The sequence below is a fragment of the Micromys minutus genome (genome assembly GCF_963924665.1).
Source record: "Micromys minutus genome assembly, chromosome: 17".
NCBI classification, from domain to species: domain Eukaryota; kingdom Metazoa; phylum Chordata; class Mammalia; order Rodentia; family Muridae; genus Micromys; species Micromys minutus.
The window spans coordinates 25,000,317-25,144,495 of record NC_137952.1 but is presented as its reverse complement, the minus strand read 5'-3'; the positions used below and the strand labels follow the sequence as shown (position 1 = coordinate 25,144,495).

The 144,179-nt window shown below is 41.0% G+C and overlaps 2 protein-coding genes across 2 annotated transcripts in view; both read right to left on the bottom strand.

Moving 5' to 3' along the window:
* The window catches only part of FAM98B (family with sequence similarity 98 member B), a 24,204-nt gene extending 22,345 nt beyond the window's left edge, over positions 1 to 1,859 (bottom strand). The window contains exon 1 of the mRNA XM_080931005.1: positions 1,772 to 1,859. Coding sequence (XP_080787131.1) covers positions 1,772 to 1,842 — 71 coding nt within the window. The 5' untranslated portion in view covers positions 1,843 to 1,859. The remainder of the gene's footprint in view (positions 1 to 1,771) is intronic.
* Positions 1,860 to 66,256: 64,397 nt separating this feature from the next.
* SPRED1 (sprouty related EVH1 domain containing 1) lies at positions 66,257 to 129,100 on the bottom strand. The gene is made up of 7 exons (XM_080931699.1): positions 128,460 to 129,100; positions 95,164 to 95,338; positions 82,029 to 82,197; positions 80,540 to 80,589; positions 75,940 to 76,098; positions 72,585 to 72,686; positions 66,257 to 70,669 (listed from the first exon to the last, which is right to left on the bottom strand). The coding sequence occupies exons 1-7, from the start codon at positions 128,489 to 128,491 to the stop codon at positions 70,022 to 70,024; spliced, it is 1,335 nt and encodes a 444-aa protein (XP_080787825.1). The 5' UTR covers positions 128,492 to 129,100; the 3' UTR covers positions 66,257 to 70,021.
* Between the last annotated feature and the right edge of the window lie 15,079 nt (positions 129,101 to 144,179).

The window sequence follows — 144,179 nt, the reverse complement described above, 5'->3', positions numbered from 1 at the left end:
ATGCAGCCACCAAACCCAAGCACTATTGCCGATGCCAAGAAATGCTTACTGGCAGGAACCTGATATTTATGCCTCCTCAGAGGCTCTGCCAGAGCCATACTGATACAGAGGAGGATGCTTGCAGCTAAACCATCAGACAGAACACAAGGACCCCAATAAAAGAGCTAGAGAAAGGACTGAAGGAGCTGAAAGAGTCTGCAACCCCATGGGAAGAAAAAAAATTATCAACTAACCAAACCCACCATAGCTCCCAGGGACTAAAACACCAACCAATGAGTTCACAGGGGGAGACCCATGGCCCCAGGTACATATGCAGCAGAGGATAGCATTCTCTGGCATCAGTGGGAGAAGAAGCCTTTAGTCCAGTGAAGGCTTGTTTTCCCAATGTAGGGGAATTCCAGCGTGCTGAGGTGAGAGAGGGTGGTTGGGAGAGGGAGCACCTTCATGGTGGCAATGGGAGGAGGAGGAGGGGGATGGGATTCGGGGAAGGGGATAACATCTCAAATGTAAATGCAGAGAATATCCAATACAAAAAGAAATAAAAAAGAATAAAACCACTGTCTTCCCATTTCATAAATGGCTACAAGATCCCCAAAATTTTAAATGTCTGACTTGGGAGCCAGGCTGGAGCTTAAACCCACCAAGTATTTTAACTTCGTATTAGTTATATTCCCCAGGCAAGGTTAAGAGAATTTCATAGCAATACAAATAGCCCTGAAATAATCGTGCTGGTTCTGTTCTTTCATTTAGCATTTTATTCAAGATCAAGTAAATGCAAGGTTCTGCTATGCTGGGTAACAGCAAAGTATGCATTATCAAGGTGCAACAAAAGTTACACTTGCTATTATATAAGAACAATGTAGTTTGAGGGAACAGAAATAAGGGGGCCGGGCATGATGGTTTTAAGATTCTTTAGGAGCAGTTACCCTAAAAAGAAACTGCCTGTAGGAAGGAACCGACTGTGCAGATGGCGCCAATGTTAAGAAAGAGATCTGTTAATTAATCCTCAACCGTTTGGCCCTTTGCGCACAAGTACGCACCCTCCTTTGAACATTATCTTCAATTGGCCACTATTCGCTGTGACAGACCCCACTCTAGTGTGTTGCCAGGAATCTGTAAGTAAAGAAAGCTGACAAGGTATCTATTTTCCCGAGAGCTGGGTGAAGTGCATGAGACAAACAGGTAAAAAGAGCAAGCGCCGTGAAGAAAGCCAGGATGGAAGGGAGTAACACTGCGTGTCCAGATCGCCTCATCACCGCCACCCCCGGGCTCCTCATAATACCTAAACTGCTAATATTATTCTGAAAACTGTCATTTCTCCTGCCTATCACACAAACGTTCTTTAAGGAATGGAGAAGGTTAAATGCAGGGGCATGCACTCAACTAAGAGTCCAGTCTAAGAAGTGGGAGTCCTCCCGAGCCACCGATTTGAACAGCGTAAGACACAACTGTCCAGAGACGACTGCGGTGCGGCGGGCACGGGATCTACATTCACACAAAGGGCACTTCCCCCCCCTCCACCCCCGGTCCAAGGAGAGAAGGCTGCAGGCTGAAGGTAATGACAGAGGGACCAAGGCCCCAGGCAGTCCGGCCTCTCGCTGCAGCTGCTCGTTCCCGCCGACTCCCAGGGTCCCGGCTGCCCGGAGCGCTGAGGCCTGTGCACCGCCCCGTACACGCAGCCTGGTCCCGGAGAAGCACATGACCGTGCCGCAGCGACCACGCGCAGGGCCAATGTCCGTTTCCCTGGGAAATGGTCCACGAGAACACTCACCCCAGCGCCTCCAGCGTGTCCAGAACATCCCCCTCCATACTAGTTTCGGGCCCGAGCTCTGGCCCTCTCATGGTTGCTTGGCCCAAAGCTGTTCGTCACTCTAAAAATCCCGCCGGAAACCAGCGTCATCACGCCAAGGTTCCGGGACTCGTAGCCGGTGGAGCCCATGGGACTCAGGCCTGGAAATAATCCCTGCTTGGTGCACCTTAAAAGCGGTGTTTGCAACAATAGGCTTTTTTTTTTTTTTTTTTTTTTTTTTTTGGATAATGAAAAATAAGCATCTTTGTGTTAGATCTTAACCACATGTTGAAGTCACCCTCTTTTAATACCATGATTCTACTCTAGGTGTTGAACCTTAAGATTTTTAATTTTTTTTAATGGTACATGGTGTCAGGTGTGTGTGGGTGCTCTGGAAGTCAGCAGAGGGCAACAGATCAAGTCCTCTGGAAGAGCAGCCACATTCTTAACCAATGAGCCAACTTTTCAGTCTCCCACACACATATATTTTGCTTTTTATAACAAAAAGTCCAAAAGGAAACTATAATTATCTCCAGCAGTAACAGGATATGTACAAACATAAGCCCACTGAGCCAATACCTGAGTTCTAATAAGAGATCTAGGGAACCATTGCATTATGAATATAGAACCAAAGAAGGGAGTTGTGTTAATCTATCTGCAATATCACCTCAAATGCATACTCAAGATTTTGTGTTGTGCAGCTGGTCATATATGGATGTGTTAGCAAAAAAGGTATAGATCCAGATGCAGTAGGAACATTAGTAAGAAATAAAAACAAAGTCACCACATGCCTTTAATCTCAGCACTCAGGAGGCAGATGTGAGTTCAAGGCCAGGTTAGTCTATATAGTGAGCTCCAGGCCAGCCAGAGCTACAAAGTAAGACACTGTCTCAAAGAAACAGCTAAACTGGATAAGGGGCGGGGGAGGAAAGAAAGGAAGGAGAGAAAAAAAAGAAAGAAATAAAAACAAAATGAAGACATCTTCTGAGTCGCATAAATTATTTCCAGCCAACTCATGTTAAAAGAAACTTCAGGGTTGTTTGAATGTAAAGAAAATAATGACAGATGAGGACACAGAGTATGAGACACGATGAAAAGTTTTCCTAGCAAGAGCAAAGTAAGATAAATGTTGGCTGTTCCAAATAGCAAATTTGCAAATTTTTGTAAAGTTCGAAATGTAGCATTGGGAGGAAGGGTTAGCAAAATGAAGTTAATGAATTACAGAATTTACCCTTTTCAGAAGTGATAAAATAATTTATGGTAGTAAATCAAGATTACACACTATCATTATTAATGTATTTCATTTTTAAAAAGTCATCAAACACAACGAACTGCTAAGGGAAGAGGAGAGCAATGCAGAATATGATAAAGAGGAGGCAAAGTGGGAAATAAAATGTTAAAACATGATTTAAGATAGCTGGAGTCACATTAATGCTGGAAAAATTGTTAGCGAGATTAAGTACTGTGAAGAGAGATAAGCTGGAAGATCTCATTATTATTTTTTAAGTGAAGGGAACAGAAACCTACAATAATCATAAATGATTGCTTCACACATGACATCAAAAATTTTTAATTCACAGCACAAATAAAATCTAAGGAAGTTTTTGTTTGTTTGTTTGTTTTGATGAGAAGATTTGAAATTCTGTATCTCCGAAGAGGATCATGACAGATTTTGGGGCCACAGGGAGAAACCAAATATCAATATATTATTTGGTGGATCCAGATAAGATCGTAGGACATAACCGTCCTCTTGGTCATTTCCAGCAGAGACATCAGATGATCAGTTATAATCCCAGGCAAGAAATGCCAGTATTTGTACAAGCAAATCTTAAGCAAAAACCATCAGCTGAGTCCAGTCAACTCACAAAGAGATAATGAAACCTTGTTATTTGAACCACTCAGGCTTAGAGTTGTTTATTCTGCATCGATATTGTAATGGCTGCTCCTGGTTGTCAGCTTGACTATACCTGGAAAGAACTACAATCCAGAATTGAAGGGCTCACCTGTGATCCAGATCTTGAGGCTGGAAGACACAAGTTTCTGACCTGGATCTTAGCATGGAGATCTTGAGGCACAGTGGCTATAAAAAGCTTAGGCCCAGACAAGGTAGTACACACCTTTAATCCGAGGAGACTGAGGCAGGAGATAACTGAGTTCAAGGTCATCATGGGACAAAACAAGTCCCAGGTCCAGGCGTGGTGGTACACACCTTTAACCTGGGCCACACCTTCTGCTGAAGACCTACCTGAGGATTTTGGAAGAAGGAAGATTCACTCTTCTTCGCCTGCTTGCATTTACTTGCCAGCACATCTGTTGGAATCTACTTCTACAGAAGATCAGCTGAAACAAGTAGCCTTGTGGGGCTGAGAGCAACTACTAGAATCTTGGACTTTTCCATTCACAGCTGACCATTGTTGGGGAGTTGGACTATAGATTGTTAAGTCACCACAATAAATCCCCTCAATATAGAAAGACATTCTATCTGTCCTGTGACTCCAGAGAACCCCGACTAATACAAGTAAATAATTAAAACAATGCTCTTCTGTGTGATAATTCATTATCTGAAATCCTTTTCATGGCTCTGCTATTTTGGACACCTAGCAGCAGAGTTCAATCTAAAAAGACATGGAGAGTACGCATGCTTATGCAGATAGCTGTGGGGTGAAATTTAGAAGGTAGTACATCATCCTGTCAATATTGTGTAGATTAAGGCTCATCTATATTTACCTATGTGTAAGTGTCTCTGTTAGGGTTTCTATCGCTATGATGAAGCACCAGGATTAAAAAGCAAGTTAGGGAAGAAAGGGTTTAGTTGGCTTACACTTCAATATTGCTGTTCATCGTTGAAGGAAGTCAGGACAGGAACTCAGACAAAGCAAGAACCTGGAGGCGGCATTTGGTGCAGAGACCATGAACAGGTGCTGCTAACTGACTTAATCCCCATGGTTTGTTCAGTCTGCTTTGTTATAGAACCCAGGACCACCAACCCAGGGACAGAACTACCCACAAAGGCAGGGCCCTCTCCCATCAATCATTAATTTTAAAAAAAATGCCTCACAGTTGGATATTCTGAAGGTCAAATCTCCACTGAGGGTATCTCTGTTCAGTTTAGTTTGTGTGTCAAGTTAACATACAATGAGCCAGCCCAGCTGACCCCTTGTCAACTTGACACACAAACACATCGTTATTAATCTATACCTTTCTTTGTTTTTACTTTATCCCCAAGATCGTGCACTCTAAAGATAAATGATTTTAAAAGCCCCACAGTCTTTACAAATTCAAACACATTAAAATTCCAGTCTCTTAGAAATACCCAACCTCTCTAAAAATCTCTTTTAATAGCTCAAAGTCTTTCAGCTGTCAGCTCCTGTGAAAATCAAAATTAAATTAAATATTTTCTTCAAGAGATTAAAAACCAGGGCCCTAGTCAGAATCTGAACCAAGCAAAAACAAACTCCGACGGCATAAATAACTAGATGTCCAATTACCTGGGATTCACTCTCGATCTTCTGGACTCCCGTCAGGCCGCTCCCAGCTCGACCCTCTGCAGCACACACAGTTTGTTTTCTAGGCCCCTGTGACTCCACTGTTACTCTTACTCTTGGTGGTCATCCCATGGTGCTAGGATCTTCTGCTGCAACCAGACTGCTGTTTCCCAGATATCCTCTCATAGTCTCTTTTCATGGTGCCAAGCCTCAACTTCTCTGCATAAGCCCTTCAGTTCTGGGACTTCAACTGTCACTGAGGCTGTACCTTTTCTAATGGCAGTACCAAGCCTCAGCTGTTTTCCGTGACCCCTCCATGCCTTTAAAACCAGTACTCCCTGGGTGACTCTTACACTACCAAGTTCAGCTGCCAGCTCGAGCTACAGCCTCTGCTGCTTCTGGAACACAGCGTGTGTGTAAGATGACCCTGAGCAAACACTTCCCAGAAGCTTTCGCCCCAGTGATGCTGGTCTCTTCTTGATCTCCTCTGATTTCTCACCTCCAGCTAACCAGCATCAGTTGTCTCAGTCTGGAGAAGGTTTCGCATCAGTGTTGTTTGTCTCTTGTTAATTACAGCTGACTTTTCAGTCCCAGCTGACCAGAAGGACAAAAATCTCAACTCAGAACAGCAAACAGCCCGTCAGAGTCTTTAATCTTCCCTTTATCATTTTACAAACCAGACTCCCATCACCTGATTCCCTGCTCTCAACGTTCTTGTCTTCCATGATGCCACACAACATCCCACTGAGTTCTCCGTACATCCTAAAATCCTTGAGCAATCCTCCCCAAAATATGGTCAGGTCTGTTACAGCAATACCACCCTCCTGGTACCAACTTGTCTTAGTCAGGGTTTCTATTATGATGAAACACCAGGACCAAAAAGCAAGTTGGGGAGGAAAGGATTTATTTGGCTTACACTTCCATATTGCTGTTCATCATTAAAGGGAATCAGGACAAAACTCAAACAGGGAAGGAACCTGGAGGCAGGTGTTGAGATTTCAGTCTGTAGTTATTTATTGCAATGCTAAATTCTCTGCTGAAAGGTCTAGTTATCGCTGAGTGAATTCTCACGATTACCAGTTTCTGTTGTACAAACCGCCTCTTAATCCAAAACTATTAGTTAAATAAAAATGGCTACGGCCAGTTCCTGGAGGGATCAAAGGTAGGCAGGTTTTGAATTTCCTGATTGAAGGTTGCAGAAGAGTCGAGAGAAAGGAAGGACGAGAGGGAGAGGAGGAAGCCCCCATGAGAGGAGATAGACCCTGAGCACATTGGCTAGGAGAAACAGCAAGAATTTAGGGTACAGCACTGGAGAAGTGGCCAGGCCAGTAGTTAGAAACCCCACAGAAACTGTCAACACCAAATAAAATAATCATAGTCTGAGTATCATTCATTCGTAACTAGATGGCGATACGTTTGAGTGATAACTACAGGCAGGAGCTGGTGCAGAGACAGACCATGGAGGAGGGTTGGCTTGCTTCCCAGCACAGTCGGGAAAGTGGGCAATGCTCTCTTCACACGTGCTTAGGAAGAACAGTAAGTGATTGGAGACAACACAGAACTTTCTCTGCCACACTATTCTCCTAAAGCTTCTCTCTCTCTAGTTAAATTATCCAGAAATCTATCGTTCGACAACCTATAGAATCTAAACTTAAAATGACTCAGGAACCTAACTCTAACCAAAAGTCAGAGAAAATGTGAAAAACAGTCTTAGATTTAAGCGAGGATTTCAGACACACTTCACAGGCACAACTCAGGAAAGCAAATGTGGGTAAACTGTGCCTTCTTCTTATTACTATTTTTTTGCTCTTTAAAACTTTTTTAGAAAATTAAAATCAAGTCACAGACTTAAAGAAAATATTTGCAACTCACATCTGATGAAAAGACCTGTATCCAGAATATATATATATATATATATATATATATATATATATATATATATATATGTATGTATATAAAGTCACAAAGATTTTTTTAAAAAGCACCCAATCTCCAAAATAGCAAAAGATTTGAATAACTATGCCTTACTAAAGCAGATACACACAATAGATCACACAAAACTATATTCAATTATTTTTAGAAATGTAAATTAAACGGATGAAAGGCTGTTACCTATCGTTAGAATTGCTAATATTTTCAAAAACAAAACAACAACAAACAAACAAACAAGACCATTGGCCACATGAAATTTAGACCAAAAATGGAGCAGCACACAGCACACCACCAGGGGGAATGTGAGCCAGTGTATAGTAACCACTTCAGAAGATTACTCATGGCTTCCTGGAATACTGAGAATTCATCTGCCATATGAGCCACCACTTTGCAGCTGAACACTGTCACAGAAGACCAGCAAGCCTATGCCCAAAGACTTGTGTTTCTAGCATTATTTGTTATTTATACAAACTGGACGTGACTTCATAACAATAGTGCCCATCAATACGTAAAGGGAATGGACAAACAAAGGTGCTAGAATACAACTCATTAGTTAAAGAAATCGACAGATACCAAAATTAGTGTGGGTGCGTTTCAAACTTATCAAAAGTGAACCAAGTTGGCTTTTAAAAGACTGCATCACAGATATTCATTTACATAGAATGTGAAAGAAAACACAGTAACTCACAGTGACAGGGAGGGATCAGCAGTTGCCTGGAGACTGAGAATCAGAGCCTTCAGGTGAACTGAGGACAACAGAGCTTCCCAGGAAGTTTTTGAAGATATGTGCAACGATGCCAGCATCTAGGAAGTTACATGTTTGACCTGCCTTTCATTTATGGCGTGTCAGTGTAGTTAAAACAATTTTGAAAGCAACTTAGTTTCTTTAAGATTATATGTTTATATATATGAGTGTGTTGTCTTCCTGTATATCAGCATGACAGAAGAGGACATCTTTCTCATTATAGATCTAACCACTATAGATAATTGTGAGCCAGGAATTGAACTCAGCAGTGCTCTTAACTATTGAGCCATCTCCTCAGCCCTGCAATTTTATATATATATATATATGTGTGTGTGTGTGTGTGTGTGTATGTGTGTGTGTGTGTGTGTGTGTGTAAGCTGCTCTTGGGTGAATTCACTGGCTCCAAGGATTGAGGCCAGGGAAGTGGTCGTGAGGAGGTGGGAAAAGGAAGAAAAGGAGAGAAAAGGGCAGGCAGAGAGAGAAGAGAGAGAGAAGAGCAATTTAGTTTCTTAATGTACAGGTTTTCATTCATAATTTGCAGTGTTTGGGGGAGTGTGGAAGGATCTCTACTGATGGCTACACGTCAGAAAAGCCTCTAAACTCATCCTAAAACAGCCAGTAATCCACCTTATTCAATAGCAATCACCCATGTTAAGGGAAAAAGAAAACCAAACACATACACAATTGCAATTTTTACAAAGGTCTTTCATTATTAGGTAGCATGTTTAATAATGAATACATTTAAATGATGCATTATTGACTACAGCATCAGCAACTGTCCAAATGATACAATACATCTCTTGTGCAGCTCTTCTTTTGGACAAGGCTAAGACTTAAGCTATTCCCACAAGTCTTTCAGCAAGATAATACCTCCAATCCCAGGCAAGCCCAAGTCTGTGATCTCCAGCCTTGACAGTCTTCAAGTGTAAGAGAATGTTGTAAGCCTTGCATGGAGCTTCAAAGTCTGAGTATAAACTTTTCAATGAAGGTAGCATTGTTGAATTTTGCAGAAATGGGAGTGGTGGGATCCAAATGGCACTTAGCTAAGATGCCACAAAGAATCCAGGTGGCACCTAGTAGATTAACCAGAGGCTTAACAAAGTACCAAGATGTCCAAGTGATTTCTCATGAACTGATCCTCCAAATAACGTTTCATTGTGACCTTTACCTATAGCTGGAACTCTCCAGTCCTATAGCATACACCTTGTCATCTTTGAACAGTCGCTGTCACAGGTCGTGTGGTATCTAGCAAGCCAGCCTTCAAAATTAGACCTTTGACCTACGCACTGTCTTGTATTTCTTTGCAATATTATAAAAACACGGCATAGAATTAGGACAAGACACTGCTTTATTTTAGTGAATTTAGGTTGTCGATTCAATGTTGTTGTATTCGGTGCATAATGATCCATTGTTCAATTATTCAGTGTTGTATTTGATGTAAGATCATTCAGTTTAATGTCTAAAAAGAAACCTTCTATCTAGATTCAAAATGAGGATCCCAGACTTATTTTATTAGGTGTGGTGTTCTTGCTTTGAGTACATGCATGCCTGTGTGTGTGTGTGTGTGTGTGTGTGTGTGTGTGTACAGGATATGTAGGGTCACGTGGAAGGTCTGTGGGTAGATGTACATTATATGTGTGTGAATGTGAAGATCTGAGGTTGATATCATGTGATGTCATGTATCTTTCTCAGCCACTCTCTCCCTTATTTTTTGAGACCTTCTTTTTCATTGGTGGGACGGGCTGGTGAGCCCCAGCGATATGCATGGGTCTCCCTACCTGCCAGTGCTGAGATGACTGGAGCGTGCTGCCAATCCTCTGGCTTTTCGTGTGGATCCTAGAGATGCAAACTCAGGTCCTCAGGCTTACAAAGCAAGCATCTTACTAACTGAGCTATCTCCCCAGCCCTCAGGTTTATCCTAAATGGGATAAATGATGATCTACAGCCAGAGAATACAAACTTGCACATCACCGTTGATGTCCTATTTTGTTAGTTTCAAGCATTTATAATGAAGAAGATCTTGACTGTTGAAGTTTGGTCTGTTGCTATGTATTATAATGATAAATTCTCTACCCAAAAGTCTAGTTGCTTATGGATGAATGGTTACACTTGCTTTTGTTCTGCAAACCTTGCTTCTTAATTTAAAATTATTGGTTAAATAAAAATGGCTACAGCCAATTACTGCAGGGATTAGAGGTAGGTGGGTTTTGAGTTCTATGGTTGGGGGCTGCAGTGTAGGAAAGGGGGAAGGAGGAGAAATGGGTAAAAGCTGCTATGACCTTGAGCATATGGCCAGGAGAAACAGTGAGTATTTTGGTTATAGCACTGGGAAGTAGCCAGGCCAGAAATTAGTAGATTGGGGATTACCCCAATAATTGTCAAAGCCAAATAAAATAACCATAGTCTGAGTCTCGTTCATTTGTAAGCTAGACAGGGATGAGTTTAAATTGGATCAACTACACGTGACCATAGACATGAACCAGTGAATCATGGCTGACTTTGCACCCTCTTGAATACCAACCGTGTTGTGTTCTCCCCTACCGAACTACAGAAGGTCTTCACAGATGACGTGACTAAAACCCACTAGAGACTTGGAAAACTATGGTATCTAGTTGAGAGGACCTGACTCACTCCATTTTAGAACAGGCAGCATGTTAGGCCTTAAACTTTAATTTTTCAGAAGAATAGCCTAGGTTTCTTTAAAAAAAAAAAAAAAAAAAAAAAAAAAAAAAAAAAACTGCAGAAAAGAGGCAGTCAATCATCAACTGCCCCAGTGTCTGCCAGGGGCTTTACAACACATTTGAGAAAGGTACCCTTTCTCCCTCTAGGTATGACTCAATCAGAAGTATACAAATGTCCCATACCATAAGCACATCCAATCCTGATGACAGTGACTGAACCACAACTGGAAAACCCCTAACTGGCTTTAAAAGGGGCCTGTGAGCTTTCCCCTGTGGTAACCATTTTGCTTGGATGGTTAACACCTTCATGGTGGATGTTTCTGCACAGTACACACCCTTTGTGTTTGCATAACATTTGAGTCTGGGGTCTCCCTTCAGTGATCTTAGACCCTTATATATCCCGCAAGGAATGAACATTAACAAGAAATCAAAAAAGAAAAAGAAACTCAGACCTTACAGGTATGCTCAGTTTCCTATGCCCAGAAGTAAGTGACTTGTTTATCTTTGCGAAAACAAAAGTCTTTTCTGTTTTTTTTACCCTCCACTAAACTTAGATGATTGTCCATATGCTTACAGTTCAAAAGCCCTGTCTGCTTTCAGATGTTTTGGATAAAGGCCAGTACAGTTTCTTTGAGAAAAACTAGTTCTTCCCATAGACATCTCTTTACACCACAGAGGCTCGGCTCGCTGTGTGAGCTCTTGTGACCCCTCTCCAGGAAACTCCATTCTATTTTTCAGTCATCGGTGATATGATTGTGATATGAACTGAACTCACTTTCTATACGTTGCTTGCAGTGATGCATGTGCATCATGTGTGTGCAGTGTCCACAGAGGCCAGAAGAAGTCACTGGATCACCCAAACTGGACTTAGATTCTTGTGACCAATGGGGTGACTGCTAAGAACTAAACCCAGATTGTCTGCAAGAACCAGTGCACTTAAACCCTGAGCCATCTCTCCAGGCCTAACCTGGATTCTTAAGGATGGGAACCTCCTGATTTCTTTGGAGGATTTTGAAACTAGCCAACTGTGGGGGTTGTGAACGATATATAACCCCATAGTCTTGGACATTTGTATACTTGGCCCTCAGTTGATGTCCCTGTTTAGCAGGTTTAGGAGGTATGGCCTCCTTGAAGTAGGCACATCACTCAAGGCAGGCTTTGAGGTTTCAAATGCCTTATGCCACCCCCAGTTTGCTCTTTGTCTGCTTTGCGTAACTTCAATTTTTTTTTTAAACCAATTTTAATGATGGCTCCTAAACATTTTAACCTCTCTCTAGCCTACCACCCACCAGAGGTAGTGGAAAATAAAGGATATGGGGGAAGTGGACCTGTATAGAAATGGTTCTTTGAATAAATCCCATCTACATTGTCAGGAAATCAGCAGTTCATTCCATAGGTCAAGAGCAGCAGCTCAGTCTACTCTCAAACACTTCGCAGATATATCTATCAGTAGTCTGGCTCAGGAGTGTTGGGATAGCAGCAGCAGCCAGTGAAGAGACACGGGAAACACACCCCCCAACTCTGCCCATCAAATTCTGTATTCTCCTGTTCCTTCTGAGCCAGAGCAGTTAGCAACTCCCCACCCACCAGCCTCCCTGGGCAGATGCTGGCCTTGGGAACAGACAAAACACAGCCTACTCCTCCCCTTAGCAGAAACTTGTACTCCCTTCCCTGATTAACAACCGGCATTTCTCTGGTGCAGATGGCTCCTTTAAAGGAAGCAAGAGCCAATATACTTGAAGTGATAAAAGTCCACTCTTGGACTATGGGAAAGAAGCAATTAAGTGTTCCCAGACAGCTGTGACCAGTTTGCAAAATACACTAGCTTCTGATAACATAGAGAGTTACTGCTTTCCGGGTCAGGAAGGTCTCTCTCCAGCTGTGTGGTTCTGCCCTGCTGTCTGAACAAACTTCATCAGGTTTGAAGGATGGTACTCTCTGTCTCACACACACACATGTACTGCCAAAGCTCAAAAATGCCAGCGTATGCATGCTCATATATCATATATCTATCTCAAGCCCTGCAAGACCTGGGAGCCCCAAGAATTGCTTTCCAGCTCATCTCACCCAGCATGCTAAGTCTACTTGTCTTCATTTTTGTTCTACAGGTTATTTTAACTCTGTTTCAAGATGAAGTTAATGATTATCAATTATTGAGAAGGGGCCATAAGTAAGGTTGCAAAAAGTAAGCTGATTGTACCCAGAGTCTGGTATCTTTCAAAACAGACTTCTTTCTTTCTTAAAGGAAATAGTAGCTAATTATTCCTTGTCGAAAAAAATTAAAACCAACAACAACAACAATAACGTCAAAACATCACTTAAGGCCATTTAAAAAAAAAAAATCAGGTAACTGTGGCACCATTCTAAAGTGACAGTTAAGAAAAGGTATGAATTGATTTCACACTGTCAGAAAGCAATCTCTCCAAAGAAAGAATATTTCCAAGTGAATCCAGGTAAAAAGCACATGCACTCTGCAGCAATTTGGGTTTGTCTGTCTGTCTTTCCGTCTGTCAGCTGTGACAGGGTCTTGCTGTGTATCCCTGACTGTCCTGGCATTCACAGCTACCACCCTGCCCCTGCCTATTAAGGTATGAGACTGTAGACATGGATCACCACGCCCAGCTAACTAATGCTTCTACAGTTTGTGATAAATACCTAGTGAGTCCCTCTTCTTGAGACGCTGAGGTAGAGGCTGGCACTGGTGTTCAGAGGTTTTAGGTCATAGGATGTCATTTGCAGCAAACCTGAAGTTGAAAAGTAGCACAGGGGAACACAGGAAAGATACTGTGGGTCGCAGCAGAGTTTCTGAGTCTTATGAATGTCTGTTCAAGCTTGAGGGCTTTTTTTTTTTTTTTTAATTATTGTTTTGGGGGTTGTAAGACAAGGAGTCACTATGTGAGGTAGGTTGGCCATGAACTTGCAGTGATCTCTCTTCCTCAATCTTCCAAGAGATGAGATTATAAGCAAGTACCACCCCACCACACCTGTGTGTGTAAAACGCATGTAGAGGTTAGAGGTTAACCTCCAATGTCATTCCTCAAGTGTCATCTGCACTCCCCACCCCGACAGAGTCTCTGTTTGGAACTTGCCAATTAGGCTAGGCTGCTCACCAACATGGCCTCCCCAGTGCTGGCATCACCATTGCGAGTCACCGTCCCCAGCTTTTGTCCAAACTTGGGTTCAAATGCTTAGGGTCGAACTCAGCCCCTTCTGCTTGTACATCTTGCTCCTTACTATCTGCTAAGCCCCAGACTTCAATTTTTTTCCAAGGTAGAAACTATTGCTATTGACCGCCATCTATGCAGGAGAACAATGTGTCTCTCCCCATTCCTCTAGACCCAGAGGTCATCTCTAAACCTACTGGTCTCTCCCTTCAGACCTCATGCTTAGTGTCTGGGCTTGTGGCTGCCTCGATCTATAAAGTGCAAACACTATTCAGCTCTGAAATTCATGGCCATCTAGGACGTTGGCATAGTGGAAAGACATTCGGACCTCAGTGCTCCAGCCCACCCTCTCATCACTGTATACCAGCTGCTTGAAGGAGGGCAGTTCCCCAGACAGACCTTCAGACAGTTACGTACCAGTTTTTCCAGACCCTAGCATGGCCACGTCAGGAATACCAGGGTGGTCCTGAAGCCCAGCTGACCTCACCCTGAGCCAGGTTCATCTACTAAACTATATTTCTGCAAATTGTATTTAGATTTTTATTTGAAAAAAAAAAAAAACCTTTACCCAGAGTCCATCTCCATGGTCCTCAGCAGGACTTCTGGTTTTGGGTATTGGTTCTGGCTATACCCAAAGGATGACCGTCTTTTGTCAAGTAATCTCTCTGCTATCTGGGACTTTTGCTGTATACCCAGGGCAGTACCATGACTTTAAGTAATACCGACTAAAGGACAAGAGTCCTTCCTGATATCCCCCAAAGAAAGTTTTTGTAACAAGTGAAGACCACTCAGATAACAAGGAAGTCTACTTCAGAATGATTGCTGTCACATGCTCTTTAATTCCTGAAACTCTGGAGTTTCTAATAAAGTAAGCCACGGTTTGAGTGCTATTCTCCACTTGACTACCGTAGGTTTAAACCACACCAACCAAATGCACTTCGAGAGGCCCTGTGGTTTGTAGTTAATTTGCAACCAAGTATATGACCATAAATTTTCAATAGATATGCATTGGACTGTGCTATGCATTATACATTTAATTCTCCTAATGCCCCCCCCCCATGAGTATCAAGCACATCGCTGAATGGATTCCAGGCTCACAGGTGATGGGGAAGGGGTCGCTTGACTTCGTCCCATGGTTACTCTCGCCTTCCCTGACAGAGGCAAGCCTAGTACTTCACACGTCTGCAGTTCCTACCCCAACTCTGACTACTCATATGCAAGAATCCACACACAGAGACATATGCACACACAGACACACAGACATAAACACACAGACACACAGGCACCTGCAAAGATAGGAAGGAACTTGTACAGCTTCTTTATTTTATCCATATATCTCAGTTTAGCTACATATACACACATATCATCTATATCAGCTAAATATATCACATGTATACCTACATATAGATGAAGGTATACCACGGCGGGCCCTAAACTACATACATATGAATTCCAAATACAGACAGATGCTGGCTTTTGAACCTGTCCAGTGGGGTTTTGCTTGCACAGAGAGCTTAATGGGCACTACAGAAAAGGGAAGGTAGTAGTCAGCTCTGTTGGGGCTGATGTCTGACCCTTACCACCAATCCTGTTGCTTAGATGCCAGGCAAGTGAGAAGCAATGGCCACCCATCAAGCATCTTTCTGGGAAGAGAGTGAAGAAACTCACCATGAGGGGAAAACGAAGGATACCAAGAAACTTTCATGTCCTTTGGGGACCTCAGGATGCACACATTCCTATTCACCTTTCTAGCTAGATCAGATTGCTTCCCAGCATTCCAAGTCAGCAAGCAGCAAAGCAAGATGCCCAGAAGCAGAAAATAACTGTATCAGAAGCTGCAGAGAGCCCTTGAGACCCGGTGCCAGGGTTTACTAGAGAGAATGGCTTCACTCACTCACTCACTCATTCATTCACTCACTCACTCACTCACTCATTCATTTCTAAAAAGGTAGGGCCACAGCGACACAGGATCACAGCACACAGGTTAGCATGGAATGTGTTAGGCTAGCCTCAGACTTGCAGGTGCCACCTTGCCTCAGCTTCCCAGCTTGCTAGGATTATAGGCATGCACCATCCCACACGGCTAGAGAAGGACATCCTTTCTTCCTCACTCATCTCCGCCCCCACATAATCAGGGTGCAGATTAGAGTGGAGTAGCTCAAGCCAATGTCTGGGCAAGGCATGGTGGGTAAGGTAGGGTGCTGGGAACACCAGGGGGTGCACTTTGTTCAGAAAAAGCAAAGCCTGGCACTGACCTGACATCTGTTTGAGAGGACAGAGGAGGAAAGGGACGATGAGAAGCAGGAAGAGGATGCCACAGTGTGGGAGCATTCACAGGATGCTGAGAGGATGCCACAATCCAAGATCATTCACAGGATGCTAAGAGGATGCCATAGGGGATGCTGTAGCACAGGGAGGAGCTTTGTTCTCAGTGGGGAGTGAGCCTCGGGCTACAGCTTAGTTGCACTTATTCATAGCCTGTTACTTTAACTTTTATAGCTTTTTGAAAGCAGTGGTATGGGAAATAGCTCAAAAGACCTAAATACCCCAAACCTTGAGGATAATTTGGAAGTTTATGCCATTGCAGTTAGCACAGAGCTTCGTGTAGTGTGGTTTCCACTAAACCCCATTTACATTGCTCCCGTCAGATATACCCAAGGACTTTATTTAGACACCACGCCCCCCCCCCCAAGGGCCAGCAGAGTCAGGTGTGGGCAGCTCATAGTGCTAGGATCTCCAGAATAATGAGCTTGACCTTCCATAACACTGCTGCTCCTAGGAGCCTTTCAGACATTAAATCAGACAGGCTGGAGACATAGCCTAGTGGTTAAGAGCACTTGCTGCTTTTGCAAAGGACCTGTGTTCGGTTCCCAGCACCCACACAGCAACTCACAACTGTGTGTAAGTCCAGTCCTCGGATCTGACATAACTTTTTTGACTTCCCTGAGTTCCAGGCACACATACATGCAGAAATAAAAACCTATATAGACACATAGAATGAAAATAATAAAAGATAATAAAACGTATAATAAGGGCACATGCTCCACCATGTTCATAGCAGCCTTATTTAAAATAGCCAGAAGCTGGAAAAAGCCCATATGTCCTTCAACAGAGAAATGGATACAGAAATTGTGGTACATTTACACAATGGAGTACTACTCAGCTATTAGAAACAATGACTTTATGAAATTCCTAGGCAAATGGATGGAACTAGAAACTATCATTCTGAGTGAGGTAACCCAGTCACAAAAGAACACTTATAGTATGCACTTACTGATAAGTGGATTCTAGCCCAAAAACCTCTGAATAACCAAGAAACAATTCACAGACCTTATGAAGATCAAAAAAAAAAAAAAAAAAAAAAAAAAAAAGGAAGGCCAGAATGTGGATGCCTCAGTCCTTCTTAAAAGGGAGAACAAAACACTCATGGGAGGAAATACAAGGTCAAATAGAAGAGCAGGGATTGAAGAATAGATCATTCAGAGACTGCCTCACCCGGGAATCCACCCCATATGCAACCACCAAACCCAAGCACTATTGCTAATGCCAAGAAGTGCTTACTGGCAGGAACCAGATATGGATGCCTCATCAGAGGCTCTGCCAGAGCCATACTGATACAGAGGAGGATGCTTGCAACTAACCATTGAACTGAGCATGGGGAACCTAATGAAAGAGCTAGAGAAAGAACTGAAAGGGTTGCAACTTCATGGGAAGAACATTATCAACCAACCAAACTCTCCAGGACTCCCAGGGACTAAAACACCAACCATTGAGCACACATGGAGAAACTCGTGGCTCCAGTTGCATATGCAGCAGAGGATAGCATTGTCTGGCATCAATGGGAGAAGAGGCCTTTGGTCCAGGGAAGGAGCGTTTTTCCCAGTGCAGGGGAATGCCAATTCATTGAGGTGGAGAGGGTGATTGGGAGAGGGAGTACATTCATGGAAGCAAGTGGAGGGGGAGGGGAGATGGGAGTGGGGTGGGGGTAAGGGGACAACATTTGAAATGTAAATACAGAGAATATCCAATAAAATAATAAAAAAGAAAAGAAAATAATAAAATCTCATTAAAAAAAAGAAATTAAAACATGTTGCCGTCTAAGCAGTTATAATCCACCTGAAGAATTCTGTCTGTTCCCCCACGAAAGGGTAAAAAACAGTAATACTTTGTTATTTCAAGTGGTTTTTTTCTTAATTTCTCTAAGGATAAAAAGGATGTGTACTCTTCCTGCGGGTATACAAGGGTGCTAGAGGAAGGTTCAGCCAAAGGAAACAAGTTTTTCATCTTAGGCTGGAGCTGAGTGGGGGGTGGCCTAGTCATTAATCTGTCAGTTAGAATTTGTTAAGCACATACTATATGTAAGACTTTATGCTGACACCTAAGTTACAAAGACAAACGAGAGGTTAGCCCTCCGCATGCGTGTGTATAAATGCATGGAGTGAGCTTCCCAGCTTCCGTGTGCAAGTTGCTTCAAGAGGTTCAGAAGCTGCAGAGATCTTGTGCGGCTTGTGGCTGCGGAGCGTCAGTGCAGAGGCATCCTCACAAGAACCTGTGGAGACCTGTGCCCTGGCCACAGCTCCGTGCGCCTCACCTCACTGTGAGCGCTCCTCCAAAACATGGGAACGATTCGTCTTTCCACACGTGAAAACCAGCACGGGAAATAAAGGATGTGAGTGAGGGTTTCTTTGCCCCGCGATCTGTTTCCGTTTAAAGCCATGAAAGAGGGAATGAGAACTCTGAATCCCACTGATTTCAAAGATGTGCTGAGCTTGCTGTGACAAAGTGAAGCAACCAGCCAGCAGCAATCACCCATGGACTGATCTGCGTGCCAGAAACCAAGAGGAAGAAGTTTCACGCAACCACTAGGGGGTGCCACAGCCCCGAGGCGGAGGCATCTGTCCTGAACTATTCAAGGATGCTCAACAAATGCTTCCTGTTACCACTTTAATTTTGGCCCTCTCAACTCATTTGTCTGTCTGTCCATCTATTTGCTTGTTTGGGACAGCGTGTTGCTATGCAGCCCTGGTAAGCCTGGCACTTAGCTGATTTCAAAATTACAGCTATCCTCCTGTTTCAGCATCCCAAGTGCTGGGGCTATGGGGTACCACCACTTAACCATAGGATTCTGTTTCTTCTCAAAAACGTGTATTTATGGGAGAATACTGCTGCAGTCACACATTAAGAAAACAAACCACATGAACTGGAAGGAGTTCTGTGACTGGATAGGGCAAAGGTCTAACCTAAGTCATTAAGCTCTATCATAAATTCTGCGGCGGTCACAAAAGAGATAAATGAAGGAAGCGTTGCGTTCACTGGGGACAAACATGTCCAGGCAGAGCAATGAGACATGTGACAGAAGGCAGAGTCACAGCCTCACTCTGGCTCAGGGCAGTCAAGGGCTGAGGTAAGACAGATAAGGATCAGCTGCCCGTCTTTCAGTCAAAAGCGCAAGACTGGGTTTTCTGTACATAGAACAGGAGCTTAGCTGAGATCCTGGGACAGGGAATGGGCCCAACACACAGAAAGCTCAACGGAAGAAGGGAAATTGTAAACAGTAAGCTCTCCAGCTCTGTTTACATTGGAAAAGTACATGAATCCCCAAGGTGTAATCACACTATTGTGTGTGTGCACATATGCAGGCAGGGTTAGAGGTCAATGGTAAGTGTCTTCCTCTATCTTTCTGAACCTTATTTCCCATGATCCTGTCTTCCACTGAACTGGGAACTCACGTGGTTAGACTGGCTGTCCAGGAAGCACCAGGCATCTGCCTGTCTCTGCCACACAGCCCTGAGATTATAGGTGGGTCCCATTATGTCTGCCTTTTTGCTGTGGATGTTGGATAGTCACTCTTGGGTTCTCATGCTTGGGCAGAGAACACATCACCCACCGAGCTGTCTCTGCAAGCAGCGAGCTCATTTTTAAAGGATGTGCTCTGTGTTCTTAATTTGGGGGGGGGGGGAATCCTGCCAGCGATCTTAAAATAGGCAAAACTATAAAAATGTTAGAAACATAACACTTCAGCAATATTTATGACCTACGGGAATATAATCTTTTGAAGAATTCAGCTCCGTTGCCATCCCGTGTTATTCTAAGTTTAGTGTTGTGTGTTATTTGACTCCCTCACAATGGTGATGTGTGTGTGTGTGTGTGTGTGTGTGTGTGTTCATGTATGTGTTACACCAAGGTTAAACATCAAATTTCAAAGTAATGGGAGAAAATCCTACTCAATTTTCTCCTGTATTTTTGTTCTTAAATATTTAACACTTATTCCATTTCACTATTAAGTTTTAGTTCTCAGCCACACAGCTGAATGGGAAACTGCTAAGATACTCAAAAATATCACCTCTCAAGAAAAAATCATTTGCCTGAGTATTTCTTAACATTTATGTGAATGTATATCCTCGAAAATTTTTGAGACTAGAACCAGTATAGCTTTTTTTTTCAAAGATAAATAAATGGATAAAAACAGAGGACAGCAAAATAGCTCAGTGGATAAAGGAGCTTCCCAGCAAAACCAAAGGCCTGAGTTTGATCCCTGTACTCAACATTCAGAGAGAACCAATCCTGAGAGCTATCCTCTGACCTCCATGAGTGCCCTGGCATGTGTGTGTGTCACACACACACACACACACACACACACACACACGCACACGCACACGCACACGCACACACACACATATTCTGCACACCCACAAATGACAAGTGTTTAAAAATTAAAAAGGTTAGTGACAAGGCGTGCGTTACGGAGGCTGGACACACCTATGAGGAATTTTTCTTATCATCAGAAGTGGGAAGACCCACCTGTGAGCAGTGCCACACCTTGTCCCGGCAGTCCGCATAAAGGACACAGAAGAAGGAAGTTCTCTGCACTTCTGCTTGCCCTCCCTCTGCCTGGTGACTTGAATCCTTCACCGGCACAAGTCTGTACTTCTGGATTCCAGGGTATACTGAAGACATCTGAGACACCCAGCCTCACTGACTGAACACTGCTGGATTTTGGACTTTCTGTTTGTGTTGAGTCCAGCCTCGACTCAGGATCAGAATCTGGAAGCCAGCGAAGCCTTGCGGATTTCTGCCTCGCTGTACTGATCTACCTACCCCTCCAGTCAGATGAGAGTTGTCCTGTTGAAGCAAGCATCTGCCCACAAAAGACACCAGCACCAGACCAAGAAACAAAAGCACCAGTACATAGAAACTTCCAAGCCACAGTGGCTGGGCTATGGGGAGAATGGAGAATTTATGTTCTAATTTAGACCACACTGTTAATTCACAAGGCAACAGAAGGACTTTTCCAGTGACTGAGCTGGAGGAAAGAGGCAGGCATCCTGATGAAGAGGGACAATTCAGGGTTCCTAGTGAATGGAGGGGCCATGCAGGTTCCTCACAGCCATGCACCAAGTGCCTGCCACGTGCCAAGGCTGTTCTGTGCTGATTCGTCATGGGTACTCATGGGTGCCTGTTGTGTGCCAGGTCTAACCTGTGCTCATCTTTTGTTCCCGTTTGATAGGCGTTTGTTCTTCAGCAGACCAGAGGCAGTTTGAGCTATGAAACTGAAGTCTTTGAAACTCTGAAACTACTAGTATAGCATAAGCTTCACATTAGAGCATAAGAAAAACGTTCTGAATAATTTTGACAGTGCAGTCAGCTATCTGTTTGACAGGATTATTGTGTGGAACATACAAAGAACACCCCCCCCCCAAAAAAAAAAACCTAAACAAGATAATAAACTACCTAACTGAAAATGGGCTCTGGAGGTAAGCATAGTTCACAAGAGAACTTAATTGTTTATTCGTGTCTAATAAACACTAAACAAAAGCAAAACAAAACAAAAGCCCAAAGTGTTAACATTCTTAGCTACCTGAGAAATGCAGGTTAGAACTACTTTGAGATTCTACCTCTCCCCAGACATAGTGGCCTTCATCAAGAATTCATATGACAGCAGTGCTAGTGTGGATGTGGGAACTGGGAATGCTTAATCACTGTTTAAAGTGCAAATGCTATGGAAATCCAGTTTCTCAAAAAATTAAGACTACATATGACCCAACCATACTACTCCTGGTGTATATCATCTCTATCATCCACCTCTCTCTCTCTCTCTCTCTCTCTCTCTCTCTCTCTCTCTCTCTCTCTCTCTCTCTCTCTCTCCCTCTCCCTCTCCCTCTCCCTCCCCCTTGCATGTATGTATGAATTTATGTATGTATCAATCTATCAGTCATCTATATGTCATGTGTGCATATATATATCACCTGTATCTACTATCTATCCATTTATCATCCATCTGTCATGTCTCTATCTATCTACCTAACTACCTACCTACCTACCTATCAGACTCTATATCCTACTGCAGAGATACTGGAACACTATGTTCATTGCTGTTCTAATAATAGCTAGTAAATGGAGTCAGCCTAGATGACCTTTAATCAAAGAATGGTTCATAAAACAGTGTATGCACAATAAAATTTTATTAAACTGTAAAGAAAAGGGAAAAAAATTTAAAAGGTAGAATATGGAGAAATGAAAGGGCCATCAGTGCGGAAACACCAGGTGTTCCACCTTCCAGGTCCCAAAGCTACTGTGCCATTGGTGATGCTTCTGCAAGCCAATGCCTTGCAGGTCAACCACAGAAGACAATAAAAGGCCCACAGAGGAACCTGAGAGCGCTGGGTACAGATGACAGTCAAGGTGAACAGCCGGCCACCATGCCCCACCTACAACCCAACTCGGGAATGTTAGAATTCGGGTGTGAAGGCAAACTTTGCTGCTAAAATACATGAACTAGAGGATTTGGAAGTGATAGAAATATTATCTCCTGGCAATGCTTATTTGGGAGATTATCAGCAGTTATTTTCCGAAGAATTGCGTCAGAATAAGCAGATGAGAAGCCGTTCTGTGGAGATCTGGGCATTTTACATGTGAGCTGCAGTTTTCAAACAGTAGCACAGCTGTTTTGTGTCTTAGCCCGAAGCTGTGAAAAGGGGGAAAGAGTTTTGAAAGTGGGAACTGGGAAAGAGACTAAGAAAAGTAGCTGCTATTTCCAGGCTGCAGTCACCATGGCAACGCTGTTCTCAGAAGCAATCCCTTCCTCCCAGGACCTAATGGGATGGATGAGTGAAAGAGCCTTGAGAGCAATAGGGAGCAGGGCAGCTGAGAGACCAGGAGAGTAAAGGCAGCCAGAGAACCACAGACGGTCAGCTGCAGACAGGGCTTCCTCGTCATGGCCAGCATCACAACACGGTCCATAGAGCCCCAGCGGAGACTGGACCAGAGGGTGTCTGTGCATAGACTAAGTGTGGGGAGGAGACTTCTGAAATCTGAGCAGGTCCTGAGTCTCAGAGACTGAGGAAGTGCATCTCCAAAGACCAGATACCAAAGCAGGGAAAACTAACAGCAACCAATTGGCACAGATGCATGCATGTGCGTGTGTGTGTGCACAGACAGACAGACAGACAGACACACACACACACACACAAACACACACACACACACACACACACACACACACACACACACACATCCTGCAAACCTATTAAATGTGGGTCCAGGATCTAAATTAATTCTTAAAGTAATATATTGTTGTAATAAATACTCTCAATCAGAGGTTTCTACCTCACCTTAGATCATTTAGTTCTGAGATAGAAAACACACAGTCTCTATAATAACCCTTTATAGCACGAGAGGTAGGCAGATATCTACCCTCTAAGCTATTAGTAGCTATTTCCCTGGCAATAACCTTATGTTATAACTTTCCATGTTCCATCTGGGCCGCTCTTAACTCCGGTTGGTCAGCCCTCAGGACCATGTTTTCACGCCTCTCCTACTCCATGTCTTCTCTCTTCACCTTCTCTTCTCCCTTGTGATCCTGCCTCAGAGCCCCCGTCCAGGAACCAAAACCCTGCTTACCTCTTTTCTGTCTAGTTATAGGCTGTAGACATCTTTATTCAACCAATAGTCTTAAATTAAGGAGCAAGGTCACATAGCATCACTTGGTGTATGTGAGGACCTCCTCATCCCTAGGGTAACCAGACTTTGGGGGCCAGTATTTAGCACTACAATACACACCAAAAGGCCAAAACCTCAACAATATATTAAATGATATTAAGAGAGTAAAATCTCGGTCTGACTATGGTATTTAGAGATGTTTGGGGTATGATCAGGTTTATATAGGATCATAAGGGTAGGATTTCAAGGTTGAATCTTCATGGCTTTGTAAGAAGGTGTCCTGGGTACTTTATTATCAACTCAACACAAGCTAGTGTCATAGAAAGGGACTCCCACAAGAAATTGGGCTAAGCAAGCCATGGAGGTCAAAGCAGTAAGCAGCACTCCTTCATGGCCTCTGCCTCAGTTCCTGCCTCTGGGTTCCTGCCCTGAGTCCCTGCCTTGACTTCCTTCCATGGTGGTCTGTGATAAGGATGTGGATGTGAAAGGTGCTCTTTGCCCTCCCCCTTGCTTTTTGTCCTGCTATTTTATCAGACAAGAAAAACTCCCAACTAAGACAGAAGGACAGAGACCAGATACATACCTTTTCACAACAACATGGCATAGTCAACAAGACGTCGGCTGAGCCTGAACCACTCAGTTTGGACTTTCCTCCTCCACATCTGTGTACTAAATGAACCTTCTTCCTTTATAAAGAGTCCTTCCTCCTTAGAGTTAGAAGTAGCTAGCTAACAATGAGGGCTTAAGACTATTTCTAAATAAGAGGCCCTGAAGCCACCACCACCAAATAACATTAGAAAACTAATAATTTAAGAACAGTTGCAGCGAACGAAGAAAACGTCCATGTACCTTCCTACATAGGCCACTAAGAGTGTCCTCCAGCAGCCCATTACCCATCCAGTTCCTTGCCCACCTTTTGCTGGGGTCTGGCTGGGTAAATGCATGGAACTAGAAAAGAGCGTGCTGAAGACGAGAAACCAGAACGACAAACACCACATATTCTCTCCCGCCTGTGGTCCCGAGCTCCAAATCTTTAAATGTGAATACGTAAGCTAGAGCAACTGCAGAGAGTAGGAAAGTAATGAAGCATCGTGGAGCCTTGGCAGGACAACGGCAAGAGGGATAGTCGTGACTTGAAGGGGGTGTGGCCTGAGGGGTTTGAACTAACCGGGGAAGAGCCAGAGATGAATACAGAATGTTACGGTAACGGTGAGGATGACTGGAGAGTCACAAGGAGTCCTATCATTGTCCAACTACCCCAAACTACATTTCATGCATGTAAGTCTGTGTACACAAATACATATATAGTTTAAATGAAAATTTCCCAACGGGGCTGGCAATGTTCTCCGTAAGAGCCGCAGACTACCTCACGGTGCCCTAAAACCTGGCATTAGAAAGACCTCCTTTAGATGGTGTTGGTCAGGGCTGGTCACTAGACTGGCAAAACATCGAAGGCTATTCTTATTGCTCTTGGTTGCTCCCCAGAGGTTGAAGGTAAGTCCTTCTAGCTGAAGGCACCAAGCATTTTGGACATAAGACTTTGGAGGACCTCAGCTGGATGTAACCTGGAATCTTCCTTCCTGAGGACTAGACTCATGGTATCAGAAGGTTCCACGCAAGCTTCAAAGGGAAGGAAGTAACCAGTATTCCTACCCAGTTATAATACCCAGGAACCATATTAATGATCAGCATGGCATGATAACCCTGAGGGTTCATTCAGTAAAACACATACATTGGAAGTAATCGATAACTTTCTAATTGGACTTAAGACCCACTCAACTTGAAGGAAACTGTGCCTTCTACTGGAAACAGGCAACTAACCAAGGCTAGTGAATCATACATAAATCTTGGGGGAGAACCTACAGCAATCACTTTTTTATATCAGTATTGTGTTGGTTTGTATATGTTTGGCACAGGGAGGTGTAGCCTTGTTGGAGTAGGTGTGGCTTTGTTAGAGTAGAAGTGTCACTGTAGGCATGGGCTTTTAGACCCTCACCCTATCTGCTTGAGATCCAGTCATCTTCTGGCAGCCTTCAGATAAAGCTGTAGATCTCTCAGCTCCTCCTGCACCATGCCTGCCTGGATGCTGCCATACTCCCACCTCGATGGTAATGGACTGAACCTCTAAATCAGTAAGCCAGCCCCAATTAAATTTCCTTATAAGAGTTGTCTTGGTCATGGTGTCTGTTCCCAGCAGTAAAACCCTAACTAAGCCAAGTATAATTCCCAACCACATTCTAAATATCTGTCCTTATATGCACAGATCAGTTTAGGTCTCATTCCACATCGAATAAATGTCTCCTTGAAACAGACAGAGACCATTACAGAAAACCACAACTGATCAAAATCATGGGACATGCAACCCCAACTCAGACAGTATAACACAACTCTTGTATATAAGGCTCAAGGATTGAAGGGAAACAAGTGTGGAAAAACTGTAAGATCCAGAACAGGAAGCTTGCCATGGGCTTGGATCTCCTAGAAATGTCAGGGAAGCCACACGCATAGCATCATCATGGCTACCTAAATAAGACCTCAACAAAGGCAACAATACACAAGCTAACATGGAGAGGGGTGGATCTCAGTGCCTCAGCCCTAGACAAAAGAATCCAAGCAAAGAATCCCAGACAAAGCAACCAAGGAATGCTGGGAGCAAGAGAAGTCATCTTCTCCAAGAATGAGCCTCTAACTTGGTTATCCAGTGCCAAGTGGCCAGCCTTGAAGTTGTGTACATACAAGTAACATTATATAGATTGAGCAACAAGTTATTTTATATGTGCTGAGTAGGTTTTATTTGTCATGTAAATAACTTTATATGAACTGGGAAGGGCGTATATAAGAATTAATGGAAACAGAAGCCATGAACTTGAAAGAGAGAAAGAGGGAACATGGGAGGGTTTAGGGGAGGAAAAGAGAAGAGAGACATAGGACAATTAAAATCTCAAAAGAATGAAAGAGGCTGATTTACATCTGTGCTTTTAGATAAGTTTTGTCTGTATGTGAGTGTATTTATAAATAAAAACCCATAAAGGATTTTAAGAATATTTTTGGCCACTACTGCCTCTCAAAAAAAAAAAAAAAAAAAAAAAAAAAAAGGTGTCTATTTCTATAATTGTTTTGATTGACAGAGTCCACTCCCTTCTTCGACCATGTGGGCTTGTTGGGGAGAAAATTGAACTTGGGTTCTCAGGTGTGGCAGTGAGCAGGTTTCCCTTCTGAACCATCTCCCTGGTCCACTTTTTGTATTTTTGAAGATCCCAAGTTTGTGATCTTTATCTCTACTTCAATTTTTACCATGGTCACTCTGTGCTTGACACGAATAGGTACTAAATAACATTTTGTGAGTAAATAGCAGAAGGACTTTGAGGCTTAGGTTTTCTGTTGTCTTTTCTCCCGTGATCTTGTTCTGTTGGTTTGATTTGGTTTTTCACTATAAATGATTGGGCTGAGGCTCTGAGTATATTCCAACTCATTTGTTACTTTTTTAAAAGTTTGCTTTTAGGCAGGGGTTTCACTAAGTGTCCCAGGCTGGGTTTGAACTTGTTATCTCCCTGCCTGTACTCACAAGTCACGGGGCTGACAGGCCAGCCCCACCAGGCCCAGCTGGCCGCTCTTCATTCAGGGCTCTTGTCTCTTCATCAGATGCACTTGTGTTTGGCTACCTGGTTGTTTGCACTGTACTTTTAGAGTTCTTTCCTTCTTAAATTCTAGAATCAGACTATTCTTACTCTGTGTCTCCCTTGTTTGTTAACTCATTGAGAATTCCACACATTGCATTTTGATCATTTTCACATGCCTGCACCCCCACCCCACGGCCAAACTTCTCTCAGATCCACCCCCATTCCCTACCCACAAGGCTTGGTGTCCTTGGTTTCTGTTTGTTTTTCATTCATCAAACACAACTATTACTACCTATATGCTTTTGGCTATGTGGCTATCTCCTGGAGCCTCTTAGATCTACCAAGGCCACACCCTCAACGAAAACTAATTCCTGGCCCCGCCTGATTACCAATGGCTCCCCAGCTAGGGGTGAGACTTCACGACTGCCTCCCTAGTCTTCGCTGGGTTAGGGTTAGGGTTTGAACTTGCACAGGTCGTGTGCATGCTGATGCAGCTGTTATGGGTTTCTGTGTGCAAGTGTTGTGTCGTGGAAATTCTGTTTCCTTGGCATCCGCTGGTTCTGGTCCCTCAGCATTAAAAGAAGTGCTGGGATGCAAATGTCTCCTCCAGGGTTCAGCATTCCATAGCCAAGAGTTTCTGTGTCTCTATTCTGTCTTTTGTTCGGTGGTGGGGCAGAAGGAGTGGGCATTGGTTTTGGTTTTTGTGTGTTTTGTTCTGTGTCTTGTGAAAGAGGGCTTCACTACCTAGCCTCAGCTTGTATGAAATATCTATGTAGACCAGGCTAGCCTCGGTTTCACAAAAACACAATCAATCCATTTGCCTCTGCTTCCAGAGTGAGTATTGAGATTAAAGATGTGGACCACCACTGGGAACAGGTTTAGTCTAATTCTTAAACCCTGTTCTTTTTTTCTTTTTATTTAATGGATATTTTATATATTTACATTTCAAATGTTATCTCCTTTCCCGGTTTCCCCTCCAGAACCCACCATACCTTCCCTCCTCCACCTGCTTCTATGAGGGTGCCCCCACTCCCACCTCACCGCCCTCAGATTCCCTTACATTGGGGAATCAAGCCTTCACAGGACCAAGCGCTTCTCCTCCTATTGATGCCAGACAGTGCCATCCTCTGCTACATATTCAGCTAGAGCCATGGGTCCCTCCATGTGTGCTCTTTGGTTGGTGGTTTAGTTCCTGGGAGCTCTGGGGATCTGGTTGGTAGATATAGTTCTTCCTGTGGGGTTATAAACCCCTTCAGTCCTTTCTCTTACTCCTCCATTGGGGTCCCCAAGCTCTGTGAGCATCCACCTCTGTGTTTGTCAGGCTCTGGCTATATCAGGTTCCTGTCAGCATCCACAATAGTGTCTGGGTTTAGTGTCTGTGTATGGGATGGATCCCCAGGTGGGGCAGTCTCTGGATGACCTTTTCTTCAGTCTCTGCTTCACACTTTGTCCCTGTATTTCCTGTAGACGGGAACCATTCTGGGTTAAAAATTTGGAGAGTGGGTGGACCCATTCCCCAACTGGGGGCCTTGCCTAACTTCTGAATATGGTCTCTACAGGCTCTCCTTCCCCCTTTGTTGGGCATTTCAGCTAATGTCATCTCTGTTGAGTCCTGGGAGCCTCTTGCTTCCTGGCATCTGGGACTTGCTGGCGGCTACCCCCAGTTCCCTATCTCCCTTTGCTGCACACCTCTGTTCAATCTCCTGGCCCTCTGTACATCATCCCCATTGTCTCCTCCCATAACCGATCCTGCCCTCCTTTTCCCCCTCCCCTCCTCTCTTCCAAGTCCCTCCCATTCTCCACCTCCCATGACTATTTTGTTTCCCCTTCTAAGAAGGACCGAAGCATCCACATTTTGGTCTTTTTTTCTTCTCGAGCTTCATATGGTCTGTGAATTGTATCTTGGGTATTCTGAGAGTTGGAGCTAATATCCACTTATCAGTGAGTGCATACCATGGGTGTTCTTTTGTGACTGGGTTATCTCATTCAGGATGGTATTTTCTAGTCCCATCCATTTTCCTAAGAATTTCATGAAGTCATTGTTTTTAATAGCTCAGTAGTACTCCATTGTGTAAATGTACCACGTTTTCTGTATCCATTCCTCTACTGAAGGACATATGGGTTCTTTCCAGGTTCTGACTATTATGAATAATGTTGCTATGAACATGGTGGAGCATGTATCCTTGTTATATGTTGGAGCATCTTTTGGGTATATGCCCAGGAGTGGTATAACTGGGTCCTCAGGCAGTAATATGTCCAATTTTTTTAGGAACTGCCAGACTGATTTCCAGAGTGGTTGTACCAGTTTACAATCCCACCAACAGTGGAGGAATGTTCCTCTTTTTCCACATCCTCACTAGCATCTGCTGTTACCTGAGTTTTTGATCTTAGCCATTCTGACTGGTGTGAGGTGGAATCTCAGGGTTGATTTGATTTGCATTTCCCTGATGACTAAGGATGTTGAACATTTCTTTAGGTGCCTTTCGGACATTCAGTATCCCTCAGTTGAGAATTCTCTGTTTAGCTCTGTCCTAATTTTTTTTAATAGTGTTATTTGATTATCTGGAGTCTAACTTGAGTTCTTTGTATATATTGGATACTAGCCTTCTTTCAGATGTGGGATCCTTTCCCAATCTGTTGGTTGCTGTTTTGTCCCAATGACAGTGTCCTTTGCCTTACAGAAGCTTTGTAATTTAATGAGGTCCCATTTGTTGATTCTTTATCTTAACACATAAACCATTGGTGTTCTGTCCAGAAAAATTTCCCCTGTGCCCACGTGTTCGAGGCTCTTCTCCATTTCTCTTCTGTTTGTTTGAGTGTATCTTGTTTTATGCGAAGGTCTCTGATCCACCTGTACTTGAGCTTTGCACAGGGCAATAAGAATGGATCGATTTGCATTCTTCTACATGCTGATCGACAGTTGAACCAGCACCATTTGTTGAAAATGCTGTCTTTTTTTCTGCTGGATGGTTTTGGCTTCATTGTCAAAGATCAAGTGACCATGGGTGTGTGGGTTCATTTCTGGCTCTTCATTTCTATTTCATTGATCTACCTACATTTTTCTGTTAAACCCTGGTCTTGAGATTGTGGGTTTTTGTGTTTTGTTTTGGTTTTTTTTGTTGTTTTTGCTTTGTTTTTGTTTTTTTGTTTTTTGTGTTGTTGTTGTTGTTGGGGTTGGGGGTTGGGTGGGGTCCTTTTCCCTTAGCATTAGCTTAGCCTCACATTTCACCTGATTCATGCTAGAGCGCCACAAACTCCCCATAGATTTTTGTGTTAGGGAAATCAAGCTTTGCCTTTGTCCCCACTCCACACCCAGTGCATTGAGCCACCTCCTCAGATCCACATGTGATATCCATAGCCGGCTCCCAGTTTGCAGCAGGACCTCAGCTAGCTGGGATCTGCTGAAATGAAATAGAATCTTTCCCTGCCCCACTCCATGGCTTTTGGATGCTCAAACAGATGGAGTTCATAACGCGCAACAACCCCAAAGTGCCGCCAAAGCGTCCGGATGGCTTCCACCACAGCTCTTTGCTTGTGGGAATCAAACCTCCCAGGATGAAATTCAGCCCTCCCTCACTTCCTGCCCAGTTGTTTCTTGAGAGTGTTCTATTTTGCTGAGCACGGGGAAAAGGTACAGATGAGAAATGGGGGTCAACGCTACAAAAAGCTCCAACGTTGTGAAGTTCCCTCCAAAGATGGCCCATGAGTCTTTGGGGCGCAAGTCTTCCATTTCTGAATCAGAGGCTTAGGGCCCATCTTTGCTCTCTTTGTTCCTGCACAGAAGAAATGACCAATTTTATTTTCCAAGTCAGTCAATGTCTTAAGCTTGGCAATTGTAAAATTCTTCCAGATGCTGGCGCTGGATGGGCCAGTGGTCAATCGATGTGTTTTTAATGATACTTTTCAAAACACAAGCTCCGTTTATCAGCCTGAAGAATACACATTTTTTTCCTAGCCACATTTACTATTGTTTTCTGATGCTCCCACCCCAGTCTTTGCTTTTTCTCCATTAGTTTGTTTGTTTGCTTTTAACGTTTATAAATCTTGCATTCTAAAAAATTTGTTGAAACCTGGCTCAGCCTTCCAGTGGCACTGTAACCTTGTGGCTAATAATATCTTATCTATTTATGACCTCTTTGCCTTCCTATAGGGACATACCGGGCAATGGCCTTTCCTTATTAGCTTTACCCAGCTCCAACATGGAGATCCTGCTAGCCTCCTAAGACATTTGAAAAGTGTTTTGCATCTGCTGTTTGCTAAGGCTCATGGTTATGACATTCTTGCATGATTGGGTTTCTCTTTCTCTTTATTAAATGCTAGCTATAATTAATTTGCCCAACAATGGTGGCCTGTTCTTTTCTCTTAAATTACAAATGCAGTGTCTTTGTATAGAGGATTTTTCTAGCTCTTCTTAAGCTTGTGTTTGATTTGGGCTGTGGTGGTTTAGGAACAGTTCATGCAGCTCACCTAGCCACGTTAACATATATGCGGAGCTATGCCCATTTTCCTACCTATGCTGTAACTGTCCAACTTTCCCCTTGTGCTCGTCCTGCCGAGGACCTGACTGGTGTTTTAAGTCACATCGTTCATAGTTTTACATGTATTTGTTTATACTGGCAGTATTTAAGAATAGCACTCTTATACAAATCTATCCTTTTCTTCTTTGAAATTATTTTCTTAGAATGTCCCCCCATCAGAAAAATATTTATCTCTGTTTTCTTTTAGTCTCCTCTCATTTGTTTCTTATTCTTAATAAATTAAAAATTCCAAGCAGACAGACATAATGCGTACACATTTGAGACAAAATGGAAAAGTGTTATGTGAAATGTAAAATTTTCTCACCACCAGTTCACCCTTTTCTTCTCAGTGATCCTAGAACCAGATCCTCTGCTGAAGTACCAAAATGTCTTTTTATGTGGACTAGTACATCTCTGTGTGTCTAGTATATAAAATATATTTTACCATCTCTTGCGACGAATGGCTCTAAACCTTATACACGTGTTCACGTGTTACTCAGTAGACAGTCAATTGCAAGCATGATTTGTTCTTCTAAGTTAGGTCTTACCAGAGTAGAACATGGCTCAGAGTCCCCTGTGAAGTTCATAAGCACACGGATGCTATGCCCTTACCTCATCGTCAGATTTCCTACCCCACTGGATCAGAGCATGGGCAGCTCTGAGAATTTGCCCTGATGACAAGCTCCTTGCTTGTTGCTGGCCCTCGATCACAGTTTAAGAATCACTGTTCCAAATGATTACTTCGCAGGCTCCAAGTTACCCCTCATTCTGGTGTGCTTAACCAAGAGAAGTAGAGCTGAGGCCATTGGCTAGTGCATGGTGAAGGCTGGAGAATTTTCTCCACTCTGACCTGAGCCAGCTCCCTCCCTACACAGACTCCACTTTCAAAGTTATTGTGGTAGCAGAATGCTCTTCATATATTCACTGATAACACAACCCTGATGTATAACCAAGTGGCGGTATGTTAGTGGAGAGTCGTGAATTTAGGGCACTATTGTCTGCAACCAAGCATCCACGTTTCACAGGACCACCGATTTCCTGTGTTTGCAGAGGGAGAGGTCTCTAGAGAACCATTCTATGTGAAGTTTGAGCCTCTGGGCTAGGGATGATTCTCAGTGACAGAGCAAGAACAGGCTCCAGGTTTGATCCCCAGTACCACAAGGGTAACAAAAAGAAAACAAGAACAAAGTACAAACTACAGCCAGCATCAGAACTAGCAGAAACACGATCTGACCTGTAGGTCCCCACACCATCACCCTAAAATTGGAAGTACAGGGCATGGTCCAGGGGATGGCCATTTTAAAATTATCCAGGGTAATCTTTTTGTATCCTTACATCCTGCCACTGTGGGTAGTGAAAAGAGGGTGAGTAGATTAGTATTATCATGGAAACTTCCAGGAGCAAGGAGTATCCCACAAAGAAAGAAAGAAAGAAAAAGAAGGAGGAGGCAGAGAAGAGGGAGAGAGGGAGGGAGGGAAGAAAGGAGAAAAGAAAATTGAAATGAGGGTATGTTTAGTATTATCAACTTCAGTTCCTAAGCAACTCCTGGGTACCCAGCTCTCTTTGGGGTACTGCACACATTTCACACTCGTTATTCTCATGACATAATGAGTTTTATTTTGTTTTTTTTTTTTTTTTTAATGAGGGCTGGGGAGATGGCTCAGCAGTTGCGACCCTTGATACATAAGCAAGAGACCCAGTGCTTGGATCCCCAGAAAGTATGCACTGCTGGAAGGTAGGCTGTAGAGAGAATCTGCAGTAAACATCTCCTGTCAATAAAACAGCCAATGGCCAACGATCTGAGGCAGGAAACGGGAGGTGGGGCATTGGCAGGGAGATGGAGGATTCTGGGAAATGGTAAGAGATAAAGGAGAAACTCCGGAGATGAGTGGGAAGACGGACCGAGGAGACAGAGGGAAGTAGACCAACCCGGTAGATGAACTCAGAGACACTCTGAGGGGATGAGAAGGAAGAAGTAGGCAGGGCCAAAGGAGAGGCAACTAAGTGGTAGACAGAATAGTTTAAACGTCACTATCCAGGGAGCGAGTCAAAGCTTACGGCCTAGGCATTTATTAATAAATATTTAATCTCAGAGTCATCATTCCGGAAGCCAAGTCTGGGAAAGAAAAACTTGAATTTTTAATTTTTTTTTTTTTTTTTTTTTTTTTTTTTTTTTTTTTTTTTTTTTACTGTGGACACTGCCTATAATGCGATCCTTAGAAGATGGAGACAGGAGAGTCTTTAGAGCTAGTTGGCTGGGGAGACTAGCTTAACCGATGAGCTCTGAGTTTGGTTGAGAGACTCAACCTCAAAGAATACAGTAGAAAAACTATGAAGGTAGATTCCAGATATCAACGTTGAGCCTCCCATACGTGAACCCCCACACACACATGCATCCACACACATGTAAGCACACATGCCCTCTCACCCACCCAGCAGCACCCTGGGAAAAGAGGAACAGGAAAACCTGTAGGAGAAAAATCAGCAAGAGAGGGTAGTGAGATTTGAACTGACATCTGACTAGTACCTCTGCTCTTTCTTAAATAATACTCCCTTCAGTGCCCCACCTAAGCCAAGCAAGAGATGGTGGGTTGCTCCCTCAATGTGTCTGGCAACTTGGATGTGGGCAGAACTGTTTGGTCTCCATGATATTCCACCTGACAGTGTGAGTCAAAACAGCTAAAATCCTGGAAACAGCCTGAGTAATTCAAGCTCAAATGAGGTTTCTAAGTGTGAGGTACCCAACTCGGCTCCTGAGAAAGCCCCATTTCCCAGAGAACTGTTCGCTCAGTCATCCCCTGAGTCACTTTTACAAAACCTCAGTCTGATTCTGGAGACCCACCATGCATGAGGAACAGAAGAGCACGCATGCCGTGTCTCCAAAGTCCAAAGTTAACATCACCGGGACCTTCCTTCTGATAGTTAAATCCATGTGTGTGCTTCTTGGAAAATGTAATCCACATGTCTTAAGATCATTTACATTTAACCCATCAAAGTACAGTTTTGAAAGAATCGTTTAATGAGTAAGAATCCTGATATGTTTGTCCTTTACCATCCGGCTGTCCGGCTTCTGTGGCTGGAAGTTTTCTTTGTCTCTAAGAATCAGACCTAGAACCTGAGAGCTGGCCACGTGGGACACCTAACCTACCAGCTTGTGAAAAGTGACGAGTTTGAAGTCTGGACAAATAAGTTCTCTCATTTCCCAGAAAAGTTTGCTGGCAGCTGTGGGAAGCAGGCTCACCATGCCACACAGATCCCGCCCCCTCCGCAGACAGCCTTCTGCCTTGCGCAGGGACATGAGATGTATTCCAGACCTTTCTGGTTTGCGTTTTGATTCAAAGAGAGCTCTGCCCACTTTTCTCAGGGTAACGTTCTCGAAGCCCAGCTTTAATGATTCACACCAGAGAAGTCCGTAGAACTTCCAACAATGTCTGCCTCACTCCTGGGGAAAGCACTCTAGAGAGCGCCAGAGGTCTGCCGAGGGTCAGTCACCCAGAGACTCCTCAGAGACACTGGAATACCAGGGACGATATGGGGGGGGGGTGATGTGTGGGTGGGGGGAATATGTGACCAAGTAGGGAAAGAAAATGTACATCCCAGTCTTTTGTGCGATGGTTATTTCTGTGGACCAGTTGTCCCTGATGTATCAGGGTTACTTTTAATTTCAACAGTTGTCTTCCCCCGCCCCCAACAAACATTAAATAACTGTGTTTTTAAAAGAATTTCCAAAAATTGCTGTTTTGTTTTGTTTTTTTTCCGACAGGGTTTCTTTGTACATAGCCCTGGCTGTCCTGGAACTCTCGCTTTGTAGACCAGCCTGGCCTCGAACTCAGAGAGCTGCCTGCCTGTCTCCACCTCTTAAGTGCTATGATGAAAGGTGGGTGTCACCACTCCCAGAATAGAATAATATATTTAAGCTGACAAAAAGAAAGTCGTGTGATGGCTTAGTAGGTAAAGGCACTTGCCTCCCCACTTGACAACTTAAGTTAGATTCATGCTTGTTTATAAAATAAATGCAGAAACCAACGCAACAGAAGGCCGCTCACCGTTAAAAAGCAGGGAATTTTGACCTGTGCCATAATATGAATGAGTCTTGAAAATATGAGGCTGGGAGAGAGAAGCTACTCACAAAAGGATAAATACTGGGTGGTTCCTTCTATTAACTATCTAGACACATCAACTTCATAAAGACAAAAAGTAGACCAAGAGCTACCAAGGTATGGGGCAGGGGAGTTGCAAGTTCCTGGGCAATGGATATGATTTCAGCTCGAATAATAAAAACTTCTCTGGAGGTGATAGATGGTAATGCTTGCCCAGAGATATGGATGTAGAGTTTTTAAAAACTTTTTATTGGATATTTTCTTTACTTACATTTCAAATGTTATCCCCTTTCCCGGTTTCCCCTCTGGAATCCCCCTATCCCATCCCCCTCCCCCTGCCCCATGAGAATGTTCCCCCATCCACCCACTCCCTCCCACATCCCCACCCTAGAATTCTCCTATACTGGGGTATTGAGCCTTCACTGGGCCAAAGGCCTCTCCTTTCCTTGATGCCGGATAAGGCCATCCTCTGTTACATATGCGGCTAAAGCCATGAGTACCTCTGTGTGTATTCTTTGGTAGGTGGTTTAGTCCCTGGGAGCTCTGGGGGTTGATGCTGTTCTTCCTGTGGGGTTGCAAACCCCTTTAGTTCCTTCAGTCCTTTTTCTAACTCCTCCATTGGAGACCCCATTCTCGTACAATGGTTGATTGAGAGTATCCGACTCTGTATTTCTCAGGCTCTGGCAGAGCCTCTCAGGAGACAGCTGTATCAGGGACCTGTCAGCATGCACTTCTTGGCATCCACAATGTTGTCTGGATTTGGTGACAGTATATAGGATGGATCCCCACAGTGAACAGATATACAGGTAGGTAAAACACACATATACATAAAATGAAATGGAAAAAAAATTAAAAAGGGAAAATTAGTGCCTTACTTGGGTATTTTAATTTTGTTTCACCTTGGATCCTGGAAAGGTGTTGGGTGGATAAAAACTTGAAGTTGCCCATAGACTTCACTGCACCCTTGTTGTTACTGCTGCCATCCCTTAGCTATGTTATTGCAGAATTGGTAAGTCTTCTTGAAAAACATGCAAGAGGCCTTTAATTAGCAGGCCCACCCCCCCCCCCAAAGCTTGAAGAAGTAACGCTGGAGGAAGGGGCCTGGCTCTCTGATCTTACAGTTCCACCAAGAGCCCCCAACACAGATAGTAGGGGGGAGAAATCTCTTGACTCAGAGAACTGAAGTACATTTTCACTTTATTTGTGTTGTGACAATGGATGGTAGTCAACCCTTGAACCCCTGAGCTTGAGTTTTAACCTTCATTGAATACCTTTGGAGTGAGGCAAAGGTATGAGTAGCTTTTGACAAAATGGGGAAGTCAGGCATGTGGCTGGTAGAGCATCCAGTCATTCCAGAACAGAGTATAGGGACAGAAGAGCCACCCTTCAAAGCAGCAGAAGGGATGGAGGACTCAAAGTCAAAGCTAGGAACAAAAGTGTTGGAGGCAGAAAGAAGCCAGAATGTGTGAAGGAACCTAAGACCCAGTGAAGATAAGGGGAGCATGCACAGAAAATAGAGAACTTTTTAAAGATTTATTTTTGTTTTTGTTAGTGCACCTGAGTGCATGTGTCCACAGAGGCCACAAGAGGAATCAGATCCCATGGAGCTGGTGTGACAGACAGTTGTGAGCTGTCCAGTAGGGTTTCTGGGATTGAGGTACTCTCAAAGGATACATCTAACCCAGCTTCTACTGGGTTGTTGTTCAAATTTCCAGACATTTGTTGTTGTTGTTGTTGTTTGTTGTGTTTTATTTATCAAAAACTAAATCTGAGAGTAAAAACATGAAAATTATTGTTCTCACCTTGTCTATGTGTTCGGACCACTGAGGCTCCCAGCAGATGGGACTGCAGGCCTGACCAGGGGAAAGTTGGAAAACAGAGAACCTGGCCCTTCTCTGTTTCGCAGGCCTAGGGAATGACTAAAGAGATTCCTGAGTCCTTGCCTGTCACCCACATGGGGAATGCCTAGTCTCTCACAGTGAGTTTCAGGCTGCATTCCATACCCAGAGAGAGGTAAACCACATTTTTTATTGGATTCTTAGCCAAAGGCTGACCAAACAGGAAGCTCGTCCTAAGGTCTCCAGAATTCACAATGTTTGTGGAAGGTGGAAGTCTTGCCAGGGCTCAGTGAGTCAGCCACTATTGCCTGGAGGGGAGAGCTGGGGTGACCACTTTGGACAATCTGTTGTTTTGGAAGTGGGGATTTCTTCTACTTTGAGCTTGGGAACATAGTGTGCTTTATATAAAGCAGAAAGCAAATAAATGATTTCAAAGCAGTCTTCTCCCACATGACCAATTCAAAACCCAAAGGCACCAAACTTCCAAGTACAAATGGATTCAATGAGTGCTCATTCACTCCAACCTTAAAAACACAATGCACACGAAACTATTTTAGAACTTTTTTTTTCCCTCCTGAAAATGGAACTCACTGAAATAGAGACACACTGGCCACAGAAAATTTAGTTTTCATCAACTGTGGGTTTTCAAATTTCATCCAAAGGGCCCCAGAAAGCAAATCTTTCCGGTAGAGGAGCAAGGTTTGGCAGTGTGACGTAATGCTGGGAAGGAGAGTCAACCCTTTCTGAAATAACTTTTCACAGTTTAGCCTAAGCTGAAGCTGCCTTTGTATTTTCTTTCTGTTTGCAATGCTAAGGACTGTGCCCAGGGCCTTGTGCATGCCAGGCAAGGGCTCTTACCCTGAGGGGCAGCCTCAACCAAAGTATCTTGTTTTCAACTTGTGACCTGAATTTCCATTGTTTCTTGCTTGCTGCGTCTTCAGTGTGCACTTTCCTCCCTCTGAGCATCCTGTGTCCTTGGTAATACACTTGCTTAAGTCTATGTTAAAATCTTTTCTTAATAAACTTTAACTTTGCTTCATAAAAAAAAAAAGCAAACAAACTTAAAGACAATGGGAGAAAACAACATGGTGGTCACCGTCCTACATCCTGCCTGTGTCTATCTCATCCTGAGGTTATTGCACAAAAGAGGCTTTTGTGAAAGAGCATCTGAGCACTGGGCCTCCCACCTGAGAATAGCCACACATGTGTGCAGTCTTGGATGTTTTCTAAAACCCTACTTTTAATAAGGGGTCTCAAACACTTTGACCCTTCTAGCCCACCATCCAAGGACAGGGGAGAAAAGATGGCATATAGGACAAAGGGATGTGGACCTGTTTAGAGGTAGTTCCTTGGGGCAATTCAAATCTCAGTTTGTCAGGACACCATCAGTCTAGTTCACCAGTGTCAGGATAGCAAACAGGAATCAGCAGCAGTGGCACAATCCAGTAGAAACCACCAGGCCTCCACTGAAACAGTGCAGTTCGGCAGCAGTGACCAGGACCAGTCAGGAAGCCAGGAGAAGTTCTCTGCCGTGCCCCTCTTCATGAAGTGAAGATCAGATAAACCAAAGACGTGTTGCAAAGCTAGCTATATGTGTGCCATCATTGTCTATTGAGCCCCGTTTACACTCTCTCCAAGTATCACGTGTCCTCCCATGGGTCTCAGCAAAACACCACATGAGTGTGTACCACCTGACATCTCCAGAAACTTCCACTTCACATGTGCAGACTAGACTCTGTTTTCAAGGTCAGATGGGACCTACAGTTAATTATCTTTTTCAAGGAAAATAGGCTTTACAAAGTCTACAAGAGTAAGGCTTGGCAAGAGACATCTTAAATCACAGCACTCAAGAGGCAGAGGCAGGCAGATCTCTGTGAACCTGGCCTAGATAATGAGTTCCAGGTCAGCCAGAGCCAGAGCTACACAGTGTGCTCACATCTTTTAAAAATGTCGCCACGGATTCATTTCTTGGGTTTAAAAAAGTCCTGTGGAGCACGTTTGCAAGAACACACATACATTCACATTAGTAAAACGTTTATTGTATTTTATTCTGATTCTAAAACAGTCTTCATAAAAGACCTGTTTATTGAGAGGGAGGAAAAGAAAGTATTGAAATTAAAGAATGCATGGAGTCTGAAAACAGAGATGGAAAAGCCCAGTCCTTCAATGTAAATAATGCCAGAATAGTACCTGTTCCTAGGGGGACTGACCTGTGTTGGAGTGAACAGAAAACCAATTCCATAGATTTGGACCAACTGATCTGAGCTTTGACTTAAATTTTTTTTTTTTTTAAAAAGCCTGTAAAGAGTGTAACTTTAATTTCTTCAGTGCCTACTTTTAATGATGGTTCTTAAATGCTTTAACCTCCCTTCTAGCTCGCCACCCACCAGAAGTAGTGGAAAGGGAAGGATATGGGGAGGTGGACCCGTTTAGAAATTGTTCTTTGGAGAAAATCCCATCTGCGTTGTTGGGAAATAAGCAGTTCAGCTCATAGGTCAGCAGTGGCAGCTCCATCCACTCATAAGCACGTCACAGATAGACCAGCAGTCTAGTTTGGTAGAGTCAGGACAGCAACCATGAATCAGCAGCAATGGCATGACCTAGCAGAAACAGCAAAGCCTCTGCCAAATCAAGCACAAGTCAGTAGCAGAGATCAGACCAGCAGAGATGCCAGGAGAAGGTCTCAGCTGTGTCTCACTCAGCGAGGCAAAGATCAGCGAAGACTTGAGATCAATAATCATTGCACGGCTAGCTCTACAAGCAAGCCAAGTGTACTGGCTGGTTTTGTGTCAACTTGACACAAGTTGGAATCATCATAGAAAAAGGAACATCCCTTGAGGAAATGCCTCCATGAGATCCAGCTGTAAGGCATTTTATCAATTAGTGATCAAGGAGGGAGGATCCAGCCCATTGTGGGTGGTGCCATCCCTGGGCTGGTAGACCTGGGTTCTATAAGAGAGCAAGCTGAGCAAGCCATGAGAAGCAAGCCAATAAGGAACATCCCTCCTTGGCCTCTACATCATCAGCTCTTGAATCCTGACCTGCTTGAGTTTCAGTCTTGACTTCCTTTGGTGATGAGCAGTATTGTTGAAGTGTAAGCTGAATAAACCCTTTCCTCCCCAAGTTCCTTCTTGGTTATGATGTTTGTGCGGGAATAGAAATCCTGACTAAGACACTAAGCTAAGCCCTTCTTTCAGTCCCTTGAGTCCTATTTATACTCCCTCCAAACATCATGTGTGTTCCATGTGTCTTGCCTTACTCAGCAAGTGAGTCTGTCTTAGCAAAACTCCACAAGAGTGTCAGCAGCACAGCAACAGAAGTTGTTTTTTTTTTTTAGGGGGGGGGATGCATTTTTCTCCATGGAGTCCCAGCTCAACCACAACTTAAGGCAGACCAATACATGCATGTCATTAGGGAAGAACCCTTCATCACGTGTTCTTTCACATGCTTGCTTTAGTGAAGCATTCTTTCACCTGTGTCTGCTTCAGCAAAACATTCCTTTGTGTGTCTGCTCTAGCAAAACATCCTTTCACTTGTGTCTGCCTCAGGAAATCCTGCCTTCACATGTTTGCCCCAGCAGAAAACCATCCAACACAACTGCCTTTCCAAAGAACCCTTAAGTCTTCACTTCAAAAGAGCCTAAAAATAAGAGCATGAAGGAGAGGTAAACACATCAAAGACTGAGTATCTCCTCCAGGATTTTGCCCAACAATCCCCTGGGAAGTCTGGATAATGGTGACTAGACTTGATCACCATTTTACAAGTCCATATGCCCATGTACACACACACACACACACACACACACACACACACACACACGGACATATAGAAGCATGCACACACACAGCCCTCATCTCTTGTAGAGATATATACTGTATCTGTGGTAACATGATGAGACCTGAGTCAGGTAGCAATAGGTGTTAGCACTTGGGACTTGGGACAGTAGAGATGAGACCATACTGTGGTTTCAACATACATGTTCAATGTATGTGTGAAGCCCCTGAGGGCTTTTTTTAGGGTCTTCTCTCAACTTCTATATGTGTTTGTAATTTTATATAGTGAAAGGTTACGGTCAACAAGTGGGTTGCTGTCAGAGCACAGGTGAGCTGCGGCGCACTGTGACGGCAGTTGTCATCAGAACACCTTAGACAGAGGCAGATCCTGACAGTCATCTAAAACCCTCTTACAAAATTTATATGCTGGGGGAAGGTAGGAAGGGGGGGGGAGGACACAAAAGGGGGAGGGGGGGAGAGAGAGGGAGAAAGTTCTAAAACAGGAATCCTGCAAATTTTAAAACTTTTTTTTATTATTATTATTTTAGAGCAGCAGAGGGGGGTAAAAAAATCATTTCCCTTTCCCTCTGTGCTCTTTAGCTGAGCTGTGACCTTAGCTGACAAGAGGAAGGGAACAGGAGAAACCCTACACTGAAATATATACGTATGCACAAGAGTCCCACAAAATCTCCAGCTAGAAGATTGAAGCCCATTTGGTTCCTTGAACTTTAGGAAGAATTGGGGGTTGTAGGCTCCCGGAGTGTGGGGAGAACACAAGTTGTGGGTGTGTGAAGAGAAAAAGACTGAGGTGCACAAGAGCGCTCTTGATGAAGTCTTGTGGGTGACTGTAGCTGCCTTGGAGCAGCTCTAGAAGAACAGGTGAAGACGTGGGTAGACCATCGACCTCCTCCATCAGTCGCTGTGGTTAACACTGCAGACAGTTGACAATTGGATTCCTCTTGGAGGATCCCTATTTAAGTCAATAAAAGGAGCTCAGAGAAAGCCCTATCCTGGATCTACTGCTCCCCAGGTGTGGCCATTGAAAACTACTTGTCACACGCAAGTGACATATTTTAGAATAGCAGTTCCTGAACTCCTTGGGTGGCTTTTGTAGAGATGTTTTCTGCAGATGATGACATAGGAAAATGCCCCGACTTCCTAATATTGATTTTTGAATGACTGGCTGTAACTGCCTCACTGCATGTGCACAGATTCAAACTGATTGGATGAGGGATGGCCATCTAGAGAACCGTCTGATCACATGGTGAGACCCGGGCAGGAGAGCCAGCAGAATGGCTACAAAGACATCGCAGAAGGGAGCTGGCCAGTTACTCAACCATTCTGCAAGCAGACACTGCATAATACATACAATCGGGTGGTAAAACTCATAACAAGGCATGCTCAGAAAGTACTTAATAATTTTCTGTTCAATCATTTTAAAACAAGACAAACAAAAACAGAACCACATTGACCCAGTATGTGTCTTAAAGTCTTTGGGTGTGAGCATCAGAAGTGACCCAGGCTCACTCGGGCGGAAAACCATTTTGTCTGAAGGACTATTAGGTTGATTGGTTCAGAATATTTCCAAGGAGAGCGAAGAGCTAGACCAGCAAAGTGATGACAAGCCCTGCAGAGGGCCTTGCACCGGCCTTGTCATTGAGGCCACTCCATTCCACTAGGGCTGAGCAGGGCTCCTCCTAGAGTGAGGAGTTGCTGGGTGTCCAGGTTTCTACAGGGATGTCCAGAAGGACTAGCAGACAAGTGCAAAGTAGAAGGATGCTCAGTTGTCGCTGTCAAGAACTAAGTAAAATAGGCCATTGCCCTCTCCTGCAGGTGAGAAAAGCAGTGTGTAAAACACCTATAGCTTGTACTCCTGCCTGACAGTGAATGCCAGAGGGGGCTCTGGCCTCCTGGAAGCTTTGTGTAACCATGGTGCCTGCCTGAAAGCAAAGACGAGAGGCCATTTGGAGCAGAGCCTCCCATTGGTGCCTGACTCTGCAGTTCAAATGAATGCTAGCCCAGTTGTTCGTTTGCTTGTTTTTTTTAACAGTTTAGGGTTTTATTTTGTCTTGGAAATATAATCACCGATTTTTTTTAAGTGTATACTGCTTCTGACCTATCCCTAGAAGCAGTACTTGAGGATTTTGATTACATACCATTCAGCAAGCACTTTTGAGGATTAGTATTTGTGTATCAGTATGTTCTTTGTTTTGTAAAGTATGTCTACTACAATATCCATTTGTTCTGTGTGTTCATGGTAACATGTTAGAAAGAAAATGTCCAAAACCATTCGCCAAGTACAAGATCATTGTTTATTTCCTTACTAAACTGTTACTACATTGCTGAATGTGCTTCAAATATCTGCTTCTACATTTAACTTATTTTTATACTTCATTTTAATAGCTGCTAGAGTTAGGAAAAATAAAAAGGCCATGTAAACCCAAATTCGAAAACTTCATCTTTGGCTGTGTTCATCCAACTACAACTGTAGGACTTAGCTTTGTAAATCCCAGTGATGCAAGTGCTGAGGGTTTCAGGGGGTGGGGGTGTGGTGGAAAACTGAGGAAGTCCCCATTTCTGCTGCTGTTAGGCAGAGAATGGGATGTTACATTGTTTTATCTTTAGCAATTGGCTAAGTCTCCTGTAATTGATTTTTTTTTTCAGCAAGGAAATGGAAACAGATCAGAAAGCTCCGAGTCCTACTGATTAATGCTCATGCACATAGGAGGCTTCACAGGATCTAGCCCAGCATGGGAGGGTTCATAGGAGCTAGCCCAGCAGGAGAGAAAGGTTCATAGGAACTAGCCAGGCACAGGACTGCTCATGGCAGCTGTCCCAGCATTCTCTGCAGCAGAGGAGCAATGGCAGAACGAAATGTTTTAGTGTCTTTGCAGCTTGGGAGATGCTTCAGCAGTGCTGGCTGGACAAGCATGAGCACCCAAGATGGAATCTCTAGGATCCACTTGAAAGCTAGGCAAGGTGATCCCCATATCTGAACCCCAGCACTGGAGAGACAGGAAGATTCTGGAGCTCGCCCACCAGGCAATCTACCCAATAGGTGAGCTTCAGGATCAGTGGGAAACCAACTTTATCTCAAAAATGGGGTGGAGAAGAAATCCAGGGGGGAAAAAAAACCATCTGCAATCCCTGACCTTCATGGACAGCTGATGTACATCTACAAGGACACACATGTACACACACACACACACACACACACACACACACACACAGCTCCTCTGAAGTTTTCTCTCTCCATAGCACATATAAAACATGGTTCCCGTGTCTGTTAGTCTTCATCTTTGCCTTAAAACAATAGATCAAGAATATTCTGTAATGAAATAGGCACGTGGACCAATGGAATAGAATAGAAGATCCAGAAATGAGCCTTCACATATATGGTCACCTGATTTTTGACAAAGGAGCTGTAAACATTCAATCGAAAAAGGACAGCCTATTCAACAAATGGTGTTGGTCCAACTGGCATTCAGCATGCAGAAGAATGAAAATAGACCCTTTCTTATCTCCTTGTACAAAGCTCAAGTGCAAGTGGATCAAAGATCTCCACATTAAACCAGGTACACTGAAACTATTAGATGAGAAAGTAGGGAAAACCTTAGAACACATAGGCACAGGAGAAAATTTCCTGAACAGAACACCAATGGCTCATGCTCTAAGGTCAAAGATTGACAAATGGGACTTAATGAGATTGCAAAGTTTCTGTAAGGCTAAGGACACTGTCAAGAAAACAAAACAGAAGCCAACAGAGTAGGAAAAAATCTTTACCAACCCCACATCAGACAGAGGCCTAATATCCAAAGAACTCAAGAAGTGCGACAGCAGAGAATCAAACAACCCTATTAAAAATGGGGTACAAAGCTAAACAAAAAGTTCTCAATTGAGGAATATTGAATGGCTGAGAAGCATCTAAGGAAGTGCTCAACATCCTTAGCCATCAGGGAAATGCAAATCAAAACAACCCTGAGATTCCACCTCACACCAGTCAGATTGGCCAAGATCAAAAATTCAGATGACAGCAGATGCTGGTGAGGATCTGGAGAAAGAGGAACACTTCTCTACTGTTGGTGGGGTTGTAAACTGGTACAACCACTCTGGAAATCAGTCTGGTGATTCCTCAGAAAATTGGACATAGTACTACCTGAAGACCCAGTTATTCCACTTCTGGGCATAGACCCCAGAGACGATCTAATATACAACAAAGACACATGCACCACAATGTTCATAGCAGCTCTATTTATAATAGCCAGAAACTGGAAAGAACCCAGATGTCCTTCAGTAGATGAATGGATACAAAAATTGTGGTACATCTACACAGTGGAGTACTACTCAGCTATCAGAAACAATGACTTTATGAAATTTTTAAGAAAATGGATGCATCTAGAGACTATCAACCTGAGTGAGATAACCCAGTCACAAAAGAACAGACATAATATGCAGTCACTGATAATTGGATACTAATTCCAGGAAGCTCTGAACACCCCAGAAACAACTCACAGACTGTGTGAAGTTCAAGAAAAGAAAAAAAAAAAAAAAAAAAGAAAGACAAGAAAAAACCATTATGCTTAATCCTTACACACCAAGAAAACTAATTCCAGGTTACATCCTGTTTTACATGTACTTTATGCTCATTGTAACTAGTAAGATCTTAATGCACACTATCAAACCTTAAAAAAAAAAAAAGCCAAGCACTGACAAAAATGTATTCATATACTTTTATGCAAAGATGCTTAAAATTTGTACATTTATCTTTGTTTTTTAAAATAAAGTTGTTCAATAATCAAAACAAAGAATATTCTGTAATAACCCGCAAGGGAGCATACTAGCCATAACTATATGGCAGAGAAAATGGCAAAGGTAATAAGTATATTTGATATTTAATTAAATAAAAATGTTCATACTTCATCCTCTCAGTGAAGTTTCCCAGCTTTGTTGGACTGGGGTGTGTCCTAAGTATTTTCCTATGTAACTGTTTAAAGAAAAACAAAAGTAAAATGAATTCCAATCTGAAGGTATTGGCAAGTTCATGGAGTGTGTGGAGGAGGATCAAGCACCACAGTTAGACAAGTTTCCAAAAGAATGGACTGAAAGAATCAACAAGCCCTCGGCCCTGACTGCCATCATATTTGAGGCATTAGAGCCTAGGGGTAAGCCAGTGATTAGTGACCTGATGCTTTTCTTAGTTATCAACTTAACTCTATCTGGGGTTAACTAAAACCCGAGTGGTTGGGTATACCTGTGATGGATTATTTCAAGTGGGAAGACCCACTCTTAATCTAGATCTTTTGAGGTGGAAAGATACACCTTTGATCTAGATTTTTCTGAGGTGGGAAGACCCACCTTTAATCTGGGCCACATCTTCTGCTGTCAGTATATAAGAAGACATAAAAGAAGGAAGCTCTTCGTCTTTGCCTGCTTACACCTGCTCTTGATCTCATTCTCAATAGCAAGCCCATTCCTCCACTCGAATTGGAGACTACTTCTTTGGGATTCCAATGTATGCTGGAGACTGGTGGAGACATCCAGGCTTCTGGAACAATTACTGGGTTCTTGGACCTTCTGTTGGTAGACAGCTGTAGTTGGACTAGGTGGACCACAGCCTGTATGCCATTCTAATCTAATGAATTGTGTGTGTGTGTGTGTGTGTGTGTGTGTGTGTGTGTGTGTGCATGTATCATATATAACAAAATACCCAATAGAAGCAACTTAAAGAAGGAGGGTTTATTCTGGGGCTCCAGGCTCATGCTGTCCATCATGGGGTAGGTAGTGTGGCAATGGGCACTCAAAGCAGCTGCCAGATCACATCTGCATTCAGGAATCAGGAATCAGGTATGGGTGAATGTGAGCTGCTGCTTACCTCCTCTTCTTCATTTCTACTGTCCAGGGCCACAGAAGATGGATCTTCCCACACCAATCTGCTTAACATTACCCCCCACGGGCATGTTCAGGGGTTCATCTACCTGGTGGTTCGCCATTCTGTGCCACAGACAATAGCTATCACAGCTGGATTAGCCATCTCAATTCCCAAAGTCCAGCTCCCAACCTTTTCAGTTCCCAGTTGAATCAACTACCACCCCACATTGCTTGCACCTCCACCTAATCGAAGGCTACCTTCTTGGCAAAGGAGAGCATAAGCCAGGGATTGGGACCATGTCTTCTATGTCAGAGTCTCAGGAAAGACTTATTAAGCCCTCAAAAGCAGAAGATTCGATCAAACACAGAAGAGAGAACACAGGGCAGGTATAAATGTGCAATGGATCAAGATAATGTGGTTATTAGCTATGAACTTAAAAACACTTATGATTAACATACTCAAGTAACTGAAAGAGAACTCTGAGAAGAATAGTGGAGAGTCAGGAAGTATAAAATAACCTGGGGGGGGGGGGGTCCAAGCAAGGCAACAGTGAACAAGCTGCACCTCAGATTAGGCACAGCTTCAAACCTGTAAGCTGGATGGAGACCAGAGGGAAATGTTTAAGCCAAAGCACAAAGCGATGGACAGAGACAGAGTGTGTTGTGGAAAAGAAAAAAAAGGGTCAAGGGAGACGCAGAGGGAAATGGTTAGAAGAAAAAACATCTACGGAGAGAATGACCATTCCCCGTGCTGGTAACAGACGTGGATCTTCAAGTTCAAGTGCTTTGGCAATAGCCACCTAGGACATCCGGTGAAATGTAATGTGCATTTTACCAGGTTTCACTTGTACAAAATTCACCTCCCCAGTGACAGCTGGTGGCCCTGTATAGATGTCTGCCTCTCCCAGAGCAGCCTGTGAGTAATGTGTGGAATGTGTCTCAAACACAGCATTGGGCTGCCGATTCCAGCAGCCTATCTCCCGTTGTCTGGGTCATAGCAGTGAGCTCCTTTCTGGGATTGCTTATATAGAGACTTTGTACTCACTTGCATCTAATTCAGAGAGAGTGCAGCAAACCACATATAAAACGACAGAGTAAATACCCGAGCCTTCTAGGATGCTTATAATTTCTGGCATACCAATAAAGCAACACCGTGATGGTGCAAAGAAACTCCAGATAGTCCATAAGTAAACAGGCAATCACAGCTGAGTCATAACTAAGCTTTGTCACAGAAACACATCAAGGGTCAGTTTTAAAACAGGGTCATAGCTTAGCTGTCCCTAATTTAACTGAATAACAACTTCCCGCCCCTAAATGTTCTTTTAAATCTTCACCGTAATGGTTAATTTTGATCGCAGATTGGATGCAGGAGAACCACCCAGGGAAGGGGCTTCAATGACAAGTTGTCTAGGTGGGTCCGTGAGCAGGTCTGTGAGGAAATGGTTCTAAATTGGGTTAGCTGAAGTAGGAAGAACCACCCAGAGCAGCACCAGTTGATAGGCTGGGCTCTGGAGTGCCGGAAGGGAAGAGATCCAGCTGAGATGCAGGTAGGCATGTTCTTTCCTCACTGTCCCGGACTGTGGATATGATGAAAACACGTGCTTCCAGTCCCTGCTTCCCAGGCTTCCCACAGTGACAGACTGTGACCTGAAATTAGGAGCCCTTCCTCCCTTAAGATGCTTTTGTTGGGGGCCATTTTATCACAGCGACAGAAAGGAAGCTAAGACATTCATCTGGCCAGCAAGTTTCTCGTTATGTTGGGATTGCTGGTTTTTATAGCTTAATCATGTTGGCAGTATTTGGGATAGCACTGCAGGGTGGAGTCATTCCTGAGATGGAGAAAGCACATTTATATATGAACTGAGCTTTGAGTCTCTAATTCTTTGGGTTGACTGTCGGGTTCTGCCTTAACATATATATATTATATATATTGACTATTTCAGGACATAAATTTAAACACAGCTAGAAGACATGTAAAGGTTTCTCGTTATATTTGAATTGCTAGGTTTTATAGTTTAATCATGTTGGCCATATTAGAACTAGCAATGCAGGGTCGAGTCATTCCTGAGGATGGAGAACACACATTCAGACATGAAATCAGCTTTGAGTCTTTAACCCCTTGGGTTGACGTTAAGGTCATAACGTTTCTTGGATGAAAACATTCACTGACTGCGGTCTTCCATTCTAAGTTTCTTCACACGAGTCTACAAACTCCTTTTGCACACTTCACCAAGGTTTTGTTTGTTTGGTTTTTTTTTTTAAAGCTGAATGATACGATCTGCTATCTTGGCTCATGCATGTGTAATGTGGCTGACTCTCCTGCAGATCTCACTGTTCAATATTTGGATCACATGACTTTTCCAATGTTGCACTAAAAACAGAGGCTCATAAACATTCCGCTATTTTCTTCTCCTCCCCTTGGCAGTCATTGTTTACAGTCTGGATGGTTGTTCCTCGTCAAGCACAGCCAGTTAGAGCAATTGTCCCCTCTTCTTTGCAAACTGTCCCAAACTTGCATAGTCGTGGAGCTTTAGCTATGAGCAAGTGGAGAGGAATGAAGGCTCCGGTGCTGATGCTCGGGTCGTGTTTTCTCTATTCTACACAACCCAGGATCCCTGACTGTAACTTAAATAGTTCTCTCATCAATGACTAAAATCAAGATGCCCCGCTCTCCAGGTATGGCCAGAGGTCCGTCTCCAAGGTGATTCTAGAGTCTGTCTAGCTAACAACAGTGACCATGGAAACAAACCATACTGGTTTTCATCTCAACACACATATCTCGTGAAGCATTCAACATTTTTACCCTAAAACAGGCTTTCTATTCTGTACAGTTTGCCAAGTCTAGGCTGGTGGAAGTGTTCCGAGTAAGCTGACATAGGCCAGGTGTATTTTCAACAGGACAGTTTCAGTTTATAATGGGGTCATGAGGGCACAAATCCCATCTCAAGTAAAGATTATTTGTAGTTCTTGCATCTGAAAATTCAAAACCGTTTGACTATATCTTTGCAAGCCTCAGAGGTGATAGGTTTAAGTCCTTTCCATACCTGAATCAGTGGAGAACAATTATTTCTGTGGAATTCTTTTTTAAAGGAGATTTAACCCCCCCCCCCCATACTGTCTTCTTCTCCTTTCTTTCCTCTTTATCCCCTCTCTGTCACCCTGTCTTCCAGCTTCTTTCCTGACCCTTCCCACTTCAGTCCGAAGAGTTTCAAAGGTTGGAGAATGGAAAAATAAGAGGGACCTGGTCCCCCAGGGGTGTCAGAGAACCAAGCCAGGAAGAGGGCTACAGGAGCTGAGTGGGATGGAGAAAGACTGAGCACAGGACAGAGGGATATGACTCTCTCCCTGCCAATGAACAGGCACAAACACAGGAGAAGGGAGGCTAGAGCCCTATGGCAGCAGGGCTACCAGAATGGGATTGCTTCAGGCTGAGACTGTTTCAGAAATAAATGGCTCGGCAAGCAAAGGCGCTTGCTATGTGAGCCTCATGACCTGAGTTCAATTACAATCTCATGATGGAGAGAGGACAGCGTGTGGAAAGCTGTCTTCTGCTCTCTGCTTGTTCTCTGTGGCACTCACATATCGGTGTATACACACACACACACACACACACACACACACACCACCACCACCACCACCCACAACAACAACAACAACAAACAAGCCTAAAATAAATAAAAAAGTGAGTTTGTGTTTGTGTGTATGTGTTTAAAGTTGGCAGACAAATAGAACTAAAGGCAGACTGACTGACAGATGAATGACCTGATATATAAGTGTATGAGTATGTGCAAATGCACGTGTGCATGCCCATGTACTGAGACGGCTGAGAGCTGCAATACTTCAGTAGCGGCCTACATCTAGCACTTTTTCCTAATAGCATCCTCACTGAAGCAATGTAGAGACTCAGATGGGAAATGCTGGAACCAATCCTGGTATATTTACGGTGCCAGATAGCAAGAAAGTGCTCAGAGAGGGAAGGGCACATGACCTCTGATGGGCCTGTGATGGAAGCTATGGGAATGGGCTCATGTGACCAACCCTAGGCTAAAAGAACAAGTTACAATGGTGGTAACAGCAAAGGGTGTGTTAAACGCGACCCCCCCCCCCCCCGTGGAACCATGAATCTGCACTTACATTATGAAACGAACAATAAGCAAATACTGAACGAGGAAGCTCACAGAAGGACAACAAACACACGTGGACAAGGCGTGAAAACAAGCTGGGGAAGGTTTGATGATTGAATAAAGAACTGTAGGTAAAGCAGCAGAAATACAACAGAGACGTCTGGGCAAGCCAAACTGTAACTACTGGCCAAACGGGAGGTGGTGCAACCGTAAGCAAAGCCAGTATTTGTAGTGGATTTAAACATATCAAGTATGGTGCAAGTCACGCATCCACTTACTTCAAGCTTTGCTGGTAGCTTTGGAGACAGCTTGTGAAAAACCACCTCACCCTGTTGGAAGCTGGCACCCGAAGAGGAATCAAGTGCTTTGTAGGGATTCGAACTTCCCCATAACAGAACACTTTTAAAGACTAGCAACTGGGGCTAGGAACTATCTCAGACTAGAGTGCTTGCCTAGCACATACAGAGCCCTGAATCTGACCTTCAGCACTGCATAAAAGCTGGCCTCCACGGTAGACGCCTGTAACTCAGAAAGCAGAGGAAGGATGAGCAGAAGTTCAAAGTCATCCTCAGCAATGTGGTAAAAGGAATGCAGGTCTTAACAAGGAAAACGCTAGCATCTGGCTTCAGCTAGGGCTGGGCTACAACATACAGTGTTGATGAGCCACCAGCCACCAGCTAGCAGAGCCACAAGCAGCCTTGGCCTTTCTTGCCAAGCAGGTTGACTTGGTGGGCAATACTATCCCCGGAGAAAAAGATGTCGTTACCTAAAAGCTCCAGAGAGCAGTCAGTCATTCAGTGTTTGTAGTGGAATCTCCTTCTCAGTTTTGCACAAGGTAGTTTGCACCATCTCTACACAAGAGTGATATTGGAGAACTAGTCTCCCTGAGGACAAATTTTGTCTGATATGGAAAGCTACGGAAAGGCTCTGGGGATGAGGAGACACCATCAGGGAAGCCTGTGACAACCCTGAAAGAATGCATGAGGTGGTCCCTCCTAGAGCAATGGCACAATAGCAAAAGGAAAGGACACCCCTTCGGTAGGAAGTCCCAGCCACTAGGAGGTACGTTAGTTAGACTCACCATGACTCCGTAGCAGTGAGTGGGTGAAAAGCCCTATTTCCATGAAGTGCTTCCAATGTGCTTTCTTGTCTGCCTTTGGATTGTATTCAGGTCTGTGTCCCATAAGTGGGAATGGGCTAAGACATAGTAGCCGCACCCCAGCCTGTCCTGATGCATTCACAAATTCTCCTCACTCTCAGGATGCTGACCAACATCCTGCACTGGCCAATCATCCGTTCTAGCTAGCTGCCAGATCCTGGGGCTTTACAAGCTGAGTGAATTCTTAGAGGCAAATATACCTTATGAGCTTAGCTTTCTGTGGATACATTTCAAAATGGCACATGACATTTTTCTCACGTAAAGGTAACATTTTTAAGTTGCTGCTGAGATGTGCCAGGCCAGGCAGTCCATTGATTGGAAGGCAACCTTGCCACGCAGTACTATTCTTGAAGCCCTGGCTTCTTCACATAAGTACAGATGCATGGGCTCCCACACGTTCCCACGCTGCGGGTATACAGACTTAGAAGAAGCTGTTCTCAGACTTGCTGCATGGGGAGTCTGACTTCTTGACTTCCTCCCTGGTGACTTCCCGACTTGGCTTCTGTAGGAAGAAGATCTGCTTTTCTCCCAGGGGAGGCCAAATGTCATGGCAGGGGGAAAAAAAGGCAGGGGGGTTGGAGGGGAGAGCTGCTAGCCACAAGGGGCCCCAGTGAAAGAGCAAAAGAGCGAGGACTAGGTTAGACCCAAGACCCTGAACAGATCCTTCTATGGGAATGGAGAGAGAAAAGCAAAGGGTTTGATGGGATTCACTCACCCAAGACACTTGTCACTCCAGTACCCCTGAATGCCTTCCTGGGTTCTGTACCCACCCCTGCACACCCCCTCGATGCTAGCTAGTTCTGGAGGTCAGTGATAGGTTAGCATAGTACTCATCCCAGGGTGTCACCTAGCAACGCGGTGTTCATAAATAGCCACAATCATCTCTTCTCCAAAAATGGCCAAAACTTTTAGGGGAATCAGGAAAAATGCTTAGCTCTTTGGAGCGGGTGTGAAATATTTCCCGGTCTCAGCCCTATTCCCAGCCCTTCCTCTTCCTGCTCAAACTGACCTCCCAGTGTGCTCATTGTTTATTCTTTGCCTTTTTTTTTTTTTTTTTTAAGAAATGCATATTTCCTTCTAGGGGTCACATAACAGCTGTCCATGTAAGACTCCTGCTATTCTGCAAACTTCACTGAAATCAAAAACAACTCAAAAGCCAAAAAAACAGTCCTCTCTAACATTCACCTTTTGCACTTTAGAAGAAAGTCGTAGAATTAGAATATTAACCCTGAGAAAGAGTTGCCTCTAGGAAAATTAAAAGTGTAATAGATGTTAAGCACGACAGGTGAGAGGTTTATCTTTCTATTAATCTTTAAATCCGTGAGAACACAAAAGGTCCACTGCCAAGCACGGTGCCATGTGCTTGTAGTCTTAGGACTCAGGAGGCTGAGGCAAACGTATTGCACCATTGGTCTAGCCTGAGCTATATAGTAAGACTGTCAAAAAATAGTGATGGTGGGGTTGCTTCCATGAACTAGATCAATATTTAACACATTCAAACTAACACATAAATCAATATATCTTTTGGGGTTGCCTTTTATGTTCCAAATATTGACCTATGTAAGAATACCAAAGCAGATGAATCTGCCGTGGGGAGGTTAAACTTTTACAGAAACGTGGGGGATTTCTTATTACAGATGTAATAAACAGTGTTTGAGACAAATTCCATTCTTACAACTACACATTACCATTATTTCAGCTGAAGAATTACAGATGAACTGTATAAAACCTGAGGACCCAGAAAAACATAGTATCACGAAGAAATTGGATCTTACATTTCTGGGTGCCATATATTGCAATATGGTGGACTAAGAGGAACAAAGGACTCTCATTTGGGCCACAATGAACTTGAGGGGCTTGTATATATAGATCAGGATCAGACAGGAAACAGATGCACACCAAACTAGGTAACTGAGCTAAGTGGGCAAGGAAACAACACAGGGTGGCCCCAGGACAAATCGGAGCACAGACAGTTCCATTTCCAGCCCTTAGGGACAATGAACAGGAGAAAGAGCAGGTTGGCCATCTTGTAGTCTGAATAAGTAACTGACACCACTGGGGAGCACTGGCCTCAGTAGAGGAAATGGTTTCCCCTAACAAAGAGATGCAGGCCCAGAGGGGTTATTCCTTACTTCCCATCTCCTGCCTTCCAGCAGGCAGGGTTGGTGGCAAGAAAAGGGGATCAGGATGGTAAGGTGATTATCAAAACAGACAGAACGGATATAGGCTGAGTATGATCTGGAGGAAGAATGGAAAAGATCAGAACACAGCCAGTGTAGACTGGCGAAGGGGGCTTTGCTTAGGTAAGCCTGAGAGTTAGGGGAGAGGTCTAAAGCTGGAGCTAGGTATCCCGGGACTCTTCCGTTAGTGACTGGTAAATACAGCCATGTTTCCAGGGGAACTCTGAGAAGATGAGAGGGCTAAAGCCTGCACCAGTGGCACCTCAGGGACCGTGTGCTAGTAAAGGGTCCTGAGAAGGATCAGTCAGTAAGTCTGAAAAACCACAAAGCTCCATCTTTTGCATCAGCCGACTTCCAGCAAACAAGGATTTGGACTGTTTTCCAGAGTGACAGTGTAGTAGTTTATTTCTTACCAACTTAATGTAAGATAGGTTTAATCTGGGGAGAAGGAACTTCACTTGAGAAAATGCCTCCCTCACATTGGCCAGTAGGCAAATCTGTGGGAGCATTTTCTTGATTAACTATATAAAGACTGGAGTTTGGGTTATCAGAACCCAAGTAGAAAAATCCTCACAGTCATGGGGCTTATCTGTAATCTCAACACTTGGGAGGACAAAAGAGTTGATTTAGAGTAAGCTAGAATTGGTGAGCTCCATGCACAGCCAGAGGCTCTGCCTAAGTAAAATAGACAACCATTGAGGGAAATGACCACCATTAACTTTGGGCCTTTGCCTGCAAGTGCACACATAATGTATACACATAGGTGCAAACACACACACACACACACACACACACACACACACACACACACACACCACACAAAGATGGAGATGGGGGAAGAATCACATACTTTTAATCACAACTCAAGAGTGTAATAAAAATATATACATCAACTTCTCTCTAGAGGGGCAGGTGAGTCCTATTATGTCCAGCCCTGTTCATTTCTTTCTCTCTCTCACCACAGTACTTGGTTTTTCAGCAATGAAACTGCCCTCTGAGTGGGTTTCATTGATGAAAACCTATCTTTTCAGGGACCAAAGAAATAGAAAGTACTACATTTTTTTTTTTTTAAAGTTTACTGAAACTATTACAAAGCAGGAGAAAAGATTGAAATTCTACCCAACTGTAGGCAGGTTGGAGAGACTGCCAGAGTTCAAAAGCTTCAGCATTTCTTGCATGTCAGGATCTACCTCAGTGGTCTCCTGATCCAGGCCTGAGACCCCAGGAACATAATTCTCTCTCCTCCTTCTGCAACTTGAAATACCACCCACAGGACACCCCTAAATTCATGTTATCAGATGTGTGGCATAGCCTGCTATTTACTTAGGAGTTTCTTGCCAACCATAATGGCAGAACCCTCTCATAGAGCTTGTTTGTGTAGATGTTACCCAGGTACAGATGATGACCCAAAGCACCCTGAGAGTTTTTGGTGCAAATTTAACCCATGTTGGTAGGTCCTGGTACTATTCTTTCTTCTAAAATATTTATTGAGCTCTTGTATGCTAGGAACCAGGGAAATACACTTGACCTTGGGTCTCAGAGGACTTAATCTGTGAGTATTATATAGTCACACCCTTTAATAAGAGTCAAAGGCACACAGAATAGTGAGCAGGCATGACCAATAGCTGGAGCATCTTGGGAAGGCTTTCCTGGGGAGGTGATGCGGCAACTGAGTGAAGTGCTGACGGAAGATGGTTGGATACAAGCAGCCAGCAGTGACAGCTGTCAGGCATGGCGATCTCCTGAGCAAAGGCCCTGTGGCCTGAGAAAGCATGGTCTGAAAGAAAAGACCAGAGGGACAAGGTGTGGGGCCGGAGGCTGAGAAGGCCATGTCCTGGCAGCCTTAATAGGGAGTTGTGTTTTTGCACTACAATGAGAAGCCACTGCAGCAGTTCTGAAGTTCCAGGGAGCAGACTAAGGGAACAGACCAGGTACCCAGCCTGCAGGAGGAACAGATGAATGTAGAAGTCTGTTCTGAGCCGAAGTCTCAGACTAAAGGGGTGGGAGTCAGCCGTCTATCCCTATGCACCCTCTGGAGAGAATGTTTGCTTAGCTCCTTTTTTGAGCTAGCATGGGTATAAAAATGCTCAATTTCGCTTAGGAAACGGAGCTGTTGAAAATGGCATTTCACTCTTCTGTATAGATAGGCGGCAGGGCTTCATATTCAAAGTATATTCACATCTAGCTTCTCATTCTGTCCTCAGCAAAATTCCCATCACTCCTAGGCACCCCTTACTTAAAGATTCTTGCATTCACAATCTTGATCCAATTGCTGTGTGTATTTCTGGGCACATCCTCAAAAACCTGCAGCTGCTAAGCCCATTATGAAATCCTAGACTCTCTGTGGTTTGAGGGAACATTGGCTCTCAGTTACTACCAAGCCGCGCTCATTTTGCTGAGGCCCAAAGAGCTAGTTGGAGGAAGAGTGAGAGTTTCAGTCAAGTAAAACAAGCACAAATCCAACGGATACTCAGGCTCCGTGGTAATTACTATACTACTTTCATATTTGTTTTTATTTCAGTGCTAAGAATTAAGCACAGGCCCCTGTAAGTTCTGGAAAGTCCTCTTCCATTAACTTTATCTCAAGCCTCTTGAAGGACTACTTTTTATTATTGTGTGTGCATTCACGTACATTCGGGCACTGGTGCCACACATGCACGTGCAGGTCAGTGACCAACTTCTATCTTCGCGTGGGCTCCAGGGATCAAACTCAGGATGCTACACTCACATGTCAGTGTATTTACTCAGTAAGTCAGCCCTCATAAAAGAATGTTTAAGGGTGTTAAATGGCAATTATGTAATGTATAAATATGCATGTACATATATGTGTGAATGCATGTGAAGAGATCAGAGAAAGTGTACAAGGTGTCCTCCTCTTTGAGACATAGTCCCTTGCTGAATCTTGAACTCAGTGTTTTCTTTTGGGGGGTGGGTACTAGGCTATTCTACCTCTCCCCCTACACTGTGGATAGAGTTGCACATGGCTAGAGCTGGCTTTTTATATGAACATTAAGGATTTAACTCAGGTCCTCAGACTTACAGCAAGTGCTCTCACGCACTGAACGGCCTGAATGGCAATGCTAAGACTGCCCTAGTGCCATTGGTCAGTCTCCCTATTGTCTTAACATGACAACCCAATGTTGCTGACAAGCAGATCATCTCACTCATCAAATAGCATGTGGCTCAAGGCAATGTGTAAGGACACTTGAAGATGGAAGTGACCCAGTCCCGTCAGCCTTCTCTCCTAGTGGGAACAAAGCCACATCAAGCACTCTCTTCAGCTGCCCTCCCTTCACATTCAATTCTGGGGATAAAAACATCCAAAGGGGTTGAGTGAGCAGGTGAGTCAGAAATACCTGCTCTGGCACGGACCCAGGGCAGCTCTTTAAAGAGGGACTAGAAAGTTGCACATTGAATTACTACCTGGAATTTAATAAACATCAGAAGCCTATTCAGTAGAGAGGAGACAGTAGGCTAGAACTTCCTGTGTTTCAAATCAGCCTCAAAGCTCCTGTGAGAAGATGGCGATCTAGCACAATTGCACAATACTTGTTAAGCATGCACAAAACCCCGGGTTCGATTCCCAACACTACAGATAACTACTGGGTGTGGTGGTGTAGGCCTGGAACTGCAGAACTTAGGAAGCAGAATTATTTGTGCAAAGTTGTTCTGTTACATAGAGCTTGAAGGCAGCCTGGGATATGTGGAAGCCTATCTCCAAAATCAAAACCAAACAACCAAAAATTTAACTTGTGAATGGCAGTCAGTAAGGAAAGCACAGGAACCTGTGTTCATATGCCTAGAACCCATATCAAATCAGGGAGGTGATTCAGTGAGCACATGAAGTTTTGAGCTTCGCAAGAGACCCCGGTACCCCAAATCCAAGTGAATGGCTAGGCTTTCTCCAGGACAGGCTTAGAAGAATGCCAAAGCCTTCCTCTAGTCCTAGTAGGGATGCTGACAGTGTGTAGAAACTACCAACCACACCTTCCCTGCCTGATGCCTGTAGCCCAATGCTGCTCCCTCACAGGAACCCCCTACTGAGATCAGCTAGCCTAGCTCCTCCTCCTCTCTTCTGTGTATATAATAAACTGGCTGGGTTTCCCCAATGATGCTGGTGTGCCAGTATTAAGAGAACATAGCCCAAGCAATCCTAGCTTTTCTGTGCACGTGTCTGCCCTTTCTTCACTCCACGTTGCCCTAGTCTGGTCAGTGCCTAAGCCGTGCAGGTTAACAGCAGAGCACTCCTGTAAAACCTGCCCTGGGAGATAGGGACATAGATGACTGAAGTGAATTCTGGAAGCTCGTTGACCAGGCAGGATAGTAGAATCTCAAGTCACTGAATGATCCTGTCTAAATAAATAGGTAAATGCAGAATTCAATCAAAAAGACACGAGACCTTGTCCCTCCTCCCCCAATTATTCTTGTGATGATGCACACACACACACACACACACACACACACAATCTTTAAAAACAAATCTTTAAAAGTCCAGACAGTGAGTGCTTTGTGGGTTGTAGAGCGTGTCACGGCTACCCAGCACTACTCCACATTGGATGCACAGTTCAAAGCATCCAGTTAACACAAATGCACATTCTATATTGCCAACCTTACAGACAACCTTTGAATCTTAAGTCATATTCATGTCATGAACTTGTTTTCCAACCACATTAACACGTAAAAGCCTTAGATTGCAGGCAGAAAGGTCGCATGAGTTAGTCTTGGCTCATGTTGTAAGGAAAGATGGTGTGGTTGTCTGCTAGGTACTGGAAACGCTGGTTGTGTTCACGAAAAATATGTGAGCCACCATTAGAGGCAGTGCCACCTGCATTTGGATGTTCCCCAAGCTAGTGTGCTGAGTGGTGGTAGTGGGGGCTCGATCAGTAGAGCAACTTACTTTGTATGCACAGGGTTCTAGGTTTGACTTCTATATCCCATGGGTTTGCCAGTTGACTTTTAAGAGTGTGCTGGAATGTGTTTGTTCCATGACAGCCAGCCTAACCTACCTGTCCTGTTCCAGATTAGTGAGACCTTGACCCCTTCCCTCTAAAATTATTTTTGGTTAATGCCTGAGAAATAACCAAGGCTGACTTCTAGCTTCCACCTGCAAGAGCATAAGCACTTACATATATATATGAACATGTACGTGCATGCACATGTATGTGAATGCATTCTCCCTCTCCCCCCTCCTTCTGTCCATCCTTCAGCCCTTCTCCTCTAGCACTCAATCTCTTTGTCTGTGCTCCCATCCTGTCCTCCATCCCCACCTTCAGCCTACTCTTGCAGTTTCTAGTATATGTAGAAAGAAATCTGAAACACACTCTTTCTGTTCCATTCATTCATAGAAAAAAAAAAAACCCTACAAAAACTATTAGTGAAATCTTGCTATTTATATATGTAGTGGCTTTATGTGTTTATTAAGCAGTAACCATGGAAATGGACTGTATAGACAGAGACAAAACCTCTGTAGATCATTGTGTGCAAACAGAATGGTTTGCACCGGAAAAAAAAGTCAGTGTCTCTAGAGACAAGGTTGAACAGGTATCTAGAAAGCCCACATTGTAAATAAAAAGAACATGACTGCTCCTAGAGGAGGTAGTTTATTGTAGAGATGAGGGAATCAACAGCCAGAGGTAGAGACAAACATCTGGAAGGACCCAGAGTGGACAGGACTGACAGACTAAAATCAGGGAAGGTGGGAAGAGAGGGGGAGGAGAGAATCAGGAGCTAAGAGGCCAAAGGTAAAAAGGACCAAAATAGCCAAAATGGTTGGACTGTATAGGAAAGAGCAGCTGGGAAGCTCAGTGACATTTAGAGGAGGGAAAGTACAACAGCTTTGATCATGAGGGACTGAGGGATGCTGGGAGAACCTGGCAGCCAGGATCTACTTTGAAATGCTAATAAGTACCTCCACTAGCCATTTGTTTCAGGTTGAGACCAAAAACTTTGCTTATTTTCCAGCTCACTAGAGTCTAATCTTATGGTTCTCTTCTTTCCTTACTTCCTTTGAACTTATTAAGCTATTCCTTCTCGGGCTTTTTGTTTTGGCTCTTCTGTAGCTCAATGTAACTTTCTCCTTTTAACAATTAAATGTTAAAGGTCTAACATTTTCTCTAAGCATGCTTTGGCTGTATCTTGTCTTGATAATTGGTATCTGTTATTATTCTGGCTTAAATAATCTTAAACTCTTAAGTATTTTTTGTTTTTATTATTTACTGTGTTTGTGTGAGTGTGCAGATATGTGTATAGGCATGCACGCACACTATAGCATAGACATGGTAGTCAGAGGACAAGCTGTCCTACCACGTGGGGCCTGGGTACAGAACTCAGATCATTAGGCTGGTGGCAATCTAATTCTTAGTTCTTTAACCACTGAGCCATCTCCCCAGCCCTAATCTTATACGCATGTTCCTGTGTGGTGCCCAAGTACCATAGTCTGAGTACGGAAGTAAGAAGTCAACATCAAGTTTGTGTCCCCATTTTTCTACCTTGTTTGAAACAAAACCTTTTTTTGATGCTATTTCCCATTGCATATGCCAAGCTGCCTGACTCATGGGCTCCAGGGATTCTCCTGCCTCAGCCTCCTATAGGTTTTCCTGTAAAAGACCTGGAATTCTAGGCATGTGCTACCATGCCTAGCTTCACAGAGTGAGTGAGTCAGCACACCTAAGCCCTTAATGTTTTTTAAATATTTAACGTCACTGAGAAGTATCTATAACCAAGCCTTTTGAAATTTATTTTATTGCCCAATATAGTAATAGTCATTTAAATAAAATTCTATGTATATATGAAAATAAAGTATGTTTCATATTTTTAAAGATTTGGTTTTATTACATGTATGTATGTATATTCACCATCTTTGTATAGTCTTGGTGAAGACCAAAAGAAGGGGTCAGATCTCCTAAAACCGGAGGTACAGACAGATCTAAGCTGCCATGTGGAACTAGGAACTGAACCCAGGTCCTCTCCCCAGGAGCAGCTTGCACTCTCAACCATTTCTGCAGTCCCCCCCATCCTTTTTTCTTTTGTAATTTTGAGAAACTGTATTCATTAATGACAAGTTTAATTGGCTCAAGAACTGAAGGATACAGTTCATCTGGTGGTGCAGTCACAGCAACAGTCGCTTGTGAAAGCTGATCACACTGCATCAGGAAGTGGAGGGAGATGAATACATGCTGGTGCTTAGCTAGCTTTCCCCTTCTATGCACTCTGGGACCCCAGACCATGGAATGGTTCTACCCAGTTAGGGTGGGTCTTCCCACCTCAGTTACTCCTGAGGCTCGTTTCCATGGAGATTCTAGGTCCTCGAAATCTAGATGATGAGGACAAATTACAAGCCTAAGAAAAGAACCATTCACTAGAAGAAAAGGGCTTCAGACATCAAGGAGGTAAGTCTAGGATAGACCAGTAGACAGGTCGTTGGAGTGCCTGCCTCTCATGCTCAGGACAGTGAGCTCATTCTCAGAAACACAAACGTTTAATAACCTTCTCCTTCCAAAGGAAATCATTTCAATCAATCGCAGATCAAGCTGCAGGAAGTAGTGGATGAGTGCCCATATTTACTAAACACAATAGAACTGAGGTAGTAGTACGACCAGGAAACAGAGGACTCTGTTTGAACCTAAGGCATTGCACAAACATGGTAGAGGCTCACCCTGTTTTTACTGTCATCTAAATAGTCAAAGCATAGCTTTTAGTGGCCTTAGTACTTAAGTCAGGATTTAATTTTATGTTCGTGCGTTTGAATAAAATTTACATGCGTCTGTAGGTGGTCTCAAAAGTCAGAAGACAGTGTCGAGTCTTGTGGAACTGGAATTACAGTCAATTGTGTTAGGCCTGATGTGGGTGCTGAAAAGCAAACCTAGACTCTCTGTAGTGAGTGGCCTGAATCCCTGAGTCATCTTTCCAGTCCTGCATGAATTTCCTTTTGAAACCTTAAGACTGCTTCAGTGTCATTGTGGGTAAGGCAGAGGTCAAAGAATGGAAGCAAGAAACACCTAAGATAAGAAGAGCAAAAAACAAAACAAAAAACCCCCAAACATGTGAGCCTGGAAAGGGGAGGGAATGGCACCCACCAGAGGCTGTACTGATGGGAGCCGTGCACACCCGGGCCTTACACCACTCCCATCTCAGTGCAAGGCTCAGGGCCATGACTCGGCCAGCTGGAGGGGTAGTGGTGCCGCGGTCCATCGAGACAGAGAAGAACAAGGACAAAGGTCCAAGGGATGAGGGCAATCACTGAAACTGGAGCATCCTGAACTTTCTGGAAGAGACACACTTGGGTAGTTGAGTTAAATTTAATGCAGGTTGTCATGATGCAACTCAATGGCCTTGCACAAATATGTGAACTTCCTTGGATCTGTTAAATGGGACATTCTTATAAAAAGGGAACCTTACATCCCTGTAATTTGAGTGAACTCCATGATTCCTCAGCATCTCATTAAGTAACCGTTCTTCACCCCCCCCCCCCCCATTTTCTTCTTGCATGACCATCACAGCATCTGTGTCTGTTGCTTTCATACTTGAATAAGACTTACTAACTAGCAGGAAGCTCATGAATTGTTCTTTTATATTGTAAGGCAGGGTAAAATCACTGACTTCTTGGTATGATCTTACATTCCTTGAAAAAGCCACATCTGTTATAGATTCTACAAACTGACTAGAACTTTGTCATTAAGACTTGTAATGCTGCAGAGCAGGAATTGGGCTATCCAGAATTCTTTTAGTAACACTTTTACCATGCCCCCTCCATGTCTGACATCCTTTTGCACATCAGGTAAAACCTTTGGAATGCACTAATTACAAATTAGTAATTATTATTTTAGCAGATTAGCTCATTATTCCACCCTAAAGCTTAAAAAAAAAGTCATCATACAGCACTTAGGACTGTGTCCTCCCACTGTAACACATCTGCCTAAGGTCCCCTTTAAGTGTACGTGGGGACGCATTTATAACTGACTTGTCGTGTGACCATAAGTCTATGCAAAAGCTTCCACAGCAGAATGTGTCATTCACAGTAACTCGAATCCATGTTCCTAGGCCACATTCACTCATACTTGGCTAAGAATAAATGTTCATATTCTTTTTGGTGCAAAAGCTGTGTGTTTTACATTGATGTAGCCTTTCTAAGAACAGCAGGAGGTGGGGCTGTGTGTGCACACACTCCTATGTGTGAATATATCATTAAAATTCCTTTTTATGAATTCTTCCACAGATTAAGCTGAAGAAATATTTTTAAAGCAGAAAAATGTAGGAAAGACAGTAGGGAGGTTACAAAGACCCGTGACACAACAAACCTTAAAGAAAATCAAGGTGACGGTTCCCATCTGACAATGAGTTAACAAGTAAGAGTTAGGCAAGCCTCCAATTGGTCCTGCCCTTCTGACAGACTCACACATAGCCTCTTAGCTGCTACCAGTTATTTCCTTAGTACAGCCATTAACTTTGAGGAAAGGGGAACAGAAATCTTGCCATGTTTAAGAAGTGGCCCACTGTAAAGTCCAACCTGGCTCCAAGGACAGGCTTATAAGAGAGTTGACATCAGAATGGCTCACCATTCTTTGAGGCGCAATAAGCGACTCACTTGAGATCACTGTTTTTCCGTGGCTTCGAGGGAAACATCACCAGTGAAGAGCGCTGTACAGTGAGGAACCAAGTAGAGCGTCCAGGCTCAGGGATCCTCCAATGCTCTACTGCAATCCAAGGCTCCATAGAAAATGGGATTCCCTTATCCTCTAACTGTAAACACTCGATCTCGGAACTGTTCCTATCCTGCACAGGCAAACCTGCACCAGGACTCTCGAGTCAGATGAAATGTGTAGACCAGGATGTTCCTTAGGAGCATTTCCTCATCTCCCAAGTCTATCCCTCTCTTAGGAGAAAGCACAGATCCATACATTAAAGTAAGGAAAGTTCTAGCTATTTTGTTACTTGATATTACATATGGATTTTTGACTCATTTATTTCAAGGATCGGACTCGGATCTCAAAGCAGTTAATTTTAGAGGGACTCACTCTAGCTATTTTAATTATTGATGTGCATGTATGTGTCTGCATGAATATGTGTTCTGTGTGTATATGTCCTCCATAATCAGAGAGTACATCAGATCCCCTGGATCTGAAATTACATGTCATTGTCAACAGCCTGATGGGTGCTGGGAACCACTCAGGGAACCCAGAAGAGTTAGCAAGCACCCTTAGCCACAGAGGATGCCATCTTTTACCCCCTTAAGCAATGCTGTTGCATATATCATTTCAGTAATAGCCCGATTCCACTTCCCTGCTATAAAACCGTTCTTAAGCTTGGTATTGACTTGACATAAAGAACATAAGTAACTTTTTGAAAGGCTACAAATAACAATTATGTGCCATACATGACCCAGGGTATAGCTCATTCTTCGAATACTACAACTGTAACATAAGAATTTAAAGCATTATGGGGGTATCACAGTGTTATCACAATTGATTCAGCCCTTACAGCTCTGCCCTTGTTTGTCCTGTATTACAAAGGCTAGAACATGCACAGTTTGCAGTTTGTGAAACATCTGCCACACAACCTTAAGGTGGCTATATGTTGTAGTTGCAGCATGGGCACACACTAGGAACTGTGTAAATTAACAACTAACAATTATCTGGAATCAAGGGTGAAGTCGGGCAGCTGAACTGTAGGTGAACTTTCAGTTAGAATACAGCTCTGAAGAATGAAACCACAGTTCAAATGGAAGCACTCAGTTCCCCTACTTTCTTCTCCAGTGATTAGTATCTTACACAGCTACGATAATGCGCTGAAGAAGTGAGAAAAGGCCCTTTTAAATTTCATGATTTGGTTTAATTGGGTAATTCCAGGGGAGGAGAAATCACTGAAACAAAGTCTACCATCTGATACGTCCAATTACATGACAGGATTGAACAAAAGCAGTTACACACTTGTATGTGCATGTTTACATTATATACTCACAGCTCTCAGATAGCTGGCTCTGTGGGAGATGCACTAGGACAAGGGACAAGCAGGTTTCCACTGCTTATTAGAAAGATGCAGTCAGGCTCCTCAGGGGGGTAATGTACAAGTGAGGCACTTCTGAGGTCAAGAAAACAGAAAGCAAAATGTACTACACACCTGTTCACACACAACAAAAACTGTGCATCTTTAATAACAAAGGCTTTTGACTAGATTATTCTTGAAAAAAATTTAAAAACTAGTGACTTTTTCAAGTTTAGCTTTTGGGAACAACGGATAAGAGTATAGCACAGCAACTTAAAAGTTTCCTAATGGCCCGGCTGCCAGGTAACTGTAATGTTCTTTCCCTCTCCACCTACCTTTTGGGTTGTATAAATCACCTCTGCTTGTCTGTGTATGCGCATTTTTAACATTTTCTGTTTGACTCACCTACGGCTCTATTATCATTTACTAACAACTTTTTGGTGTCTCCTGTAAGACGCAGAAATGTGATCTGAATCAAATCAAGAGTAAGAGCAACATTTAGTGATGAATTGGTTTTATCGGTTAACTAAAGTTCTCCAAGTTATTTTTCAGAAAAAGTTACACTTGCTCAATGCACTGTTGGACTACAATTAAAATTACTTTGAAACACATTAATCCAAGTTACATGTTGCAAATATGATCAGACATTCCATTTCAATATAAGATAGATCCATAAAGTTCTCCCCACCATGTTTTCTGCACTCTGAAGACTGACATGAACACTAAGAAATGCCTCTGTGCTACTCACCTAAGGGAGAAGAGAGGAGAGGAAAAGCCAGATTCACCCCAAGAATTAGACGGCACTGTACACATGAATTGAAAAGTGCATTTGTATTATTTCAGAAGCTCATTTTAGGCACTGCTGAATAACCAATGAAAACAGGTGGTTTCAAGTTTTTCTCTTGAAATTTTAAGTACTGCCTCATCAACATCTGCTCAGAAACATACATACTCTCTGGAGCTGTCATGATAAAATACAGGTAACTATGTTTATTTCTTTAAAAAATTCTCCCTGACTGGTACTGGGAAGAAAATAGGAATACCATTTTGGTAATGGCTTCTGAGTTAAAGAAACTGGTTGTATAAATGCTTTAGTACACATGTAAGCTTGACTGCCAGTTCCAAGTTTCAATAAATATTTAAAACAGGATGTGTAAGAGAAAAAAAAGTGCTTAAATTCTTTCAGCAACCTTATGTGTTTGGGGGAAGATTTACTCACATTCCTTTGAGCTATTCCTTACCCCTGATTTGTCTGGTGGGCAATGGCCACCCAGAACAGCCCTTCTTTACTCGGCGGGAGTGTCCATCTTTCAGCGCTGTTCTAAAATCATCCAGCAGGTGGCAACAGAGCTCCACAAGCATTCCTGCTCAGAAAATCAAAGGCTCCCTCACAAGCCACAGGCATCCTCTGAGAACTACTGATCTTGAGCAAACAAGCCCAACAGGTGGAGACTTTTCTGGTCATGCCATTCAGATGATTCATTTTCAATATTTACTTTACCAGCTTTTTTTTTTTTTTTTTTTTTTGGAGCCATCTGCTTAAACTTTAGACAAAAACATTATCTTTTTAAAAATGCCCAATGGCAGTGCCAAATCTGTACAGTGAACAAGAAATCATTAAGTCCACCCGCACATGTTTGGAATTGGATTAAACTGTCCATCTAATTCATGAAGGGATTCAATAACATTATATCATCAGTTTCTTTTCTGGACTGGCTTGAATTCATGTGTGCTAATTACAAAAATCAAGGTAAAAAAAACCAATTTCATTATCATAGTTTTTAATGAAGAGAAATGTTTAAAATCGTAAAGGAAAAAATGGGAACAGGATGGCAAAATCTTAGCAGCAAAGTGGTTAAACAAACTGAAAATATTAATGCACAAACATTAAAATATTAAAGCATGTACGCTGCGTATAAAATACAGTACAGAACCAGGAGATGCACTATAGTGACTAGTGCTTAACAGAAATAAAAAGATTAATTTTGTTCTTCTCAGAAGTATATACACAGTTCATTTCCATGGCATTTCCTATATTGCCAGCAAGTTATTTTCTTTATTCATACCTTGCTCCAACCTGAATTATAAACCCAGAACTTACAAATATGAATAATCATTCACAAGGAAAACCAGTATTCTATTTCAGCAATAAAAAGGAATTTTGAAAGTTAACAGTCTGCTCTAGGAAACCAAGTTTATCTGAAAACGCCAAGGATGAAGATCATCTATCTGTGTAGCAGCCTCCACTATAGAAACAGTAAAAATAAGACTGAAAACTGCTGCTGCCATGTTCTGTTTTGGATTTAGTTCATCCAATTGATTTTTAGTACAAAACTAGAAATAGCCTCTTCTTCATAACATCTATAGTTATCAATATATTTTTCTTCTTTTCAATGTGAAATAATACTTCAAGATGATCTATATACATAATGTTGTCAGTTCGAGCTGTCATATAAATATAAACGCTTTCTTAAAAAAAGTATTTTACAGACAGATAGTGTTATATATACATTGTTCAGTTTGATCTGGGGCAAAAGAAGGAAGCCAGCACACGCCTCAGTGTGACACGTTAAACGGACTGTACAGAAACAACACCGAAAGCCTGTAGAATGAACTTCAAATGGTAGTGTGGTTTTCATTTCTATCATTTCAGCAGCTTTAAGCCATTACAAAAAAACCCAAAAGGCAAAAAAGGCACACTGCTTAACTTTCTTTCCTAAGGGAGTTTTTTAAAGAATCTCTCACAAGGTTAGAGTTTTAATGTAACACTTTAAAAAAAAAAAAAAAAAAAAAAAAAAAGACAATTTGACCTCAAAGTACTTTTAACCTGTTTGTTGGAACATACCACACCACTTTGTAAATCAAACATCCCATAATACAAATGCTCTGCGACAGGAATGTGATATACAAGATTTGCATTCACAATGGTGGATTAAATACTTTCTTCCTGGGAGAGTTCTGTGTATGTGTTAATGCAGAGTAACTTTGCTCCCTAAATGTAATAAAAATGCAACTGAAAGGTGTTACTGTCATTATGTGAGCAGTAAACACAGAGGACTAAGCTCAGAGAAATCCACGAAACAGCTGTACACATTCCAGCTCAGCAGAAAGATACATGGAGATCTCAAGTGGAAACTGTTTCACACTAACTATCCAGTTAATGCTTCTGCCTTGTAAAAGGTTTATAAATGCAGTTCTCTGAAGGAGGAAACTCTGAAAGAAAACAACTTGCTGGTTGAATACCACAGAAACAAAACAACTAAAAGAACCCTCACTTTCTTCTATGTTTACTCAGTCTCTTTATATAAAAATAAGTGTTACATTTCCATCAGAACATTAGACAATTACATCTGTGCTTTAAAAAAAGTTGGTCACTCAAGGCTATTAGAGTATTTTAAAGATTTTAGATTTCCAGAATGTACAGATAGAACTCAATATAAACTGCAGCCAAAGAGAAGTGAGGATGAGCTTACCAAAGCTTTCACATGGATACAAACGTTATTAGCTAGATGAGTTAAATACTCAACACATGGAATGTGGCGGCAGATGTGTGCACATCTACCTCAGAACTAGGAAGGGCAAGAAAAGTTTAATATGTCATAGTTCGTACCTTACATTTAGTTAAATATAAACATTTGTTATTTATACATAAAACTGCTTTCAAAAAACAACTAATGATTTAGTTGCGCTTGTTTTATCTCTTTTAATTTCCCAAGTACTAACTTTTCTGTACTGAAATCACCATCCCTTAGTGCACGTTTTAGTTAATGTCCTAAAGAATTCAAATCTTTAAAGTCCCATCACCTAGTGCATAAATATAAAAATGCCAAAATTAATCCCTTTTAGTTGGATCATATTTTATGTTGACCTTTTGTAGTCAATAACCAGAATTGACTTCTTTCTGTAAATGCTCTATGATCTGTCCCAGAACATTCCATGCACTCAGAGAAAACATCAGGCATGACTAGCATCTGTAAATCACAAGAACTGACGGGTTCTGCTTCCTCCACGCATGGCCCCAATGATACCAGGCAAGTTTCCATATTGCTTGCCAACAGCTTCCACAAATCCAAGTTAGCTAATTCCTGGAGATGAAGATTTCAAGCTCATGCTGGACCTGGACTACTTCACCCAGCAGCCTTATGTTTCCCACCACAGCACCCGCATGCCTCACCACAGCGGTGACACATTCTCAAGGGGACGTAGCAGCACATACATGGTACAATGAAAGACAGAGCGACCAGGGCTAACCACCTTAGGCAGAACTTGTCATCGCTAGTGTCACACGAACAAGGGTCAGAAAAGTCTCCCTCTGAGTCTGACATACAATGATACAGCATGCTCTCGGCGCAGAGCATACAACTAACTTGATATATGCATCTTTTAACAGGATCAGGGGCATCCTGGCATTTCCCCCTGCCATTTTCTTCATGATTAAACCTTTCCTGGCAGTACATGCAGCGAGAACGTTCCCCATCCTCTTTTCTTCGTTTTGACTTAAATTTTAATGAGGGAGGCTGTGTCTTAAATACCACAGAGTCTTTGAGAGAACTTAACTTAGTCTCATCCCCACAGTGGTAGAGATAGTCTGACTTTTTACTGTCTTGTTTAGAAAATGGAACACTGGAGTCAGTATCATCTCTCTCCAAGTCATTTTTCCACATGTCTGGATGTCTGTAGTCTGCATACCGACGTATTAAGATATCTCGAGGATTTATTCTAACAATCTCATCCTCATCTTGAAAGCTGACATGTCTGATTGACTTCAAAGGAACCTAGACAAGATAAAAATTGCAAAAAGTAAGGTAGTTAATTTTATGTCAGTTTGGTAGAGTGACCCTACTTAGGGATTCATTCAAGAAGCTCTGTGACAAAATTTTAAATGAGATCAACATTTGAACTGGTGGAACATATGGAATCAGATGGCACCTTAAATAAGACTGTCTCCCTGTACAGGAAGATGAAGTTCTGCCAGCAGAGTGCCTTTGGATGCAGGCTCCAGTTTTTTCCCTCATCTCTATCTTAATGTCTTATCCCACATATTTGACTTTTATTTTTCTCCAGTACTGGAGATTAGACCTAGAACTTTATGCCTGCTAGATATACAGTCTACCACTGAGCTCCATCACCTAGTTCTCTTTGCACTTTGTATTTTGAGATAAGGTCTCACGAAGCTATTGAGGCTTTTCCCATGCTCTCATTCCTCTTGATCTAGCCTCAAGTAGCTGGGCTTGTGGGTCTGTGCTGTGAGACCTGGATTAGATTTTGGATTTGCATCCCATTACTGGATGAGCCAATCCCTAAAAACAGAAGCTTCATCAACTCATTCCACTAGTTCTTTTTCACAGATTTTTAGTGCCAAGAAGCTGGGTGCCACAGTACTACGGCTTTAAAAATGGAGAAATGAGTAATGATTTAACAGTGTTTTATGTTGTATGTCAAAGCCTCAGAGAAACTATACATAGAATATGGCCTATAAGGTCCTCATAGTGAAGACTCTGAAAAAGGAACATACTACTGGACAATGGGAAAAACAAAACATGTTTGCACACTTAGAAGATAGAACTTGGATGTAAAGATATTCAGAAATGCTGAAGCTGTGGCAGCTTTCTTGTTGCTTATACCGTGTGTGTGTGTGTGTGTGTGTGTGTGTGTGTGTGTATGTGTGTGCGTGCGCGCGTGTGGTATGTGTGTTTCTGTGCATGTATGCATGCAAGAACAAGCTGAAGGACTTGCTAAGCAATTGGATAATCTCTTGGATAATCGCCAGTGAAACTTAATTACAAACATTGGGGAAGTGGAGAGGATACCAGGCACAGAGCTGGATAAAGCAAAAATGCTGCCAACATGGATGAAAGCAGCCAGGTCAGGATGGAGACAGGTTAGATCACTGGATTTCTTAAAAACATGCCAAGAGCACTGTGTCTACAGGCATGCCCCATCTCTCCAGTAAAGAAGCCTGACTCTGAAGCAAGGACTGCGACAGCCTCTGCAGTTTTTGAGGGAAGGCTCGTCTACATCAGTAGACCATGCATGCTTTGGTATTCTAAGACCTTGATGACAGCAATGGTGCATGGGGTGAAGAAGAAGCATGGAGAACTACCAAACCAAACACAAAAAAGGACAAGCATAAAACCAAAGATGATTAATTCCAAGCTCTAAAATCACATCAAATGCTTATGGTTTTACCTTCCTGAGGATGAGCTATGACATCTTCTTTTCAGCCTCTCATTTCTGTAATGGGACTATTTCTACCCTATGCTTTCCTAACACTGTATTCTAGAAGCTGTCTTCTATCTGGTCCAACAGGTTCACAGCTGGAGAGGAATTCTGTCTCCAGATGGATCATTTCCCAAGGGTCACACACACTCTGGTGGGATGACAGCTCAAGACTTAGGACTTAAGAGTAGATGTTGGATCGGAATAAGCCTTTGGGACTCTTGGATGCAGGTGCGTGTTATTCTGTGTAGGGGAAGGATGCATGCACTAAATTAACAACATTTCAGTTCCTGTTTGTCCTAGCTGATGATGTCATTCAAAAGCCACTCAGATTGAATGGAGTTTAGGCATACAGAGGCAGCAGATATGTACTGTTAAGTCTCATGAACATTTCATCCAAACAGGAAAGAAATTACTCTTGGATGCTAAACTGTGGCATTTTAGATCAGGAAATAAAAGAACATTACTTACCCTAGTTTGGGACTTTAGGCTCCCACATTCCTTAGACATTTGCCGCTGTACGTATTCCATACTTCGGCTCTTAATGTCTAGGCCTTGCTGACTGAATGGTATCTAAAATTCCAGTAATTTCTATAGTAAGTGAGAGCAGTATAATTTCCTACTATTAACAAAACCAAGTACAATAAACCTGAGCGGTATAAAGTCATGTCTAACCAGCTCCCCATGCCCAACACCCTCTCTCCCCCCAAAGCGCTTCTTTAATAAATAGCAGAACAGGTAAGGGGCTGGAGACACAGCTCAGTGCTTAAGAACACTTGCTACTCTTTCAGAGGACCTGGATTTGGTTCCCAGCATCCACACAATGGTTCATAGCCATTGTAACAGAGTTCAGGGATCCAAGCTCTTTTCTGGCCTCCACAGGCAGCAAACATAAATGTGATGTACAATATACATATAAGCAAAATATTCATATACAAAATAAAGAAATTTTTAGAAAAAGAAAAGCAGAATCACTTTCTCACCATTTTACTTTTGGACAGAAGAACTATGTTGCTATTATTGTAGAAATATATTTAAAACTCTAATTTAACAAGTAACATCTTCCAATGAACAAACAAGGCAGAAGCTAGGCATGGCAGCCAGACCTGTGGTAACCCCAGCTCTTTGGAGGCTTCTGAAGGAAGATCACTGGAACTTAAAGACAATCTGATCTACAAGATGGGAGTACTAGTGTAGTCTGGACTACAAAATAAAATCCTGCCAAAGCAACAATCATCTGTCAACTGCTGACAGTAACAAATAACACAACACACCAGGAGAAGAACTTCTGTGTGGGGAGTATTCTTCAGCAACAAGAATCAGCATCAACATGTGTCAAAACAGTGGCTGCTAAAGGCAAAGAAATGGGTGGACAATACCCCTAGTGGGGTATCCGGAGTGATACAAGTGCCCTGGAATTGAGTAGTGGTGACTGCGCAATCTTGTAAATGTTAACTACCTTAAAAAGCGTAATTTTCTGGTATATGAATTATGTTTTTAAAAATATCAGGAGGGAGGGCAGTCAATGTCCTGATAGATTTCTTAGCTTGGGTTATAAAGAACATTTAATCATGGAAACAGATTATAGTTACAACTTGATTGGAGTTAGATCAGGATTACCGGTTACTGGTGTTTCAGTCATTCTGTTTCCTTTTATTGTTGGCATGGAAACCTGCACCAAACCCTGTCACATGTAATAAAAGTGTGATCTGAAAATGCAACTGAAACTATACCAGTAAGGAAAACAGCATTACAGAGAAGGGATTAAGAGAAAACTGCTTTGGCTTTAGTGTAACGACCTCAAGTTTAATAATAAATACATGGTCTGAATGGCTGGGGACAGAGCTCTGGGGTAAAGCATTTGGCTAGCACATATAAGGCCCTGGTTTCAATACACAGTGTAGAGGGAAACAAAGTCCCAGCATTCCCTGTAAACTTTTAGGGGTAACAGTCTTTTAAAAAGTAAAAATGTTCATTTTCATTTACTATCCCTATTTTACTATCTCAAAAAGCACACATACACACACATATAAACACATACAAACCCTACAACTATCTAGATTAATGAATTGGTAAAACAGATACTGTTCTCTCATGTAATGTGTAAGTAAAAAGACAAATGGACAATGATGCTTTTATACACTTTTGCTTTAGCAATGATGTCAAAAGATGCAATTAAGTGCTGCTTTTAAAAACACTGGAAATTACAACTATTTCTACAATCTTTATGATAACTTACCAGGTTAAAAAGCAGAAGATGCTTTTTCAAAGTTAGTGGTAAGAGAGGTTTTGGGGTTTTGTTTTTTTATTTTTTTATCTCAAGATACTTTATTTTCAAAGGGGTCACAAAATAAGCTTTTGGCTAAGAGACGTTTAAAAGGATTCTACTCATAATGGCAATAAAACACAAAGGAGTAAATCTGATACACAGTCTCTTTTCTTGAAGAAAATGTTAAGAGAAATAGAAGAACTAAGTAGAAGGATATACTACTTTCACGATTGACTAAGTCTCTCAAGCTAATGCACAGATTCAAAACAATTCAAATATAAAACACACAAAAATTTTAAAAATTAAAGTTACCAAGCTGCTAAGTTACGACATTTGCTACACATCAACATTTCTTACAGAGTTGGGACTCCAGGTGCAGAGGCAAAGGGGCTGCACATCACTCCAGGACAGGAGAAGCAGACCCAGGCACACAGGGAGTCTGGTATGTGACAGGCTCTACGCACCGATAGGGGAGGCTCTAACAAATCAGTTCTACGAAGGGAATAAGGACAATGGAGCTCCACTACAGAAGTGTGGACGCTATTTTACTCTTGGTAAATATGAAAACAATTATCAAACCCATAATTTTGTATATTAACCCTTGACAAATAAATGTAGAGCTTTAAGAGAAACTAACCATCAAATTTAACTCCTGTTTTGTTCTGTGTACAATCTCGGAGATCAGGAAACACTTCAATTATATGAGACTAGGAATAAATACTGTTGTCCTTATTTAATAAAACACTTTTCCTAAGTGCTGTATGTATCACACTTATCATCCTAATTTCATAACTTTTGGAGGTAAATTCTGGTATTACTTAACTTACAGACCAGAATACTAAACAATGAAGAGGTTGTAAATCATTTACCTAACAAAGAACTTGATTCCAAAATAATGCAAGACCATCCTTGCAAATCAGTAAGACAAAAATCAGACAACTTAATATGAGAATTTCTAGCTTCTTTATAAAAAATTTCCTAAATAGCCAATAAACACAAGAAGATGGTTTGCTCAACACATTAGTGATCAAAAAGGCAAAACTTATAATCATGATAAAATACTATTTATTTCCACCTACTGATTACTTCAGGATAAAAGAAGAGGATTAGTAAGTGTTCTAGGAAATGTCAACTGCCTGTGGGAATGCAAATGGGAAGATTATTCCAATTTGTTTTTGATTAAAATTGACAACGCATAAGAATGTTCTGTGTTGTCTCTGGTTTCTTGTACAACCTAGTATACAATTATGTACTTAAATTTATGAAAAATACACTAGGTAAAACTCCAAGATGTTTTCTACAGTATGAACATTCAATCACCTAGTACTGTTCTCTGCACCTTTTCCTTTGTTTTTAGTATGTGTGATTTCCTACCAGATCACACACACTTTTGTTCATGGTGCTCTCTGTAATGGAGACTGCATGTCTCTTCTTGAAGTCACCTTGAAGTTCTAGGCTCACTCTCTATAACCGTTATATAATTTCATAACACAGAAAAGAGTGGAGGAACCCAGCTTTTCTATAAGCTATTCACGTAAACAACATTCATTTTCTCACCTGGCTGACTTGGCTTTGCAAGTAAACTCTTCTGGCATTCAGATCTTCAAAGGGCAATGGTCTTATGTCTGAGCTTCTGTAAGGATCACTGGTAACAACTGTCTCTTGCTGAAAAAAGTGATCCTTCACTAGGGACTGGGACGTGTCCTCCTCAGTTGTCTAATGGGAACAACAAAGAAAGGTATTTTAGCGCAGTTAGTAAGTCTATGCCATTGCCACCACTATAAAAGGCAAGTCCCTGAACTTTAGAAGAAATTTAGAAGACACTTTATGAACAAAATGGATTTCTTATTAATAACAACTCAAAACAAATAAAAGGCTACATTTCTTTTGTTCTACAGAAATCTAATGATAACTTTTAATTATACTGACAGTAAGTAAATCAAAGACATAAAAGATGAAGAGATTGGGAGGGAAATACAAACAAATATAACAATTTACAAAATACAACTAAAAATCACACAGTAAAAACTACACTGATACATGAACAACAGTGATGCATTATCATGTTAAATGCACTGTGAGCCTGAACTTGCTGATGGCTTACAGATGCTGACACCATCACACTTAGACAGGAGATGCTCCATTACTGACAGTCATCTGAGACCACCCCAAAGTGACACAAAGGTGACTATAAAATGAATGTCACAGAAGTGTGATGTGGCACAGTATAAAACACACCTAGGTTTCCTTTTCACTGTAGATTATGCTACTTGTTTTGTCTTCTTTAACTGAGAAGAAAATTTGACAGTCAAGTAGAAATGAATGAGTACTTTCACTGGCTCAAATCATTACCCAAACTATTCTAAATAATTTGGAATAGCCTTTACAGTGCTAGTAAGGTTAAAGGTTCAAAATGTGTAATTCATTTCTTAAATAAGTTTTAAAGAGTATGTAAATGCTACTTCTAAAATAAACAAGTAAATTACATAAATTTACTAGGGTCTTTTAAGTTTACAAGTAAAACTCTACTTTTTGCTCTGTAACAATTGTCTGTAACCATTAATTTATCTAGAACTTATTTTTAAATTACAAAATAACTGTAGCCATTTACGTGAAAAGCAGTCCCAGCACTTGACAGCATGGGCACCGACCTGGGTTCTATCCCCAGCACTAAGGAAAGTCACAAAATCTTCCTTCCAAAACAGTAAGCCTTATATCAATTATGTATCAGAACAAACACAAACACCAACAGTTACATAGTTTAGGATTACTATGATAACTTGGGTAGAATTCTGTATTTCTGTTCTGTGAAGTTGAGTGACATTTTTTAAGTATGTATATACACTTTACACAATGCTGAAGCAGATGAACCAGTTTATTTTTGTTAATTTCTTTCTATAAAATATTAAGATTATGATTTCCCCCTTAGTTTTGATATATAGTCACCATGTTTTAAAATATAATACAAATATACTCTACCAGTGGATCAGTCAGCATTATTTTAAATAATATATCTTTTCGCCTGATATAATATTCTGCAATTTTCTACACCCTAGTCAGAGTTCCCAAATGAGAAAGATTAAGTTTTTCTATCCATACAATGAGTTTCTAAACTGTGAGCCTTCTCAGCCACTTTCTAATCTACTTCCTCTTGTCATTACTCAGTCCCATCATTTCTAATGAAGACTTTTGGGTTTTATCCCAATGCCCTACTTACAGAGTCCCAACTACCAAGGCTGTAAGAGAATGGCACACACTAGCAAAGAGAAGGTGAGAATCAGAATCCCACAAGCACTTTACTAAGGTAAACAACTGCTGGTTCACAGTAATGCACTAGGAGAGAAACAACCCACAAACTTCATCTTATAAGCAAAAGAACTGTACTGCATGGCACTTGCTCAAGAATTTCATCCTTGAAGTTATCACATACCAGTTTGATGTGTGGCTAGATGATATCCAACCTTAATTATAAATATATATAAACATAAACATATACAAATATATAGTAGTTAAAACTGTATAAAGTACAAAAACAAATTTTCTAATTCTTTCACACACATTGTCGTGTTTCTAGAACCCATTCAGTTTAGATTTGGCCACAACTCCTACTCTGTTTAATAGATCTCCTCAGATGCTTTGCATAATTAAGAATAAACTAGATCCCTCACACACACCCAGAGTCTCACTAAATATCTAGCCCTGGTGTTCTGGAACTCACTATGTCATCTCACTGGCCTTAACCTCATGGAGACCTGTCAGCCTCTGTGTAGGACTGAGATTAAGGGTATGTGCCACCATGTTTCCCTCAAGTTTTTAACCCTGTATTTTCCTAAGGGTTTTATCTAGAAACATCACTAGCACACATTATTCTACTTAAGCAACCTTAACATAGTAATTATAATTAAAAAGTAAGGAGGGAACATAAAAATGTCAAAACATAATATTTGTCGAAAAATAATAGTACAAAAAAAATCAGTACATGTCCTGGCTTACATAAAAACGTACAATAAAAAATTAATTTGGCTTAAAGGCACTTTTAAGTTTTTATAGATCTATTTTTGAGACACTAAGTAGTAGTTATTTAGTTCTTGCTAACTACATAAATCTTCATATAACCCTTTTTTAAAAATAATTTTATTTATTTATTAAGTACACTGTAGCTGTCTTCAGACACACCAGAAAAGGGCATGAGATCTCATTACAGATGGTTGTGAGCCACCATGTGGTTGCTGGGATTTGAACTCAGAACCCCTGGAAGAGCAGTCAGTGCTCTTTAACCACTGAGCCATCTCTCCAGTCCCCATATAACCCTTCTTGATAAACCTATTTCTAAGATTCTAGCCCAAGATTACATTTTACTTTAACTTGAACAAAAGGCTGGAGAGATGGCTCAGTGGTTAAGAGCACTTGTACTCTGCCAGAAGTCCTGGGTTCAATTCATAGTACCTACATGGCAACTCACACCTCTAACTAGTGCATCTGACACCCTCATACAGACATACATGCAAGCCAAACAGCAATACACATAGAAAAAAAAAGAAAGAAATAAACCTTAAGAAAAAACTTTAAACAAAAATGTATGTTAAGTGTGGATAATAAAATGCAACCTAACAAGCATTGGAAATGTGTAGAGCTATGTGACTGTCTGTCTAGAAGATGATAGCTGTGTGTAATACATGAAAATACTTACCACGAACTAAAGGCCACTCAGGCATTCAACTCTCAAACAGAACCATATTAAAAGTAACATCTTCCTAAACCAGCACATCAACAATTCATGCCAATTAATGAAAAATTGAATAACAGGTTATATGTTATACTTTTAAACTATATTCTAATTGTCTTTACAAGTGATGGTCCAAAAAAAACCAAACAAAAAAAAAAAAAAAACAATTTGTAAAAAATTAAGTAACCATGGGCTAATGAAATGAGATGAATCGGTGGGTAAAAAAGCACATGCCACCAAGCCTAATGACAAGCATTCAACTGCTAGAACCCACATGGTGGAAGAACTGACTCCCAAAAGTTGTCATCTGACCTCTCCATGTGTACTGTGGTGCACATTCCCTATTACACACATGCACCCCTCCCCCATTCATTCATTCACTCGATAAACTGTACAGTCTTAGGGTGAACTTAAGAATTCTCTTTGCAGTTTCAATCTTGGACATGGGCTCTTAAAATAGTGCTATCTTGGGACTTAAAAAAAAAAATAGCTCAGTGGTTCACATACTGGAACTGTATGCCACTCTTCAGGGGACCTGGTGTGAGGGTATCTATTCCAAGCACCTACATGGAGGCTCATGATTATGATTTTCTCTTCTGGCCTTCTCGGGCACTGTGTACATACGGTGCAGACACATGCAGGCAAAACCCACACACACAAAATACAAACAAGGACTCCTTCTTGTTTTGAAGAAGGGTTAACTTCACATAAGACATCTCCAAAACGCAAGCAGCTTAAAAGAGCTTCTGTGTCATAAACTGAGTCAGAAATTTGTGGACAACAGAGATGTACAAAAGTAAAGATGCACAAACATAAACATACCATGAAGCCAAATCAATTTTTCAATGGAATGTTCTTCTGTCTTATAAGCCAGGGCTGTGGACTTTTTGGTATGGAGGTATATGACTGCCATCTATCTTCCTGACAATATGCTAATGACAATTAACAATTCCTGTTTCTGTAAACTTTCTTAACTGGAACGTGATGAACAGGTGTGTATTGTTAATTTTGGCAGATTTCCAAATCATATATGGCCTGTAGTGGGTTAAACACTGATCTAAACTTTGTCACAGGTTATGGTATGCTTTGGACATGACTGTATGTAATCAATATGTAGGTAAGGAGATTTCCTTCAGTGTGGGAGGCCTCGTCAACATAGATGATGTCCGGAGGGATCTGGGAATCCAGTTCACTGGATTCATCCAGCTTCCAGCATGCCAACCCGCCTACTTTAAAAATTTCAGACTTGCAACCTCTACAATTTATGAGCAAACTCCTAATAAAAACAAACTTTTCTGTAATGCTATTCCATTTATCTGGAAGACCAAGGTAAATACAGGATCTCTGAAATTTGTGAGTTGTTCACTTATGAATTCTAAAGATTTTCTACAGATACTGATGTTTTAAAACTCCTTTAGCCAAACAACTTACTTGTAAATCATCATCTCCTCCTTCAGCTTCAGTTTTTGACGCTGGGCACCCTAAAAAAAGAGGTCAAAGTTAATTAAGCATAGCATTTGTATATTTTTTGCCTTATATTTTAGTATTAATGGTTGACTGTGTCATTATAAAGATCAGAAACTTACTTCTGCATTGCCTGGCAACAGATTCAAATAGCAGACACTTGCATTTCCTCTGTTAGAATAAAAAGTGACCATCTCCATCTTCTCTTGGCAATTTTCCACTTACTTTCTTTCATGGCTAAGCAGACTAGTTGTGCTGTATTTCTCTGGTTGTTTAAAACCAGATGTCAAAATGTGACAAATTCAATTTTTTTAAGTTGTCTGACCCAGGAAACACATGTTCAGAATCAGAATTTCAGCTGCTCAAGTTAAAAAAGAAGTCAGTCTTAATTTACTATGGGCACTCAAGACTGACTGACTTGTGCATACACATGTCTGCATAAGCCTGTATGGTGTTAAAGAATGTCATTAGTTATAATAAATGAATGCAAAATGATGTATAGTAGCAGAATATTCTGCATTTATGCTCTAGTCGTGGCTAGTATGAAGCAGACATCAGATAAGGAAAGTGACCTTTGTAAAAAGTTGTTTATTCTTTGAAATAAAAAACTAAGTGACAGAAATTTAGTGAGTCCGTTCAACGAGAACACTCATTTTGTTTGTTTGTTATTTGCTTACATTTCAAATATTTTCCCCTTCTTGGTTTCTCCTCTGCAAGCCCCCTATCCCAACCCAAAGAGAACACTGTTGATAATGATATTCGATGCTTAACAAGACAGAGGGAATACTGCAGTACTGTTCTGATAAGGCATATGTGCAATTCCTCCTTAAACGTAAAACTGGCTCAGCACTGTGTACCCATTTTACTTCATTTAGGAAAAATAAGTGTTCTTTTACAAGGGCATAAATATGGGCTTAAATATCAACCTCAATTTGGAAGTATAACACTTTCATTTTAAAAGCTACAAATAATAATTTTCTCTTTAAAATACTTGTTTTATAAAACTTACCTAAAAATATAATCAGCTCAGAGCTTTAAAAAATATGCCAAAATCAACCAGCTTTATACAGTATCAAAACATACTTAGCATTAAGCATTTTCATGCTCATATCTGGTTTCCTCGTAAGTAGTTTATATTCCTCCAAATCTTCTGAAAATAACACCTTGCACTCCTGTTTGCTTGCCTTTTTAGATACAGACTCTCTAAATATCCCAACCCCAAAAGATCTAGCACTCTCAATCCCCCCCCCCCCCGCCTCAGTCAGTAAGCACTAGGCTAACAGGCATGTTTGACTACTCTGAGTCTTATCATAGACTGTTATTCTTAGAACATTTTTTTTCTATTATTAAGCACCTTTTCAAATAACAGCAACTACTTTAGGTCAAAGTTCAAGAAGAGAATATCTACTATTTCTATATAATATATAGATATTTAGATAATAATAATAAAACCTACCTTGAGAAATATCCTCTATAGCTCTTCGAATGCCTCGATCAAAAGCCCTGGCATCAGCAGGACTCTGAAAGGTAAGGCCGAACTTCTTGTCGTCGATTTTCCAGTGGTGAAATGTGGGAGTAACCTTATTGTAGATGAGGTCTTTCTTAAGCATACATTCCAAAACCACCTGCAAAATCAGGTGCCAAAGTTAATGAAAATATAAACTGCATCTAATATAGCTCTTAATAAACATTGAGGACTATAAATATAATGAACGGTTTCAAGTAAATTGAGGCCTTGATTATAATCTTCATCAAGTCAACTTGATAAAGACTAAGAAGGGATCAAAAAGAACACGCAGGATGCAAACAATGTAGATTTATACTCTAATTTAAAAGAATAAACAGTGCAAAAGAATATACTTAAATTTTTTGAGAGAATGAATATGGGGAACAGACACAAGAGAAGTGGTATTAACAAAATTCAAAAATTACCCCCCACCTTTTTTCCTTGTGGTTCTGGCGATCTAACCAAGGGGCCTTTTGCATGCTACACAAGTACTTCACTATTAATTTTATCTTCCAGACATTCCTTCTCTAAATTTCTTAAGAGCTCCATTACAGGAGCAGATTACTTACTTGCCACGATTGTAGCTGGTTCTAACTCTCTCTCCTTAGAGACGAGGTCTCACTAAGAAGCTCTGACTGGCCTGAAACTTCCTAGGTAAACCAGGCTGACCTCAAGCTCTTACTCTGCCTCCTAAGTGCCTGGCTTTGGCTACATAACTTGTCAAAGCTCTGGTTCCTCATTTTGAAAATACTCATTTTAAAAATACAATAATATCAAAAACTCAGGTGACAGTAGATGCTGATGAGAATGTGGAGAAAAAAAAACATTCTTCCATTGTTGGTGAGATTGCAAGCTGGTACAACCAGTTGGAAATCAGTCTGGGGTTTCCTCAGAAAATTGGACAAAGTACTACCTGAAGACCCAGTTATAGCACTCCTGGGCAGATACCCAAAGACACTCCAACACATAACATATAATATAAAATTGTGGTACATTTACACAGTGACTTCACAAAATTCCTAGGCAAATAAATGGAACTAGAAGCTATCATCTTGAGTGAGGTAACCCAGTCACAAAAGAACACTCATAGTATGCACTCACTGATAAGTGGATACCAGCCCAAAAAGCTCTGAATAACCAAGAAACAACTTACAAACCTTATGAAGCTCAAAAATAAGGCCAGAATGTGGATGCCTCAGTCCTTCTTAGAAAGGGGAAAAGAATACTCAAGGGAGGAAATAAAGGGACAAACAGAGAAGCAGAGATCAAAGAAAAGATCATCCAGAGACTGCCTCACCAGGGGGTCCATCCATATGCAATCACCAAACCCACACACTATTGCTGATGCCAAGAAGTGCTTACTGATTATGTGCCTCCTCAGAGCCTCAGAGGCTTTGCCGGAGGCTTACCGATACAGTTGAGGATGTTTGCAGCTAACCATTGGACTGAACATGGGAACCCCAATGAAAGAGCTAGAGAAAGAACTGAAGGAGCTGAAAGGGTTTGCAATCCCATAGGGAAGAACAACATTATCAACCAACCAACCCCACCCCCTACCCCAGAACTCCCAGGGACTAAAACACCAACCATTGAGCACACATAGAGAGACCCATGACTCCAACTGCATATGTAGCAAAGGATAGTATAGTCTGGCATCAATGGGAGGAGAGGCTCATTTTCCAAGAGTAAGAGAATGCCAAGGCACCGAGGAGGGAGAGGGTGGTTGGCAGAGGGAGCTCATTCATGGAGGCAAGAGGAGGAGGAGGGAGTGGGGGGGATAACATTTGAAATGTAAATACAGAGAATATTCAATAAAAAATAAAAAAATATGTAAAACAAACTACAATAATAGTATTAAATAGATCCTATAATAAATAATAGCTTCATGTAATTTTGGGACAATACAGCTTTGTTTCTTCATTTTTTAAAAAATGGTTTCATGGAAGTAAAAATAGGTAAAATTCCTTTCTCCCTTTTACTTTATTTTTAACATTTTCTCTATTACATTCTAAAGTATACAACTTTTGTTTTATTCTGTCTATTTTTGTAGTGTTGGGAATCGCATTTATGGCCTCACATGCTATGCAAGTAGTCTACCTCCACTTTCACATGCTCTCCAAACGCTCTTGCTGATTCATTCTGAAATGAACTAAGGAGGGTGCACTGATGTCCCGGTGTTCTTGAATACTTTGGAGCATTTCTTGAGGCAATGCTGTTCATTGAATGTGACACAGCAATTAAATTTAACATGAAGACAACATTTTATCTCAGTTTTAACTCTAATTATGTCGTTTTATCTCAGTCCCATATTCTGATTATGTCAGGTAACATCTTTAAATTCCCAGTAAGATTCTAGGATCACATATTATATTAAGTCTTTAATATGGGAGCTACTCTTATTCTTTTTCAAGAATAACCCCTAAATGATGTGTCACTGATCCATTTAAGATTTGGCTGGTTGGCAAAGAACAAATTAAAAAGTCATCACTATTTTTTTGAATCTTGATTTTTAATAGGTATACTTGTGTTGGGAAGAAAAGAATGTATTATTCCTATTCTGTTAAGATTAAATACATGCTAATTATAAAAACTGTTAAATTCTGGAATGAAAAATATTCTACTACCATTAACTTATTAAAATTCAATTATTAAAGAGAAAAAAACAAGGTCTCTGTGCTATTAAGCAGAGTTAAAAATTAAAAGAAAGTGAGGAAAGGTGGTATATTAGCTAATTTTCTCAAAATGCCCAAGAAAGGTAACAGAAAAAAAACGGGTTGTTTTTGACTCAGTCTGAGGAGGAAGGCACATCATGGCAGGAAAACAACACAGTGGCATGAGGCAACTGGTCACACACACTGAATCCACAGTCAGCAAGGACATGAAGGTGAATATGGCATCTACTTGGTCCTTCTGTTTTCAGCCTAGGTCCCTAGTCCACAGGATGGTGTGGTCCATATTCTGAGTTTATTTTTCCTCCTCCTTAATTAAATCTCTGTGGAATCACCCTTAGAGGTCCAGAGTGTTTCCTCAGTGACTCCAAATCAACTCAGGTATATTCATAACAAAAAGTTAATGAGCATGAATACTTTTAGTAAAGTGTCCAAAATAACACTGAGTTACGGAAAAACAGAACACAAAGAAATAAAACATTTATACTTCCAAAGCATGAAGATAGATGGTGGAAAATAAATTTGATACAGTAACTTGTTAGGTCTGTAGTCCTTGAATCATACAAGATGGAGAAAGTAAGTGGAGAACTAGAAAATAGATTCAAAATAGGAAAGGTGAGGTCGATTTGGACAAGACCATTAAAGTTTCATCTGCCACCCACACATGCAAACAAAATGCAGGAAAGATGGTCTTTAAGACGTACAACATTTAAATGAATTTACTGACAACATAAAATATATCTTGACAGAGAATCATAGACTACAGTCTCGAGAAAATAACCTAATTCTTTAGTGAAATGTGCAACTACTTCTAAATGCCTAATGAATGATGAAAATTAGCATGAAAATCAAACAAGCCTAAGAACAAAAAGGAGACAACTACATCCAAGAGTGTAGGGCAGAGCACACACGTGCATGCACACACACAGGCCTCGGGTCCGGGAGAACAGGAGTGAGAGGGTGGAGTAGTGGTGTGAAGCCTATGTGGGGCAACCAAGGCAGAATTTCTAAAATGAGGTAGTAACATAAAAGTTTTGACAGATAAGAAAATCAGAAAAGAACTTAATGTCAAATGTACAAAACAAATATACTTTTCTTCATTTTAAGAATTTAGAGCTCTAAACAGGTTTTTCGATGCTTCATCATGAACAATTCCTGTGAGGGTCCCAATAAGGCTTCTTAGAGATAGGAAAGATCAGTATTTAGAATTTACACAGAAGGCTGTGGGACCTACAACAGTCCTGAGCAGAGAAGACAGTAGCATGGGGTACAGCATCTGCACAGCCAGCACAGCAGGAGGATGAGAGCCTACAAAGTCACAGGGAACTCAGCTCAGAGAAGACAAAAGGGAGACGCATGGTGGAAGAAAAACCTTTTCAAGAAATGCTGCAGAGAAAAACAAACCACCACAGTTTTAACATCCTATCCTCAAACAGAGAATCTTGATTTCAGTATCACATTAACTAAAAATTAGTCTAAAATAAGGCCATGAGTTAAATATAAACTACAAAACTATCACCCCTGTAGAACAAATTACAAGATATAGACTCAGGATACAGTTAGAGTTCATAGATTTGACATTATAACTGCAATCTAGTAAAAGAAAAAAAAGATAAATTTAACTTTATCAAAATTTAAAGCTCCACAAGAGTCTGTTAAATTAAAAATCTGATAAGCTACAGGGTGGGAGAATGTATGTACAGAGTACCACATTCCCAGAAAGAACTAGCATCTGGAATAAAGGATCAGCATTGAAGGCTCAACAGAAAAAAGCAGTCTAGTAAGGAAATGGGTAAAAGAGCAGATGGCACCAAGAAAGGATACTATCAGCTAATACAGAAATGCATATTAACCCTACAAGGACTTTTTACTAGGTATTTAACTACCAAAATTAAGAAGTGAGTCCATAAAATGCTAACAAGAATGCTGGGAACATTTAGGTATCCAATGAGCAAATTTAATACAGTAAGACCACTTTCAACATACATTTGGCAATTTCTTATACCATTAAACAAATAAACATCACATAATCTGGCAAATTAAGTTTTGATTATTTATCCTAGAAAAAGTAACACTATGTTCAAAAAGACATAAATCTACAGTAAAATGTACACAAATGTTTATGGCAGCCTTATCTATAAAATGGCCCAATCTAGAAATGACCCGGAAGTCCAACCTTTACAAGTTAATGATTAAGGAAAACAAACATGAGCAAAACAAAACTATTACTTACAAATGACAAAATACCAAAAAAAAAAAAAAAAAGGACAAACTCTTAAGACAAGTTATTCTGAATGAATAACAGACAATCCTGAAAGACTGAATACTTACAATTCCACTTTTACAGCATTTTGGAAATGACAGAAATCATAGAAATGATCCAGAGAACAGATTAGTGCTTGTCAGGCTAAGAGGGATGTATATAGTTATAAATATCGATAGGGAGGATGCACTGAACTACTTTGTGAATGTTAATGTACATGATTAAACTTTGTAGCTCTAAATACAATAATAAAATGAATGACTAAGGATGAAACAAATCTTTGGGTGATTGTATGAATATTCTAGAATAATATGATAATATAGTCTTAGAAAATGGTATCATCACTGGGAAAACTAGGAAGAAGATATACAAAAGACCTACAACATTATTTTATAACAAATCTTCACATTATTTTATAACACTAATAATCTATATTTACTTCAATTTAATTGAATATCTATGGAATACATTCTAAATCGAACTTCAATAAAGGTTATCTTCAGGTAAAATTCAATATCATAGTTCTATGTATACAACACCAGAAAGTCTATAAATTCACAAAGAAAAAAAAAGAGCCTTTAATCATCAGTAGTGCCAAATATTATTCAGAAAGTTCTACTTAGTGCCTAAAGGGGGAAAAAAAATTGCAAGAAGATCTTTAAAAGACTCCAGAAATGTTTTTTGTTTTTCGTTTTTTTTTTTTTTTTTTTTTAAAGAAAGAAGATGGTAATATCCATGGCTTAAAGACAAACTATTTACATGTCACAAAGAATGAGGAAAAACACACTCGACAGCAAAGTAATAGCTAATGAGGACAACTACTGCCAGCAAGATCGAACTTCTCTTTATGCAGTTAAAATAACATAAAAGTATGCTTGCCTAAAAATCTACCAAGAGTTAAGCAGGAAGTGACAAGAACCTGAACTAATCTCTGCAAATTCCTATGCTACAGCCCCACCTCCAATGAGGCTTTCTTTGAAGACAGGGCCTTAGGAAAAAGTGTCAAATGTCAAATGAGGTCAACAGACAAAGCCTAAATTATTATGGAGCAAGTGCCCTTGTAATGAAAGAGATACCAGCCCTCTTCTCTCTAGACCAGAGGGGTTTGGTGAACAGTCTGCCATCTAAGAGGTGCCCTCATCTAAAACATAAGCAGCCAATAGCCTTGATCTCTGACTCTGAACTACAAAGACATACATTTTGTCATACTACCATCAATAATGTAGTATGACAGCCTGAGCAAGAAACCCGGCACACAGAAAGGGTCTAACTGTAGACAGAAAGGACATTAATTAACCAGCCAACTAAAAGTGTAGATGGCCAGGTTATTATGTAACGTCTAATAAAAGTATTGGAGAAAGCTAACACCAATAATTTCAGTTGGAGATTAGACTTTAATTCAGCAGTTAGGAAGGCTTATAAACATTTAACAGCCTGGATAAGAAGTGTAGCTCCGTGGTAAAATTTTTGCCTAATAAATCTTGACTTCAATCCCCAGCACCATGAAAAGTAAAAGGAGAAACAACCTTCAGTCCAAAGGTGAACAGAACATTAGAGAAGAGAACAAATCAGGAGACCTTGTACGAAACACCAGCATCAGGCACTAAGGAGAAAGATGACCTCAACATAATTGATGACGTAACACACCATCAGTATTAATCAGTGCAATATAGAAGAATTCATTTAGTGATGATTCTAAATGTTCTAATGAACAGAGTGATGGCCATTATTTAAAACACACAAGTGGGGGCTTATGAAAGGTCAGAGTAGGACAGATGGAGCTGTCTGAAAGAAAAGCAAGGACCAGGAGGAGGGTAACTGGTAACTCCCAATCCTAACTTTAAAGAACCAGGTACCACAGGGCTGCAAACGACAGCAAACAGTAATGGTAACGGGCAGGGCTTTTTCTCTTCAAAAATAGTGTCAGCTGTGTTAAAGAATTAACTGCTATAAACTACTGCTGAAACAAAGTCACAAAACTTATTTAGGAGTATCCAGAAAGATACTAAAAGCATAATTCCTTTCTGTATCTGTGGCTAGACCCTGAAATGCACAGGTAAGTGTGGTCTGCTTGAACACTGCTGGCATTTGACCCAATTCCAATTATTCACAGCAGAACTGACATTCCCAACGTACTCTTACTCTGTCTCACCCAATCCTATTTTGGTTTGCAGCAACAGAATGGAGATCTGCTCTCTACCAATTCTTGAAAACATATGAACATCTGTTTACAGTCTCCTTTCTACTGATTTTTTTTCTTTTTTTCCTCTTTTTTTTAAACTTTATTTTAAAAAACAAAGATAAAAGAAAAAATTTTTAAACATTTTTGCATAAATGTATACAAATACAATTGTGTCAGTGCTTGGCTTTTTTTTCTTTTTCTTTTTTTTTAAGGTTTGATACTCTGCATTAAGGTCTTACTATTTACAATGAGCAAAAAGTACATGTAAAACAGGGTGTAACCCAGAATTTGTCAATGTGTTCTTGGTGTGTAAGGATTGAGCACGATGTTTTTTTTTTTTTGTTTTTGTTTTTTTTTTTTTTTTTTTTTTTGGTTTGTTTTCTTTTCTTTTCTTTTTTTCTTGAACTTCACACAGTCTGTGAGTTGTTTCTGGGGCAGTCCAAGCCTCTGGGGTTAGCATCCCACTATCAGTGACTGCATATTATGTCTGTTCTTTTGTGACTGAATTTTTTAAATTAATCTGAAGAATTATTAGCTCCAAGCTTTAGAAAGTTTAAAATGGTAAACAATACAGATGCTGAAAACAAGAGAACAAAATTATGAAGGCTGCAGCAACATAAAGAGACAGAGGAAGGTGACAAAGGTGAAGGACACAAACAAGTGGCGATCAGAGTGAATCCCTAGGTAAATGACTAGGTTAACAAATATTTAGATCCCACTTACTAAACAGTATACTGTTGCGGTAAATACTTAAAAATATAATACCTCCCAACCCCGCTCCAAGCTTTGCAGGCTTTCTCTGACCCGGTTGCGTCCTACTCCGTGCCACCTGCCTGGGCTCCCCTCTCCCGACCAGTTCTGACCACAGCGCACCCCTCCAAGGAGCCATGAGCAGCCCCAGCATGACACCTTGCCACACTGCTCCCCTGGCACTGGTGGGTCATACACTCATCTCAGCGGTGGTCTCTCCCCCAGCACTGCTCTCTAAGCAGAGGCAGAGGGCCAGCAGCCATGAACTCCACACACACTCCAGCCAGCTCGATGAATTAAAAACTCCAGAAACTTGTAATTTAACAATGGCTTTATCATAGATTTTCTCAGTAAATTTTACACTCCACAAAATGTCCACACCAAAAACTCAGAGCCAAATAATATAATTTTCTTATCTGAACAAATCATCCTATACAAATCCATCCCTTATAAAATATTCAATTACAACCTGTAGCTATGCAGAGACATGCAACGTGTCATCTTCCTCTTCCTCTATCTTGCCTCTCTTCCTCCTCGCTCCTCTCTTTCTAAAACTTTGTTCCCGCCTACCCTTCCTTCTCATCCAATGACAGGCTTTGTGCCAGCTCTCTTTTAATTTTAACCACAGTAAACTAATAGCATAAATGTACCATACTTTAAGAATGCTCAAGCTATGGGAACCCAAGTATACAAACTAAAATATAGATTGTTTTCACACAAATGTTACTCAATCTTTTCAGTCAAGCTGTCACTGGCTACTCAGAGCACTACCCAGCTTCCTTACAAAAATATCCCTCCCTACACCCTTTCTTCCAACACTACCTAGCATGTTGCCTATTTTAATATCTACTTATATTTCATTAGACTGTGTATACCTTGAGAACTGAGGTTTTGCACAAGCAGCTACTGACAAATTATGAGTTACATGGTGAAAAGGAGAACTTACCTCTAAATGTTTAATTAAAGAAGTAACATTATACTGACTCAACAGATTATATTTGGAAATTTGTATGTATGCACAAATAGATGTGTATGTATACATATGTATGTATATATATATGATAGCAACTGATGAATAAGGTTATGAATTAGAAGGCTAGTAGGTAGAGGTACATGGGAGGGTTTGGAGGGAAGAAAAGGAAGCAAGAAATGTAATTCAAATACAAGCCAAAAGTAAAAAATCTTCTAAAAATATATATAGTTATTAAAAGAGCATGCTGTATGAAGTTGCTTTTACAGTGAGGTAAATTTTTAAATTATTTCCTACTGCAGAATGGATGAGAAATAATTTACAAGACCAAAAAATTAAAAGGAAAGCAACGTTGATAAATATTAATAAATACTAAATACAGAGGAATTTAGTGAGCTTAGGTGAAAATTAGAAGCAAAGTAATTAAATAGGCATGAAATATAAGTGCAAAGAATGACAAGAAACTGTACAGTCCCAGGTGAAAGCAACAGCCCTAATCCAGAAAGGGATCAGTTGGAAAGAAGACCACAAAGTCGAAACAACTTAGTGTCCTCAGGAAAAGTGAAAAGGCCCAAAGGTGGAAGGGCTGCTTTGGGGAGCAACTATGAAGGTCAGAGCTGAAATGTGAAAGAGAGGCTGTCATCAGCAGAGGGTCTCTCGCATGTGAGCAGCATACAGAAATAGCCACGCCTACATGGAGTTGACACAGGACTGCCAAGAAGGCTGAACCCCAAGTAAAAGCCAGTGAAATTATTCACAATTGTTATGGGAAAGCTCAGAGGAAATTCCTGTTCTAGAGACTTCTACCAAGTTCAACCCATAGAAGAATGACACTTTCCCTGGTACTTAAAGATTTCCCTAATACAGAAAGGGGTTGAGTGTCATTTTAATCAAAGTAACTGGCATTGTTAATTATTTTGTCTTTATCCCAGAAAATAATCTGACTTTTAAAATACCGTTGTTTTTAAAACAGTATTTTAATGAAACTTTTATTTTTATAAATTTTGTTTATTCGCAATCTAATTACTTATTAATTCTAAAAATTACTCCTTGATCTCTTTGGCAACTTCCTACAAAGGAAATGTGTCTTTCCTTTTTTCCATTTCAAAATTAAAGATAATTTGTCAATCAATATTTACATTGATAGCTATTTTATAACTTTGCCTATTTTTGCTTTCAAAGCACCTTAAACAATTCCCTGTTTCAGGGGCATCTTTGTATCTTCCTCTTGCCACTGCATAACAAGTAATTACAAATTAAAAGTTGGAAAGGTCTTTGGTCAAAGCAATGTTTGGCTCACCATGGGGAAAATCCAGAAACAAACAAACAACAAACTTCTTTCTTCAAGGGTCTTGTAAGCATCCTTTAGTCTCACCCAGTATGTGTCTTAGTCAGCAGTGGCCTTGTCCACCTCTTCCTCCAAGTTCATTCAGGAGCCTCAAGACTAAGAGCTTCACCTTTATAATCCACCTAAGGGACTGAGCTCAGACACAGGTATAGGATACTGTCTAGCAATTACATCAATTGCCACATGGAAAACTGGTAAAATACACTGTTTATCTAGTAGGAAAATCTTTAAAAGAAAGCAATTATTACTTTGGAAATAACTTTTAAAGATTTCCAGATTTGTAGTCCAAAAAACTTGAAAAAGCAAAAACCAGAAACAGAGATGGGGGAGTGGGCGTGCCAAGATAAAACCAATCAGCAAAGCAAGTCACAGAAAGACACTGCCATCCTTGAAGTACTATAGGACTATTATCTCTTTACTTCAATGCCCCTGTCTCCTTTGACTTGAGACTGCATGCTTTGCTATTTTCAAGTTATGTACCCATGAATTATTGCCTATACCTTTGTCCCTAAGCCTCCGTAACTGGAAATGCTTTAATACAGCTAATCTCTGGAACAAGCACAGCAACCTTCCAACTGGAGGAAACGCCTCCTTGAGGCCTATCTTTGATTTGCTTATTCCCTTGCATCCAATGACTAGGTGGTGCGATACATGCTTTGACTCCTGGTTAGCACTACTAGCAGAGAAACTTATCTTTCTACTGAGCATTATGGATGGTCCTCTGCCCCAGGAGTAGGTTCTGTGCGTATGTATGTGCATTCTCTCTCTTTCCCTCTCTCCTCATTCCCTCTCACTTCCTCCCAGTGACAGTAAGATTGTTCTTTTGAATCTCAGGTTCACTTTCTGTAATTGTATGGTAAAGGCACATACTGAACACTCACTGTCTCCATCAACGTGAGATACCTCAAACCAGCCTCACTTCAAATTATACTGTTTGGGTTCCATAATTAACATTAAAAAGGTTTTACTAGCTAACATTTCTCCAACCTTATCTCATATTTGACTAGTTTTTTTTTTTAATATCTATTACAAAAGCTTTCACAAGACACATCTACAACTTACTTTTCAACAGACCAGGTTATCAAATGAGAAACATTATCCTCTAAGACTACTTAGAGCAGCAGGAGGGTGGCTACTTAATGTCTCCAGGCTTCAAAGGGCATTAAGTATGCAGACACCATTCTGTGTGGGTATAGAACCACCTTTGAAACTTTGTAAGTTTACTCCATTATCCTCTGATTTCAACTGGAGTTTTCCACAAAACTGAATATATTCTAGTTAACTGTGATTCACTGTGCCATTTGTAACACTAGGAAGTAATTATAAGTCCACAAAACAATGGACTTAGGAGTATTTCAAGATCACTTAGGATAATTCTAACCACGGGAGAAATTTGGCCAAAGTTTGGTTTAGCAACTTTCTGAGCTATTGAAATGATCCATCAGTGAAAAACATTATGAAATCCAAATCCCAGTTGCATTCAAAATGTTCATACACAAAAATGTATTTAAATCTGAAATATTTCTGATAAAACAGAGGATAAATAAATAGGCTTATGAACTCGTTTACAAAAATGTTTAAAGGATTTCTAGTTACTTAGGAATTTTATACTTTCTATTCTGCTTCTATGAATATACTCTTCCTCGATACAGGAATAACATTCATGTTACTCAACTTCAGATACTTAGTGTTGGGGTCTCAGATAAAATGGGAACACATTAAAAATGACAATTAGCATCAATCATTAGACTGACACTTAAAATACTTATGTATAAAAAAATAAACAAAGGTGGAAAATAATTGTGTGAAGAATCAGATTGGCCAGTAGATAATCTTATTTGGCTTAAAAATTCATGGGAAACTAAGAAAGAGAACCTGAGGCCCACAAAAGTCTTAGCAAAGCTTCTGTGCTGAGGGCCATACACTTAAGGCATCTGTTGCTGCTACTGTCTTGTGTTGATAGCATGAAAGCAGTAACAATATAAATGAATGTCTTTGGCTAAACTCAAAACAATCTGCATGGGGCTAGAGAGATGGCACAGTGCTTAGAAACACAGCTGCTCTTCCAGAGGACCCAGGGTTTCGTTGCCAGAGCCCACATAGCATCTCATAACCATCTGAAACTCTAGTTCCAAAGGAATCCAAAGGAATTCTGGCTTCCTACAGCACTAGATATTGGTGTAGGGAACAGACAAATATGTAAGCAAAACATCCATATACATAAATACAAATTCATTCTTCTAATTAAAAACTGTAGTTATGGACCCTAAAATGTGATTTCACCTAATTTTATGAGTCACAAAATTATGATTCTTTGACTTTACCAATCCTTGTTTTATGAGATAGGGTCTCACTGTGTAGGTTAGGTCAGGGTAGCCTAGAACTACTATGCATTCCAGGCTAACCTCAAATTCGTTATAATCCTCCTGCCTCAGATTCCTAACAGTTGAGGTTACAGGCATAAGCTACCATGACTAGCTTTCATCAACTCATTGAAAATGTTTGAAATAAATAACCCATGCACACTCAAAACATCATTAGCTCCTGGTCTGAATAAAAAACAAATAGAACAGGTGGCATGCCTGAATCTGCCCTTCAGACTAGGAGTTGCTGATCTTTGGCCTACAGAACAAGGAAAAGGTAAAGGAAGATAGAGAGCTATCTGTGAACATTCCTAGGTGAAACTAAATAGTAAAGTGGCAATCCCATGCAATATATGCAACTACTGTCAGAAACAGTCAGATATTGCTGTCTTCTAACATGAATATAAAAGCAACTCCCAAGAAACAGTCACAGGTAAAAATCAATTCTGTCATAAATATACCAATTAGAATTTTAAACAGATAAATCATTTCTTCAGAAAGTATCCTAAAATTACAGTGACAGCTATATTAACCCTTACCATTTTGTCTCTGAGTCTCTCTCCACGGATATAAAAGTCCGCACAGCCATTCTCTTCCTGATGAGGGACTCTGAAGACAGTGACGATGCTCAGTCCGCTCCCTCCAAGTGGTAGCCATCCACCACTTGAGTCATCTCTGGTCATCACCACAGCTCGCACTCGTGCATAACTATTACTGAAACAGACGAAGATCAGGAGTCAGCTCTTCCACAAACAGCAAGAAAGCCAATCTGTTGGTCTTGTTTGACAAGCCAAAGACAACATTAATTACTATGTAGTAACTGCTGTGTATATTACTTACTTCATAATATAATACATGGGGGGGGGCTAACTTTAAGGGGAAACTCACAAACTATAGGTTATTCTTTATTTTGAAGGTTCAGCCCACAGTAAGACCACAGAACTCAAATTTCAACTCATTCTGGTAGACAGAGAATATCTGGACCACCTTGCACGTGTGGTCATGGATCCCACTGAAAATTTGTCACCTAGCCTATGCATATACATTTGCTTCAACATTAAAACAAGGACAATTATTGTTATATTTAGTAATTGATTCTAAGTTCCCATCTGTTCTGAAATATATCACAAACAAAACTTTAAAATAAATATACTTAGGCTTAGAAGCCCACATTTAAAAATTTCTTCTGCCAATGGAGAGCCTATACCATGAATAAAACCCCTGTTTATTCATTAATCAAACATATCTGTGGAAACCTTTCATGTTGTCATTTGTGAGATTCTCCTCTTAAAAGAGACTAGTTCCATTTCATAATGTTCTCCCCGAATTAGCAATGAGTGTTTACATAATCTAGAAAACCCACTTAATACATTAAGTGTCCTATGCAGCTGACATGTAAACCTTTAATTTTGAGACTCTTACTAGTTATTAACAAATCCTTTCTATGTCTGCATAATGAGTCATGCAGACTTAGAAAGATATACTGGTCACAATTTAACTGTGTTAATCAGGAGCCATCAGCTGAGCCTCTGCCTCCAAAGGTGTCTCTGCATGCTTGAAGCTGCTGGTTGTTATCTGTATGGCACTATGCTGGTCCAAAAGCTCCTCTTTGCTTCGGTTTGTTTTCACTATTTAATTTTTAAAATAGTAAAGTATATTTTCTCCCTTCCCTTTAATCCCTTCAGTCCCTCCTATACATATCTTTATTATGTCTTACTGAGGTAACTTCATACACAGTAACATGTGTCCATTTTTAATACAGAGGTACCACCAAAGTCTAGAGATGTGTACATATGCAGCTTGTTACAGTGTTTGTGTCCCTCAAAAATACATTGCCATCTAAACCCAAAGGTGGAGTATTTGGGTCATGAAGCAGCCTTAATAAACAAATTCTAAAAAGTTATCTCATCCCCCCTGCATGTGATGACAGACTTAGAAGTCAAGTCACCTATGGCCCTGAAAGTGGACCCTCAACAAACAGCTTAATCTTGACGTTTTAATCCTCCAAAATTGTGAGAAAGAACTGTTTGTTGATGACCCAGCTATGCTTCATCTCGTTGTAAGAGCCCGAAATGATTAAGCACCATGGAAATTAAGATATACCATTTCTGCTACACCAGAGAATCAATTCCCTTTTGCCTTCTTTCTGTTTTTATTTATAATTTATAGTGTGGCCCATGCTAAAAATTCATATAAATTGAAGCAAGGGGTATTTACAAATGTGTGTGTGTGTGGGTGTGTGTGTGTGTGTGTGTGTGTGTGTGTGTGTGTGTACATATAAATTAAACTTGCTATGCTGTTTTATTGTATCAGAAGTTCATTCTGTAAATTTTACTAAATAGTCTCCTAGTTGAATCAGTATTGATTTCTTACACTAAGAGGAGCTTTGATCATTCCAGTTTGTAAGCTATGGTCAAGTTCTTATACAGGTTATCTTTTCTTTAATCCCATTTTTGACAGGGTCTGAGGTAACCCAGGCCAGCCTAGAACTGACTATGTAGCTGACAGGGAGCTATACAAATCTTTTATTAGCAATGCTTTCATTTTTCTTAATTACCAAGAAATGAAATTATCAGGTAACAAGGCAGCTGCATGGTTAACCACATACAAAGTTAATGTGTTTTCCAAAGTAGTAGAAACTATACACCTCATTAAAAATGATGGCTTCATATATTCCACATCCCTATTAATGTCTGGTGTTTTCAATATTTCAAATCTTACTATATTGTGTACATTATGGTACAATTTGCCAACAATTCTTGTTTTAATTGTTTCGTTGAAGATTAATGAGAGCTAGCATAATTTCATTTGGCCATTTGCTTATCTTCTTTTTAAGTCTTTCCATCTCTCCTCTTTCTTTTTCAAAGATAGGGTCTCATTCTATGGCCCTGGATAGCCCAGAAGGCATGTGTCATGTAAAGCAAGTTGGCCTCCAACTCAAAGATATTCCCCGTCTCTGCCTCCTGAGTACTGGGATTAATAGTATGTATTACCATGCCTAGCTTACCTATTTTAAAAATTGTATCAGCTTTTTTTATTCTCAGAAGTTCTTGATATATTCTGGACACAAGTCCTTTTGACAAACAATATTATACTGCCCTGTACTGTGGTTAGCAGTAAGGATTTGCCTGACTGTGATTGCACACACCTTTAACACAAGTCCTCAGGAGGCAGAGGCAGACAGAAGCTAGCCTAGTCTAGTTAACATAGCAAGTTCTATGCTAGCCAAGGCTACATAATAAGAACCTGTCACAAGAAGAGGGAGGAGGAGGGAGGAGGGAGGAGGGAGGAGGGAGGAGGAGGAGGAGAAAGTGAGGATTCTAGTTAAATGTCCTTAAATTAGATGTAGGTTTGGCCACATCCTGAGCTCTGAGAGCTTTGGAAAGATACCAAAGGTTCTATGCCTCATCTTGAAGTAACAGTACCCATCTGTAACAAGCAAACAGTGCTTCACACAGAGTAAAGGCTGAATTTAAGTACATGAGAAGAAAACAATTAAAACTGAAGTTGCCATTCTGTTTTTTTCTAAGCCAAGCAGTGATGATTTTCTATTGCCAGGGACAATGTAAATCTTTACCCAGAAGCTCAGGTGGGACTGGCTTTACAGGGAACCACAACATTTATACTCTTTAATACTTAGCTCTTTAGTTTGTCCTCAGAACTTCTCAAAGTCACGGCTAGTTACATTCTTTTTTGTTTTTAATTTAAAATCACTATGGCACCAAACATCATATCTCTGCTCATTTGAACAACCGTAGACAGCAGAACTAGCTACCATAGTGTCACACAGGGCGGAACAATGTCTAATGAACAGAGGTTTATTTCCCATAGTTCTGGGGACTATAAAGTCCTAGATCAAGGAACAGGAAACGTTTGTCTCTTAAGAGTCCAGTTCTCTGTCAAGATGTTCCCTGAAACCCTTCAGAAAAGGAACACTGCCCTCTAAAGGCTACATGTTACTGTTTAGCTGATGTCATTCTTAGTCAAAGTGGGACTAGCAGAAGGAAGTAAGTCGTAGGAGCAAGTCCTCAGAGAACATACTAAGGCCCTTGCTCCTTTCCCCTTTTTGCTTCCTTGCCCACTAGGGTTAAGCAGCTGTTAGATGGGGTGAGTTCCCTGGCATATTATCTACCCTACAGCAGACCCAAAGTGCCTGACCCAAGTGATCACCTACTGAGATCTCTGAAACTCTAAGCCTTAGATTCTTTAAAGTTGTTTTTCTCATGTACTTTCCCAGCAATGGGAAGATGACTAGCACAGAAGCTTAACGTTCATGCTAAAGTTCTGTACTTTTATCTTGTTATTATCAGCTGATGTTTATTCTGTTAACTAAGTAATTGGAAAAAGAAGTAGCCAAGTACTGTGGCACAAGACTGACTCATACAGAGCTGTAGCTGGGTGCCGTTAGTTTCATTTTGCTTCCCTACAAGTATAGTAAGATTAGTAAGATTACGGTTTACTCAAGATGGTACAGGGGGCAAAGAGATGACACAACTGTTTAGAAAATGCACGTTGCTCTTATACCACTCAGTTGGAGCCTATCACCTACCATTTCTTGGGGTCAGAGAGCTGTTTCAATGGTCAAGCTGAACTGAGTTTCATCCCCAGAACCCACGTAATAGAAGATGGAAACAGACTCCTCATGGTTTCCTGTGACCTCCACTCATGCCACAGCAAGAACTTCCTCACCAAAAGACATACAATATTTTTTTAAAATGCTGTAAGCTTAGTTAACTAGGAAACTAGAAAAGAACTAGGGCTTGAATATTATCTATTAAGAATTTGTTCTTTAGACCAGAAATCATTAATGTCCCATTTGTGTAACTTGGAAGGGACTATAAATTTCCAAAACTGTGTTTCTTTGTACTTAAAAAAATTATGTGTGCACACACGCACACACACACACACACACACACACACACACACACACAAAGGCAGTGTCTACAGGGCTCAGAAAAGGGAATCAGCTCCCCTGAAGCTGGTCTTTTGAAAAAAAATCTCTTAGAGTCATCTCTTCAGCTTAGAACGCCCCCCCCCCCTGCACACATTCCTGCACTGCAATGACAAGTTCTTTAATAAATGTAATGTAAAGCTCTTTACTTTTGAAAAGAAACGCATGCCTTTTCTTTTAGAGATAGCATATAGTATTAACCACAACGCTTTCAATCAATTTAAGATCCATAGCTACACAATACAGAGTGTCTTGTTGGGTTTTGTCTTCTCTCAGGTGTTGCTAAGTATTTGTAATTGTCTGTGTGTAGTTTATGCTGTCTTACTGTCCTTAACATTTGTAAAATAAAATTTCCCAATTTTTCTCTCCTCTGCCTCTATCCTCTTCTATAATTTGCCAAGTGACACACATCTTGATGTGAACTTACTAAACAGTTTATTTAAACTTCTGGCTCCCAAATAATAACAATATAACAATTTCTATTGCCTTAAAGATACTGGTGCTGTGCTAATCTGTTCCAACAACAACAGGAAATGAATAGAAAAGCTTGAGGGAAAAAATCTTGAGGATCTATAACACAGAAGAGGAAAACTTCCATTTTCCAACCACTAAAGCTAATTAACTGCCCTTCTTCCTCAAACTGAAAACTCTTAGAATCCCATAAGGTGTGTTCAGTAAAAGAATTAGATGTCCATGCCCCATCCATGTATGCTTACAATGACCAAATCTTTTTTGATTATTATTTTTACAGGATTCATTATGGCATATTTCAGGCACACACCATTCAAAGTGTTAAGGCAAACACTGAGAAAACCAGCATACTACAATTCATTCATCTATACAATTCACTGGTGAGCTCTATTTTTATGTCATTCACATAAACAAAGTAAGAAAACTATGTTCTCTTTTCTGTAGAGGCTTCGATCCCCTTTATTTGGGGGAAGGCAAGAGATAGGATCTCACTATTGTAGCCCAGGTTTCCCTCAAACTTGACACCTGCCTCAGATCCTGGGTGCTGAGATTATAGGCAAGTATCATATCATTTGGCTTAAGAGTCAGTAACTAAGCCTTGTACACTATGAGCAAGATAATTATTTATTAATGAGATAAAATAATGTAAAATGCAGTAAGCATGGGAGGAGACTGATCTGTTTTTCAGAGATCTTTCTCAGAACCTGTACTAATCTTGAGAGTAGTTATCTTCTCACTTAAATAAGAAAATTAAGGACCGAGTACAATTAGAAAGTTTTTAATCCAAATTACTCTTTTACACTAGTAAGTTTAAAAGTAAAAGAAACATTTCCCAGGTAGTAACTCTCAATCCAAAATACCAAATAATGTTTATATACATTTATCTGTAAACATCATGTCTGTGTGTTCTAATATGGCTTGTGTTGTTCTGATAAAACACTGACCAAAAGCAACCTTGGGTAATGAAAGGGCTTATTTGGCTTATAGGTTATAATCTGTCAGCAAGGGAAGTCAAGGCAAAATCCAAGACAGGAATGTAGAAGCAGGAATAAAGCAGAGACCATGGAAGAAAGCTTCTTCTTATACAACCCAGGACTATCTGCCCAGGAATGGTACCACTCTCAGTGAGCTAAGTCCTTCTACCTCAAGAAAATGCTCTACAGCATGTCCACAAGCCAATTTTATGGGCAACTGAGGTTCCCTTTTCCTGGGCAACTATTTATTTCCCATTTTTCTTCTATCAGATTCAGGGTATCTTAGCATTATCCTGAATTTCAAGTTGAGTTTTCTGCAGGTTGATAAATACAGATTTGTATTCTTCACACAGCCAATCCAGTTGGAGCAGTACTAGTTGTTAAAGATGTTGTCTTTTGTATTTCTGGCTTCTTCTTTGACCAAAGTAATCAAATTGTTGACTTTTTAACTGTTTTCACATTCTAATTTTTAAAACTGTATTTTGCAATTAAAAAATACTTTAAATTTTAAGGCAATCCTACCAATTAAAAGTGATAACCTTAGCCTCTCCCTATTCTATTTCCTTGGCCTATCAAGTAAGGTAATGCCTATTACCACGTAAGAAATAATGAAGACATAGTGTGACATGCTTAGCAATATGTCTACTCCTACACAGGTGGCTAATAAATGTTCATATAGTGATTTGATTAAATTAGCCTGCTAATTTTAATATGCATATTCTAGAAACATCTTGCTTTGTGTTTACTATGGTTTTGTGGAAGAAACCCAGGAGGCAAGGTCCATTTAAAACCTTGAGTGAAGATTATAACCATAGCTAAGAATCAATAATCACTTTTCTAAGTCTGTCACCAATTGTTTACAGAATGGAAACACATCTGACCAAGTCAGACATCTTCCAAGTCCTCAAAGAGAAGCAGAATATTTTTTTTTTTAATCTAAGGGACGAATAGGTGCTGAGTTACCTTTTTAGAATGAACATTCAAAGCTCTAATTGACAATATCATTAACATGCCAGAGTACATACTTAGAAACTGCGACAGCTGGCATGTGATTTCCATAATCTCAAATCTAAAGAACAGAGCATAATGATAGTGATCTCAAAGCCTATACATAATGAGATCCTGTCTTCACAAACATGTAACAGAGCCATGGGAGACAGCTGAGTCCAGAGTACTTGCCATGTAAGCACTTATGTCTCAGGTGAAAAACCTGGTGCAGCAGCACACCTGTAATCCTGGCTTTGGGGAGGATCCCTATGGTTTGCTGGCTACATCAGAGCTTCAGACTAGGGAATAGACCCTGTCTCATAACACAAGGTGGAGAGTGATTAAGGAAACAACTGACACTGACCTCTGGCCCACATACACCCCATTCTCAAGACCCTAGGTTGACCCAGCATGGAGACAAAACAGCAAGGAAAAGCAGTAGGGTAAACAGAAGTCAACATTAATGCTAGAACCAATTCAGGGGGAGATAAAAAAATTATAGAGCATTAAAAGGAGATAAATTTGACTTTATTATATATTACTACATAACAAGACATTATAAACAATAGAGAGGTAACAAAAACTAAGCACCAAATTTATGGGAGCACATGTACACGCACCACACACACAGTTTTCTACTGCTGGCATTGATGTAAAATTTACAAGCTGAGTAGTTTAAAACACAAATGTGCACAAACACTTTCTGTGACTCGAAAGTTCAGTTTCACTTAGCAAAAGCAAAGGGATTGGCAATCTGTTTTCTTTTCAGGAGGCTTTAGGAGAGACCCAGCTCCTAGACACCACTGACATTCCTTCAGCTTACAGCCCCTTCTCCACTCAAAGCTAGGAATACTACTTTTGCATGAACTTCCTGAAATTAATTCTCTCTGTTCACAGTTCCACAGCTGGAAACCAATGAGATTAGACGGGGCGCACTTAGGTAATCCAAGACAAGCTCTCCACAGCAATGCTAACTCTCACACTTTCCAGGTTGCTAGCATATTTATGAGTCCCAGGGTTTAGGGTTAAGAGTACTTTGGGGGTAGGGGAAAAAAGTGGAGAATACATTATTTATTCTCATTGCCAAAATAATACATGCAAACAAACAAACAAACAAAAAAAGGCACTCCTCTTAAAAACTCTCAAACCCTATAAAGGTATGAAATTTTCAAGAAACAAACAAACAAAAAAAGACAAGGGAGAAGGAAACTCCAAATGTCAGTAAGCATGGAAGGAGGGTAACTCAAAGGGAAAAAAATATGTTTATAAATAACATCCACAATCCACCAAATAATAAAGAATCTTGGTTATAATAAAAATGATGCAAATTTTTATTAGAATTTTATTATATTAATTTTTATTTATTATATTATAATAAAAATATTATTGTATTTTTATTATAATACAATGAATGCATTTACTATCTCAGAAGACAGTGAAAATATAAAAATATAAACTAGTCCAGGTGCACCTAACAGATTAAACTATAAATGGATGCTGCGTTACCACGGGCATAGACTTAATTACAAATAAGATACAAGATATAGGATACATATACACTACCCAAGCATGAGCTGGAAGATTACAAATAACAAGAAAAATGAGTTTAACCTGGGAATTTATTAGTAGATGGCCTTATATATTAAAAAATAAAATTATTCTAGGCTTCTATGCTGGGGAATATGATGAAAACCTAAGAATAACAACACCAAAAAAAAAAAAAAAATGTAATCAAGAATGTTTGTAATAACCAGAAGAAAGCAAAGAGAGAAAGGCAGCTAGGAAGATGCTATTTGAATTCTGATACTATTTTAATACTGAAACTTGGGAATACAGCAGGGTCTTTACAGACAGAACTAGAAGGTAGAATTCTAGATCTATTCTTTTTAACACAACTCATAGAGAATAAGAGACAAAGGGTAGACAAAAACTACAGAAATCAGATCGTCTCCAAGACTACAAACCTGTAAGGACTGAAATCAGTAGGTGCCGAGAAGCTGCTAACCCAGAATAAGTATTCAGCATAGTATTCTGGCCTGGACCCTAAAGGCCATGTTCTACAGGACTTGGTCACCAGGCTGGGGTGCTGCTGGGAAATGGTGGAAACCCTCTCATGTCCTACACTCTTCCTCCCAAAAGGTGAGCAGCTTTGTTCCATGGCTCCTCTCACCACAGGCCCAAAACAACAAAGTCAAGCAGCAACAGAAAGATGACACGTGTACTAATAACGTCCAAAGATGACAGACAGCCTAAGTGACCGTGACAATCATGACATGTATGTTTTCAATTGGGCAATCAAATTCATTGGATTTTTAAAAATAAAATGATACATTAAAGCTTGCTTGGTAAGATACTTGCCATGTAAGAAAGGAGTCTGGATCACCAGTAACCAACCCAGTAACTAACCCAGCAGTGGGTGGGCACAGTAATGTGCACCTGTGATCCCAGTACTGGGGAAGCAGAAACAGTATCACTGAGGCTTGGTGGCTAACCAATCTAGCTCAGTTACAGAGTTCCAAGTTCTGTAGGAGACTGTGTCTCAAAAAGATCATATAAAAACTGCTCACTGGATAGTGATCTCTAGTCTTTCTATATATGTATGTGCATACACACACACACAAAATATAGTATCAAGTTCCCAAGATAGTAACATACAGTTCTTAATCAAAGTATTCACAATATAACTAATTTTAATAACATAGGAGAATAATGTTTATAAATTACCATCAAATTTCTAAGATGCTTTATTCTGAAGGAATTATTCCATGTATTTAATGGAAGCTCTGGAAGTAAATCAGAAGCCTGAGAAAAAGATTATAACTCCTTTTAAAATTAAAAGTGATAGGAGTCATAATATTTTATTTTGGCAGGTAATTTAAAATGTAACTAAAGTCGAGACAATGGTTTTGATTAAAATTCTGAAGTGAGGGTAAGTCCTGAGTTCAATTTCCAGCAACCACCTGGTGGCTCACAACCAGCTATAATGAGATCTGATACCCTCTTCTCACATGAAGATATCACCTGCAGACAGAGCACTCATATAAATAAAAAATCTTTTTTAAAATTCAGAAGTGAATCCTATGCTAAATATAATCTGATTATATTTAACAATCACAATAGTAAACTGGCACAATAAATGTGGAACACTCATTTCTTCAATAATAATTCAATAATGAATAAAGTTATAAAATTCAAATTCTGGTAATCTTTTGGTAAATCCAAATCACTTTAAATTTTGTTTTGTAAGAACTAGTAGCTATAAATAAACATTTGAATTTTCTCAGTGGCCCACACACCTGTAAGTATCACAGATGTTAGCATGATCGAAGAAACCAGCTTTGAGCTGGGTGACATCTCAGTGCTAGATAGAGGCTAGACTGTAGAATGCAGCGCTTCACGCCAGCCGCTGCCTTCTAGTAGTGGGGGCTCGGGATTGGGAAGGTTTCTACCTGGTTAGGAAAGTTGGACTTCTTGCTCATGTGAAGGCTCCTGCTTTCTTAAATATCGGTTTACTTAAATGCAGACCAGCTGCATTTCCACTTTCCAGTTTACTTTAAGGTAATCAGTAGTGATTCTTGATAATAGTAGCAATATACAAGTTTTAGCCATCTTTCCTTTTGTATGAACCTGGCAATAGGTTTGTTTTTGAGACCAGGTCTGATACGGTAGCCCAGGCTGGCCTAGAACATAGCCAGGCTACTTCAAAACACAGCAACTTGATTCAACCTCCTGAATATTCAGATTACAGACTAGAGACATCATGTCCAGCTCAAATATCTAAAACTTCAAAACAATAAAAACAATACAAACCTAGCACATTCCAGAATCTAGTCATGTAAACAAGAAACTTATCACTCTACCCTAATGCTGTTGCTAAATTTAGCTCTGGTAATTTTTTTCATCTCAGTACTGAATATATAGCCTTTCAACATTAAATACAAAACGTAAAGGGCCCAACGAACTCACTAAGAGGGTCTACCTTCTTACTACTCCCAATGCTCCTTCATTTCAACTACACAATGTCTTGAACAGCCTTCTTCTACCCCAGCATCTGTCTCCCCTTGAGTCCCTAGAAATATGAAGCTGCAGATGCTTCACTCTTCAGTCTCAGCTAATCATTTCTCCACAGTAGCATGACACCTCCTTTCCATCCTGATGCTTATGACTGAAATAATCTAATTTGTTAATTTTTTGTCACATATTAACATGGGTCAATGATCCATATAAAGTGGGTCTTTCTACTGTACCTCACACAATATTTGGGATAGTAGATGTTCAATATGCAATAACTGAAAAGGTGAAAAAAAAATGTAAAAATCCCCAACTTTTATTAGTTTATTAACTTATCAAATCTATCAGTCCCTATAAAAGCAGTAAAGTATTTTATTAAAGTTCAATCCTAAGCAAAGAAGAAATTTCAATACGCAGTATTGATCAATACAGTGTTGTAGTATTCCTAAGACAGCTATTGAAATAGAGGCCCTTTTCTATTAACTTTGTTCTAGGGCAGGGAAACATAAGATTCCAGAAAGACCTCCACTGATAGAGAGGCACAAGCAGGTACATTCTTATAAATCAAGCAAAACCCATTTAATATAAACATCTTTCAATTTGGGTCATTCAGAGAAAAAGCATCTCTGATCTGAAAGATCCAAATCTTTCCAGGGGCCAGGTGCTCTGTATCCCAGAGAAGCCAAAGAAAGAGTGGAGTGATATTAACAAGAACGGGGAAGAGATTCCTCTCATAAAAAACTACCTTAGACAAAGATCACAAGGCACAAAAAACTTTCAGGTGAGAAAACAATGCTGTAAGACACAAAGAAGCTCACGCATAGTAAAAACAAGGCTCTGCTTTACTAAGAAAAATACTTTTTGAGCGGGGAAATGCAAAATCTACACTTATAAAAGAAAAACACTGCCTTGCAGATTAAAGTAAAAAGAAGGGAGCCAAGTGAATGAAATAATGCTGAGAAATATAGCTAATAACCAGAAAAAATTAATCAAAAATGGCAAAAAGGCAAACTCTGTATGCCCACTGTGTTTCCGAAGCTCAGGTCTCAAAGTAGAGCACCTATGTGCTTTCAATTAACTATGTCCTCTGCAGTGAAGGCTAGTCAGATATCCTAAGCAAAGAAGTAATGGCATAACTACCTCTATTATCATCCATTACCTTATTGTGCCTGTCCCAGGACAGCATTACAGTATATGGACTGGACATCATTGTAACATCTACTGAAGCTCTCACATCAATGCTCTATGGCAGGGAAACATAAGATTCCAGAAAGACCTCTAAGAGGTACAAGCATGTACTTCTTTCCAGAACAGGCAAAACAGGATGCTCCACTCCAGCAGTTGTTTGGGGAATCGAGGCTAAGGTAGTATCACAACCACAGACTGATCCGTTTGGAAACTCACAGACCCTCTGTAAACTCAGTGGCTGGGAGTGAATTAGCACTAAACAAAAAAAGGTTTAAATTTTAGTAGGAGAATGTTTCTCGAGTGTTTATTGTATATCCAAAAGGAGCACAGGGAGAGGGACAGCAGAACAAGAGGCAGTCAAGAGGCAGAATAAAGATGTAGTATTTAAAATATTGTGGTCCAGATGAAACAAATGTACACGGGCGTCATAATATACATGCATCACAGTAATCTCGTGTGTCTATTATGCCACTGACTCCTAACCCTCACCCAATGGTCTGAATGCATTTCTCATGCCAATGGCCAGTAATATCCTTTAAAAAATTAGATGAAGTGAAAACTCAAGAATGCAATCTAGAAAATACACAAATGTACTCAAAGTACTTAGGATGACTGGAATAACACACTGTTAATCTGTGGAAAACAGAATGGCTACAGTGTTAAAAGTAAAAAGTACACTTTCTGGGAAAAAAGAACTTGACTCTAAAATTAAAATGATATGATTATTGGTAGAAATCTTCATTAACTCAGGAGTTAGAAAGGCCATCACCAGCAACAGAGTAAGTTTGAGGCCAGCCTGAGATACCCAAGACTGTCTCAGAAGAACAAACAAAAAAGTATTAGAGAAGAAACACAGAAAAGGCAATTTACAAGATGAATGTCACAGATGTCCGACTTCACTAAGTAACCACCAAAGCAGAAATGAATTACTATTGGCATGAGTTTTCACCTACTGCAGTAGTTAAATATAATAAGAGCACCAATACAATACATTCTTCTACAGCTTACGGGAATGCAATCACCTACGTCCACAGGAGTATGGCACTCCCTGTACCCCACCAAACGAACATCTATACACATATATACCCCTCAGAACCACACTCTATCTAGAAGCAAACTCCAGAAAAATAGGGGTATACTCAAGACTGTTTGCATAAAGCTATGATGAGTATAATCTAATGAAGAACAGAAGGAACTTAAAGGCTCATTAGCAAAGGGCTAAAAGTCAATCTTCTATAACTAAGTATTATAATGAAGCAAACTAGATACAAACCGACACCGACACAGTAAGTACAAGGAAGTAGATGTCCAAACAGCAAGATCTCAATTTGAGATAATTTTTACAAGAATAACTGTTCCTAAGGAAGAGCCACAACATGTCACCATGGTCAGAAGACAAGAGAGGTTACTTTTATTTTCTTCTTTTACAACAGCAATGAAAAAAACAATGAATGAAACAATGAAAAAAAATAATCTGGTTTCTAAAAGTATTAAACTATTCATCAGTGTTCAAGATTTCAGTAGCCTATTATGCCTGAGAAACTAGGTTCAAGAAATGTTTAAATCTGACGATAATGCCCATTGACAAGACTGCATCTTGTGTAAGAGTCCTTGCGTCCTTGCTCTGCTCTGTGCTTCGAATTTAAATGTCTAGAAAGGAGGTCTCATTTACTTGATGAAAGTAATCTTTGGCTGGGGTGCATATTCTCTATTAGTTGCAATTTTATTGGTATAAGTGTATAAGCTCATAGCATCTACAGAAAAAAATTTCAATTCCTTAATCATGCCGCCAACTATCACACCCTCAAAACACCTGACTGTGCTCCACAAACGCATTCACCTCCACATGCTTACCATTCAGTTACCCTGAACTTCTCATTAACCCCTTAATGTTCAGCTGCCAACAATTTCCTGGAATACACTAGATGCTACAAGCCTTGTAACTAGGATCAACACTGACTCCAAATCAGCTCATAATGCCCGTGCAGAGCAGCAAGAGAAATGTGGTTCACAAACAAAAAGGCTTGACACTGAGGCACTTACATACCACCAGTCATTACTCAGAGGGTTTTGGAGTATGACATAATAAAAATAAAAACAGCCGTTACCAGAAACAAACATTTAAGTCTATGAACCTTTCATTTCTGAAGTTTTAATGAGTCAAAGACTACACTACAATCATACAGAACATATTATTCCACAGCTACCAACCAACAATACAGATAACACATTCTGAGTGTTTCCAAGCCCCACAAACTCAAACCATTCTAAGTCAGCAGCTTTTATGTCAAACAAAACTGGAATGAACCAAAGATAACAATCATGGTCTGTACATCTGAATAGGGAATTTTTAATGCATTCCTTAGCTGTACTTACAGATTATATGGATTACATTGTGGAGCAGTATGAATGCAGCAATGCTGATGCCAACCCAATTACTACAATTCAGAATACATCAGGTTGATTTTTAAAATAAGTCTGCAAAAGAAAAATATACTGATAAAAAAAATTGCAGTGGGGACTGAACCCAAGACCATGTTTGCTAAACACAGGCTCTCTTTCTCCAGGCGATAAGCTACACAAAGAACTAATACTTGCTGCCTTATCAATGAATAAATGCTTGCTGCACAAGCCCACAAACAAGATGAAAGGAATTTGGATCCCAGACACCCATATAAATGCCAGGCAGATGTCAGGGCACATCTGTATCTCAACACTTCAGAGGTAGTGACAGGATCCCTGAAACAAACTTACTAGCTAAGCTAACCTGAGTAGCTGATTGGTGAATTCAGGGTTTAGCAGAAGACCTTGTCTCAGTAAATAAAATGGAGAGTGACCAAGAAAGATAGTAGACACTTCAACTTCTAGCAGGCATGCAAACAAATGCCAGGAAGGGAGGGAGGGAGGGAGGGAAGATATTGCCCACAATTTCTGTTGCATAAACCAAATGTGCATGTTGCTTTCTTTGTCAAAAACAACTGATGATCAATATTTTTTTTCTCCATTTATAAATCTCAAGCTGTAGAGTATTTCTCTAAACCTAAGTATTGTTGAATTGCTTCATTTTTATACAAACATTCACTTTGTGAGGGGAGAAACCTGAACAAAGGGAGAAGCATGTTAAGTACAGAGGGTTAAAAAGCACCAGATCCTGGTCAGCAGTGGTAGCACACTCCTTTGGTCCCAGAACTTGAGAGGCAGAGAGAGGTGGATCTCAGTAAGCTCAAGGCCAGTTTGATCTACAAAGCAGATTCCAGCACAGCCAGAGATAAACAGAAAAACCCCCATCTCAAAAACAGAAAACAAAAAGCAAATAAACCATGGACCTTAAGAAATTACAAGGAACTTTAGAAGATCTAGACTAACTTAACATAAAACCTAGCACTTGATTTTGAAAAAAAAAAAAAGCAAACAACAAAAAAATCCACAACCAATCTTCTCTCTCACTTGGAAACTATGATTTCCGACTCCTCAAGACAATCTATTCCATGATCAGACAAACTGCATTAGAAACTTAGTTTTTGTCTCTATACATAGAACAAAAGCCTGCTATCTTTCCTTACACTTCCATCTGTTCATTCTACTTTTACTCGGGAACAGAGTATAAATTATTCTTTGCCATTTAAAAAAAAAATCACGAGAGATTTCCATTATTTAGAGCTAGTTCACTGACTGTTTTCACAAAGCTCCACTTGACCACGTAGGTGTCGGTCCTACAACGGTAGGGTAGGCACACTTAGTTACAGACAATTCATCACATCCTCTTTGGACATCATCCTTTCTGTGACTACTATGCTCCCTAAATTACAGGCAATATAGCTTGTTGGAAGGCTATGGCCAGTACTTCTTAAGATATCATTTAACTTTGCAGAAAATATAGCTTCAGATCCTTGAATGACTGTAAATCCACTTCAAAATGGGTTTTGTTTACTTTTTTCACCAAACAAGACCTTGTCAGAAAAAAACTTCAAGGTAACCTACAAAGAAATTGGCACAGCTCCACCCTTTCAAGTAAACCCAGAGGTAAACTTTACTTTTTACTACTACATTCCCTGCCCAAGAATGTTCCTATCATAGATTTTTAAGTATGCGATGCATGAAGGATGTAGTGTCATAACAAATCTGTCCTATAAGAATACAGAGGTGAGTCTCAAACTTGAGACTCCCACTGGTCTCCTAGCTGCCAGAATAAAGTAACTCTCTTCATTTCTCTTCCTCCTCCCTGGTGGAGCTTTATCACCAGGGGAAATCACTGCTTCTGGTACAAATTCACAATCCAAGTGCATCCTTTATTTTTACTTGTAAGACACTAACACTGGGTTATTCTAAATTGGTTCTGCCAATAATCATTTTGGATTGTGCAAGAAAATGGAATTTGCAGGTCCACACACAGACTCACTAACTTGGTGGACAAATTGCTAACCCCCAATCTTAAATAACCCAAGGTAAATATCATGTAGTTTCATCTCTTCCATATTTTTAGAAAAGACAAATTTGACAGCCCAACTCTGTTATAACCACTATCACAAAAACAGTAAGAGATTTAGATCAAAAGCTGGGAGGAAGGCGGAAACAGTGATTCACTGGGTAATAAGGATATGGATGTCTTATTATCTCTCCACTTTTGTCTTTAAAAAAATTCCATAAAATATATAAGCATCTCACCAAACAACTGGGTACTCAATTTCTTGCCAAGAACCTGCCTGGCTACTGGGAGACCCAAATAGTGTGCTTACAAAAGCTTTTATCATGGACCTATGGCAGGGATTAGCAGAAATTCTGACTAGAAGTTATTATATACCTTCAAGAAAAGGTGATATCTTTTCCAGAGCTGACTACTGGTTTCTATGATCCAGTTTTAAAATCATCATGGATGATGATCCTTTTTGGAATGGGAAAATAAATAGGACTGTCAGAGTTTCTATTGCTGTGATGAATCTCACATTCATGAGAACAGAAGGTAGAAATTAGCTAGGCAGTTTAGGGCAAAGGACCTCCAAAGAAAAGTAACCAGCTTTATAGGGAGAGAAAACAGGGTAACATTTTTCAGTGGGGACAACACTGAAATGACAGTAATGAATGAAGGCAGACATAACAGAAAGAACTGTCATAGTTTAAGTATCTTATAATCTCTGGCTTTAGTACGTTATTTATTCGAATAAGATCCTTGAACTAGCTAGCTTTATGAAGGGTCATCAGGGAAGAAAACATCTGAACTGAGAAAATGCCTCCATACAACTGGCCTGTTGGCAAGACGGCAGGAACAATTTCTTGATTGATGATTGATTTGTGAGGGCCCAGCCCACTGTGTGATGCTACCCCTTGGCACAGGATTCTGGGTACTATAATAATGCAAAATGAGCAAGCCATGGAGAACAAAAGAAACACCTCTGCATCAGCTCCTACCTCCAGGTTCCTTGTTCTACTTTGAGTTCCTGCTCTAACTTCCTTTAATGACAGACCATGAAATGGGAGTGTGATCAAACTAAACCCATTTCTCCCCAAGTCATATACAGTCATGGTGTTTCATCACAGCAATAGAAACTCTGACAGTCCTATTTAATCAAACTCCTTTCCCATTCCAAATTTCTTCGTGTTTTTGTGAAACAGCAAATATCTGTAAATTGCCCTCCATGCTTCTCACAGATGTTTATCATGTATCGCTTAGAGGTTATTCTACAAAGGAACTTGTTGCCATTTACTTGTGGTGAATTACTACTACCAGTAAGAATTAACAGACAGCTAGCATTTTAGTGCTTGCAATGTGAAGATATGTGCTGTGTTACTGGTTCCTTTGGGCTGGACTTGATTATTGCAGTTTTGAGCCACAACAGCTATGACCATCCCCAGGAAGACTTTAGGAGACTAAACTTATTAGCATTCACTAAGACAAAGAACAAACAAATTAGTGGTGCATACCTTTACATGCTAATCTAACTGTGAACAAGATTCTCAGAGTTCTTTAATAACAAGGTGAACTTTTTGCCTTTAAATCTGTTTTCATTATTACTAGTGATTAAGCTTTATGTATACTTTTTGTATGTGTGCAGAGTCTACAAAATATTACAACCACTATGCTCAGAAATACTCAGCAAGCAAGCATCAGCCCACTACTACAGAAAACAAGTCTTTTTGTAGATGCTGCCCAAAGAAATGCCTCATCAGAAGTTAGTCTGAGAGATTGTTTAATGACAAACAATACTGATTTATGAATAAAGTAAAAGCTGAGATAAGATAAAATCAAAAGTGCAAGCCAAAATATATGTACCTATATATGTATGTATATTTAAATACAAACTTTCAACCTAAGAAGGAACAGTTAGCAAGTTTGACAACCAGTACTTCACAGTAAGTAAGTAAATGCACCTTCATTTACTGAACTTCCTATCTTCAACAAATCATTGAAATCTATTTACTGAAACTGCATTTAGACAGTGAGAATTAAGCAACAAATATAAAATGCTTACAAATGTTTAGCAAAGTTGTATTATAACACCCATAAAATGACAAGACACAAAATGGAGGCACAGGTAAATGCAAAACTGAAATTAAATCTAGTATTACGTGTGTGTGTGTGTGTTTGTGTGTGTGTGTCACACACATTACAAGCAGATCCTAAGTCACCTAAGTGCATAGAAAATGAAATAATCACAATCATCACACCACCTATCTGTACTTAAGCACATGCTTAAGAGGAAAAAGGCATAGTAAACAATACCTCAGCAGTATCTCTAACGTTTACATGCATAATCCCAAACTACTAATGTCGAGCACATAACCTTACTGATAGCAAACATGTAAATATTGTTATAACCCCAATGACTGTTTTCTGCTTCTAAATGCTTTGGACAAATTCTAATATATTTTAACTATACTGTGTCCAATAAAGGCAAAAGGCAAAATTATTATTAAAGTAATTGTGAAGCAAGGAATGGTGACACACACCTTTATTCTCTGCACTTGGGAGGCAAAGGCAAGCATATCTCTCTGAGTTCTAGACAAGCCTGTTCTAGACAGTGAGCTCCAGGACAATCGGGGCTATATATAAAGAGACCGTTTCAAAAAAAAAAAAGGTAAAGTAGGTAGATGAAAGAAAGGGATATCATAATCTAAGAATCTAAGTGATGAAGTCAAACTCCACCTTTGAATAGACAAAGACATTCATATCCCAATTTTTACTACAACCTTATCTGAATATTATGAGTAAATACCTTTAACTTCAGTTTAACTTTCTCCACCTGTAGTGTAAGCTAAATACCATCATGGACCTTACTCCAAAAGCCAATGGGCACAGATAGGTTTTAAATATAAATCTCCAATTAAAAACAAATATACGGATAAAACAGTGCTCCTTAAAGAAATAATGACTCCAAAGCTAGGACAAGTAAAGTATTCTCTTATTCTCACAAATGTGTTTGATACCAGAAAGGAAGTACTCAAATCTTGTCAAAGGAACATAGAAAACCAACATGCCGGTGTTTCATAATGGCTCCAGGGAAACTGTGCCTAAAAATGCTGTCTGGGCTGGAAGTCATACTTAAAAAAATATTATATATATAAAGAGATATATATGAGAGAAGATAGAGCCCTCCTACCACATACCAAATTACTAAAAGTGAGAGAAACCATGATTATAGAAAAATCATTTGGCAAACATCACGGTAATTGTTGTACGTAATAATTATCAATAAATAGGAAAAATGGTGAATATATGCCAGATAACGGTACGTTACAGGCCTCAGAAATCTTCCCCATAAGCTGCTTATTACAAAGAAGAACTTATCAGTTAAGAAACCTGGCCAACATCTTAACCAAATGTTCAGTTCGTCTCACCAGCCTCCTGATTGAATGCACTACCACCTGAAACATGGTACTGTTGCCAAAAATTGACACCTTGAATTTAGGAATATCCTGCAAATATCTGCCCAGTACTCTTCAGGCAAAGTGTCAAAATTATAAAAAGAGAAATTAAAGAGATGTTTCGGATTACAGAAGACTAAGCATACATGACAACTTACTGGAACATAAAGTCATGGACTCCATCTTGAATTAGGGCAACTGGTGAAACTTGAATAGTATTAGTAGACACTCACACTGTTCACAGACAATATTACCTATGTGTTAACTGTTTCATTTGGCTATGCAAGACATTAACATTTTAGAATACTGACTGAGGATATTGTGTATATTCTTTCTAAATTGACCCCTACTTTTGAGGTTTACTATCTTCCCAAAGAAAGTGTTTCCTTAACCTCACAGATTTGCCTTGAGATTGTGGTAACAAGTGTTAGCAGCCCCCATTACTTGTTTGATTCTGAGGCTGCAAGAAGCAGACACTTGCTCTTTCCAGTCACCCAAATTCACCAAGTCTACAGGAAGAACTGAACTGTCAACTGTAGTAAGGGCAAAGAATATTTGGATCCCTACTTTGAAGAGCAAACTAATTTTGAAAGAAGAATTAGCTTCACCACTGAGCATGAGGTACTAAAACACACAACTTTCTGAAGCAAAGCAGTAATATGAGTAGTTGTAATTACCAACAGTTCTCTTCTCTAAAACCAAGCTCAGCCTAAAAATGTGTACACTGACAAGGACTGCCATTTCTTCACTGTTTCTACCTCACCTGCATCCATAAAGTCTCGATTTCAGAATAAGGAAATGAAAGGGACAAGAAAATACAGTTTAATCTGTTCAGAGCCAATGATTAGAGAAGTTTGCAATCTAACCCCATTTTTCATCTCAACCCTAAGGTCTTCTGGCCAGAAAATGCAGCTTTTTGGAGCATGACTTTTAGAGCAGCACATCTCACACTCTTACATTATCTTACATTAAATGGTGGCCCAAATGGACAAATTGCCTTATTAACAATTATCAATTACTCACTTTAAGGTTCTTTCTAGTGACGGGGCACCAGACTCGTGTGTGTGTGTGTGTGTGTGTGTGTGTGTGTGTGTGTGTGTGTGTAAAATACCTAAGATATCACTCACAAAACTTCATCCACAACATATAAAGCATAAAGGTACAAAGGCTATTCCACACAACTCCTTTGTTCTAAGCTATCACAGACTAACCCTAAACCTTTACTATTTAAAAGATAAATTTCATCCTGCCATGTGAACTTCAAGATATAACAGTCAGCAAAGATTGTAGCTACATGAATTGTAAGACTTTAGAATTATAAAGTTGAGTACACATGAAAAAAATTGTCTAAATTAATTTTTTTCTCATTTTTGGGGAAAATTGTACTGTTCCTCATAGTTAATTATTATCTCCAAGCCATGCATTACAAAGAATGAGCAATTATTTCTAATAATTGAGGAGAACTGCTTGAGAATGACCCTGTGATCCTTTGTACATGCGCAACCCAGGAAGTGGCACTATTAGAAGGTGTGGCCCTGATAGAGTAGGTGTGTCACTGTGGGTATGTGGCTTTAAGACCATCCTTCTAGTTTCTTGGAAGCTAGTTTTCTACTAGCAGCCTTCAGATGAAGATAGAGAACTCTCAGTTCAGCCTGCACCATGTCTGCCAAGATGTTGTCATGCTCCCATCTTGATGATACTGGACTGAACCTCTGAAACTGTAAGCCAGCCCTAATTAAATGTTGTCCTTATTAAGACTTGCCTTGGTCATGGTATCTGCTCACAGCAGTAAAACCCTAACTAAGACAAACTCGATTCTATTTCTCTATATCCCCAGTGCTTACTGTGTGTGTTAATACCTCACAGTATGCCTCAAAAGTGGTGCTCCTTTCCTTCCTCCAGGATTTCATAAATAATCAACAAATGCTTGTATGTTACCTTATTCAGTGTCAGCCCTAATGACCATGCCAAACCTAGAAGCAATGCAAAATGTGAGAGATGAACTGTATTTGACTAATAAACATGGCAGCAGTCATATTTCCATCTGTCTGGCTGCTACAACCAGTCATTCCAATGCCAAGAATGACTAAGCTCTTTGGGTCTATTGCACTGAAACATTTAGTGACCTCTAAGATATGGAGAGCTTACATAATGGCTTTTAGTTAAAGGACATTTCATTACTGAAGCAAACATACTTTTTTTTTTTTTACATGACCTGAATGCTTTAATGTTTTGACATTTAGATTATCACACACAGCATAGGGATTACCATTTATTACTGGGTTCTAGCATTTTGCCATCCAGTAATAAATTCTAACACTAGCATTATCATTTTTGAAATACTTACTTTTAAAAAACTAATAAATAAGAATCTGGTGCTGGAGAAATGGCTCTGTGATTGAAAGCACTTGTTCTTGAAGAAGATTTGTGTTTGGTCACCAGCACCCATGTCAGCAGGCAGCTCACAATCAATAATCACCTGCTACTCCAGCTCCAGGAGATCCGATACCTTCTTCTGGGCTCAGTGTGCACCCATGCACAGCATACAAATAAAGATGAAATTAAATATGTGTGCGTGTGTGTGCGCGAGAGTGGTGGGGGAAGAACAACAATAAAACAATTCACAATTATCAACTGACCACCCAGAAGACCATACAGGTAACTGGCTTCATAACAGACTACCTCAAGAAAACCACCAAGAATGCTCAACAAATAGCTCAGCTACAGATGTACTAAACACTTACTTGACAATTAATACATATCAAGTCCACTCCAGGTTAACTTGTGAAGTTTTTAACCTAATACTGAACAATGCGATGTATGTAAATCACTGCAATTTTTAAATAACCTAAATGGTTAGTCCATAAAAGTAATTAACTGTAAATAGCATTATGTAATAGAATAAGTCTTTCTCAACTGTTTCATATTTTATAATTTTAAAAAGGCAAAATAAAACAAAAAATAGTCCTTAAATTAATGATGCAATAAATAGGAGAATAAGTTAAATTACAAAATAATTAAAAACAAAGTGCTAGAGATCATCACGGCCACCTTCCTCATCCTAACATTAAGGAAACAAATCCTAAAACTGTGCTTTCAAAAGAAGACTATGCATCAGACAATGTTCTATCATGAACACATACAGGCCAAAAGATGAGTAAAAGCAGGTGAAAAGACAAAGAGATTAGGAAATATAAATATCAGTAATTTGGAGAAAGGAAAAAATATCACAGGAAGGGATCCAGAGTCTGTCTGACCTAACCAAGTCTAAATCCTAACATGATTACCAGGCTTCAGTTTCCTTTTCCATATAATGTGTTAGCCATACCTACACCACAGGGTTGCTGTATTAAATAAGTTCATTCATACATAAATAAGTTTGCTAACTTAGTTCAGTACCTGAAATACTCTAGAACATTTTATCAAAATTCATTATCTGATATTCAAGATACCAGTTAAAGTCACAGCAATGTTCAATTTAAGAACCACTCTTAAATATAATTTGAAACCTTGGGCACACACATTCGTTGTGTTGTTGTTTTGGAGGAAGGGAGCACTGCTTCATAGACTTTAAAATTCACACTCTCTTTAACAACCTATGTTCCTACATAAATCCCAAGAGAACACTTAGCACATATGTGCCAGGAGCACAAACACATACATTCATGACAGCAAATATTTGGAAACAATTCAAATAATCTTGGGAGAGAAAACAGTGTGGTAACAAAAGGAGTGTTACATAACATCACCAAGAAATTTTAAAATGGATGTTAAAAATGCTTAAATATGCAGCTATAGAGATGGCTCGGTGGATACGTATATAGTGCTCTTACAGAGTTTACGTCTCAGTACCCACATCAAGCAGCTCACAAGTGCCTATGATTCTTAGAATTCTAGAGAATCTAATATCTTCTTTTGGCCTATGTGGGATCTGCGATATGTGTACAATCCTCTATACATGTATACAATTGAAAAGATAAGAGGTTTATAAAATACATACCATATATATACATATATATGTATACATACACACACATTATAGTGTATATATGTAATAATATACTATTGGGAGCATTTTAAAAATCAAGGTCTATGGGGGTTGGAGAGATGGCTCAGTGGTTAAGAGCACTGGCTGCTCTTCCAGAGGTCCTGAGTTCAATTCCTAGCAAGCACTTGGTGGCTCAAAACCATCTGTAATGGGAACCAATGCCCTTTTAATGTGGGCATGAAGACATCATATTCAAATAAATAAATCTTTAAAAAATATTCTTAAAATCTATGATCAACACATAAGTCAACATATTCCTTTACTAGAGTTCATTCTGTGGGATGTTAAAATGTATAAGCATTTTATTTGCAGGTGTGCACATGGCTGCTGAGCCCCCATCTAAGATACTCAGGGACAGAGCAGAGAGCAGGCTGGCATCAAATCTGTGATCTTCCTGCTCGGACTCCGTACTGGCTAGAACTACAAAGGATCTCCTACCTCATCCTACTCGATTTCCTTATTTTTAAAGGAGGAGTAATGATAAACACAACTTAAGAGGCTGACTTTTGTTTTTCTCAGAAGAACCTGGCAGCAGTGGTGCACATCTTTAGAACTAGCACTCGGGAAGTTTTACTGCTTCCTTTACTTCCCTTTCCCAAGCCTCAGTTTGCTCACCTTTACATAAGAGCAAAGTAACAGCAATGACATCTACTTAAAAAGTAGATGCTATGAAGCCTAAACCTCCATCTCTTCAGGAGAGCACTACTGGAGACTGGCCTTAAGGCACCAGGCATAAAAAGCAAGCACTCTAACACTGAACTACAGCCTCAGTTCTTCTGTAAACTGTTAATAATCCCTCAAATGTTAGCTTTAACTTAATTGTGTATTTGGAATCAAAAGGCAATAAAAATACCAAATAAATCTAAGGCTTTTGGGGACTAGCATCAGTTTAAAATAACAACAAAAATATTTAGTAGCATTGAAAGAAGCTGTATTCCTTGAAAATTATCCTTTCACATGCTTTAAAAAATTAAAGGACTGGGGAGATGGCTCAGTGAGTTGAGTGCTTGCTGTACAAGCGTGAGGATCTGAGTTCAAGGCCCTAGCATTGGCATAAAAGCCTGTCTGGCCACACTATCTATAACCCCAGCCTGTCAGAGCTTGCTGTCGGACACCTTGGGTCCAGGTTCAATGAGAAAGTAAGATGGAGATGGAGTACTAGAGCAGAATACTAAACATCCTTGTCTGCTCTACAGACACACAGACACACAGACAGACAGAGAGACAGAGAGAGAGATAGAGAAAGGGGTGGGGACAGAAACAGAGTTACTCTCTAGTAAATGCTATCCTGAAATCTGCAATTGTCAACTTAAAATTCTCTTGACTCAGCCTTCTAAATGCTAGAATCCCAGCCGTACACCAACCACATGATGTTATTTGTAATATTAAAGAGCTGGAAGCCTAGCATTCACTAAGAAAATGGGTATGTCGGCTTCTGGAACAATATGATAAAATATTACAGTATCAGTGAGGACTATTAAAATATACAGATAGCTGGGAGGTGGTGGTGCATGCCTTTAATGTTAGCACTCAGAAGGCAGACAGAAGGAGGCAGATCTCTGTCTGAGTTCTAAGGAGTGAGTTTCAAGACAGCCATAGTTGAACAAAGAAACCCTGTCTTGGGAAAACAAAACCAAACAGTCTTAAGTGTATCAAGTAGGAATGTATAAATATAAAGTTTATGTATATAAAAGGTCTGTAGAGGTTTTTTCTTCACTTTAATTGTTCTTCTCCTCAAAGTCATTTAAAAATATCTATTTTACTTCTTTTGGAGACAGCTTTACCTGTGTGTAGACCTGACCGGCCTCAAACTCAGAGATCCACACGCAAGTCTCCATCTTGCTAGTACTGTTTGCCCTTTACTTCCGGATTAGCTAAATGTGTTTACGGCAGGATAAATGCAGTAATGGGATGAGCTGAAGTTAATCAGTAATTACAAGCCAAACTGTCTTTTTCCTTTGATCTTTACTAGAGGATAAACAGCACACACTCTACAGGTTCAGACTCAAAGCAGTCCGGTCTGTATGTCTGTCTGATCAGTGTATTTTTTGGTCACTAAAGCTGTTTGCTCCATTGTGAAATATCAGGACTCAGGAAAGAAAAAAGCTGCCAAGAAAAACAAAGGGTGGCTAAAGGTTACTGTTTCATTCATCCCTGCTCCCGCTTTTTAAAGCACAAAGTAAATAATACTCTGGTTTGATATATTTATTAAGGCTATTTGCTCCATGTTCTCAACTTGTACCCAGTTTTGTTTTTTTTTTAGCCAAACAAGCCTCAAAGTATGTATATTCTTCACCCAATTCATCAGTAAACTTCTAATTAACTCAGAATAGCAGGTTAAATATCAGGAACTAATGATAATATACTAATTTTTGCTACAGTTGTTCATGACCAAAACTGGAGTCTTACTCACATAATTTGACAGATTTTTGGTTGGCCCAATTAAAATTCTCACAGATTAAATAAAAAACAGTGAATTTCGGGCTAGCAAATCTTTCTCACCAGTAAAAGATCTTAGCTGGATCACAGCTTACAAGAACATGAACTGTTTACCTCATGAAATAACTGAAACTGAAAAGGATCATTTCTCTCAAGAAAGTGAACTTTTGACCCCTATACTGTGATATTTAAATGCTTCAGTTGAAACTATAAGAACTTTTCACCTAAAATGAGGAAACAGCATCAAACCTACCAATACTTCCACAATGTGCTCAGAAAGGTATTAAGACTGTTTTAATGGACCCTAGACAGAAGGGGTGGCACGTGCCTCTAATTCCATGGGAGGAGGCAGAGACAGGAAAATCTCTGAGTTAGGCCAGACTGGTGTACAGAGTGACTTTCAGCACTACAGAGAAACCTTGTCTCAAAAAACAAGAAAAAAAAAAGGGGGGGGGGGGGATAGAGTCAGTTCTAAATCCAAATCTTTAACAGGCTCCCAGAAAAAAAAAATGCTTTTAAACCTGTCCTAGGTTTTTTGATTGGTTGGTTGGTTTTTATTTTTTATTTTTTTTTTTTCCTTTTTGGTTGTCCTGAAACGTCCTCTGTAGACCAGAGCTGGCCTCAAACTCAAAGATCCACCTACCCTGCCTTCTTAGTGCTGTGATCAAAGGCATGTACCACCCCTCAGCTTGTTTTGTTTAATGAAGCAAAAATGATACAGAACTAGACCTTTATCCCTCTGTATCTGCCTACTCTTTCCAGTTTTTACTCAGAACATGAAAACAAATGTTCACAATATACTAGCATTATTTTGTTTCTTAGGTAAGAGGCAGTGAAGCAGGCAGATGTCTGTGAATTTGAGGGCTATACAATGAGATACCGCCTCTCTCTCAAAAAAAAAAAAAAAAAAAAAAAAAAACAGATAAAGTATTTCTTCACTCCAAGTATCACAGACATAAATTTCTTGGATCTAATGACTTTAGGTCTCAACTGTTAGGGTATAATTATAATACCAAACTTGCCACAGAATATCTAAATGCTGGATAATAATACACCCCTGTGTTAACTTCTGAAACTAAAATGTGTTCGATTAACAGGGTTTGATAAGTGACCAAGAATGACTTACTGGTGGTGTTCCTGCTCACTAAGTAAAGTTTTAGAGACTGGCATGACGTTAGTGTGTTCCCTATGGAGATCGTGAATTTGGCATTCAAGTTCAGTAGCTTTTTGTTCACTTTTCCAACTAATCCATGCTGCTGGCGTAGGGTGTAAGCCCAACTTACAGAAGTTTCTAAACCTGTATATCAACTGTTTACAATTTTTATACCTTTTTATTCAAAATTCATGTACTTACATTACCATGATATCAGGCATTTGCTCAAATATGTAAAAAATAATATAATTAGTAAAAATCAAGTGAGTATCTGCCATTGATAACATTAAAACAAATTACACACTATTAGCATATTAGAAGAGTAAATAATGCTTAGTTCAAACTCCTTCAATTACAAATGAGCCAGCTTCACTCATCCTGGATCACAGAATTAAGAAAAAGCATGTCTCCTTATTTCAAGTTTAATGTTCTTTGTATTACACACAGTACACAAAAGAGTTGAAAGTTAAATAGATATGCAAACGACTTCTAAATGATTGATCACTTTAATTCTATATATATGTAATGCAGTATTTCAAAAATTCTAGATACCCTAAAGCATTTTCTAAACAAATCATTTCTACTTTACCACCCAGCACACTTTTAACAACAGTCTAAATAAAGTTTCATTTTCCATAAAACTGGTATTATAATTGTCGAAGAGAACTAGACAGACATTTCAAAGCCTAAGAATTCTCATATACTATTTTGTTCTTTTGTATATGGAAATTTTTTTTTTTTAAAAATGTGACCTTCCGAGACTATCTCAAGAAAAAAGAAACATACAGATTAAAAAAAAAATTTCAAGGTCAACCTTCATACTGTTCAAAAAAACAAAAAAAAAAAAAAAACCTGAACAAATTCCAACAATATCAGACTAGTAAACATTAATGTATACCATACAGTGAACATACAGTAACCACTAAAAGTCACATTCTAGAAAGGTAACTCAAACATAGCAAAATATTCACATATATTAATCTACTATAACATTCACTATGAAATTCCATCCCACTCAGAAAGAGGGTGAGGTTGTGTTGTGTCTATGTGTATATAAACATTAGCTACATAATTCTTAAATAAAGTTTTTCACACAGTGAAAATACATGAACAACATCATTAAAATCATATGTAAAGAAATGCACAATTATATAGCAAATGTCCTTGCTATCTCATGGTAGCATAGCAAATACAGTATTTGGTCTCTGAACTAGTTCTTGTTCTTGCACGGTTGGATAAATTATTCCTCAAATTGGCAGTTTTGAAATGTTAGAGAAAAAAATGCAGACCTCTCTGTATCACCCTTCCCAACACTTATTGAGACCTATTAGTCACCATAATCAGGATCAGGTTGTCAGTCCTTCTTTCTCCCTAGACCCTTCTCAGTCCACCAGCAACAGCATCTCATTAGGGAGCCTATACTCTTATCCTTTCCCCATCAATGAGCTTCTTTATTCCCAACCAGTTTATTACAGTTGGCACTATAGAGAAGCTGTAAACGAAAGAAACTTTCATACCTTTGAAATCAATCAGATAAATATGTACTTCTTTGTTGATACAGTGCATAGCTCAGAGCCCAACACAATGGTTATCCAGGAGCACCCAGGATAGTTTTAGGTATCAACTATTATTTCTAGAACTTGAAAAAAATGTAACATGTCAAAAATGAAGCCAATTTTGGCCTTAGGAAATAAAAGGGTATATCTTTAAAAGACAACATAACTTATTTTCCTATAATTTTGAGGCCTATTTTCTAACAAAGCTAAATGATCCCTAATGTATAAAGTCATACACACAAAAGCGTGTAAGAAACATTAAGAAATAAGGGGCAATAACAGACATAAAAATGTGTAAGTGAATCTGATTTCTGAAATCTGACTGTAAGTACGGATCAAGTACACAATGATATAGGAGGACAGAATATTGGAGATCATAGCATAATTGAGTCTTCTGGGGTAAAATTATTTCCACAGGTTTTGTTTTTTTTATTATTTTGAGCACACTAGCACAGTTTAAAACATACAATTCAAAACCAAAGCTTTATATCAAAAAGGAGAAGTGAAGTTGTAGGCAAGCAAGCAGTGAGCTCTACTGAATTCTAAGCAAATTTTACATTACATTATGTATCCATACAGACTTTAATAGCGGTTACACAGCTTCCCAATGTTTCTTTCCATTCAGTTCTAGAATACTTTCTAACTATATGTGTATAATGTATGCATAAACACACACATATGTAAGACAAATGGAATTAAATACATATGCTCACATAGTCCTACCGCAAGGTCTTTTTAATGAAGCACTGAATAATTTAACCACAGAATTTGCTTTTGACAGGAGAAATGGTTCTAACGCAGATTACACTACCACAAATTTATCTCAAGTGATCCAATTTTAATTAACCCAGTCTAAAATTTCTATAATCCTAGCTTGCTATTAAAAAGCCCAGTTCTGACATGGCAGGTGGTTCTGGCTTACTTGCACACAATAAACAAAACACTTGGTTTTTTTGAGCTACTTCACTCCTCCAAGTGCTTTGGTCAAACTGGCAAAAACCATACTCACCCAACAACAAATTACAAAGGTCCTTATGTATTACATAATACATTCGTAAGTGTTCAAATTTTTATTTAAAAGGCTAATACATTATATATAAGATACATCTTTACTGGAAATATTTGGAGCATCTGAAAATGAACTATAAATATCAAAAATAAAGTTAGATTTAGGGTTAGTTCCTTTATTGTGGCATAAAGCAATTTACTTCTACTGTCTTTTGAAAAGTCTAATTAAAAACGTTTTATTAATTTGTGTGACTGTTTTGAATGCACAGGTGCCATATGTGTACATGGAGGTCAGAAAAGAACTTGTGGGAACAGGTTCCACCATGGAAGTCCCAAAAATAAAACTCAGGTCATCAGGCTACACAGTATAAAGTGCCTTTACCAGTTGATCCATCTTACCTGCCTAAGTCTTATTTTTTAAACATGAATTTGAAAGATCTACGGCTTCGTCCTATTCTCATTTTCTCTTGTTTGACTTATTACTGTTAAGATGCCTTTTACACTCTTATATAATACACCTTCCACTAATTCTGAATTAGAGACGTAAGCACCTCAGTTACCCATTTCTACACAGACGCACGCGCATACACACACAAAATCTAAATCCAAATAATTGTCTTTTTAAATGAGGGCTCTAAAAGGCCCTATTTTAGCACAGTGGCTATCCATTTTTAAAGGTTATTAACACAGTCTTCCAAGAAACTGATCATTTTCACCTTTAAAAGGCTAGAAACAAAAAAAAAAAAAAATGAAGCAATAAAATGTTAAGAATAATTTCTACTATAATCAAATCCCTATGAAGGATGGCTCAAGAACACAGAGAAAAAAAAAATAAGTAAATAAAAACAAGGCCATTATAAACCAAACCTGCCCTAGAAGGCTCTGCTGTATCTCTCGGGGGTTTTTTTTCCTAATGAGATTACAAATAATTAATTTTCACTTCAAAATTTCACCTCCTAAGTTAAAGATGAGATATACAAATGACCTTTTAAAAGGGCCGTTCCAGAATACACTTTGTGGTAGAGCTAAGGCACAAGTAAACAAAGTCAGCTCTAGCAGCAACGATTAGCAAATGAATACAATCATTTCCCAAGGTTAATTAAACACCACCGCCCACTTCTGCCCAGTGAAGAACCTCTCAGCAGACAGACAATACAGGCTAAAATAGGCTACCCTTTCACTACCCAAACTAACTGTGTTATAAGGCTCCTAGGAAACAATGTATTAATAAAGCAGTATATCTTTGTGAAAACAATTTCAAAAATCTCGATGAATAATTTCCAAATTGCCCGTAAGTGCATTTAAGGAGAGGTGGGGGGTGTTTCAAAGCATCAGTATCTTGAAAATTAAAACCATCGCTGATATTTTTTCATCTTAGTTCAACAACGGTTCCACCCACTGAGGTATCTCTCATACACTTACTTGCACTTTCAATTTACCATCGTACCACAAAAGGCCCATTTTGAAACAACATATTCTATGCCTGCATTCATCTACAGCCCATCATTTGTTCCTTGGCCATAATAAGGCAACACTACTTACTAAACTATTAAACTGGTAGGACATCTTTCCCCATGTCTAAAATAGATCTTAAGATTTTTATCCCAGCTGCTTTATTGCAAGATACTAATAAAAGTTCCCGTCATTCCCTTCATTTCCGCAGTTTTTCTCCCAGCCCAGCACTGAGACAGGCTTCTTGATCTCGCTCAAAATAGGTCTAGTCTGCGGAAGGCAGTGACAGTGTACTGCACTGTGAATGGACAGCCAGGTATTTTATGAATGGAGGCGATCACGTGGTCCCAGCACCTCCCCGAACTGATATTTCCCACATAACTGTGTCAACATTCTGAGAACTGAGGTAGTTGTTTGTGTGTGCGCGCTCGTATGTTCCAAAATTTAATCTAAAACTTCAATTTCTCCTCACTTCCTGAACCCAAAAATCTACACAAGGACAAACAAGCTTCGAGTGGTTTTCTTAGGAAATCCTTTCAAGTTGTCCAAGGTGATGAATGTTTAATTATTTTTTTTATGAATGAAGGGTGCTATGCAAATGAGGGCGATTCACAAAAAGAGAGAACATGGCGGCCACTTCTGCTTCTAGACTGCACCGACTGCAGCAATCCACCTCCTTCCACACCCGCTCCTCAGTTCGTGCTTTTCAAGAGGGGGGACGTTGCTCTGCATTTTTCTAGCTATTTTATGGCAAGCGGGCTTCGGAACTGGCCTTTAAAGCCTTCTCAGAAGGTCTGACCTAAGGAATGTACTTCATTTAAAGGAATGCATCCTAAGGACTAGTCTTCATTTAACTCTTCATAGCCCTCCAAAAACCAAACTTGAATTCAATTACAAAAAGAACAGACGCCAAAATTCGGCCCCGAATTAACTCTTCTCAACAGGAAACTCTTACAGCACCATTATTTCTCCAAGAGGCTGCTACACTAAAGCAAAATATTTAAAAGGCCCGGTGATTCGTTTTGCTTATTGGACAGTCCCAATAAGCAAAAACTTAAAAGTCATGGATGAAGCTCAGATGAAGTCACCAACGCGTTTGGCAATGTAAACCGTGCTTTATCGCAGAAGGAAGCCGAACGCTAGCATTCAAAAAATTTAATTACTCCGTTCTTGATGAAGACTGGTTCAATACTCAGAAAGGTTTAAAAAAAAATACACAATAGCTCAACATCGCCCACACTCCAGGTGTCCTTAATCCTATTTAATTCTTAAAATGTTTCCCTAACCCTATCTTTTTACTAGAATTGTATAGGTCATAAGTTTAAAAAGTGGGGCGGGGGGCGATGGCTTAGTCGGTATTTAAGAGTCACTGAGTCATCGAATTAGGATTCAAGAGCAGTCTGCGGCTGGAGATGCTCCCACACATTAGTTTCCGAGCGAAATAGCTGTAAAAGCGGGGTGGCTGGATATTCAAGGTGTTGGGGGGTAGGGGGCTGGGGGGGGGTCGGGGAGGGATGATGCCGGAGTGAAGGGCAGGCAAAGGGTAGTTTCTACTCCACTTTGAGTTACCCACATTATTACTCCGTCTCGGAGACGTCGGTGAAAATGCACGAATGGAAAGGGGGTGCTGCCATTAAAGAAAATGGCCCAACACATCGGGCATCTATCCCCTCCCGGCGGGACGGGCTGGGGGAGGGGGCTTGCCCACCCGGCTCAACCAGACCAGGGCTTGCTTACTCGTTGTCAGAAGTCGCCGTCTCCTCGCTCATCTTTCCCTCACCGTGATCCGCTCAGGAGATGGAGGAGCAACAGCGGGCGGGGAAGCAGCGGCAGCGGTGGCACCGAGGGGCGGCGGGCGACGTCGGCCGGCGGGGCGCGCGGGCAGCGGCTCGGGGGCCTCACCATGGTGGACGCCTCACCCGGAGCGGCACCCTTCGAGCCGGGCAGCCCGGCCACCCCCGCAGGGGGGCGGCGGCGGCGAGCGCGGCCGTGGCGACCCCAGCGGTTCTCCGCGCCGAGGTCGGGTGCGAAGCCGAGACGGCGCGGGCGACTGCGGGGCGCCGAGGGGACGCGGCCGGTGGCTGAGGCGGTGCTGCTCTCAGAGGCGCGGTGACGGGCGGGCGGCGGGAGCCGGCGGGGGGCAGCCGAGCGCTGGCTGCGGGAGGCGGCGCGGTCCCGCCGAGGTGCCGCGCACCATCTCCCGCCTGGCCGCCGGCTGCCCGCGCGGCGCGCCTGGTCGGCCCTCAGGGGCTCCCTCAGACGCGCTCCAGATGGGGGCCGCAGGCAGGGCGCGAGGCGAGCGTCGGAGCCTCAGGGCGCAGTGCCGAGCGGCGGCGAGGAGGGCCGAGACCAGCGCAGCTCGGCGGCCGGCTCCTCACGCCCGCGAGAGGGGAGCCGCGAGGGGGGCGGCGGAAGCGCTCACGCCGCCCGCTCCTTCCGCCGCTCGAACCGGGGGCGCCCGCGGGAGAGGCAGGCGAAGTAGTCCCTCGCGACTTCTGGGGCGGCGGGGCTCGCGCGGGTGCGGGCGGGAGGACGTGGGGTGCAGCTGTGAGCCGGAGGCGCCGGACCGCCGAGGGGCAAGTGGGGAGGGGAGTCAGACCTAAAAGCAGTGGTCCGCAGTCGAATCACTGCAGCTCCAGATCGTGGGCAGCATAACAAGTTTCAGAAAAGTAGTTCCCTCCTCCCCTCGCTTCCCAAATCGACGGGCAGCGGGAGCGGGGCGAGGAGGGTGGCGGAGGGATATCTCGCTGCACTGCAGCGCGCGCGCCTGTGCGTGCGCGCGCTCCAAACTCTTGGCACGCCGCGCAAAGGGGGCGGGGGTGGGAGCTGGGTGCCGAGCTGCTCCGGGACTGGCATTGTTGCGACGCGCAGCTCCCCGTTACTCGGTCTGGAATATCCGGGTTACCGGGACCAGCAGGCAAGCACACCGTGTGCTCGGGGAAGAAATCAGGAGGCCGCTCCGTTCTGCTCTGTGCGCGTGCACGCGCGCGCGTGTGTTGTGTTTTTCTTGCAAAGAATGGAACTGGCATGAGTTCATCTCTTAGTGGGGGTTACAGGCCAGGACTGCAAAGCGAGCTCCTCCTGCTGTCCCTCTTGTTGCATTGCTGCAGTCCCCTTGCTGTTTGCACAAGGGTAGTGTGTGGTGTGTGTGTGTGTGTAGAAAGAGTTGGTTTCAGTACCTCGCAGCCCGATTCTCACTGCGCAAACAGCATGCAAGGCTGGGCATTCATCTCTGAAAGCCCAAGTGCTTGTTAATGGAGAACGGCTTCCATTGAAGCCCGGGGTAGGCGGGTTACATGAATCTGGCGCATCCAGCAGCACAGGAAATAACTCCCGCTGCGAGCGAGGTTGCATAACTATAGCGCAGAAGAAGCCTGTGTGGCACGAACTTTGGCGAACGGAGGCGGAACGGTTGTTAGATAGGCAGCTGTCACGTTTGTATTGTCAGAGGACAGTGTATGCAATCATCCCAAAAGGTCTTTGTTGCACAAGAACCTTCTAAGGTTGAGGGCTGAAGCCTGGGATCTTTGTGACCGGAGGGCTAGGAGCTCCTAGCTCTATAAATTCTGTTATCTCTTCTCTATCTACGAAGTCACCTATAGACAAGATGGCCTGGGGGACTCCCTAACGCTCCCAAGGCGGTTCTGCGATAGGCTTTTCACTTTGTTCTCAAGTTTACTTAACCCCCAGGGAAGGAAGCTTGCTGCTCCAGCCACCTGGAGAGATAGAACAATTCTAGAAGAAAGAGGGCCTCCTAAGGAAACCATCACTCTTTAGCCTCGGGTTTCCAGGAAGCCTCAGAATTGCTGCTCTCTGAAGTACACGCTAACGTGCTAACAGTACTGTGCACGTAAGAGCGCCTAATGCATGTTTTTGAGGAAGAACTCAGGACGCTAACCCAGACAGCCGTGCACCAAAAACCCATATGGTGGATCACTGAGGTTTCTTTATATAACTGCCTTCCGGCCAAATCTGTAGGATTGTTCATCTTTGGAGCAAGTGGGGACGGTAAAGAGGAGTAAGTGGAGGCTGGGAAGAGATCTCTAGCCCTACCATTTTGAACTTGACCTTATGATGTGAAGACCTGAACCACAGAGTGTTGATAATAGTCTGTTCTCCAGGCACTAGACTGCCACTAACTAGCTTTACCCACTCAAGTGTAAATCAGTCTGGGCCAGACTGTCACAGACAGGCCTATGATTCCAGGCTGAGGTAGGAGGGTTGCAAGTTCAAGGTCTGCCTGGGTTACTGAACCAGTTCAAAGCTAAGTTCCTTAACTTAGCAAGACCCTGTCTCAAAATAAAAATTTAAAATGAAAAAGGGGCCAAAGATCTAGCCTTGTTAGTGGAATGCCTGGGGGCAGGGACAGACATGAGACCCTGGGCTAAATCCCCGGAATGGAGGTGAGAGGGGAGAGCTTGAGTCAAGTCTAATCACCCATAGACTGTTCTTAAGCAAGTCCCTGAAACTCTGTGTAGTTTGTGTAGCTAATAGCATCTATTTCACAGAGCTTTTATATGGATTAATGGGCTAGCAACACACATGAAGCACTTAGGTGAGAGTATGTCCGGGTCTCACTATAATTTTGTAAAACAGACGTTATAAAGCCCATGTCAGAGTGATGGTGTGTGAAGCTTAACTGTTAAAGCTCTCGGCATTGTTCAGTGAGTCAACAGATAACCATCTGTAGTCTCCTGTGTACCCCAGTAGACACACGGCCTGGCCCTTGGTAAGCCATCAGCAGTGATAACCATCAGAGTGTGATTAAGGAAAAAGTTGGCCATTTGCAAAGGCAGCTTTCTCTTTTGAGGAGACACAGCTGTCTGAGGCTCCCGTGCAGCCCAGAAATCATCACAACTGACTTGGGTAAGATGAGAAAACTGTCTTTGTCTATCATACACCAAGCAATGTGTTGTACACACACAGAGAGAGACAGACTGACAGACTATGGTCAACAGCCTAAATTAATGTACCTATTAATTCTGTGCTCTATGGACAGGTCGTGAGTGGTAGTCAAGCCATCAACTCTTTTTACTTAAGATCCTTCGGTGTCCCTTTTATGAGAACATCTGTAGTTCCCACCACTTACCAGTAGTTGACAATCTTACTTTTAATATTATATATTGTCCACTCACGTTTAAATCAGTCTAGGCCAGACTGTTCCAGGCCTATAATTCCAGCTAATGTAGAGGCTGAAGTAGGATTCCAAGTTCAAGGTCTCCTGGGTTACAGAACCAGTTTAATATATAGTATACATTAACATATTTTTAGGGCTGGAGAGATGGCTTAGTGGTTAAGAGCACTGACTGCTCTTCCAGGGGTCCTGAGTTCAAATCCCAGCACCCACACATCTGGAATGTCTGAAGACAGCTGCAGTGTACTCATATAGAGGAAAATAAATACATCTTTAAAAAATATTTTTTAAACTATGGAACAGAAATGATCTTACAAGGATGCTCTGAACCTATTATCTGGGTCTTGAAGTATAAAAAGGTATGTCCTGGGGCTGTGGATCAAGAAGACCTCTGCTGCAGCAAGCTCTTTAAGCTTCAGCCAGGAGCCCAAGCTCCAGGACCTTGGATGCCTCGATGCAGAGTTTGCTACTGTGTGGGCCTGGGAGCAGTTCCACTAGCCTCAGAACCTACTCTTAGGATTGGTGGGGAAAGTGGGTGAGCTGGTAGAACTCTTTCATGGTGGAAGTCTGATGGCAGAGCCTAGTGACATCCTAATCTACCTGGTAGCATTCGCAGCCCATTGTCATGTGGTTTTACCTCAAGCAGGAGTCTCCAAAGTGGAAGCCAACCACCAATGTTACCCAGGCCATCTGTCCCAAGATTCTGCCTGCAAGTACACAGACTTGCCCCGTGGGACCATCTTTGAAGCTGGGGCCTGCCGACCTATCCCCAGTACTGAACTGCCCCTGCCAGTTACTTCAAAATAAAAGACTGAAGAGACTGGGGACTCAAGATTGGCTATAGTATATTTCCCTCACTATTTATATTGAAATTTTCCACTATAAAGGTCTTTCCCCCCTCATCTTCTGTGGGTGCCTCTTTTTGTACTTCTTTTATAAAGTGCAGAGGATCGAACCCAGAATGTTGTGTGAACTAAGCAAGTGCTTTACCTCAGACTTGTGAGAGCCCCACCTAGGGGCTCTGGTCATCATGGTGTAGTATGCCCAGCTGCTCTCCTTTTCCAGAAATACGCCATTTCAGTCCTTCACAGTCTTCCAATTTCTTTACAAGCACTTTGTCATCCTGCCTCCTAAAACATCCCTAAGTAAAACCGCTGTTCTAGCCAGCACAAAACCAAAACAAAACACCACCACCACAACAAACAACCAAAAACAGCCTCTCCTGTAGGTGAGAAGCTACAGTCATCACAGCTACACCTTAAGTTCCGGCTCTGGCAGTTGCTACTAGTCAAGGATTCTAAGACTAGCTTCTGGCTCTTCAAGGGAGAGGACATTTGTGCTTACTCTGTTGTTTTTCTCTGAGGGTGGGGCTGAGGAAGGAGGCTGGCCACAATCGTTGGTTCCTGAAGTTAGTAAGCTCTCTGTACTTTTTCCTCTGCATCTTAAAGTTGGCCACAGCCACAAACACCAACCAGTTCCAAGGTAGTGCAGTGGTTCTCAACCTCAATCTAAGTTACTTACTTAATAGTGGGGAAACAGTTATCAGATATTTGTAACAATGACAAAAATTACAGTTGTGAAATAGTAACAAAGTAATTGTATGGTCAAGGGTCACCAGGACATGAGGAACTGTCTATATTAAAGGGTCCCCGTGTTAGGAAGGTTGAAAACCACTGGGGTCATGGTTGTAACCTGGAAATCAAATGAATCCTTTTCTCCCTAGATGGCGTTTGATTATATTTGTCATAGCAATAGAGAGGAAGCTGGAATAATTATGGGTAGTGCCAAGGGCCAAAGAGAGAGGAGCAAACCCACAATTGTCAAGTGAGACCAGGATGGGATAATTTCAGAAAAGCTAAGTCATAGGTGGAGTCTAAGTTTCAGACAGGTAAAATAGTCCATTTTTGGCTAATACATTGTTTGCCAACATGACAGGATCTAGAATCATCTAAGAGACAGGCCTTTGAGCAGTTTCTACTTAGTTAACTGAGGTAGAAAGGCCCACTTTCCCTGTAGGCAGCACCATCTTCTAGGCTAGAGTCCTGGCCTTAAAAAAAAAAAAAAAAAAAAAAAAAAATGAGGAAGCACACTGAGGAGTAATACCCATCATTCCCTGCAACCTCTTGCTTGTAGATGCCATGGGACCGTTGCCTTGGATATCAGCTACTCTATCTTCCCAAGCATGATTGGCATCACATAATATTATAAGCTTTGCTTTCTTAAATTGTTTCTTTGGGGATATTGTCCCACAGCTGTCTGAAATGCAGCTGGTGAAACTGGCAAGGATAGTAAATGGTACCCTATGTTCTGCCCCCACAGTCTTCCCACACAGCACTCCACAGTAACCATCTTTCCTGCGAAGATGTCATCTGAGCTTCTTTCCTTTTGGCCTTTACTATTTATACATTATTATGAGTGCACGAATGACCTTTTTGCTAGGTTACCCTTTTATGAATGTACATTTGTTTCCCCCAGGAAACAGGCTAGTTTTCCTATTTTTTGGTGTTCTTTTTAGCGGCGGTTTTCCATAAGAGAGCTTTCGAGGTAGAAGACTGTGCCCAGGTCTTATCTACACATAAAGGTGAAGCTGTGTAGCCTAACTCTGGGCTGAAACCACAAGTTCCTCGCACTTCCTACTGGGCTTGGATATATATGGTGGCTCAGCATTTCTACTCACACCATGTCCGCTGCTCTTCGCCCTCAGCAAATCTTTGTACGCTTGGCAAGCCCAAGAGGAGACAGCCATGCCAACATATGAGGTCCTCTTAGTACTTAGAGAACTAGTTCCCTTCTGTTTCAGAACCTCCCCTTATCTTACTTAGTGTTGCTCCTTTGTAGCTGTTAGGCATAGAGTTTACACTTTGACTCTATTTGCATGGTATGCTTTATATAATGATTCTCTCTCCCCCTTCTTCCTTCTCTCTCTCCCCCTCCCTTCTTCATTCTCTTTTCCTCCCTGTTCTCCCCTTCCTTCTTCCTCCACTCCCTGCCCTCTCCTCTCCCCTTCTCCCTTCTCACCTCCCTCCCTGCTGCTGTCTTCCTTTCCCTTCTCTCCCTCCTTCTCTCTCTCCCTTTCTGCAGGTTAATCAATCCAATGGCTAATGAGCCCTACCCCTCAGTGGAATTACTAAACAGTAACCACGTTTCTAAATAGTTCCCTTGCCTCTAGCCTGGTTCTCTTCTTCACTGAGTTTCCTTGTTCCTCCAAACTAATGCAAAGTAGGAAAGGCAAATGTGCTATTTTCTATTTCTCCCTAGGGACTGCAATTGTTAGACTGGTTGTTTCCGGTATGTGCGAAATCAGTTTACTTTTAATGCTATAACTGCCTTCTACAGGAAGTTTCCACAAGATTAGGATGAGTACAAGGGAAGTGAGCAGTCTGCGATTTCCTTTATGTTCAGTGTAATCTTAGCAGGGAGGATGCTTAGCAGACCCTTGCTACTAAATAAAGCACTCTCCTCTACCAGCATCCTCCCAGATGGCTGCTTCATTCCTATTCCATAAGGGTTGTGCTCCCTTACAGCAGACTCAGGGTCAAATATGCATCACAAGAGACTTCTAAGGCTATGTGCACACAATACGAACGTATTAACAGTATTAGGATACGATTCTAGGTAGTTCTCAGATTGTCAGTTTATAGCATCAACTTCCTTTTAGTAATAATTAACCTTTGTATAGGATTTTTAGTATCCTGTAGGACCTTAGTTGCTTAATGTCTTTGCCCAGTAAGTACCATTACCAACTCTAATTTACAGAGACTTGAGGATTAAAAATCAAGGAGGTTAAGCTGCTTGGCAGGGGTTTGTACAATAGTAAAAGGAGTACTTTTACTACTCTCTCTCTCTCCCTCCCTCCCTGTCTCCCTCCCTCCCTCCAGCCCCCCTCTCTTTTTCTTTCCCATCCTCCTTACCTCTGTTTATGTGTTTGAATGTTTTATAGACTATTTCAAACACAGGCTCCTAGGTAGGACATGCTTTGATTTTGAGTCATCACTGTTTGGATGATGGTTTGGCAGGAGAAACCTTTAGATAGAAGGGAGATTAAATTCCCTGGTTGTTTTCAATTGCCTACTATGGTCCTCAAGTTTCCTTATGATCCATCAGTTCTCGGAGTAGGGTCCAGAGACTTCTGAAATCTCGTTTTCTAACTCAGTAACTAAATTAGAGTCTTGGTAGCAAGAATACTTCATCAGAAGGCAAAAACACCTGGGTATCTGGCATCTTTGGGGAATGCCAACACCATTAATAAACATGGAAGCTGGTAGTCATGTGTGGCTATTTATTCCTGAAGTGTTCTAAGGCTATTTCTAATGCTCAATAGACTTATGTGTTTAGTGTATACTTGACTATCAAACATTTCTAGTATTAAAGGAAAGCTGTCTTGGACACTTCAGTGTGGAGAAGTGCATTGCTGTAAATAATACAGGGACAGATCTTGTTATTAAAATGGACCAGTAACGATGTTTATGCTTTCAAATGTGTTATCACTGGCTTGATCCAGGACACTGGATTCTGTCTTTTGATATCTGATTAGCTGTTCATTTCTATCCACTAAAGGTGAAAGAGATGATAATTTCATAGTTAATGTGTTTGATAAGCCCATAGGAGATATCCCTGTTGGGGAACATACATTCACTAATTTATTTGTTTTATAAATATACTTCAAGTGTCCATCTTTGCTACTCAGAGCTGGAAAGTATCACCTTCCACCCCATCCTTACTGAATTGAAAATTTCACTTAACAATATTCCTCAGGTAACTCATCTGCACATTGGTGTTTAACAAGCCCTGGTAAAAGCTATCTTCAGGGGATGGCTGTCCCTTGCCAACACTGACTGGAAACATTGTGTCTCAGACTCATCCGACTCTAAGAAAACAAAAGCATAAGATAACCAATCCTTTCACTGATCCAGTTCCTTCTCAAGTCCCAACACACAGAACTTTACCCTCTTCCTTCCAGCCTGTAACTTCCACCCCTTGGCACCTTGTCTTAGCTTACCTCTGGGTGGGCACACTGATTAAGTTCCCTGCAGTCCTAGGACTCAGTTTGGGAAACATGCCTCCCTGTGAGGGTTACCATTGACTGTCAACTGGTCAGAGTAGGTATCACCCCCTGGGGATTCCATGAGGAATTTTCTAGGTTGGGTTAATGGATATGGGAATGACCACCGTCAGCTTGGACGATACATTCCTGGGGTCTGGGTTGCCTGAAAAGGAGCCAGCTTGCTGAGCACCAGCAGTGGTCCTTCTCTGCTTCCTGACTGGATACAAAGTGACCAGCTGCTCCCAAGGACTGCTGCCATGCCTTCCCACCATGATGGATTTGTAGGAACTGTGACTGAAATATTTTTTTCCTTCCCTAAGTAGCTGTTGTGAGGTTTTTCTCCTCACCTAACAATAGGTAATATAGTTGATACAGTCCCTTCTTCCTTCCTTTTTCTGAAACATACCTGGCTTCCAAAAACAAACAAACCATCCATCTTTGTTTGTCCCGCTCCCTCTATATTATGTTGGAATTTAACTTGTTCATTACTGGCTAGGTTTTCGTAAAGCTCAGTTCTAACACAACTCATTCGGAGTTTCTTACAATTCTACCTTTTGTTGTAATTGCCAAGTTGTCTATTAAACTTTTTTTTAAATCTTCATTTTAAACACTCTTCATTTATGTGCAACATGCAAGCTATATGTTACAACTTTTTACCTGGTAGACAAAGTTTACGTGTATATATGTGCAACTGTGATTCAAGTTTGGAATGTACACATTCAGTTGATACAGGTAGAAGAAAAGCTAGAATGGAAAAAACTAGTATTTGAGAAAATGTTATTTCTTTTAAATAGCATCTTTACTATCTAAATCTTTTCTTTTAAATGTTTATTTATTTGTGTTTGTTGGGGTTGGGGGAGATGCATGTAAAGGTTAGAGGAGTTTTCCCCTCTCACCATGAGGGTCCGAGGGATGGGATTCAGATCATCAGGCTTGGAGGCAAGCTCCTTTACCTACTAAGCCATTTTGCCTGCCCTTCCTTTCAGTTCCCTATGTTTCCATAGTTACGCTGTAATACTGAAGAGAAGAAAAAGCTATTGTAATGAGGCAGCCAGGTGTGATGGCGCATTTCTATTACCTGAGCATTGGTGAGGCTGGAGCAGAAGGCATGCCGTGTGTTTGGGGCCTGCCTAGGCTACATAGTGAATTTCAAGACATCATGGGCTACAGATTAAGACCTTCTCCCCCTATACCTCCCTACCCCCCCCCCAAAAAAGAAAGAAAGACTATGCAAGATTAAAAATTGAAATACTGCTCATGGCTCTTGAGGCTTGAGAAACTAGGGTATCTGCAGGGACAGTGTACCACAGGATCTACATGGCTGCTGTAAGTCCACAGAGTACCCTGAGGTCTGCAGAAGCCACAGGGCTGTTGTAAATCCAGAGGACTCCACAGTCTGCAGACACGGGCAGACATTTAGTTAGTAAGCAATGCCACTTGACTGAATGCCTAGCAAGTAATAAGTTAACTGTTACAACTTCCTCTTTAGTTGGAACAAACGTATCATCCCCAAATATGCCCATTTTGGAAATCTATTATTGTACATACAATAAGAATGTTCACACAAGCTGGGTATAATGGTGCAGGCCTTTAATTGCAGTACTCAGGAGACAGAGGCAGGTGTTTCTCTGTGAATTCCAGGCCATCCTGGTCTACATAGCCTGTTCTAGAAGAGCCTGGGCTACATAGAGATGCCTTGTCTCAAAAAGCAAAACCAAAACAAACCAACAAACAAAAGGTCCTCATAAAACACTGAAAACAAATCATTAAATTTTATCTCCAGTTCTAGTGACAGCTGGCCAGTCATCACCTCACCATAAAGAACTGTCTTTATTCTGGGAAGGCTGAAAGGCCGAGCAGACAGTCTTTCCTTTACACTAGAGAGCCACCCTGGGCTCTGAACCTCTTTATCAAAGGTCCTACAGCACTTCACACCCTGTTTGCCTCCTGGATTCTAGCCAATCTTTGTTTATTTCAGGTTTCCTTCCTTGGTTGCCTTGTCCCAGACTTCCTTCTGGGTCCCTTGCCAAGCCATGCCACATCCTTTGACCAGCCTTTCTCTCTTACCTGCCCTGTGCTTACATATTTACATCGCCTGACTGTTTCTACAAAAAGCTTTAGAATTGATTTGGGAAAATAAATTTGCTTTCTGCAAATATTTGCCCAAGCCTACATCTTAGGCGTGTAGCTCCTCTTGTTTTGGGCCGTGGCAGTATTCTTAACTCCGCTTGCTTAGTGTCTGTATCTAGCCATTTCCTTCTTATGCTTTCATAAAGTTTCAATATTAAACTGTGTCAGTTCATTGCTTTAAGAAATTATAAAGTGAGATATCTGATAGGTATTTGTCAGAGGTTACTGTGAGTGTTGTAGTTCATTACCCTTCATCAGACAACTTTTAATTTATAACTTTGTATTTTGAGAGCTCCTGTTCACTTAAGCAAAAGGCTGCTATTAGAAAATCTGACAGGTAGCTGGGCCATGGTGGCACACACCATTAATTCCAGCCTTCAGGGGGCACAAGCAGGTAGATCTCTGAGTTCAAGGCCAACCTGGTCTGCAGAGCTAATTCTAGGGCAGCCAAAGCTACAAAAAGAAACCCTATTTCAAAAAACCAAAGAAGAGGAAGAAGAGGAGGAGGAGGAGGAGGAGGAAGAGAACTACAAGGAGGAGGAAGAGGAGGAAGAGGGAGAGGAGGAGGAAGAGGAGGAAGAGGAGGAGGAGGAAGAAGAGGAGGAGGAGGAGGAGGAAGAGAACTACAAGGAGGAGGAAGAGGAGGAAGAGGGAGAGGAGGAGGAGGAGGAAGAAAACGATGATGAGGAGGAGGACGACTCATATCTAATGGTAGAAGACCTAAGTACTCATTAAAGATATGGAGACTCTTTGAACACATACCAGCCACCTGGACTTTACTAGCAAGAATATTTTGATTCAACTCTCAAAGGATTTATTTATCTGTATAAACTCACAGATCTCCATATCAGAAGATCTTCATTTGTTGAGATAGTTATTTTAAATATACCAGGTTCATACTGAAGATGAAATTAACACACTCCTTGACTTAAAGAAACTTACAGTTGTAGTGAAGATGTCACCTGGTAAGGAGAGGTCACCTGGTAAGGACAATAAGTGAAGAGCTACGTGCAGAAGTATAGCATGGGAACAAGCTACATTGCTTCACACAATAAAGACAACAGTAAGTTACCATGAACCATTATTGTGAAACATAAATAAGAACAAGGAAGTGAAAAACATCCTTGACCTTGACTCCATCCATGTGTTCGAAGAGAATGTGAACATAAAGTGCTGACTGCTGTTTGTGTGAATTCAGCTTCTTAGGGGCCAGCCAGTGCCTAGAGATGGACAAGGGTGTGCTTCTAGTTTTCTCCTGCACTTTTGGACACCAGGGCCACAACCCTGAGTGTGAAGCCCTACCAAAATAAGATTGTCAAGGCACCTCCCCTTTCAGGCTGCCCCGAGGAAATAAAGATAGATACTAAAGAACACCAGTTGGACACCTACCACACAGTGACCTCTAAGTGTGGATGTAGCCTGCTTATCTTTGCTTTGATTATATTTTCTAGTAGTTGTTTGTCATATCAATCCTTTTTTGCTTAGCCCAACAATCTCTCATCTATACCTAAACGCCCAGAGAAAGTGATCTTTTACATAACTGTCTTAGTTAGGGTCTCTATCCCTGCACAAAACGTCATGACCAAGAAGTGAGTTGGGGAGGAAAGGGTTTATTCAGCTTACACTTCCATATTGCTGTTCATCACCAGAGGAAGTCAGGACTGGAACTCAAGCAGGTCAGGAAGCAGGAGCTGATGCAGAGGCCATGGAGGGATGTCACTTACTGACTTGCTTCCCCTGGCTTGCTCAGCCTGCTTTCTTATAGAACCCAGGTCTACCAACCCTGATATGGTACCACCCACAATGGGCTGGGCCCTCCCCCCTTGATCACTAATTGAGAAAATGCCTTACAGCTGGATCTCATGGAGGCATTTCCTCAACTGAGGCTCCTTTCTCTGTGACAACTCCAGCTTGTGTCAAGTTGACACAGAACCAGGCAGTATACTGAGGCTCAGAGATCACTGGCCTTATAGGAACCATTTGCTTTAGTGAGATCAGACTCCAAATCCAACCTTCTCCTGTACCCAGTGACCTCATTCCTGATGTATTTGTAGTAACCAGGGGGTGTGGTGGAGAGAGAGAAGCCCCTTGCCTTGGGAAAGGGAGGAGGAGGTGTACCAAAGAGACTTGTAGCTTAGTGGTTGTTGGAACAGGACTTATCCCTCCCAAGATATACTGAGCTTCCCGTGGGCTTCTTCAGAGGCCCAGGAACAGCCACACCTGCGCATGTGTGTGCACAATCCTGCTGGCCTCAGCTGCCCCACTGTGCACATGTTACTGGATTCAGTTTGTAAAGGTGAAACCAAAGTCCAAAGAAGTGAAGTGACTTACCCAGAGTCACACAGATAGGAAAGGCTGAGCCAAAATCACTCACTCTGGGTTATTGCTGGTAGTAACCAGGCGGCAGGAATCTTTGCACTGAGTGGCTGGTGGCTTTCCCTTTTCACTCCTGAGCTGCAGAGGTAGTGCAGCAAACACAGAAGATGAAGGACTATAAACCAGGCCATGAAGGGATGTCACTTACTGGCTTGCTTCCCCTGGCTTGCTCAGCTTGTTTTCTTATAGAACCCAGGTCTACCAGCCCAGGGATGGTACCACCCACAATGAACCCTCCTACCCTTGATCACTAGTTGAGAAAATGCCTTACGGCTGGATCTCATGGAGGCATTTCCTCAAGGGAGGCTCTGTGATAACATCAGTGTGTGTTAACTTGACACACAAAACCAGCCAGTACAATAATTGGATGTGTTTTTGCTTTGATTCTGAGATCCTAGCTCTTCGTCCTTGCGTTCTGTATCCCTTTTGGATGTCCCAGGCCATCAGCCAGGCCTTGTCTGTGTCCATCCCGCACACTTTTCACTTTGGCTTATGTTTCTATTTTCTTCTTGGTGCATGTAAAATTTCTACACTCCCTGTATCTTTATGAAATCCCTATTTTAGTCTTTAAAAGAATGTTCTTAACTTTCCAGTGTATGTTCTCAATATCACTTTAAGGAGCCAGAAGGCTTTAGCTGGGTATAGTGATCAGTATTTGAAGACTGAAGCAGGTGGATTGCTGCCAGTTTTTAACCAGCCTTGGTTTCATAGTGAGATGAGGTCCAGCCTCAGTGCATGCACCCTTGAGGCCAGACTGAGGTGCTAATTCACCCCATTCTTCTCCCCCCACCCAAAATGATAGAAGATCAGGAAACTTACATCCTAAAATATACCCTGTCCTCCCTAACTCTCTAGACTGCTAAGTATCTCAGTATTAGTAGATGGAAATCATGGGTTATGAACTAGATATCTGAAGGAAGCTCATGTGAGCCTGAGACATCCTGTGTAACACAAAATAATATCAAATGTAGAAATCGCAGCCACCTCGACTCAGACTTAACAGCCTTGATATGAGCTTTCCATCCTGTGATGGGCAGTGTTAACTGTCCACTTAATAAGACTAGACTCAGGGGTAAGCCGTTGGCACACAGTGAGGGATTATCTAAATCAAGGGAACCTCACCTCTGGGCATATCTGTAAGGGACTGTCTTGATTAGGTTAATTGAAATGAGAAGGCCTGCCTACCATGCCCTAGGCTGGGACCCTGGACTGGACAAAACAAGAACAAGAACTGGGCACAAATATCCACCATTCTCTGCTTGAAATTACAAGATGTGGTGGAACCAGGTACCTCAAGCTCTGGCTGCTAGGACTTTCTGGCCATGATAAACTGGATCCTGAAACTGAGGGAAGAGAAACCCTTTCTCCCTTAAGTTGCTTTTGTCGGAGCCATTTATTCCAGAAACAGGAAAAAAAAAAAAAAAAAAAAAAAAAAAAAAAACCAAGTTACATACATCAACCCCAGGAGTCCCAGAGAGCAAAGAAAATGACACCAAATTGCTTTTTAAATTAAATCAAGTGTTGTTTGTAAGCACTAGGAACTCTGTCAGAAATGTCCGCAGTCAGAGGGCACCAAGTCTCCATGTCAACTAGCGACTACTGTTAGCAATTGAAAATTGAATTCAGACCCTTTGCTATATACCTAAATGCCCAGGCACTAAACACAGGTTTGCTTGCATATGCCACAATAGCACCATGCCGTGTGCATGCTGTATGGTACTGTTTATTCTTTTAAAGTCACATGGTAGTTTTCCATGTGGGTAAACAGTAAGTTACCACATCTGTTTATTGATCTGTTTCTACATTGATCTTTGCTTATTGCTGTGTTTATTTTTTTTCCTGTCAGAAATAGCTCTTTTGCGAATGCCCTGTATACTTCTCTTAAAGTATATTTATACTTAAAAGTAAAGATTTCTCTCAGGAAGCTTTACATGAGTGGCATTCCTAAGTTTAAAAAAAGGAAGAATTTGTCTGTTTACTGATCGTGTTTTTGTGACAGGGTCTTGCTTGCTCTTTAGCCCATGGCTCTGGACTCCAGAATCTATCTGCCTCGGTCTCCTGAATGGAAAATGCCACAGTTGACCTGAAAGTAAACATTTTAAAGACAGAACTGCGTGACCTCTAAAGCATGTCTTTTAAAAGTAAATTATATTCTCATTAGTCATGAATGACAGTACCATTTTCTCTATATCACACACATAAGGATACTGATCTTTCTTAATTTTTATTAATTGTAACAATCTATCCAAATACTCTGTTGCTGGTTTTGTTTTTGTACTTCCCTAATGATCAGCCTTAATGTCGTTCATGTTTCTTCTTCAATGAGCTTTATTATTTACCTGCCTCTCATATATTTCTTTGTCTCAGTTTCCTGAGCTGTATCCTTGGCTTATAAGGAACTAAGCTTAGTACATTTGTTGTAATGTTGACTGAGCACAGAGCCGTTTAGTCAGCTCCTAAAAGCAGGTATCCCCAAACCAGAAATGAACAAATAACTCTCCAGAGAGATGCAGGTGGGTATTCCTGGACCCTGAAGGTGTTCCCTGTATTCTATGCTGGTGGAAAGGAAGAGGCTGCAATATCTTTTATTAAAATTTTCATTAGATACTCTCTGTATTTACATTTGAAATGTTATCTCCTTTGCCCACCCTGCCCCTATCCTCCCTTCTCCTCTACTTGTCTTCAAGAAGGTGCACTAGCTCCCAATCACTCTCTCCACCCCAGTGCCTGGGCATTCCCCTACATTGGGGAAACGTGCCCTTCCTGGACCAAA

Bases quoted from the DNA above. Each gene is read 5' to 3' on its own strand.
- SPRED1 (XM_080931699.1), bottom strand. From the start codon at position 128,491: ATGAGCGAGGAGACGGCGACTTCTGACAACGA. The intron at 95,339-128,459 runs GTAAGCAAGCCC...CGTCTGTTTCAG, and splicing joins ACGGCGACTTCTGACAACGA to TAATAGTTATGCACGAGTGC. The intron at 76,099-80,539 runs GTAAGTTGTTTG...TGTTCCCATTAG, and splicing joins GAGGAGATGATGATTTACAA to ACAACTGAGGAGGACACGTC.